The sequence below is a fragment of the Notothenia rossii genome (assembly GCF_949606895.1).
Source record: "Notothenia rossii genome assembly, chromosome: 10".
NCBI classification, from domain to species: Eukaryota; Metazoa; Chordata; class Actinopteri; order Perciformes; family Nototheniidae; genus Notothenia; species Notothenia rossii.
In genome coordinates this window covers 32620802-32764980 of record NC_136908.1, presented here as the reverse complement: position 1 = coordinate 32764980, position 144179 = coordinate 32620802, and the positions used below count along the sequence as shown (strand labels likewise).

The following is a 144179-nucleotide window of genomic DNA, read 5'->3' as shown; positions in this document are numbered from 1 at the left end:
CCTCCGTGTGAACGCGCAAACGGAGGGGTAGGGTGTAGGGCGTGGTTTGGGATTGGGCCTTTATGTCATCCTGTCTCTGTGATGCTCTTGGATAAAATGTCTGTCTGATCTGTGAATCATCTTAAATTGAATTAATACCTTTGATGGTTCTCTGAATCACACACAGTTTTATTCATAGGCTGAAATAATGAGTCAGATCCACAGAACAGACAGGATGAAGTCATAATGAAGTTATTTAACTCTGGTTACTGCTAACTAACTTGCTAATGAAAGGTTATTACACCCTACGGGCATTTTTTATACTTAATATATACCTGTATATTGGAATTTTTCGATGAAAACTACATGCAGAATTGATCTTCATATTACTTGTATGAAAAATAGCATACATTATTTTAGTTGCCTTTAATTTGTTACGAGATCAACGGCCTGGTACAGCAGCTGCACCGCCCTAAATCGTAAGGCTTTACAGAGGGTGGTGAAAACTGCACAGAACATCACCAGGACGGAGCTGCCATCCATGGAGGACCTTTACTCCCAGCGTCTCAGGAAGAAAGCCCTCCGGATTATAAAAGACCCCATCACCCCAGCCACAAACTGTTCTGTCTGCTGCCGGACTAAAACTAGCAGACTTAGGGACAGTTTCATACCACAGGCAATAAGACTGCTAAACAACTGAACTTGGAAACAACATCTGTTAAACACCTGAACTGTTGAAACAACATCCATAACATTCATCTGCTACTTTGTCATTATTTCTCTATTTCTCTAATATATCATTCCAATAAATGAGGCGAAGCCTGCGAGCTAGTTCAGGCAGTCAACTCCAGCACCAATGATACATTAACACGTCGCACCTCGTCCCTCTTACAACCACCCAATCACAGTCTCCTAAACATGCCGCTCTATTCAAGCTGCCAGGTCTTCCTGCCTCTGCCTCGCTGTGCCGCTGCTGCCACTGCTGTGTTCACTTGTTATTTCTGCGTTCATGTTCCTGTTGCTGTGTTTCATGTTGCTGCTGCTCGCCTGCCCCAGCTCCACCCCAGCTTCCACCCCAGCTTCCACCTGTCGACTCCGGGGATAGTTATCTAATCATCACTCAATGTTCTTTGTAAATCTGTGGAGTGATGAGGCCCGAGCATAGACGCCAAACTCAAACTGCTGCTTATAATAAACATATTAAGAACATGTGAGTTGTCTGACTGAACTTGCATATAGACTCTTATTGCACTATTTCACTTTTTTAAACTATTTGTCTTTTTGTATTTACTATTTACTATTTACTTGCACTATATTTTTCTGTTTATCTGTGTTATTGTGTTGCGCTGTTGGAGAAGCCTGTGACCTAAGATTTTCATTGGCATAACTACACTGTAGATATGTCCGTATGAAAAAATAAAGAACCTTGAACCTTGAGTGAGGCTTCCACGTCTGAAGCAGGACAACCGACTTTAGAAGAGTGAACCTGAAGTCTCTGAGGGTCAGCCATGAACAGAAGAAGTATCTAGATGCTTTTAGTTGTGCATCCACGGAAAAAATTATTTCACCTGACAGAAGCACATTAATTACATCCACTGCCACACCATGAATACGTGGCCAGCTGTCAGTGCAGTCTGTTTCCTAACTCCTGCTGAATTCTCCTTCATGCCTTTCCTTAACGCCATGAAGTTTTTTTCCTGAGGTTATGGAAAAGTGGTTAGAAAAAGACATAGGACCTGTATTTTTGACAATTCAACTGTAGGCCATGTCTATCCTTCCCTTCTCACCTTTCACAATAAAGGCCCTAGACATATAAAAACATTTGTTAAAGAGTATTTACCATTTGTGTGTACCACCCTGCTGTGTAAAGGCTTAACCCTAAGACCTGTTTTATTTTTGAAGTCCAACCCTGTAGCGTCTATTCTTTTTCCAACCCAGTTGAGATCTAACCACAACCACTTCCACATGATGAAAGCATCAATGCAGCATCACCCTCTGCGTTTTCAACCAGCAAACATATGAATTTCATAGCTACAGTTGCTTCATAGAGCAAATGTTTTCAAGTAGATAGATGAAAATTTCACTTTTTTAATATGGAGATCTCAGTTATGCGCAGCTGACTACATTTTAATTAAACTTGTAATACTAGTTGACCATGGATTTTAAAATAATAAACTAGAGAAAAATATGTAGCCTAATAGCTTGTTATTTAGTTTGTCACTCTTTGTACATAAGTACAGCATTTGAGTATATGTACTTGTTACTTTCCCACTGGAGAAAGGTGGTTACCTAATTCCTAGTGGTATAATAAACAGCCCATATCGGGACGTGATATTACTTCAACGTTGTTAACATGGGGATGGCACCTTCTCTTTATACATCCATGATGCAGAAAAATTACAGCACTGTCACATGAATTCACGTCACCACCGCTAAGCTAAAGGCGGCTAATGTTGAGCGTGATGACGTTTAGTCGTCTCATTTAGAAACTTGTTAGCAACCTCTGTTTTTAAATTGACCAGTGGGGTATTTACTGGCGTATTTAATGTAGTAGGACGGTTTCTGTTAACCGAAGCCCTTGTTTCAGGTTTCTTAGCGAAACATGTTCAGCACATTCCAGAGGAGGAAACAGAAAGTTGTATAATGTTGACTCATATCAGGGACTAATTTCTCTCTTTGAGAGACACCTGGTTTCCCCGTGTTTGACGCTGCAGCTGTTGTCATCAGCGTTGGTGTTAATAAAGGTTGATGAGAAGGCGTGCTGCTGTCCAGTCTGTTTTAGAAGACGTCGAGGCCTAGGGTCTAATCGCCAAAACATCCTTACATTCGTGTATTATTGGCTATAAATATATATTGTTACATTAAAACAAGTCTTTCCTGATTGAACTGTGTATAGTTCTACTGCAGATACTTTAACCATGTATATTTTTACTTCATACAGTAAAATGTTACTGCAGATACATTTACTGCAAATACTTTGACTTCAGGAACTTGTACTGTGTATATTTTTTATGCAGGTACTTTAAACGATGGAGTCACGCGAGCCGAGCAGCTTAATGAAGAATCTTTATTTTAAGAAAAATAAATGAATCTGAAGGACAGCCACTGAAACTGAAACAGAGACGTGCAGAGAGACAGGAGAGACAGGTGTGTGTGTGTGTGTGTGTGTGTGTGTGTGTGTGTGTGTGTGTGTGTGTGTGTGTGTGTGTGCGTGTGCGTGTGTGTGTGTGTGTGTGTGTGTGTGTGTGTGTCTGTGTGTGTGTGTGTGTGTGTGTGTGTGTGTGTGTGTGTGTGTGTGTGTGTGTATGTGTGTCTGTGTGTGTATGTGTACTGTATGTGTTCAGTAGCAGCGGAGGAAGAAGGTGTTGCAGGCCGTTCCTCTCAGACAGTCACACAGCCGACCGATACGAGGGCCATGTTTCATCGCACATCGCTCGCCCACATCACACTGAGAGGGAGAGGGAGACAGGAGAGAGGGAGAGACAGGAGAGAGGGAGACAGAGGGAGACAGGAGAGAGGGAGACAGAAGAGAGGGAGACAGGAGAGAGGGAGAGGGGGAGACAGGAGAGAAAGAGATAGGAGAGAAAGAGACAGGAGAGAGAGAGACAGGAGAGAGGGAGAGACAGGAGACAGGGAGACAGACAGGAGAGAGAGAGAGAGAGAGAGAGGAGAGACAGGAGAGAGGGGGACAGGAGACAGGGAGACAGGAGAGAGAGAGACAGGAGAGAGGCGGACAGGAGACAGGGAGACAGGGAGACAGGAGAGACAGGAGAGAGGGGGAGAGGGGGAGACAGGAGAGAGAGACAGGAGAGAGGGAGAGAGATAGAGAGAGGAGAGAGAGAGACAGGAGAGAGCGAGACATAAGAGAGGGAGACAGGAGAGAGAGACAGGAGAGAGGGAGAGTAAAGAGGGGGACAGGAGAGAGAGAGAGAGAGATATAACATATTAATGGTTTTAATCGGTTAAAAAATGTAAGTGCATTAATAACAATAGTAATCTGTGATCAATTATGAATAATCACAACATTTAAACACTAGTATTTACATACCTTTTATGGGTGGAGATAAAACAAATACACGTGTGATGTTGTACTTTTCGATTCAGAGGGTTTTAAACTTCATTATATCATGATTTCTGAGTTACTGGCCTGAAGTCCTGACAGGAGTCTGTCTCTTAGCTAAAGAACAAAGGTGTGATCGCCCTCTGATCGCCCTCTGTGATCGCTTTCGTGCCCCCCTGTGGGGTGCCACAGGTCGGTGTCCTTCTTCCTGAGAGGGGGCTTTACGGCAGCATCCCCCTAGCACCCCGAGGGCTCCGGCTTGGGACCCGCCCTTACTGCCGGATGCCCTATCATCTCCTCCCTTCGAGCCCCTGGCTCAGGTGGGGCTTAAGTGGCTGTCCACGAAGGCATCATTTCTGCTTGCCATAGCGTCAGGGAAGCGAGTTGGGGAGTTGCATGCCCTCTCCGTAAGCGATACATGCCCGAGGTGGGACTCTCAGGTGTTGCCCCTTGGCCAAATGTGGCATTCCTGCCCAAGGTGCTTCCACAAACCCACTTCAATCAGCCTGTCCAGCTGGCACGCTTTGACATTCAGGAGAACGGCACGTCTGAGTTTCTGTGCCCAGTGGGTGGGTCTTCATAGGCCTGTGCCCACTCCCAGCAGGCCCAGGGGCCCCTCTAAGCCACCCGCTTACAGCGGCCCACTCATCCGCCTCCCGGGGGCTTTCGTGCCCCCTGTGGACAGCCTTCTAGGCGGCCTCGTGCCTCAGAGCCTTACTGGCGCCCTCCAAGGGGCTCCGGAGTCCGGGTTGTCGGCTGCTTTCCATAGCTCAGTTACTGGGCTGTCTTTACTTCCGACCATTGGGTGGTTTTCACCTTAACCCTTAAAGGCCATGTAATGCATCTAACACAGGTGTTTTTTAACATGTAGTTTAGATATCACCAGAATAAAAATAAATACGAATGTTTAAAGTTTGGTCATAATTAAATGACATATACGTTAAAAACCGATGTTGGTTCCGAAGTTTGCCGAGTACGCCCCCGATCACTCCCGAACGAGCGGTGACGTCACACGTGGCAAATATTGCCATTTGATCAAATCAGTCCAAATGGCAAGCAACGCGACAACTTCAGACAGCGACAGCGACAGCGATCATTCAAGCTCAGATTCGGTGGGTTATCTGGATTCAGTTACAGAAGTAGAGAGTGAACCAGCTAGCCTTTCACTTCAAGGCATCTTGCCTTATCAGTACGAGCCTCCTGCCCGGCAATCGAACAACGAGGCAGAAACTTGTGAAAGAGAAGCGGATTCCGCATCCGGCGAGACTCGAGTTGGCAATACTGAATGGTAAATACTGTTTTATTTAATTTGACCTGCACTAAATGTCGATCTTAATTTGTCATCTGTTCCTCACACGTCCGGCAGATATTGTTTTTTTTTAATGTTATGTACAATATTCAGGTGTACATGTCAATGCTGTGAAAGCATGCCCACTGCAGATGAATGTGTATGCTGCAGAGAGATCTGGCAGGTGATGGAACAAATAGACAGTTTGCAACCTACTGACCAGATAGAAGACACCGACGAGAAACCAAGGTGCATTATTAGCCACCCAGGCTTTAGAGAAGGCTGTCTCAGTGTTTGGACACTGAAAATAGCGTATCTTCAATACAAACAACAACACAGAGCAGTTGATGGCCCACTACACCAGTAAGTAAATATTGATTGACCCAACTGCCTATTGCAGCTTTGCTTTCATAAAATACTTTTAGTCGCTACAGATATGGTACACTTTTAAAGATACCATTAAACTCTTTCAAGCAGTCAAAAACAGCTTGGCTTTTATTTTTTCTGTGTATGCAAGTTCAATGTATGCTTGGGAAAAGAAACAACTACACATGTGAGGAAATATATAAGAGGTCTATGATTCTGTCAAGCAGTCATTTACAACCTCATATTTATTTTGTACAAGTAAAATACAAATATCATGTTATAAGCCAATTTGTAACCATTGCTACATAATAGTACTACATAACATTTTATTTTTCTCCAAATATATTTATAATCTGTATACTTTTTTTTCATTAGGAAGTATCGATATACAGCTTATCGACAGTTTGTACGTTGGTGCTGGGGTGTACTCGGCCCAAAAATCAGAGTCCCGCTGCCTGCATGTGATGTAACCGAGATACGGAAGACTTACCCTGAACCGGGAGGCCGCTATCAGGGATTTCAATGGCCAAATCTGTAATTTGACATAAGTCATGCAGCTGAACTGGTTAAAATGGTTTCGCATGATGTAAATAATTTACAAAGTACATCATTTACAATATTATTTTTCCAAAGAAACATGTAAATATGACAACATGTTCCAAATCACAAGTTTGTAAGATTGTATTAATTTACTGTTTGATAAATAAAAAAGGGTTCTTTTGTTAATTTTTCACTTGTAACATTTGATCTTTATTGCAGTGTACATTAGTTTATTTTGGTATATGTGCGAAACCACAAATAATTAAAAGTGGTAAAAATAATAAAGATATTCAGACGTAATTCATTTTTGGCCTTACTTATTTCACTTCAACTTTTATATATTTCAGTCACTAGGCAAGTTCACTGTACTCTGGTGACATTTAGCTCAAGCTGGCATAACACCTGTAGTAACTTAATTCTGACCCGAGTTTTGTGCACAATCTTCCCGCACCCATGATCAATGTTTATAGCAATCAGGAAACATTCACAGCTCACAACTACACATCGCTTCCCCATCATGAATTGTTAGATAAAAAAAGTTTAGCGAGGTCCGGTTACACATATGTTGAGCGAAAATAGCGGAAGGATACAAAACAAACAATCCAGACGGGGCTGGTGTTTGCCACGTGTGACGTCACACAGCTGGGTTAATGGCTGGCAAGCTTTTCGCTACCGGAGCGGAATAACACGGGAAAGTGGCACACATTTCATGTTATTTGGGGGGTATTTATGGAAAGAATCATTGATGTTGATATGTTAAATGAAACAGTGGAAAGTGATGAAGCGATTTATTAACACAGAATAACGTTTATTTTGGACATTTCATGGACTTTAAAGCCTGTATACGGCAGTCGGAGTTGCTCTTTGTTTGCCATGGCGGCACTAAAGGAGGTTGTGCCCTCTAACCAGTGGCTGCCCCACTGGCTCGTCGATACCATCTCACATGCCTATGGGCCCAGTGGCCGACCCTGCCATCAGGGCTGAGATGCCACTCTACAAGGACCATCTCAACATCTTGGGCTGCCCTGAGAGGGGCGCCCCTGGAGACCATCTGCGCCACGCCATCGTGGGCGTCTTCTGGCACATTCTCCAGGTTTTATCGGGTTAATGTCGCCACTTCCCATCCTTTGGTCCTTTTGCCGAGCTCCGCTGCTTCCAGTAGTGAGCAAGGGTTTGGATTTTCATGACATGGTTGGTATAAGTCATTCAGTGCTAAATCACCGCCTCTGGCGGTCAGTAGGGACGAAATAGAATGATAGTTACGTCTGTAACTACGGTTCTATGAGTCCCGGATGACCGCCAGAGTATCCTGTCACTCAGAATTCTTGTGTGCTCGCGAGAATATTCTGGGAACAGATCCTCTGACGGCACCGGCAGATATAGCCGCTGTCACGTGGGTCACAAGTGACTTTACTGTTATTTGTACTCGAGCTGCGCATGTGCAAGGTGGACATATCCAGTTCTAAAGCACCGCCTCTGGCGGTCATCCGGGACTCATAGAACCGTAGTTACAGACGTAACTATCATTCTTCCTGATGGCACTGGTCTCCAGGCAGTGAGTATATGAGCCTTGTGCTGATTTTAGCTTTCTTCACCTTTTGCTCATTCATGTATCAGAGTGATTACACTTTTACTCTATTTTTTATTAATTTGTAATGTTATTATAGTCTTCTTAAAATAGTTCTCTACCTGTGTTTTACATTTTTGTTTTACTTTTATGTATACACCAAGTCAAATTCCTTGTACGTGTCAACCTACCTGGTAATAAACCTGTTTCTGATTCTGATTCTAATAAGATAATACATTAAATAAAACATTACACATATGATCTATCTGATGAACCAGCAGAGCAGGAAACACAAAGGACATGAATGGATTAATGACTTGATGAAGGAATGAAGGAATGAATGGATGAATGAGATGTGATTGATTGACAGCTGGTGTTACCCGGGGGATGACGCTGGCCTTCTTCTCCACAGAGAGAGACACACTGCTGTCAGCCTGATCCAGGAGAGCAGCCTGCACACACACACACACACACACACACACACACACACACACACACACACACACACACACACACACACACACACACACACACACACACACACACACACACACACACACACACACACACACACACACACACACACAAATTATAAAAACAATATAACTTATTTTTACTCTATATGTGTTAACATTAACTCATGTTGTGTATAAAGTATACAGAATATATTCTGACAAACGGCAGTATTTTTTCTGCTCTTTCAAAGGTGCATTATTCAGATAGATTAAACTATGAGTAGAATAAGATTTCACTTATCAAGTATGATAAGCAGATGAAGATAAAACACATCATTTTAAAACGATGATTTTGCAAATGTATTTATCTGCAATTTTCCAACATTTACCATCATTCAAATTAAACCATATTTTAACCAACATTAACATTATTTACTGATTTTAAAACTCTAGTACGATTGATCTGTCTTAATTTAAGATCATGTATACAGTAAGTATTTATGAATATATATGTTTAGCTTCATTATTGTTTATCTTCATTAGTTTATTCCTTTCAAATGCGTATTTTACCACCTAATAGTTTTTAATAACTATAATATTTTATAGATTTAGAAAAACATTTTCCAACATGACTTCACTAAACATTAGAAATGAAAAGTTATTTTCAGAATAAAATAATAATTTTACCACATCAATAACCACACATTTGAAAACATTTGAACCCTCATTAATTCCATTTAGATTTTCCCTTAAAACATTTTTATACAACGATCTTACAACCTTAATTAGGTATGATTTTTACGACATATACTACATTTGTTATTTCTAATTTAACCATGTTTCAACCAACATTTTATAACCCTATTACATTAATCAATTGTAATAAGTTCAACACATATTTGACTAATAATCTTTAACCAGGTTCATGTATTAATATTTATCTTTCATTACATTATATTTGAGCAGGTTCTTCAAATCACCATTTTACCACCTTAACAGTCATTCTCTTTAATAATTTAAACATTTAAAAGGCAACATGGCTAGTTTCTTTCAGCGTGTAAATACGCTGCAGCGATCCTGTACGCAGACAGATGCCTCACCAGCTCTTTGTCTATGAGTCCGAAGAGCGTCTCCGGTGACCTTTGACCCTGACACAGGGAGGTCAGCAGGGAAAGACAGACGGACAGGTAGACGGCCGCACGAACACTCTCCATCTCCAGAAACTGAGCAAAACACAGAGCATGGTTTTCTACCCCTGAACTTCTCAAAGGTCTAACTACGGAACAGGAAAATGTGAAGTCACTCACAGAGATGACGAAGGTCCTCCAGAAGATCACAAGTATTTTTTCTTCTGTGGTGGCTATGTTCAGCTCCTAGGACTCTTTCTTCGTTGATTAAAATGTGTCTTCCTCTTCTTCTCCTCCTCTCTGCTGCTGGCTCAGCGCCCCCGTATTTATAGCTCCTGCTTCTGTCAGATATTATTCATGTATTCAGACATCAGATAAACTTGCCGACGTGTTTGGCTGTGATCGATGACGCGTCTGTGAGGTTAATATTAACATGTCGATGGCGTCCTGCGTGTTGTAGTACAGAGGTCAAGGGTCAGACTGTGACTCACAGTAGGAGGCTAAATTAACCTCGGGGGGCCGTCGGATCATGGACAGGAGTTTCTGGTAATGATGAGTCTGTGTCTCTATAGCAGCTCCTCAGGAGGACTGAGGAGTAAACATCTCTCCACCTTTAGGTTCACTTCCTGTCAGAGGTCAGGCCTCTTTCTCTCCTTCTTTTAGACGCTGTTTGTTGGACTGACCTGAGATCAGGAAGGTGATTTAAGGATGACGCATTAGAAAGCTGCTCGTGCCCTTTTCCTCGTCTGATTATCATCTCCAGGTTCCTTGTTTCATTAACGCAGAAATGTCAGGAAACCTTTGCTGCACACAGCCATCGATAATCGGCGAGTACAAGCACATCATACTGTAAGTGTACAAAAATACAGCCATCGATACGCAGGGAGTACAAGTACATCACAAGTGTACAAACACACAGCCAACGATACTCAGGGAGTACAAGTACATCACAAGTATACAAACACACAGCCATCGATACTCAGGGAGTACAAGTACATCACAAGCGTACAAACACATAGCCATCGATACTCAGGGAGTACAAGTACATCACAAGTGTACAACCACACAGCCATCAATACTCAGGGAGTAGGCCTACAAGTAAATCCCAAGTGTAAAAAAATTATATATATAAAAAAAATGTAGGCTATATAAAAAAAAAAGAAGCTCCATCCGTGCGCTACATGTGCTATGACGCGTCAGCTGGAAACCCCCTCAGACTTCGTTCAGAGCAGAGCCTGGTCATTAAGTTAATTTGGTCGGGCGGGAAATAAAGTGTGGATCTTTCTGAGCGAGAAAAAAGGTCGAGCAAACTACGACGGCAAAAAGTCTCGTCCATATCCACACCATCATAGTGCAGTTTCCTGAATGCCGGCTTCATAACAAAACACCGAGCTTAATTATCCCGACGACAACGTCTGTTACTTTGTCAGATATGAATAATAGAAACTAAAACGAAATGTTCCATGTGTGTCCTCGCTGCTTGTTCAAACACACAATAAGAATCCTAACCGGAGCTTCTGCTGTTTACACCACTGACGGGCGGACCGCTGCGAATGCTCTGTGACTCTCATGCGCTACATTTAATTGTATATTTCAAAGGTTTATTTTATATTTTATGCAGGGCTCGACAGTAACGGTTCAGAAAAAAAAATGTCAACCACTTCTTGGCCTTTGGTTGCCATCAGTGGCAACCACTTTTTAACATGAAGAAATAAGGACAGCAAACACCTAAATGTGTTCCCCAAAATAGATAAATGTTAATTATTTGTTGTATTAAGAGTTATATTTAATTATTGTTGTGACCAGTCGGAACCTGATACTTAAATTGCACGTGCATTGGTATGATTAGGGAGCCATAAAGCGATGCACGTTTAATCTCGTGCGCGGTGCGCCGTGTGTTTGTTTTACAAAAAATGGCAAATTAAGTTTGTTGACTGTGGGGTAAAAACTTCGGCCAACCCATCAACATCTCAAACGAATGTTCAAAGTGATTCAACTGATAAAGCGCAAGATGAACCCGAACGAAAAGCAAAGAGGAAGGCCCAATCCCAAACCACTCCCTCGACTCTACCCCTCCGTGACGGAGTGAACTCCGTCTGTAGCCACACTCGCAGCTCAACGAGACTCCCTCCTGTCAGATGGAGGGTGTAAATACAGCGGCAAGCTTTGGGACAAACTCCCCTCTCTCCGGCAGAAACAGGAAATGCCGTAACTGTATGTAATAACGGTTTCAAATCAGCATCTCTTAGACAAAAACATTTAAATTAATAACTCAAATAAAACTCCAAACATCTTTAATTGTGTTTCAAAGCTCTTTTAGTTTAAAACCTGATGTTTATAAGCTTCTTAGTTTTTGCAACAGTCTGTAAATATACACAACTTTATAATAAAATATACACATTTACCTTTTTCTAGACTAAACACAGGTATGATCTTAAGTTAAAAACATATGAGGTTATCAAGAGGTTGTTTACATCGCAGTTTATCAGTGGATGTTTGCTGGAACTACTTGTAAACAGCGTGTTTCCTGACGGACACACACAGCGTGACTCCGGTCAGGGAGAGACCGGTCTCAAGTCAGCACCACTGCAGACTCAGTGTTTGAGGGCTTGATAGCCCACTCCCCCTCCACACCGCTCCACACTCGTTGGTTTGGAACAGCCCTCAATATGGCGGACCCTCCGCGTGAACGCGCAAACGGAGGGGTAGGGTGTAGGGGTAGGGTGTCGGGGGCGGTTTGGGAATGGGCCGAAATGTGTAAAGTCTTGGGAGGTGAAATATATATGTACATTCTGCTACGTTGTGCATTCACTTCTGGTAAAAGTTCCTTCAAAATAAGAGTCCCGATCTTATTACTACCAAAATAAAAGTGCAACACGAAACTTTACCATAGGAAAATATTGGCATTCAAATATAATCACTTCTATAAAAAGGTAACACATTTTAAATATAGTTAGACATATTAAAGGTAATTTACAGCATTAATAATTAATATCTAATTCTTGTCTGTGAATGCTTTTCATTTATTTAACATTAGAAATGTATTAGTCTGGCCAATCCAAGACTTCAATGCTGAAGGGCCAATGGATATATGGTGGGGGTCAGCACAAAAAGGTCAAGAGAACCCACATTTGAAAGGGAGACAACGGATGACGAAACTAGTGACTTGCTCAATTCATGTTTGAGGGATCTGTGAAGAACATGACAATAGCTGCACTACTGGTATTTAGTATACCAGCAATTGAGGGAAGACAAGTTTACTACCACTTTAGTTTCAAATAATTGCGTTAATGACTTATTGTAAAGCATTTGAACATTCTTTTGTCACATTTTCATTATTAAGTTGATGTATAACTGTATAGTATCTTAATTATTTAAAATATAAGGTGACTAAAAATGGCATCCCTATTTTCAGTTTTGGCAACCAAAAGCTGATGCCTGGTTGCCAGCCTGGCAACCACTTTTAAAAGTTAGCGTTAAGCCCTGTTATGTGAAGCACAATGTACCATGCTGTTATAATATCACTCTTTATCAGCCTTTGAGACTGAAACCATTTTGGGAAAAAATAAAGAATAAAAAAAATAATATATATTTATAATCATAAACGTGCGACGATTAGTCGACTGATCGCCTTAATTGACGACTATTGGTTGACTAAAACAATCTTTAGTCAAGGGCAGCCCTAGTAGAAACACACAGCCATCGATACTCAGGGAGTACAAGCAGTGATGTAGTCTACGTGATACGCTGGTATACGCCGTATACCCACTAGAAAATGCCAGTGATTTCCGTATACCCTCTTAAAAATCAATCAATCAATCAATCAATGTTTATTTATATAGCCCAATATCACAAATGTTACATTTGTCTCAGTGGACTTCACAGTTTGTACAGAATATCAGTATGACAATACGACACCCTCTGTCCTTAGACCCTCACATCGTACAAGGAAAAACTTCCAGAGAAAACCCCACAGTTTAAAGGGAAAAATGGGAGAAACCTCAGGGAGAGCAACAGAGGAGGGATCCCTCTCCCAGGACGGACAGACGTGCAATAGATGCCGTGTGTAAATTGAAAAGATAATACATTTGCAACATAGGTAGTCCAAATGTTTTGAAATGCATGTGTGTATAATAAGAAGATGAATCCACGAGGATATCCATCCAGGACTTATGATCCAGGACCGCAGCCACGACTCAAGATCCAGGACTCGCAATCCATGACACAGGACCGCAGGATCATCCATGACTCCGGATCCCGGCGTATATAGACACCAAAAAGAAAGAAATTTGGGGAAGCTGGGTTAATCGGAACATGAGAGTACACAGGTATAGACAGAGAGAAGGAAGAAGTAAGATGTCCCCCGACAAACTAAGCCTATATCAGCAAAACTAGGGGCTGAATCTAATCAGCCCTAACTATAAGCTTTATCAAAAAGGAAAGTCTTAAGCGCACTCTTAAAAACGGATAGGGTGTCTGCCGTCCGAACACAAACTGGAAGCTGATTCCACAAAAGTGGAGCTTGATAAGAAAAGGCTCTGGCTCCCATTGTACTTTTAGAGACTCTAGGAACAACCAACAACCCTGCATTCTTGGAACGCAATGCCCTAGTAGGACAATAGGGTATAATGAGTTCTTTAAGGTAAGATGGCGCCTGCCCATTAAGGGCTTTGTAGGCGAGAAGAAGAATTTTAAATTCTATCCTGTGTTCTATAGGGAGCCAGTGTAAGGCAGCCAGAACAGGAGTAATGTGGTCCCTTTTCCTAACTCTGGTTAGTACACGAGCTGCAGCATTTTGAATCAGCTGAAGCGACTTGACTGACTTCTTGGTACACCCTGATAATAAGGAGTTACAATAATCCAGCCTTGAAGTAACAAATGCATGGACTAGTTTCTCTGCATCGTTTTGAGGCAAGATATGCCTGATTTTTGCAATGTTACGTAGATGGAAGTAGGCGGTCCTTGAAATTGATTTTATGTGGGCGTTAAAGGATAAATCCTGATCAAATATAACACCAAGATTCCTTACAGTCTCACTGGAGGCCAAATTAATGCCATCCATAGTTAATATATCTTTAGATAATTTGTTTCGTAGATTCTTCGGGCCAAGTACAATAACTTCAGTTTTGGTCGTGTTTAACATCAAAAAATTTAAGGTCATCCACGTTTTTAAGTCCTTGAGGCAGTCTTGAATTTTATTTAGATGATTAATTTCATCAGGCTTGATTGATAAATATAGTTGAGTATCATCCGCATAACAATGAAAGTTTACAGAATGATTCCTTATAATATTGCCTAATGGAAGCATATATAGGGTGAACAAAATAGGTCCAAGCACTGAGCCCTGTGGCACTCCATGGCTAACTTTGGTTTGCATGGAAGATTCATCGTTGACACGTACAAACTGAGAGCGTTCAGATAGATAAGACCTAAACCAGCCTAAAGCAGTTCCCTGTATGCCAACTAAGTGCTCTAGTCTTTGCAATAGGATATCATGGTCGATAGTATCAAATGCAGCACTAAGATCGAGTAAGACAAGAATAGAGACAAGTCCCTTGTCAGAGGCTATTAGAATGTCATTTGTGACTTTAACCAGAATGAGCGATGATACGTAACAACATCATTTTGCTGCTGCGCTTTCACGCTTTCGCCCCTTCTGTATTAATACTTTTGGACGTCTGGGGCTTCCGTCGCCTGTGGCCTGTTGCTAGGCAACAGCAACACACTCTGTTCGGCTCTGACAAACCCCACGTTTCTCTAACGTTATCAGAATTTGATCCGTCCACCATTCAAGTTCGTGGAGCGCTAAACAGGAAGCAAACATGAAACGAAAACAGACGACAATATTTCAATGTTTTCCGAAGTTTTCCCCTATTACCACTACAGAAGAAAAGCCAGGTCAGGCGGCTGTCCTAAAGGTGACAGAGAACGAGCCCGGCGCTACCACAAATTTACCCGGTAAGTGAAATTAGCATGGTTATCATTAACGTAACTGTAGCTAACTAGCTAACTTGCTAGCTAACTTGATTGTGTGTGTGTGTGTGTGTGTGTGTGTGTGTGTGTGTATGTGTGTAGCTTTGTGTGTGTATGTGCAGTCATAAACAGAACACAATGTTTATATTATCTCCTTGTTTCGGACACAGATGAGAGCTCCTGGCCAGCCTTGTGGACCGAAAGTCAGGCTATGGAATTTAAGAACAGGCATCCTTGGTTAGAGTGGAGGGACAGAAAGTTAGGTAAATGTCAGCACACATGCAAAGGAAAGCTGATCTAAACAACAGAAATTCATAAAGTCAATGACTATTGTTGGAGATTTGGAGGATGTTTAAAACCAACCTCGTCTCCGCGTGTCGTTTGATAAGCTGGGTAAATTCGTAAAAAGGAAGGGATTAAGAAACACCAGAATATAAATTAAACAATAATCTTGTTTTAATGATACAAAGTAACAATACAAATACATCATCGAATCACGAAGCACTCTGCAGAGTACTTCGGGCTCAGGTTCTACCACGTGTGAGACAGGTTTCAGGAACGGCCAGTCAAAAACAAGAGCGCAAACCAAAGGAAAACACAGGCTTTCATACTAAAACACAGGAGGAGGTGTGTGCGTGCTTTCCCCCAGAGGTCATCTTATTGGGAGAGACCAACACATGGCCTGTCGCACCCAATCAGTGCGACACAGCAGAAGAAACCCGGAAACAAAAAGTCTCTTTCAGCTGGACGAAGACCAGATACCTTTTGGTGTCTGGTACGAACCTGCTCTAAACAACAAGTTTCCTTATCTTATTTCACATCTTGCAGCCAGCACACACACATCCCCTTTATGGCCCTTTGTCCCTGAGTCCATCTTCTACCACAAACAAGTTAAAAGTATGTTTTAAGATATAGTTGTTATAGTTGGCTAAATATACGTAATACATGTAAATCACTTTCATATCAATAATAACGAGGAACACCTTACCTATGCTCTTAAGCAGTATTAGAGATGCTTTTCAAAAAGTCAAACTTCACACAGGCCCAATATAGAGAACACACTCATCTGTCCTGTTGTCTTTCCAGCCATTTGAGCTATTGTTCACATCTTTACTTCAAATAAAAGGTTTCACATTGCATATTTCCAGCTTCCTTTACACATACTGTTATTATTAATACAAAGTAATTAACCACACACACATCTATTGAAAACAAGTAGATTTCCCTGATAATTGAAATGCTGAAAATCTTAAGAAGAATGTCCCCTCCCCCAGCTCTCTTGTCCCTGTCATAAAAGCTGCTTCCATTTCATATAGAGTAATAAAACATGTTTAAGCTAATTTCTCCACAATGTTTGTAGCCATTTAGTACCCGCACATGAAAGAATAAAAACAGAGGTATAGTTGAACAGTAATCACGCAGCACATATATTTACTGCAATGAAAACACACACATTTGCCCTAAGCATGTGTAACGCACCCTCTTCTTTTATGAGGGAAACATTCCAGAGTTTTGGAGCTATCCCCAAATTAGGATGTCCCCTGCTTGCATCCCTCTCTAAACACAAATACTTCACCTCAATATATTGGGGAGGGAAAATATACTTTGTCCCTTCAAATTTAACACACATGAATATATATAAGGTGACATTAAAATGAATATACCAGATTTAACTTTCCTGCCATAACACGTTACTTTAATACTTCAAATAATTCAACTAATCCTTCATTTCCCCCTTTTGGTCTCACCTCACGAGACCAACACACATAAGACATTTGAAACAAAACTACTGTCATTCTTTGATACTGTGTCTGTCCCCCTTCATTAAACCTTTGGGAACAGAAAACAACCTCCAATGACAGTGAAGAAACTATCAGAGTGAGAGCCTGAGTGCCAGAAAGCAGCATCCTTGCGTGTTTTTGAATCGTCAGGCCCCCCCCCCCCCCCTCAGCGGAAAACACCAACAAGGGCAGCTGATAGGGAGGGGGAGATGCGGCCTTTCCTTCAAAGGTGGAACTGATGAATCTGATCAGAGAGAAGTAGACTCCTCTGCTGCCTCGAGAAGTCCCCCAGCCTGCTGACAGCCGCTTCCGAGTCGTCTGCTGTAGGGATGTCCGCGAGGTCCTTCTCCTCCAGTCCGCTGATGACAGCTTCCCAGTCGTCTGCTGTAGGGATGTCCTCCAAGGTCCTAGCCGGAGTGTTCCCCGCTGCACACTGGCTCGAGTAGTATCAGATGTCCCCCTTTGCTCCTCGGCGGACGGCATGAGATGTCCTCTGGGTCACTCAGTGGGGGCCGGAGAACCTGGGGTTGAGCCACGTAGGCCTGACGACCTTCAGCCAGACGAACTCCGTTGTGTCGGCCTCCTGCTCCTCGAGTTCCCCCTTTTGGCGTTAGGAACCTGTGTGGAGAAATCTGCTACCCACTCCTCAAGTCTACGCTCAGGGCTCCTGGGCCCTCAGGTGTTTGACCCACCACTGGTAGGACGCTTCAGAATTCTAATACTTGGCCTGTGTCAACAAAATAAACCCCAACATCTTCAGGTGAACTAAATAACATATCTCAATAGCTCTGAATTTCTGACAAGCATCTGTGTTATTATAAATGAAATCCTTGAGATCCTATTTAAAATCTAAATATAATATGAACTGCTAATGTCTCTGGTAAAGAAACACACTAATGTTATGGATTAAAAACAACTAAAATCATGATACTGACAAAGTGAATAATTTCCTGGTGATACTGCTTCTACCCGTCAGTGCTTAGATATTATCAAGCTGAAAAATGAATACAGAAATCCAACATAATGTCATCAAATGTCTTTCTATTATGAATTTAAATTAAATGTACATCCCAATAATGATCTAAACAGTCTATGGCTTTTACTTCTTTACCAGGCTAGTTACAAGATGTTGTCTAAATTAAATTCTATCTCATTACATTACTATGTTTTAACTTAGCTGTAATATGTTCTTTCTACATTTCAAACCTCAGTTACTTAATACCTGTTGAAATATTACAAAATTGTTTTCATTATCACAGTTCACCTTCTCATTCTCATTCTGGAATTACCTCTCTCAGTAAACCCTCGGCCACTGATTCTGCATCTGTGTTACCTGTTATAACTCAATCAATATTAGAAACATGTCAACATTAATCAAACAGTATCTTATCCCCAGATATGGAGCAGGTTAAATCTAAAACTGTCAATCAATGGTCAGATTGAACATCTGAGTTGGGGCTGCAGGTTTCTTCCAGTCCCTAAATGAAAAAATTCCACACTCCCCCTTTTTACACATGTACACATGTGTAACAAACTTCTGTATGGGAAGAAAACCTTCAGGTAACCAGTGGTTATAAGAAAATACCAAACATTATTCACAAAAGTACATCCATCATTTTTCACAGTAAACACTCCAGGGAAAATAAGTGTTCATTTCCAGCTGGCAGTCCTAAAAGAAACAGAATCTTTAGATTTTAGTTTGAGTTTTACATTTGCAAACCGCCAACTCCTGTGGGAATTAGAAACGGGTCACATGTGCGTTTTTCCAAATGTGTGGAATTGTAGGAAACCTGTGTTTCCCATGGAGCTCCAAAATAATGTGTTAGTCTAAAAACATGCTTGGTTAGTTATTGTTTTAGAATCATGCAGTTACACTGATCACATGCAGAAATTCATTCACACCCACACTGTCAGGTTGAAAAGTCAAGTTTGGTCAGCCCCAGAGTCAGTCATTGATAGTGCTGTTCTCAAGTCACACGGTCAGTCAGGGTCAAAGTTCATTTGGTCTCAGTTTCATTGGCCATGTGTCGTGCTCTGCAGAGACTTTGATATTTCAGCATAGGCCAGTATCCTCTGTCTACAAAAATCAGTCATATATGGAGCGCCATCATTTATCAATTCACGATTACCACTTTAAGTCAGATATCTCTAACTTGTCATCGGGACGGCTGCTTCCCACATTTCCTGCAACTTGGTACAAAACTCACTTCATAATAGTGCTACTACTACTGCAATTGATTTACACCTAAGTAGTATTAAAATGTCTAATAAATCTAATTCAGAAACTTGTGTACATAACTATTATCTTAAGTCAAAACATTACTAGGATCTGTGTAGCTCTGCATTTCATAGCTCATTATACTCATTTATCTTCAATTCTGGTCTACTTAAAAACAATGTTAAACTCTTTAGCAGTGTGTGGAACCTTGGGTGTCCGAACATGCAACCATCACCCTTTACTTTATCAAGGATTAAAATCAGTTTCCATCCTAAAGCCCTCCTATGGTAATAACTATGCCACAATGGTGAAATCAATATTGTAACAAATGAGATCACTACTTTATTCACACATGAATAAAAATCTCTTGAAGAATGATTTATTAATATGATGGAAAGATTGAAGAATATGGTTCTACACTGTGCTACTCCAAAACACCCCCTGCTTAAAGTGTAGTGCATATTTCCCTCATGTCTCCCCCTTTAACCCTCAGTGTGTTTTTAGGATGATTTTCTCATTTTACTTTAATAGTTTCCTCTTTACTGCTATTTTGAATTTACCAATAGATTAATTCATGATTAATACCTCTTTTTGTCTTTACTTATTTATCAAGTCAATTCAAGTTCTTTAAATGTGGTGTCTTCTATGTGCGTTTTGTGAATAAGTGTGTTTATGTGTAAACTCACTCATTCCCGTTTTCCTTTTCTCCTCCCCTGGTTGTCTCAAGCCGTGACCCCGACCTCCTCACTTCAAATCGACTATGCCAACCCCTCTGATTCTGTCTTCTCTTCAGTCCATCAGCTCTTGAATCCCTCCGCTGTAACTCTTTTAGGCAGCCTTTGGCCCAGTCACATCTGCAGCCCACATCATGCCACTGTTCTTTGCACTGCTTTGCATTTCATCTCCTCCTTTACAGTCTCTCTGCTGCTTTATGGAGGGCGGATTCTGCTCTCATGTCCCCCACTCTGCTCCTGTGCCAAATCTCGTGGCTCAGCTTCATGCCCTGTCTGAGGGACTGATGAGAGTATTCCTGTATGTCAGCAAACGGTTTGGTTCTGGATGCCTCAGGTAGAGACGGTTCAGCTCTGGTTCTCTGTCTGTTTGATGGAGAAGGAGGAGTCTCCTGTTGGGTTAGGTCTTTTGTCTGCTTGGAGGGACGGGGTCGTAGCCTTTCTAACTCAGAGGGGGAGTCCAGGTCCCGGGACGCATTATCCATAAGAAGTCTAGCACACTGAGATTAAATCAATCCAACCCTTTCCACTCTGTCTCTTTCTAATCATACTATCTGTCTTAGTTGCTAAATGCCATCTAAACAACACCATTAATGTCTACTAATGATATTACAAAAACTCCCTCTATAAATTGTTTCATCCATTGTTACATATCTACCCAACCTGACTCTTTCAGGAAACCATTTTCTTCCATAAATTGAAATACCTGTTTCAAGCATCACATATTTCACACACTACGAAAGAACATCTCCATACTTTCTCCAATATTTTAAATCCCATTGTTACTTAGAACAATAGTAAACCTGCAGAGCACACTGATCAGATCACAGTAATATAATTTGACTCAAGTGTAGGCCTATGTCTACTTTCCATTATAGTTATTACTTTTGGTGAATATTTATTTATATTGTCTAAATTCCTTGTCTATGATGTGCAAAAAGTTAGAGTATAAAAATGTGTTTTTCTCAATGTATTTACACTCCACGGATTCTTGAGTTTACTCATCTCCTGGTGTTGTTGTTCCTAAAAATGTTAGCAAACACAAAACTCCCACTACAACATTTATAGATAAATTGATCTAGCAAAATGAACTCTTTTCTAATTCAAAATGTGACAAAAGAACAATGGTTTGTCTTTCACAAGATGGTGGCCTAACAGAATGACTCTTGACCTTATGGGGTCAAATAGATTTAGCCATGAGGCGGCTGACTTTAAAATGAACTGGGACAAAGAAACCACATGCATGTGGGTACATTATAGTTAAGACAAATACCATGAAATTCACAACGCAATGCAACGGAATCAATCAGTTCTCAAAGACTATATTTAAATAACAGCAAATCATTGTTTATTTATTTCAATATATCACACAAATCACACATTGATCTGTTAATTTTTAAAGGAAAAAGGGGGGGGAACTCTCACAGACAAATACTGACACCCCCTTCTCTCTCCCCGGCTGTAGCTCTCAGCCTCTTTAGGAAAAGGGGGCTTCTTTCAACAATTAACACTTCTGGTATTTCCTTTTATTCTGAGCTCAATACAGCTGTTTCTACACGGACCACTATTGCGGTAAGCATGTTGTAACTTCCGGTTGTTGTTGTCATCTCCGGGTATCCCGTGTGCCTGTTCTGTTGCTGATAGCTTGTTATCTTAACTTAATCGATCGTTTTAAAACTCTTGATCACGGCAACTGCCTGACGTTGTAATCACACGTTACTACAGCTTAAGCACTCACAAACTCTCCTTCTCTTAGCGACTGTAACTCCACAGTTGCCTACACTCTTTTCGGGTTTGCTAACGGTAGCTACTTTAGCTTGATAGCTAGCCATGGCTCTTTCCCCACCCTCGGGTGCTATTTCCTGCTCTAACTGTCTCATGTTTGGTTACTCCCCTACCTCCTTTACTGGTACCGATACATGTGTTAAATGTAGTATAGTTGTTAGGTTGGAGGCGGGAATCATAGCCATAGAAGCCCGGCTCCGCATCTTAGAAAATAACTCAGCTACAGTAAAGCCCATGTTAGCCGGTGCGGACCGGCAAAAGGTAGCTCCTCTTAGCCGTCCCCCGGCAACTCCCGAGCAGCAGGGAGAATGGGTGACTGTTCAGAAGGGGCATAACGCGAAACCCGCAGGTCCCCACCAACCCGTTCACGTATCTAACAGATATTCCCCACTCAGCGAGACACCCGCTGAGAAGCCAACTCTGGTTATTGGTAGCTCTATTATGAGACACGTGAATTTAGAGACCGATGCCTCCACAGTCACATGCATTCCGGGGGCCAGAGCGGGCGACGTTGAGGCGCATCTTAAACTGCTGGCTAAAAATAAACGTAAATACAGTAGGATTGTTATTCACGTCGGTGGTAATGATGTTCGTTTACGCCAATCAGAATGCACCAAACTTAATGTGGCGTCGGTGTGTAGTTATGCTAAAACAATGTCGGACACCGTAATCTTCTCTGGTCCCCTCCCCAATCTGATCAATGATGACATGTATAGCCGCATGTCATCATTTCAGCGCTGGTTGTCTTGGTGGTGCCCAGCAAACAATGTGGGCTTCGTGAATAATTGGACAGCCTTCTGGGGAAAACCTGGTCTGATTAAGAGAGACGGCATTCATCCTACTTTGGAAGGTGCAAATCTCATTTCGGCAAACATTTCAGGGCTCTGTGGACTTAATCCATGACAAACTGGAGTTGAGACCAGGAGGCAGAGTCGCAGTCTTACACGCTTCTCTGCGCTCTCTCCTAGGCAGTCATCCATAGGAATCCCGACCCCAATAAAATACCCAATATTAACGGTGTGTGTGTCTGCCCAAGGACAATTTAAGGTAAAACCTAATAGAGGTGTCATACATAATAACCTAATAAAAGTAAATGTAACAACTACTACAGTGCAACAAAACAGGAAGATTAAATGTGGTCTCTTAAACATAAGATCTCTAGCATCTAAAGCAATACTGGTAAATGATTTAATATCAGATTATAATATTGATATATGCTGTCTCACTGAAACTTGGTTGAGACATGAAGAATATGTCAGCATAAATGAGGCCACTCCACCCAGCCATATCAATACTCATATTGCCCGAGGCACGGGCCGAGGAGGTGGAGTTGCAGCAATCTTTGACTCAAGTTTACTTATCAATACTAAACAAAAATTAAATTATACCTCCTTTGAAAGCCTCATTTTCAGTCTTACGCATCCGACCTGGAAAACTTTGCAGCCAATCTTATTTGTTACAGTGTACCGTGCACCAGGTCCTTATTCAGAATTCTTATCAGAATTCTCTGAGTTTTTATCAGCTTTGGTACTTAAAACAGATAAAGTAATTATCGTAGGTGACTTTAATATTCATGTTGACGATGATAAAAATAGCCTTACTGTTGCATTTAATTCTATATTAGATTCTGTTGGTTTCTGTCAGAGTGTAAATAAACCAACCCACTGCTATAATCACACTCTTGACCTTGTTCTGACTTATGGTATTGAAATTGAGCAACTATTAGTCGAACCGCATAATCCTGCTTTATCCGACCATTTCTTAGTAACTTTTGAAGTACTGTTACTAGACTACAAAGCATTAGCCAAAAGCTCCTGCAGCAGAAACCTATCTGTTAGTGCTATAGCCAAATTTAAGGAAGAGATTCCACCAATACTTAACTCGATAGCATGTCTGCATGTAGGGGAGGAAACTTATACAAAATGTACACCCCCCCAAATTGATCATGTTGTTGATAGTGCTACAGATGCGCTGCGAATAAAATTAGACTCTGTTGCTCCTTTGAAAAAGAAGAAAATAAAACAACATAGATTAGCTCCATGGCATAATGCCGAAACCCGCAAAATAAAGCAAAAGTCGAGACAACTTGAAAGGATATGGCGTTCCACTAAACTTGAAGAATCTCGTTTAATTTGGCATATTACTCTCAATGAATATAAGAAAGCACTGCGTAAAGCGAGAGCAGCATACTACTCTTCATTAATAGATGAGAATAAGAATAATACAAGATTTCTTTTCAGCACTGTAGCCAGGCTGACAGAGAGCCACAGCTCGACTGAGCCTTCTATTCCCATAGCACTCAGTAGTAATGATTTTATGTGCTTTTTTAACGATAAAATTGTTACTCTTAGAAACAAAATCAATGACCTCTTGCCTTTGACCAGTATAGTGTTATCAACAGCTCCCGGAAACGTAAGTTCTAATAATATTACACTAGATAGTAAACTAGAATGCTTTTCAGCCATAAACCTTGAACAATTAAATTCAATGATTCTCTCTTCTAAACCATCAACGTGTATCTTAGACCCGATTCCAACTAAGCTGTTAAAAGAAGTTTTTCCATTAATTAGCACTTCTTTATTAAATATTATGAATATGTCTTTATTATCAGGCTATGTTCCAAAATCATTCAAAGTAGCAGTGATAAAACCGCTTCTTAAAAAGCACAACCTCGAACCAGAGGTTTTAGCCAACTATAGACCTATTTCTAATCTTCCGTTCCTCTCAAAAATTCTTGAGAAAGCAGTCGCAAAACAGCTGTGTGATTACTTAAGAAACTATGATTTATTTGAAGATTTTCAGTCTGGCTTTAGAACACAACATAGCACAGAGACTGCTCTGGTTAAAGTCACAAATGACATTCTAATAGCCTCTGACAAGGGACTTGTCTCTATTCTTGTCTTACTCGATCTTAGTGCTGCATTTGATACTATCGACCATGATATCCTATTGCAAAGACTAGAGCACTTAGTTGGCATACAGGGAACTGCTTTAGGCTGGTTTAGGTCTTATCTATCTGAACGCTCTCAGTTTGTACGTGTCAACGATGAATCTTCCATGCAAACCAAAGTTAGCCATGGAGTGCCACAGGGCTCAGTGCTTGGACCTATTTTGTTCACCCTATATATGCTTCCATTAGGCAATATTATAAGGAATCATTCTGTAAACTTTCATTGTTATGCGGATGATACTCAACTATATTTATCAATCAAGCCTGATGAAATTAATCATCTAAATAAAATTCAAGACTGCCTCAAGGACTTAAAAACGTGGATGACCTTAAATTTTTTGATGTTAAACACGACCAAAACTGAAGTTATTGTACTTGGCCCGAAGAATCTACGAAACAAATTATCTAAAGATATATTAACTATGGATGGCATTAATTTGGCCTCCAGTGAGACTGTAAGGAATCTTGGTGTTATATTTGATCAGGATTTATCCTTTAACGCCCACATAAAATCAATTTCAAGGACCGCCTACTTCCATCTACGTAACATTGCAAAAATCAGGCATATCTTGCCTCAAAACGATGCAGAGAAACTAGTCCATGCATTTGTTACTTCAAGGCTGGATTATTGTAACTCCTTATTATCAGGGTGTACCAAGAAGTCAGTCAAGTCGCTTCAGCTGATTCAAAATGCTGCAGCTCGTGTACTAACCAGAGTTAGGAAAAGGGACCACATTACTCCTGTTCTGGCTGCCTTACACTGGCTCCCTATAGAACACAGGATAGAATTTAAAATTCTTCTTCTCGCCTACAAAGCCCTTAATGGGCAGGCGCCATCTTACCTTAAAGAACTCATTATACCCTATTGTCCTACTAGGGCATTGCGTTCCAAGAATGCAGGGTTGTTGGTTGTTCCTAGAGTCTCTAAAAGTACAATGGGAGCCAGAGCCTTTTCTTATCAAGCTCCACTTTTGTGGAATCAGCTTCCAGTTTGTGTTCGGACGGCAGACACCCTATCCGTTTTTAAGAGTGCGCTTAAGACTTTCCTTTTTGATAAAGCTTATAGTTAGGGCTGATTAGATTCAGCCCCTAGTTTTGCTGATATAGGCTTAGTTTGTCGGGGGACATCTTACTTCTTCCTTCTCTCTGTCTATACCTGTGTACTCTCATGTTCCGATTAACCCAGCTTCCCCAAATGTCTTTCTTTTTGGTGTCTATATACGCCGGGATCCGGAGTCATGGATGATCCTGCGGTCCTGTGTCATGGATTGCGAGTCCTGGATCTTGAGACGTGGCTGCGGTCCTGGATCATAAGTCCTGGATGGATATCCTCGTGGATTCATCTTCTTATTATACACACATGCATTTCAAAACATTTGGACTACCTATGTTGCAAATGTATTATCTTTTCAATTTACACACGGCATCTATTGCACGTCTGTCCGTCCTGGGAGAGGGATCCCTCCTCTGTTGCTCTCCCTGAGGTTTCTCCCATTTTTCCCTTTAAACTGTGGGGTTTTCTCTGGAAGTTTTTCCTTGTACGATGTGAGGGTCTAAGGACAGAGGGTGTCGTATTGTCGTACTGATATTCTGTACAAACTGTGAAGTCCACTGAGACAAATGTAACATTTGTGATATTGGGCTATATAAATAAACATTGATTGATTGATTGATTCAATTTTTCTGCTTGAACCCACTGTTCTCGTAAGCTCTTAACTCACGGTCCTCTCGTTAAAATTCTCCCTTCATTATGACTTCGTATCTATTCATCTGACTTACTGTCTTTGTTACCAGTAAATATTCACAGACTTCATATCTATTGATCTGAATTAGACTATTTTTTTTTTTTAATTATTATATTGTTTTTTTTTTATTTATTCACAAGAAATATATCCTCCTTACTGTCTGTCCAGCTTTTAAGATGCGATATTTCTTTCAACAGAATGGGAGTTTAAACCCAACAGACTTATAACGCACCTTTTGGTTCCTATGAACCTCAGATTTGTTATTCACTTTAATAATAATAAGAATAATCCTTATATTTATTATAGCGCTTTATCAATGACTCAAAGCGCTTTACAAATACACATTACATATACTTTAGCCATGGATAGAGACTCGATACTCTACTTGGCTTCCCCAGCAAGTATAGCCTGTGAGGACTCCCATACCTCCACTAGGCCAGGGACTCTATACCCTTCCAGCCGTTAGAGACTCAATACCCTACGCTGAAATACTTGCTGATTCAATTTTAACATAAATAACTCATCTCCAACCCCGTCGAGCTGTGGATTTGTTATTTTGAGTCAGTCTTATATGGAGACTTAATACTACCATTTGACTACTCCAGACAGTATAACTGTGGGGACTCTATACCTCCATTTTTTAAGCCAGGGACTTCAATACCCTTCCAACCGCAGGAACTCAATATCCTACTTTACAACTATTTTGAGTCAGTCTTATGTGGAGACTTAATACTACCATTTGACTACTCCAGACAGTATAACTGTGGGGACTCTATACCTCCACTTTTTAAGCCAGGGACTGCAATACCCTTCCGGCTGTAGGAACTCAATATCCTACTTTACAACTAAAACACGTATCAGCTGTGGATTAGTTATTTTGAGTCAGTCTTATATGGAGACTTAATACTACCATTTGACTACTCCAGACCGTCTAACTGTGGGGACTCTATACCTCCACTTTTTAAGCCAGGGACTTCAATACCCTTCCGGCTGTAGGAACTCAATATCCTACTTTCCAACTAAAACACGTATTTGTATATTCCACCGCAACAACTATGACACCGGAATATGTCTCTGACAACTCTAAAATGTAGTTCAGCCAATTACAGACCTTCGATAGAAACAGGCTTGTCTGCTCACCTTTCAATTGTAGGGTCCTCGTTTTAGTTGTCAGAGATTATTCTAGGCCTCTTCTCCGGACCATTCGTCCGCTGGCTGCTGGCGGTCTCTTCCCCGAAAACACCCCACTCAGACACGTCGGGTCACCATTTCTTGGAGATTTGGAGGATGTTTAAAACCAACCTCATCTCCGCGTGTCGTTTGATAAACTGGGTAAATTCGTAAAAAGGAAGGGATTAAGAAACACCAGAATACAAGTTAAACAATAATCTTGTTTTAATGATACAAAGTAACAATACAAATACATCATCGAATCACGTGTGAGACAGGTCTCAGGAACGGCCAGTCAAAAACAAGAGCGCAAACCAAAGGAAAACACAGGCTTTCATACTAAAACACAGGAGGAGGTGTGTGCCTGCTTTCCCCCAGAGGTCATCTTATTGGGAGAGACCAACACATGGCCTGTCGCACCCAATCAGTGCGACACAGCAGAAGAAACCCGGAAACAAAAAGTCTCTTTCAGCTGGACGAAGACCACATACCTTTTGGTGTCTGGTACGAACCTGCTCTAAACAACAAGTTTCCTTATCTTATTTCACATCTTGCAGCCAGCACACACACATCCCCTTTATGGCCCTTTGTCCCTGAGTCCATCTTCCCACCTCAGGCTACCACACACAAGTTAAAAGTATGTTTTAAGATATAGTTGTTATAGTTGGCTAAATATACGTAATACATGTAAATCACTTTCATATCAATAATAACGAGGAACACATTACCTATGCTCTTAAGCAGTATTAGAGATGCTTTTCAAATAGTCAAACTTCACACAGGCCCAATATAGAGAACACACTCATCTGTCCTGTTGTCTTTCCAGCCATTTGAGCTATTGTTCACATCTCTACTTCAAATAAAAGGTTTCACATTGTATATTTCCAGCTTCCTTTACACATACTGTTATTATTAATACAAAGTAATTAACCACACACATCTGTTTAAAACAAGTAGATTTCCCTGATAATTGACATGCTGAAACTCTTAAGAAGAATGTCCCCTCCCCCAGCTCTCTTGTCCCTGTCATAAAAGCTGCTTCCATTTCATATAGAGTAATAAAACATGTTTAAGCTAATTTCTCCACAATGTTTGTAGCCATTTAGTACCCGCACATGAAAGAATAAAAACAGAGGTATAGTTGAACAGTAATCACGCAGCACATATATTTACTGCAATGAAAACACACACATTTGCCCTAAGCATGTGTAACGCACCCTCTTCTTTTATGAGGGAAACATTCCAGAGTTTTGGAGCTATCCCCAAATTAGGATGTCCCCTGCTTGCATCCCTCTCTAAACACAAAGACTTCACCTCAATATATTGGGGAGGGAAAATATACTTTGTCCCTTCAAATTTAACACACATGAATATATATAAGGTGACATTAAAATGAATATACCAGATTTAACTTTCCTGCCATAACACGTTACTTTAATACTTCAAATAATTCAACTAATCCTTCACTATGCAAATGAGAGTTAATTCATGGTCATGTTAAAAGTGCATTTAAAACATTTGCACCATTACATTACTATATGTTAGTTATCAGTAGTTGTCAAATAATTAGCTATTGAAAAAGTGGAACATTTTTCTCCTTTTATCTGCTTTTCATGCATTTGTTAGCCATGATGTAAATATTGTGAGCAGTTTATTAAATACTTTTGAGTAAATCTTGGATCTTTTCTGCAGATGTTATTGGTACAAACTTGTATCATGGTTTTGTTTATTTCCAGGTTGTGCTCTTTGCAGCGCTACAAAATCAACCGGTGTCCTCACAGAACAACGAGTGTCTATGTCTGAGGTGTGGGTGCACTTTAAGATCCAGTCCTCAGATTCAAGCAGATGAACATCTCTGGCCTCTTTGAGAAACAAGATTAGACGACATGAGACGTGCAGAGCACACAAAATAGCCCAGGAGCTCACGGAGAAGGGTGGACAGGATTTAGTGGGAAATTTGGTGAGAGCTGTGTCAGAGACTGTGTTTGCAGAGACAGATTCTGTATTCAGAACAGCATACTACCTTGCGAAGATGATCCAACCTTTTACTGACCATGATAGTCTCATTGAGCTTCAGGAGAAAAATGGTGCCAACATGGGCACTAGTCTGCACTCAAGGTAAAGTTCAACAAAAATTGTAGAACACATAGCAAAAGAGATGCAGAAAAAAATAGTTCACCGTATTGTGACGTCTTCAAGCAAGTTGTCTGTTCTCATTGACGAGGCTACATCTATCAGCCACAAATCTGCAATGATTGTCAACTTGAAAGCCTCAGTGGATGGAGCTACTCCTGAATTTTTGTTCCTGGAGCTGGTTGAGCTGGAGAGCCAAAGGGCAAAGGATATAGAAGAAGCTCTGCTGAACTGTTTGGACACTGCAGGCTTCACTGAAGAGTGGCTTCAAAAGAATAGGGTCTCATTTGTTTCTGATGGAGCCAGTGTCATGTTAGGCAAGAACTCTGGTGTGGCAACCAGGCTGACAGCAAGGTACCCTAACCTCTTCACATGGCACTGCATGAACCACCGTTTGGAACTGGCTGTATCTGATGCTGTGGATGAGGTTCAGGCAGTCAACCACTTCAAAGTGTTCCTAGAGAAGATCCACAATCTCTACAGTCTGTCCAATACAAATTCACGAGAGCTTCTGGAAGCAGCACAAGAAGTGGGCTCGCAAGTCCTGAAAATTGGCAGAGTTTTAAGTACGCGATGGGTGGCCAGCAGTTTCCGTTCTGTAAAGGCTGTGTGGACATCATATGAAGCACTCAATAGACACTTTGAAAATGCTGCAGGCGACCAAACAAGAAGCAGCAAACTTATAGAGGCCTGGCACGTCGAATGCAAAGCAAGGAATTCCTGTGTGACCTCGGACTCATGTTTGATGCACTGTCTGAACTTGCAAACCTGTCTCAGCAACTCCAGGCCCATTCTGTCACACTCTTGAGAGCAGACCATCTTCTAAAGCGCACCATCAGAGTGCTCTCATCATTCAAAGATACCCAAGGAGAGAAATTAGAGGAGGCACTGACTGCACAATCGTTGGGACATTTAGGATCTGTTCCCTTGGAGTCAAATGCAAAGCTCACACCAATCAATGCAAAACAATTCCTACAAAGTCTGATCAACAACTTGGAGAAGCGCCTCTCATTTGATGGTGAAATGCTTCTTGATCTCAGTGTTCTGGATACAGGCAACTGGCCATCAACCCCTGGCATACGACATGGTGAGGCACAAGTGAAACGACTCTGTAGGCGGTTCAATCTTGGTGAAGAGCAAGCAGTTAATGGTATGAGAGATCTCCTTGAGCACCCAGACAGTGAGCCTGAAAGCTTAAAGCCACTCATACAATGCATGAAGACCATCCCTTGCAGCACTGCTGAGTGTGAAAGGGGCTTCAGTCTCATGAACAATATATGCACAGACAAGAGATCGACACTGTTGTTGTCAAATGTAAGTCATTTGATGATGATCAGCATCAATGGGCCCCCTGTACCACTTTTTGAGCCAAGGAAGTACGTCACAACATGGCTGAGAAGCCATCGCTCTGCCACGCAAGCAAGGAGGCAATGCACACCTCAGATGCCTGAGTACAAACATATCTGGAAAGCTCTGTAGACTACCAGACTATGTCTAGAAGTGTTCCATCCTTTTTTCAGGGCTTGTGGACTAACACAGTGAACCCAGTATGGACATGTTGAGTGCTTTTTCAACCCTCATTTATTGAGGTGAAGCATATTTGTTAATTGGTTTCTTGTTTGAAGCTAATTTGTCTTGTAGCACTTCAAGGATGTTTGCTTGTTCATTTAAGCTGATACAGTACATAGTTTGGCAATGATTTATGGAAGATAATAAGGCTGAACAAGTTCGAATAAATATCTAATGCATTGAAAAATATGTTGAAAATGATTATTGTGTGATATTTGTGCAGATCTATGCGAAACAAAGATTTTTTTTAAGTGTAGAATATGATGTGATGGTCAGGACATCTGTAGCATGACCATATTTATTGTATATTACTTGAAAATTGCAGTAGGCCATATTGAGATTTTGATGAATATTTCGATTCATTGTTCAACCCTAGAAGATAAGTGGGCTTTTTCCATCATTGTTCATTCTTTAATTTTTTTATTGTTAATATCACTGGTAGTTCAAAGTCACATAAAAATGTTTATAATACATTGACATGTTGATAACACAGTCTCAAGACTAGTCTATGCATTAGTGAGTGTGATGGTGTTCATGAGGTGTCTCTCCACGATGCGTCGCTCTAGGATGGATGAATACAATTATTACAGTATACCCACTACAAAAAAGTAGACTACACCACTGAGTACAAGTACAGGGTACAAGGTTTATTTCAGAACAGTTGCTCCATTAAAGAGAAAAGATAAATGAATGAACAAATAATCATAGATAATTTCAAGCTTAATGTGCAACAAAACAAAATGTTTGTAAAAATATGTATTTCAGTATTATTGCAGTGCAGTAAAGTAACTGCCCCCATGTGTTCTTCTTATTGTGTAACTGTATTAATGCTTGAAATGCTCTCTATGGTTAATTGTTAAATGTGTCATTATACTTGATGCAGTGGCGGCTGGTGGAAAATATTTTTGGTGGGGCTGTTGATATAGTGAGTAAACATTTTTTTTTTGGGAGAAATGACCCCTTAAATTGGGACTCCTGGTGATGTAATGGCCCCATAAAATCGTGGTTCTAGGGTCAGGAACAACCAGGCTGAGTCGGGCTGAGTATGCTAAACTAACTGCGGTCAAGCCAGCCTCCACTCGGGAAAACCTAGTCAAGCCAGCCCTCACGTGATATTGCGGTGCGCGAATATCCTATGCATTACGGCAGTGGTTCCCAACCTTTTTTGTCTTGTGTACCCCCTGAGCCTTTTGTCATACCATGAGTACCCCCTCACTCATACGTGCTGATGATCCTTCACAAGTAGAACGTAACTGATTATTGAATGAAAATAACTTTATTTCATCTCCTTAATTTGAACATCTAATTCTCAGGCATTTTCTAAATTTGAACTTAAATCACTCAATAAAAATGAATATGTTTCCTTGAAAATAAATAATATAATCAAATAAATACATATGAAATCAAAATAATCAACTTATCTTTGCTATATATCCTGTAACATTTAGGCTTAAACCTGGAGCCCCTTTGAATAAGTCCCCTTTAAACAGGCAATTAACTTTAATTCGGGAACAAAACACTTAGCAAAATAATATCCAGAATAGGCCTAGCATTTTCTTTTCACCAGTCATGTGAGCTTTAATGAGACACTTGAGCTTGCTTGTCTTTCATAAGCTTTGATAGTTCTGGAGGCAGTGTGGAAACAGCTGTGACCAGGCTGGTCTCCACATCCAGTTTGTTCCTCTGCTTGGTTTTGATGTGTGTTAAAGCTGAGAAGGTCACCTCACACAAATAAGTAGAACCAAACGGCAAAAGTTCAATCAGTGCATGTTTTCCCAGTTCAGGATATTCCTTCTCCACATCACACCAAAACTCAGTCAATGACTTCTCAGCATATGCCATCTTCAGACCGGTCAGATGATAACTCCATCAGAGCCTCCTGCAGCATTGCTGGAAGGCTGTTGCTGCTCTCACTCACAATGAATGGGTTCCTCACCCAATCCAGTCTTTCTGACTTATTTTCAATGTCCTGAAAATAATGGCTGAAATCAGTGCAGAGTTTGGACAGGTGTGTTTGCACCAGTTTGACCACTGGACCCCTGGCAACAGCAGTTGTGGCAAGATGGGCATTGAGTAGTGGGAAACAGCTCACGTCTCCCCATACTTGTCAACCCTCCCGATTTTCGCGGGAGACTCCTGATTTCATTGCCCTCTCCCGGTTTCCTCCCGGGGTCATATTTCTCCCGATTTCTGACAAAATCTGATTTACACACGACTGTTTCCACTCGGACTTTAATACAGCTGCACCATTGTTTGGTTTCCATGGTAACACGTCTCTTTAGTAGCGCGCGCAACTCAAAGTCTGAGCGGGTGAGGCAGATATTCACAGAAAACAGAACAAGAATCGACAACTACTCTACTCTCTGCTCATTCCTTTCCTGTAAAATAAAGGTCCAGCCCACACATATGCTCCATCAAGGACGGTGCTACAGGCCACAAGGCAGTGTACTAACAACTACAATAAGCATGTTAATGTTAATCTAACAGCTCCGGGCTCTAGCTCTAACAGGTCTTTTATTTTGGAACTGTACATCAGAATGTCCTGATTTTTTCTGAGTGACTAGATGGGGTGTCCTGCTATCAACCTGGAGTGAGACGGATCTATGATACTGGACAGTTTTTGTTTTATTCTCATCTAAAAACATGGATGATAACTCATACAATAGAGATTTCAAAGGTCTTTTATTTTGAAACTCTACATCAGAATATCCTGATTTTTTCTGAGTGACTATATGGGATGTCCTGCTATCACCCTGAAGTGAAATGAGTCTTTGATACTGGACAGTTTTTGTTTTATTCTCATCTAAACACAGAGGGAGGATTTTTTTTTAATCTACCGTAATGCATAGGATATTCGCACACCGCAATATCACGTGAGGGCTGGCTTGACTAGGTTTTTCCGAGTGGAGGTTGGCTTGACCGCAGTCTAAACTAGAGAGAGAATCGCTGTCAAGGGGGCTACAACTACAACAAAATGAACATATTTGACCGTGATTTAATTGTAATACACCTTTCAAAATGATGCCGAAGTAACGACTGATACCGGATAGTAAAAACCATGAATTAAGGCTTTGACAAGTCTGCAGACAGACGGCAGGCGAAAAACCTTTTAAAATGCGTGTTTTCTAATGGAGATTTGGCTAAGCTAACGTTGTAAATGCTCCGACCGTCCACACTCACAACAACGGCCTATACAGACATAAATAAACCAGCGACTGTATTCGCCATGACACAGACAGTATGTGGTTTGTACTTGTTTAACTTTTGTCTAGTTTCTGAACAGATATGAAGAGCTGTGAGCTCTGAGTGCTAAGAGCTAACGGCTGTGTTGTTTTTCTGGGGAGCTCATTGAAGATGACGTCACGGCTCCGCCTACACTGCATTACTATAGATACTACCCCAGTTCCTCACGAGTCTAAAAAACAACTCACGTCAACGCACGTAAGCAACGTGGGCGCCAACGTGAGCGCTCTCGTGACCAAAATATTTGACGGCGCTGATTGGCTGAAATTATGTTTTGGCGGCAGTTTACTATTGAGACTTTTGCAACGTGCTGGTTGCTGCTGTTTGGCTCGGGGGCAGCGCCCCATAATGATAAACTAATGCCAAGGGCAAGGCCAGGCAGGAAACATGTGACTTATCAGTAACTTTAGACATCGTAACACAATTTTAAACAAGATTTTATTGTAGATTATACATTTTACTGATACCAATTGCATGATATTTACCTTGTTCATTAACAATAAAAAATATAAAATATATATTTTTTTTTTAATATTTTTTTTTGTATGTGGGAAGAGGTAGGGCGGCGCCCCTAGCGCCCCTATGGGCCGGCCACCACTGACTGGATGTGTCGTTCATCCAACCACACACCCCCACCCTCGCCTCAGGTCTGCTGACGCTCACCTACTGCAGCCCATCAGAACAAAGCTCCGGACCTGGGGTGACAGGGCTTTTGCAGCAGCTCTCAATAATAATACATATTAGTCCAGCAGATATGTGAAAGAATTGTGCTTTTGATGATAAAAGCATGACATTTGGCACACTGTTAGAGCATGCCCTAAGGAAGATTTTTGGCTATAGGGCCATCGCAAATTTGTCCAATGGCGCCAATGGCGGCCATTTTCAAAACGGCCGCCATTGGTTGTTATTTTACCAGTAGTTTAGGATCTAGACCACCTAGGATCTTGATTCTGGTGGCTAATCCTACATTTTCAAGGATGGAGAATGCATTGGTACTATTTACAACATGCTAGAATGTAGCTAACTATATGTATCTGGTATTCAGGGAACAAAATACACAGTAAACCATTAACATATTTATTATGGTGAAGTCATACATGTTACATAATATATATGAAATATTACAGGTTTTCAACTAAATGCAGACTTAGTTCTGAAAACACAGTCCACCACAGTGGCAAAGGGCAGTGTACTGAATTGCTACCTTGACACATTCAGGAGGAGTTCACGACAGGCCTGGGTCGATTGGGCTGCTGTGATACCACATCCGTGTCAACTGTGCGTATTGACACCTTGCTATACCCTTCCTTCACAGCATCTCCTAGGTGCAGTAGGATGCGGGTATCAGCCTACTCATGTGTGCATGTTGCAAGTACTGATTATTTGTTTGCCAGTGTTGAGGGCTGTCACACTGGTTGCCAGGCAGAAGAACAGTTCAGCCTTCTTGTCTTCAATGCGCAGAAACTCTGGCCAGTTTCCAGGAATGACACTGGATGGCTCAACGCGTCTATGAACTCCCTTCCCTCTCTTGCTGCGTGTTTCAGCCTTTAGACTTTCGTGGAAATATTCATCCCACACGACATCAATTCTGCTGACATGCTCCAGCTGAGACAGGATGTATGGTGAGAACGCTTTCTGCGCATAATAAAAAAACATCTTAGCAGCACCAGGTCGTAGCATGTTCACAAGAGTAGCCCCATCAAGGATGAGGCATTAACTGTGTGGTGGGATGCATTCTCTTGTAAAGACATCCGGTCCTCCAAACAGCCCACCAACCAAGTCTGACTTGGTACCAGTTCTGAGCTTGCCCATTTGTGACAATGATGATGGACATGCCTGGTTTTCAAGTGTATTATATTTCACATAAATAATCCCAAAAAACTCATCCAGACTTCCATCACGTATCTCAGATACAATGTACAGCCTAGAGAACAGAGAACAGTCATTCTTCAGAGATGAGAGCTGTTGTTGGGACCTGGACTTATCTTGGACTGGAGGCTGGCTGAATAGAGGGAGGTTTTTACTTTTAATGGGACCTTTGATGGGCTTTTTCTGTTCGACCAGGCGCTCACTGACATACAGTGGAGGAAATAAGTATTTGATCCCTTGCAGATGTTGTAAGTTTGCCCAATTACAAATAAATGAACAGTCTATAATTGTAATGGTAGGTTTAATTTATCAGTGAGAGTAAGAATATCAAAAAGAAAATCCAGAAATGTACATTATATAAAAGATACAATTTGATATGTATTAAACTGTGGGAAATAAGTATTTGATCCCCTTGCAAAACATGTGTTAGTACTTGGTGGAGAAACCCTTGTTGGACACACAGAGGTCAGACACTTCTTGTAGTTGGTCTCCAGGTTTGTGCACATCTCAGGAAGGATTTTGGTCCACTCCTCTCTGAAGATCCTCTCCAAATCCTTCAGGTGTTGAGGCTGATTCTTGGCATCTCAAAACTTCAGCTCCCTCCACAGATTTTCTATGGGATTAATGTCTGGAAACTGGCTAGGCCCATCCATCACCTAAATGTGCTTCTTCTTTAGCAGCTCCTGTGTTGTGTGCCGTATGTTCAGGTTTATTGTCCTGCTGGAAGACCCATCCATGACCCTTTTCAGTGTCCTGGCTGAGGGAAGGAGGCTATCGGCCAATATGTTACAGTACATGGCCCTGTCCATCCTTTCCTCGATGCAGGGAAGTCGTCCTGTCCCCTTAGCAGAGAAACACCCCAAGATTATAATGTTTCCACCTCCATTTTGGTCTCATCTGACCACATCACCTTCTACCAAGCCTTCTCTGAATCATTCAGATGTTCATTGTCAAATTTCAGAAGGGCCTTTCATGTTCTTCTTGAGCAGGGGACCTTGCGGGTGCTGCAGGGTTTGATCCATTATGGTGTAGTGTGTTACCAATAGTTGTCTTGGGTCTGTGCTCCCAGCTACCTTGAGATCATTAACAAGTTCCTCCCTTGTAGTTCTTGGTTGATACATCACCTTTCTCATGATCATCAATACCCCAAGGGGCGGGATCTTGTGTGGATTCCCAGACCGAGGGTGATTGATTGTTGATTGATGTCCATTTTTTCCCTTCCATTTCCGAATAATCGCACCAACAGTTGTCACCTTCTCCCCAAGCTGCTTGCTGATGGTTTTGTAGCCAATCCCAGCCAAGTGCAGGTCTACAGTCTGGTCCCTGAGGTCTTTAGACAGCTCTTTAGTCTTGCCCATGGTGGAGAGGTTGGAATCTGATTGATTGATTCTGTGGACTGGTGTCTTTTATACAGGTAACAAGTTGATATGAGGGGTACTTTCCTAAAGGAAATGGACTTATGTAACCGGTCTGTGGGAGCCAGAATCCTTGTTTTTTGCAAGGGGATCAAATACTTATATCCCACAGTTAAATGCAAATAATTGTTTATCTTTTATATAATGTCATTTTCTGGTTTTTCTTTTTGATATTCTTACTCTCACTGTTAAAATAAACCTACCATTACAAGTATAGACTGTTCATTTCTTTGTAAGTGGGTGAATTTACAAAATCGGCAAGGGATCAAATACTTATTTCCTCCACTGTATACGTGTCATACCCGTCCTGTTTCTCAATCTGGTTCAGAGTGTCAATGACTGCTGCATCTGCAAGGTCTCTAGTATCCAGTACAAGAAGATATTTACAGCTTATTTCACAGAATCGATTGCCCATGTCTTATGTAGCACCCATTAGTGTTTTAACATCTTGTGCAAATGCCATTTGTGCATGTTTGGTCTGCTCATGTTGCAGGGTGTCAGTCTTCTTTCTCTTCTCAGTGGAGGCCTTAAACTCCCCAACCACACATGCCATCTCGGGGCCAGACACCATCCAGCGTCGCAGAGCTGCAGGGTTCTCTGTCAGGCCTACAGCACCACCATCACCTTTCACAGAGGCATTGTTCTGCTCGTGGGCCTGGTTAATGACAATAGCAGAGAAGCTGCGTTTCGTCTTCTTCACAGCAAAGTTTCCTTTCCGAAACTGTCCATGGACATCAGGATGGTTATCTTTTAGCACAATCATGTCACATAAGTGGACTGGTATCCATCCGGCATAGTGGGTGTGTTCCAGAGAAAGGACCCTTCAGGTCACCCTTGAAAAATAGATCAATGATCTCAATGGGATTCACCTGCATAAATAAAGGTTTGAAATGTAATTAAATGAACCAAGGCACAATCTTGGTCAAGGCATTTATGTAGAGTAGGAAGTCGGCCTCTCTTATGGATCGCACATAGATCATCAACTCCATTTCCAGCTGCAGGATGATAGAACATAAGTGGAACTGGGAACATGACACTGCTCTTGTCCACCCGCTACCCCTCCAGGAGGTCGCCAAGTACCTTGAGTGCTGCCATCTCAATGTGAAACCCAACAAACATCACCATAAAATGATCTTCACTTTGAGTTGCTGGCCAGCTCCACTGGGTTTGTTTTGCCACAGCGTATAGAGGTTGATCCAGAGTGATCTGACCAGGATTCAGAATCTCCAATGCCTGCCTTACCGATCCATGGAATGATGAATCATGGCCACAGATTTGGCCTGGTCGTAGAAGAGGGAAATAGAGAAGTGAGAGTGAAACTGCTCTCTGGTATTGTATGACCGGCACACTAGCAGCCAGGAGTCAGTCAATCAGGCACGCAAGCAGCTCTTCACCCAGAAAGGTAGAACAATTGAAGGACTCCCCCCAACACAAGCAGCATCGATTCAGCACACAAAAAGAGCTGCCTTCCAAGCTGGTCACTGCTGGGGACAGATGATGTTTGCAGCCCCTGAACTCCCATCCCCAGATGACTGGGGGTGGAAGAGGAAGGCCACAGGTGGATGGGAAGTTTACTGGACCACATTACCAGGCCTATTGTGAACTCATCCGCTGTGGATGCAAAAAGGGGTGCAGTGGACAATGCAAATGTGTCAAGGCAGCAATTCAGTGCAGTGCCCTTTGCCACTGTGGTGGACTGTGTTTTCAGAACTAAGTCTGCATTTAGTTGAAAACCTGTAATATTTCATATATATTATGTAACATGTATGACTTCACCATAATAAATATGTTAATGGTTTACTGTGTATTTTATTCCCTGAATACCAGATACATATAGTTAACTACATTCTAGCATGTTGTAAATAGTACCAATGCATTCCCCATCCTTGAAAATGTAGGATTAGCCACCAGAATCAAGATCCTAGGTGGTCTAGATCCTAAACTACTGGTAAAATAACAACCAATGAAAATGGCCTCCATTGGCGCCATTGGACACATTTGCGATGGCCCTATAGCCAAAAATCTTCCTTAGGGCATGCTCTAACAGTGTGCCAAATGTCATGCTTTTATCATCAAAAGCACAATTCTTTCAGATATTTCACATATCTGCTGGACCTTAATGTGGTCACACATCTCATGGGTGCCACACGCTCCCCGACAACAATAGTTTCTCCCGACACTTATTTGAAATCACAAGTTCCTATTCAGGATAACTTTGACATCCTCATGAAACTCAAACTCACACCTCAAAATGTATGACCCTTAGGACTAATACTGTGTGTGACCTTTCAATGACCTTATATGGATCCCCATCCACCATTTAGATGGTGGTTATATAGGATTAGGGGAATGAAGTGGAATGATGGTGGGCATGTTTATGAAAACAAAATGTGAGTGTAGGGCATGAGGTATGTATCAATAGCATTTAGTGTGGGACACGACTGGCATGTTGGGTGGCAAAGAGATGAGTAGGTGAGAACTTGGCCTGGTCGTCTCTCCCGAGTAGACTGTCTCAGTGGGACAGGTGAATCAGGTCAGGGTCTTGTACCCGTTCCTCAAGACATGCAAGTTGAGGCAACTATTGCTCATCCTCGGTCTGAGAGACCTCCAGCTGTCTCTCTGCACTAGAGTTCCTGGGAGTCTATCCACACATCTCCTCAGAAGATTGTTCCAACACTGGTGTCTACTCTCTTCTTAACATAATTGGTCTGTTTGGCGTAACTGTTATGATAGGCCTAGCCCGATTTTCTGGTATCCTAAACCAGTAACCTCCTGTTGACTCATCCTCTGAATTAGATGTCTCAGCATTTTGGTCTCTCACATCCCTTTGTCTCCTTGGATGGCTTCCTTTTTTCTGTGATGGCTTTGGGGTTGGTTTGACTAACTGTGGTGGGAATTCCACTGGCAAGTCATTGACAAGCAGAAGCAGATTTCTGTGCAAGGTTCTGGTATTCCCTTTTGCATCACTTTCTGGATGGACGACATATACTGGGTTATCTGAAACCTTTTCCTTTACCACATACTGTATATCCTCTTCTCAAGTTCAGTCAACCGGGAGGGACTCGGAGTTGAACCGCTCCTCCTTCGCGTTGAAAGGAGCCAGTTGAGGTGGTTCGGGCACCTAGTAAGGATGCCACCTGGGCGCCTCCCTAGGGAGGTGTTCCAGGCACGTCCAGCTGGGAGGAGACCGAGGGGTAGACTGAGGACCAGGTGGAAGGATTATATCTCTTCGCTGGCCTAGGAGTGCCTTACCCCCAGTTTCCACTGGGTCCGTCTGCATCGCGCTGCGCCGCGTCACGGCTGCGCCGCGGTTTTGGTCTGGCGCCATAACCCACCGGACGTGTCCCAGAAGCGTAGCGTCGTGCATGCAGGCTCGCAGTTTTGTTATTGATTCAGGTTTTAATTCGGTTATTAATTAACTTTAAAACATTAATATGTAGTTGTTACCTTCCACTCCACAAACTGCAGAGACTAAAAACCAGGCCTTGTCCTTTCTGATGTTGTCCTTGTAGTAAGCATTGGTTACATCATATAAAATAGTGTGTTGTTCCACTTCCATGATGAAAACCTTGTCGTCCATTGTGCGTATCGTAGTGGAGGTGTTGTGATGAAGGAGGGGGGTCTGCTAAATTAGTAGGCTATATGTGGGGGATGGGCCTGGCCTGGATGCTCTCCTTTCCACTACCTGCGAGGGGGGGCTGCCTGCCCGACCTTACGTTACGGCTGCGCCGCGGCAAAAATAGGATTCATCCTAATTTTAGAGAAGCGCTGCGCCGAGCCGCTTCTGGGACGCTTTGGGACGCGTCTGAGCCGTAACGCGGCGCGTGTGGTGGAATAGCACCCATTGACTAGAGTGGCCGCGATCCTGACGACCGCCACGGCGCAGCCGTAACGCGACGCAGCGCGGCACAGACGGACCCGGTGGAAATTGGGGGTTAGAATCCCCCAGTCAGAGCTGGTTGATGTGGCCAGGGAAAGGAAAGTTTGGGGCTCTCTGCTGGAACTGCTACCTCCGCGACCCAACCACGGATAAGCGGGAGAAGATGGATGGATGGACTAACCCTCTATCCCCTTGCTTCAGAACCACTCCCCTCGCCTTCTGATCATAATAGGACTTGCCCTTTGCACTAGACGACAGAGTGACAGTAGCAATACGATATGTTTCTGTCATCCTTTCGCGCCATTTCTCAGCATATCCTTTGTGTGTCACTGGATCTGTCTCTTCTGACAGGCCGAACAGGAGATCCACAGGGAAGGCAAGGTTCTACAGATGGCCAGTCCGCCACTCCTCACAAGCTTCTTAACATCCAAAGCTTTAGTGCGTTTTGAATCAATGCTGAGTACAGCCAAACTTGACAGTCTCGTCTCTGTCATTGTAGACCGAATGCTTCTCGTTTTGCACTGTCCCGTTCAAATGACAATCACATTTCCATGCTCGTGCCAGGGCCGGGGGACGGGGTTACAAGGCTCGCGTCTTGTGCTGCATTCACTTGCACTCTGACATTAGGGACCTTCTCTCATAAATATCCGATGAGCCACAACTTTTTTTTCAAAACAAATCTGCCAACTGGGTTGGCGGCATATGCACCACCTACCCTCGCCCTCCATGATCAAGCGTCTTCTCCGATTTTGAAAATAAACACTGGGTTCCTAATTTCCTTGCAGATTGGTCCTGATGGCTACCCAGCCATCAAACGGAATAAGCTCACCATCAACTGCATTCACCTTTAGCTCGTCCAGATCCTCGATAATCTCCGACATTGGTCGAACGTCAAGGTTAGGCAGATATTGTTCTTTCCAGGCACGGCTTATTATACTGACTTGAGCACCGGAGTCAAGTAATGCAGTCACTGCCAATCCGTTTAGATTACACTGTATTAGTGACTTCTTTCCTATCAGTTTGGCAACAGTTCTACGTTTCACACCTGGTTCACCAAACGAAAACTGAGTCGAGGATTTGGCTTGTTTGTAACTATTCTGTGCACCAGCTACTTCAGCCGTAATGGATAAGGAAAGGTCAGCTGTTTTGCCTTCAAAACTTGTTTGCGCTTTTATCTCACCAGAATGTTTAGTTTGGGTCGTATTGCAGATCCGATCACTGGCAACCCTGCTATAGTGACCGGTTTGAGTTTCCCTGACTCTATTGTCTCTTTAAACACCCCACAGCCCTGTCTCATTGATCCCCACAATAGAAACAGTGGTTACAATCTGGCCGGTTTTGTTCGACATATTTTGAACAACCATAAGGTTTCTCTCTCTTGGGTCTGACTCTGTTTTGAGAATATTGGTTAATCTTGTCTGCTAGGCGTGGCTGCTTTTGTTGTCTCATAGCCTCAACCATGCTTGTTAGCTCATCTACCTCTTTTATTGGGTCTGTCTTTGTTTTGTTAGCTGAGCTCTCTTGTCTGTTGCTACACTCTTGGAATGTGTTAAACTCTAGTTGTGCACTATGAGCGCTTGTAGTTGTCGACACGAAGAGACCTATCCTCTTCTGTCTCTCACTCTCCTCACTTGTGATTCTCATTACATGGCGCAATATTGTTTCATCACTCACTTCACCACTTGAGAGAAGAGGCTTTAATTCTCTGCGCACATCACTGTGTTTGTATCCAAGTCCTTGCAATAAAATATTCAAAACATATCTTGAACAGTAGCTGGACTGTATTTAATGCCTGCGTCTGACAATTTGGATGTGAATAGGACACGTTGCTTTAACCCTATTACCCGGTAGAGAAACTGTTGTGGTGTTCTGCTCCATTGCTCCAATGCATCAGTATGCGACTAAAGACCAGGGGGGACCGGGCGTTTGGGGCGGCCGCCCCTAGACTCTGGAACGCACTTACCCCGGTCCTGAGATCGGCTCCCTCCCTCAACCTGTTCAAGGGACACCTAAAGACGCACTTATTTAAGCAGGCGTTTGAGCAGTCTTAGGCCGTTCATCACGTCACTGTCCTGTCACTGTCGATCACTGGTCCTCTTGCACTTGGTTTCATGTTTGTATATTGTTTTTAAGTTTTTATTCTATTTTCCTGTCATGTTATGCTTTGTTATTATTATGCCTTAGTGCCATATTGGCCTAATTGTTTTGACTGCTATATTTTGTACAGCACTCTGTGCATTCGTGCTGGGAGGGGTGCTTTAGAAATAAACTTTTACTTACTTACTTACTTATGCAAGACGAATGGCATGTCAAAGTCTGGGTATCCGAGAACTGGAGGATGAGTTAACATATCAACCAGTTCCTCAAATGTAGTCTGATGCACAGCAGTCCTCTCTATAGGCGCCCTGGATGACAGCTGGGGGCCTTTAGCAGTGTTTCCCACAGAATTTGATTCTATTTGTAGGGGCACCGCACTGCATATATAATTTACAATTCAGGCATTTAGCAGACGCCTTATTCCAAAGTGACTTACAATTACCAATTACAGGGACATTCTCCCTGGAGTAACCGAGGGCTAAGTGCCGTACTCAAGGGCACACTAGTAGTGGTGTTCAAGGCAGGATTTGAACTCGCAACCTTCTGATTATCAGCCCACCTCACTATCCATTAGACTACCAAATAAGAAAAAAAAAAATAAAGAAAAAAAAAATATATATATTAATAATAATATATATATTTTTTTTTATGAGATCCATTTGTGGCGGACGATATTTAATTGTGGCGGCCCGCCAAAAATAAATCAATGTATGGGAAGCACTGTTTAGCTTTGATCTGCAGAGACTGAGCTTGTGTTGAGGCTTCCACTTGGAGCAACTCATATAATGGCGTTGCTATCTTCGAGAAGTCCTGTATGTACGACCTGTAGTAACTCGGAAAGCCAAGGACCCTTCTCAGGTCACCTACGGTCTTCGGTGTTTTCGCTTTCAGGGCCAGTGCAGCTTATAGATCTCCTTCTGTCTTTATATCCAAGTCCTTGCAAGACAATATGTAAAACACATCTTGAACAGTAGCTAGACTGTATGTAATGCCTGCACTGTAAACAAAATAAATAAAGTAAAATACTTTAACTGAAATAAAGTGAATAAGCCATTCATTTACGGGAATTGTCCTTAAAGATTTTACAGGAAAACACTGTAATTTTACAGATTTATCAGCTCTTTTTACAGTCAATAACCTTCAATAAAAGTACAGCACTAACGGCCCGTCCACACTACAGCTTCAAAAAAAGCTTGCCGGCGGGCGTGTCTGAAGCTCGACCAACAACCAATCACATGAATCTCCCGCCCCTGACACACAAGCAGCGGTTTGATTGGCTAGAGCTGACGCTTCCACCGAAAGCTTCAGAAGCTTCAAAAGTTGAACATTGCTCAACTTTTGCAGCCTGAAACGCCAGGAAAGTTCCGGTCTGCTACCCAAAATTCAGTTCCTCGCAAAGCTAGGCAACGTGACGTCAACCCATTCAAAGTGAATGGGCAGACACGTTGGAAACCGTTTTTGAAGCTGTCGAACCTGTAGTGTGGACGGGCCGTAATACTTCTACGGGCAAATACTCTAATTTTACAGATTTACGGCCCGTCCACACAATAGCTTCAAAAAAAGCTTGGAGCTGGGCGTGTCTGAAGCTTGGGGATTTTATTTGAGCACCGCGACCAACAACCAATCACATGAATGTCCCGCCCCCGGCATACAAAGCAAAAAACCCCGGGGATTTTATGCGAGCAATATATATATATATATATAAACTCCCCAAACAGGCGAAAACCTACCAGTTTCACCCACTGTCTCTGCCACCTCCCTCCATGCCTGGTTCCTCTGGTTTGTATCCCAGTAAATAGTTCTGGTCGTAACGAACCGGGTGATTTGCTACCGTAATTTCTCGTTTGGAATATGAGGAAATGAACTGCGGTCTGGCTCTCCCAGCTTGCACGCGGTTTGATTGGCTAGCGATTGAACTGTCAGATTTGCATAAACGGGATTTGATTGGCTGACACTGGCTACTCCGGCGTCTCCGGCTTCAGAAGTTGAACATTGTTCAACTTTTGCAGCCTGAAACGCCAGGAAAGCTCCGCTCTGCTACCCATAATTCAGTTCGGCGAAAAGCGAGGCAACGTGACGTCACCCCATTCAAAGTGAATGGGCAGACGCGTTGGAAACCGTTTTTGAAGCTGTCGAAGCTGTAGTGTGGACGGGCCGTTAGCCTCTCTTTTTACAGTCAATAACCTTCAGTAAAAGTACAGCACTAATACTTCTACAGGCAAATACTCTAATTTTACAGATTTAGCCTTTCTTTTTACAGTCAATAACCTTTAATAAAAGTAAAGCACTAATACTTTAAAGTGCAAACACTGTAATTTTACAGATTTATCCTCTCCTTTTACAGTCAATAACCTTTAATAAAAGTACAGCACTAAAACTTCTACGGGCAAAACACCCGTAAAAAAATGATCAAATGACTGGCAGCAGCAGCTGCCAAACAAAAACCATAAAATTAAAGTAAAAATACTTTAACTGAAATAAAGTGCAATAGCAATTAGTATACAGAAATTGTCCTTAAAGATTTTAGAGGAAACTTTCCTCTCTTTTCAAAATCCATTGTCTTAAAATGTTACATTGAAATACCTTAAAGGTGACCTATCATGCAAAATGCACTTTTGTACGTCTTTTATACGATCGTAAAACGTAAAACGATCCCGATATCAATCCATAAACTCCTGCAGCAGAGATACATACAGCTGTAGCTCCAGCAGGAGGAGACCAACTCAAACTGACGTGGATGTTTCAAATGGGAACGACAGGCGCGGACAGTTCTCATTGGCAGGTTTCTTCGATTACGTTTATATTAACCAATCAGGAGTGTTGTGGACTCATTCCAAACATGCCTGACTTGTCTGCCGTGTTTTGGCTGAATTCTATTTCAAGAGCCGTAGCTCTGGATGTCGGCCAGAATCCGAAAACCATACATTATACTGTGAAACTAAGGCTTATGACTGTATATTGACCAATGGAAAAAAAAACACAGCAACAGAACACATAAATAACACAAGGATAACTGTGACTTATTGTTGAGTAAATAACAGTGTGTGTTTTAAACCTTGGTCGTCCCTGCAGAGATTTCTCCACTTTCTATGATTTTTATTTTTTTTTAATGATATTGTCAACTGTAGATGTTTACAATATAGTAAGTTAGGAATTTAATGAGAACATATTTATTTACTTTTGTTTCAACATTGGATGTTTTGTGTTTGTGGTGGATTCAATCGAATATTGAGAAAATGATTTATGTAAAAATGTTTTACTTACATTTTAAGTTTTTTTTATTTGACTCTTTTTTTGACAGTTTTATGTTTACCTTCAAATTACAAAGAAATATCTTAAAGTCTTATAATAGTAATACACTTTTATATTACGAGTTACATATTTAATTACAGATAATACTTTTTATTTTACGTACATTTGCATGTATTTTCTGAAATTGAAAAAATACTGTAAATATTATATGGTACATTTACTGTAAAAAAAAAGGAAATAAATGTTATTTGTTTTTATTGTCAAAATAATTAAAATAATGTTTTGGGTTGTTAATTTATAGATAATATCTGTCATTTTACAGGATTTTGCAAGTTATTTAAAAAAACATGGTTATTACTATAAAAATGTACAGTTATTTCCTGTAAAATTACGATCTGTTTTTACAGTGGACATATTTTGGATGTGAATAGGACACGTTGCTTTAACCCGATCACCCGGTAGAGAAACTGTTGTGGTGTTTCATTATCATCTTGTCTAGCACAAATCTTAAGTGGGCCTGGAGAAAGCCTTTGTCACGATTCTTATGTTATGTCACGTTTTTAGTTTTGTATGTCTTGTTCAACCCAGTCTCACAAAAAAACGTGTAATAACTACGTTGGTCCACAACGTAGGACGTAGTATTTCTACAAAAACGCCTCTGAAATTGTAAGATCCCTACGTTTTTTTTCACCATTCATTCCAATGGCTGGCGTCTATGTCACGTGATCTTCACATTTCTCCCTGCAGAAAAAAAAAACATGGCCGAACTTCGTTTTATTCTCGGTGTAAAATGCCTATTTTAAAGTTAGTTTGGCCATTAAAATGCGTTTTGATGTCATTTGATGCGAGAAATATGAGTTGTTATTTCAGATTATGTGTGCAGTGGATGTACATAATCTTTAGTTTGCTAGTTATTATGAAGATTACTTCAGGAAATTGTGTCTATACAACGTTTTCATTGTTACCAAGGTGGTTGATAGGGACGCTGCTATCGATATTATTTCGGTTATGTTGTGTAAAATGGTGTTATCTTTATTGCTACCCCCTTCCCCGTCAATGTTGGTCCGCAGCGCAAACGTATTAGTTTAACAAAATCCGCAATTGTGGCATAGTGTGGTGCCGAGAGATGGGAGTCGGAGGCGGGGTATCAAAGGTACAAGCTAGACTTTTATTTAGCAAAAACAGACCGGCGGAGACAGGAAGTCCGGCTCACTAAAATGTCCGTGCAGAACAATACCCTAACCCATAGATCCGTGGGTGAATAATGTCAATCACCACAATAGATACGTTATTTTCCCCTGTGCAATTCCCAATTTACTCAACAATAACACATAATTATCCTTGTGTTTATTTATTTGTTTGATTAATAAACACAAGTTGGAGTCCGTCAGGACCAAGGGTCTGAGCAGCTCATTTGCTTTACAGAATATTACACCCGGAAGTAAGTATTCTCTCCGCTTCGCTTGGCAAACCCTGTGATAGTCCTCAAGCTCTGTGATTGGCACGTCTCTAATGGGAGTTGTAGTTTTAAAAGACGTTTTCATATTTCCCATAATAAGAAGTTGCCAGTATTAAACTGTGTACATCCCTGGAGGTTTAGGGGATAGGAAACACTCAAATGTAAAACATATAATTAATAAATGGGTGAAAATTGCTTGTGCCCATAATGGGCAGCATTAATATATACCCACATGCCAGCTAAGGTCAGAAGAGCTTTATTTAACAGCTGGTCTTATGTCTGTGACCCCTCCTGTTGTTAATTGATAAGCCTGAAACATGCACTTGTCAAGGTTCAGAGGCAAATTTTGCAAATATGGCAGTAGCCATCGATCATTTTAAGATAAGATATACTTTATTGATCCCAAGTTGGAAACATTTGCGTTACATCAGCATGTGTAACAGTTGTAAATATGCAATGGTGTTTATTTGTAAATCATTTAGTATAATCACACAAATTCTGTGTTTCATATTTAATAATTCTGTGTTCTTTATGTATTGATTGTTCAATACCTGACAAGGCCGGAGATGAAAAACTTGGGTCGCAGGTTCCTCAACAGTGCATCACAAGACATCTATCAATATGTGTGTAAACCTCCACCATTAAACTGTCATATTCTGCACATTTCTTATACTATCTACATACATCTTATATAAGAGTATAATACATATGTATAATATCAGTTAAAATAAGTACTTCAACATAGTTAACATTGCTGGAGGTATACACAAAGTTTTTCATTCATTGTATAACTACACCGTTTGTGTATATATGTCAATAAGCCTTAGAAAATCTTGAAATCTTGAAAGGGATGTGCAAAATAGTCATTATATACAGTCTTTAATTAACTATTAGTAGAGAATAACGAGTAATTAATATACTTTATAGGGATCCTATTAATATCTAATAATAAAAATAATGAAATTCAATAACATGCTTTAACCACCAGGTGTCCCTTTCTATCAGCTGTGCACCTTTATGGTGTAAATACAGCCTATCTACCAATTGGATCAAATATAAAAGTCAGCCGAATTAGTGTTGATAATGTAAGGAGATGTATTATGTGAAAATAAATGTAAGATGTTGTTTAATTGCTGATATATTTATGATCCACGTCACGTTTTCAGTGTTGGCGGCAGTTCCTCATGTTTGTCTAGAAGTCTTCTCATCAAGGCTCTATATAATATATCAGCAATTAAACAACATCTTACATTTATTTTCACACAATACATGCTGATGTAATAGTTCAATACATGTGCTAAATGTAATAGTTCTAAAATTGAAAACTAGTGTATATAATAACATACAATATGTCCACCAGATAGAGCCAAACCTTAAATTATCCCTGGTCTCCCAACCACACCCTGTTGAATACGTTATTTGTCCTTTTCACTCTGACTTCTCCATTTTACAAAACTTCTCCTTATTTCACACTTTATCTATTTTTTCTGTTCTTTTAATCAAACAGCATAAAAGATCTTGGTCATTTAGCAACAAAATGCTAAATTTGCTGTTAACAGCCCTAAATTGTCGCTACCACTTTTAGGATATTATAGTATAGTTAATAGGAAGGAATGAGACAATTAAGCCGTCACTGACTTAACGTAATCAACCTTTTTAACAATAATAATAAATTCAATTTGTAAAGCACCTTTCATTGCTAACAGCAATCCCAAGGAGGCATAATAAAAAGAAATAAAAGAAACAAAAGTTTAATCAAGAGCTTTTTTTAAAAGAAAGGTTTTCAGGCCTTTCTTGAAGGCGTCAGTGGTCTGTGGAGTCCTCAGGTGGTCTCGGAGGGAATTCCACAGGTGAGGAGCAGCTGCACAGAAAGCCCGATCCCCCATTGCGTGGAGTTTGGTCCTGGGGGCGCGAAGCAGATGGTTGGTTGTGGAGCGGAGGTTGCGTGTGGAGGTTTGTGATGTGAGAAGTTCCTTCAGGTATGGAGGAGCGTTCCCGTGGATGCATTGATGGGTCACTAGTGTGATCTTGTATTCTATCCTGAATGAGACAGGAAGCCAGTGGAGGGAATGAAGAACGGGTGTGATGTGGTTGTATTTTCTCACCCTCAGTAGGATCCTAGCGGCGGGGGTGAAGAGAGCACGCTCGTGAACTGTCAACGGGGGACTGTTAGCGCTGTGTTATGCATGTCCACTGCACCTCGCGGGAGCGCACACAGCGTAAAGCAAATACTCACAGACATCTCAATCATCTGTTCGGCAAAGTTAGGTTTGGAAACTGTATCATTTCCTTTTGGGTGGGCATGCATAACACAGCATAACACCGGAGCCTCGCTGCGGGGAAACTGTGGCGCTGTTCTGAGTTTGTTCTAATCCGTCAAAATGACGGACGGCTTTCAGATTTTTCCGTCATTGCTAAAATAAATCCCTCATAGACGGAAAATATTCGGTAAACACGACTGCTGGTGGAGAGGGGTATGTTTTGGCCAGAAAAGGTGATGTGGGTTATGGGGGATGACTGGACCTGTTTGGGGTGCCAACTAAAATAGCTTCTATTTTGGAGCTATTTAGCTGCAGGAAGTTTTGTTGCATCCAAGCTTTTATCTCGCAGCTGTTAAGGGATGTTGATGGGAACGGTGACGATGATGGTGACAGTGAGGAAGCATACGGGATATGGTCTGTCTTTATATATAGCTGCGTGTCATCAGCATAGCAATGGAATGATATTCCATGCTGGCTGATGACACGGACAAGGGGCAGAGTGTACAGGGTGAACAGAGTGGGCCCGAGGACCGACCCTTGAGGGACACCACAGGTGACAGGGTGTGTCTGGGACCTCGCACCTCCCAAGGAGACGGACTGTGTTCTTCCAGACAGGTAGGACTGGAACCAGCTCAGGGCGGAGTCAGAGAGTCCGATGGTGTGTTTGAGGCGCTGAAGGAGTTGGTTATGGTCGACAGTGTCGAATGCTGCAGTCAGATCCAGGAGGATGAGGAGGGATGGGAATCCGATGTCAGCCGCCATCAGCAGGTCGTTTGTAACCCTGACCAGAGCTGTTTCAGTGCTGTGGGCTTAACGGAAAACCGGACTGGAATTTCTCAAAGAGGCCGTTTAGTTGGAGATAGTCCTGAAGCTGGGCGGCAACTACTTTTTCCTGCACCTTGGCTAGAAATGGGAGGTTGGAGATGGGCCTGTAGTTGCAGAGGACATCTGGGTCTAGGGTGGGTTTTTTGGGAAGGGTTCTGATGACGGCAGTTTTAAGAGCCGATGGAACATGACCAGCCTTGAGGGAGCTGTTGATGACGTAGGTGATCATGGGACCCTTTTTAACCTATGCCGTCCCTGACGGGCTCTCCCAGAAAGTCTTCACTTACTATACCTATCTTACTTTAAATCTAATCACTGGCCCTATTCTTCGTTTTTCTCAAAACACAGCCTCCACACGGCGGTGGAACTTTTCACAGCACCCCTGATGCTTTAGTGTCTCTGACACTTCCCAACGTCCCGGACGTTTTAGTGTACCTGACCCTTTAGTGTCCCTGACACTTCCCAACGTCCCTGACGTTTTAGTGTACCTGACACTTTAGTGTCCCTGACACTTCAGTGTCCCTGACACTTCCCAACGTCCCTGACGTTTAAGTGTCCCTGACACTGGTATCGCATGCACATTTACAAGAAATATATCCTTTGTTCCTTACACATTTCAGTTATCTATATTGTACATTATCTCCACCCAGAGGTGGGGACTCGAGTCACATGACTTGACTCGAGTCAGACTCGAGTCGCATATCTTTTGACTTGAGACTTGCTTGACTAACATTGATAAAAGACTTGACTTGATTTTGACTTGGTATTCATGACTTGAGACTTGACTTAAGCTTTAGATAGATGACTTGAAAGGACTTGACTGTTTAAAATCAAATATTTGCGTTTGTTTTTGTAGTGAGATATTACGTTTAGTTTTTTTCGAAAAACGTGATTATAGCGCTATGCGCGCAAACCTGGCAACCCACTAGAAGGCAGGAGTCTCAGTTAACATGGCAGCGGCTAGCGTTACTCCAAAAATAGTGAAGTTTGGATTCAAGGATTATGTTGTCGATGACGGTAATAAGAAGAGAACAGCGATATGCAGGGTCTGCAGCATAAAGATTAGTGACACGACCACCACTACAAAAAAAACACAGAGAAAGGTACATGCATGTGTTGTGTTAGCTAGGAAGCTAACCTTAGGTTTAAGCTACGTTAGACTTTGTTTCAAATCGATTAAGCATTGCAAAGAGAAGACAAAATTCACATTAGAACCGCCAAGGGATTCATTTTGACTAACCCTGATACTGACGGGCTGTCAGGAGAGGGAGAGAGAGAGAGAGAGAGAGAGAGAGAGAGAGAGAGAGAGAGAGAGAGAGAGGAAAAGAGATGCCTCGTTTATTTCACCTGTTTTATTATCAGAAGTTACTGTAAACTGTTCAATAATGTAGTTCATCTACTTTTAGTAGTTTGTTTAAATGTTTTGATTATGTTGTTTTTGTTTGTAGAAGTGCATCCTTCCTTGATTTATTGTAAAATGAATCTGAACTTTTTGATCTGTTATGATGATAAACTGAAGCAATTTCTAAATTAACCCAATTAAGTGAGTTTTAAATCGTCCTACTTAGTTTATAAGGAAATTATGAAGAGGAACAAATGAAACTAAAGAATGCAATTCCTGAAGAAATTGCTAGTGGGAATGCTTTATGCTGAAATATAATGTGTAAGAAGAAAGTGAATAATCAGGAATATTTGGATGACTGAATGGTTTCCATATGAATGAATATTAAGTTAAAAAGTAGCATGAAACTCCAAATGTATAAATAATGTTAAAGATGTAAAGCTTTGAATGTAGAATGTTATTCGTAGGAAAAGTTGAAAATGCAAAAATAACTGGTGAAATAGTAACATTTGGTACATTTTATTTTCAAAAACCAGAACATGGGGGAAAAAAACTATATAAAACGTTTCAAATCAATTACTAACAAATTATATTCAGTAAAAACACGAGTGAAAATCTGTCAAACAATACATGAAAAAAACTATATAAAACTGTTTGAATCAATTACTAACAAATATATTCTGTAAAACCACAAAGTGAAAAGGTGAACAAAAATAAAGTAATTTTTGTGAAAGAACAAGTGATGAAACAACTATATACAGAAACTATTGTTCATTTGACACTTTAAAGTTCAACTGTTTAGGGAGAGATTAAGTTAGCTAGCAGCCTAGCAGCGTTAGCCCGTTAGCGCAATGCTAACAGGCTAACGCAACGCTGCTAGCTGTTATAGACTGGATAGACTGGATACGCTGCTAAGAAGCTGTTTCCTTTAATGTGTAAATTAATATCAGTTCTCACGCCAATAAACAGTCTATGAACAAACTCAAACGGTGTTTTATACTTTTAAAAAGAGTTCATTTGACACTTTAAACTTCAGGTGTTTATGGATACATGAAGTTACCTAGCAGTAGTCAGAGCAGAATAAATCTCCCGGGGTTGGTGTGACGCATCTGCTAATATTGATGCGTTCAAGGACACTCAGAAATGCTAAAGTTAACGATGAAGAGCGCTGGAAAAGAGACTAAATTAGAGTATTTTTTGTATTTATGTTATATATTTGTTTAATAATATAATTTGTTCACAGTGTACAAATGTGAGTGGTCAGGATCCATTATCAAAAACACCGTCATCCATAAAGACTGACATGCAAAAAGAGCCTTGAACCATTTCAGTCTGAGTGATGACATCATCGTGTTCCATTACACAGGTGTTTGTATTTGAGCTAATTAAGCGTCCAGAGATCAAAGGTTTCCATTGTTCTGGATGAGAGATAAACCTCTTACATGTGAACGTTTTGTGGAAGAACCGTAAAAGATATCTGTGAAATTTCAAAACGTGAAGCATGTCAAGGAAGTTGAGTATCTCAAGTGTAATTTTTGTGTACTTTCGGGTTAATAATGTGGCCTTTTTGGCAGTTTAACTAAAGATGTGCGGCTGCTGCTGTGAGGAAATATCTGCCTGAAATTACAATGGGCTTTAATGGAGACATGTTGAACTTTTTTGTCACCTCATGCCCTCAAGAGGCACTTTGTTTAATTATTTGTCATTTTTCAAGCTACGGGATGTTTTCCTACGTTTGTCATGACAAAAAATGTCTCAGGAAGGTAGGGTTTGGGATTTATGGCAGTTTTAAAAAAATATATGAAGGCAAATTTCAAACTGTCCTCCACTCTAACTCTGACATCACGCACTCTGCCTTAACGAGCTGCGCAATATTAAAGTTCAAATGTTAAAAATGTGATGAATTATGGGATGTATCTCTGGAATTATGAAAGTTATGAATGAGAAAAGTAATAGCCATCGATTCCCGCCCAAGCTGAACGTTTTGATGTTTGAACAGAGTTTCTGCGATGTTCAATGCGGGAGAAGAAGCGCGGCAAAATAAGTCGGCGGAATAATAAACTTTTCGTGCGTAGAAGATCATCATTTCAAAATGATATCTATGTGCTGACGCTGTTGGTGGTTCTAGTGTTAACAGACATAGAAATTAAATATGTGTCATGGCAAATGCCATATATGATTTTCTTACCTGGAATTCTGCCTTTTTGAACAGACTTTTTGATTGAGTCCTAGCTATATTGTCTGCAGTTCTAGGGTTAATATGAATCTAATATGATTGTCATCGGTCTAAATTAGATTTCAAATGATTAACTGTGTATGTAATGAAGGTCATAGTGTGGGTTGAATCCATTTTCATAACCACTGTCTTTTAACTGATTTAAATGCGGGAACTGGGCTTATTCATCAGAATTTCGTATGACTTGACTTGCTTGACCTGAGCAATGACTTGACTTGCTTGACTCCCACCACAGTGACTTGGGACTTGCTTGATACTTGTAGGTCAAGACTTGAGACTTGTTCATGACTTGCACATGTAGGACTTACTCCCACCTCTGCCTCCACCCTCAGTCACAGTTTTTAACAGTCCTATGTCTACCTATGCAGAATTTTGGCAGTAGACAACAGGCTTCTGCTCAACCTAGATCTTGGCCCGGTGAGTATTGGTAGGATCTGGAGGAGGTCGCTGCTGCCCTTCGGTCCCTCGAACTCGAAGCCGGGAGTCACAAATCCTCTTTTCGGAATCACGTCGTGGGTCGCTATTTTGCTGTGTGAAAAATTCAAGGAAAGACAAATAACTTCTAAGTTCAACTATTTATTAAAAGAGAGCAAAAGATATACAGTATTACTTGGCCAAGGACTCCATCAGGTCATATAAATCACAGGCAGCAAAGCTGTAATCTGCAACCACTATTTCCGTAAAAAAGCCTCGAACCTTGTGCGTCAATACATTTTATTACACAGGGCTTTGCCCGTACATTTATGATTGGTTGAGACTAGTTGGGGAGGGCCATGGTTTAGACTTTGGCTTCCCTGGTTGGTGCGCAGACTTAGACAAAAGTATCTTGGCAACGCGATCTCCCTACTCTGTTGCTATCCTAGTAATTTGTTTTTGATAAAGTTTCTACAGAAAAAGTGGAATCCTGCTTATACTGATTCCCAGCTATGCGTGGGATCGAAACTCACCCACACGGCCAAGGCCAGAGCCTCAGTGACTCATTGTCCTCTTACAGTGTCTGCACCTGGCTTTGCTACATTAGTATTGCAAGCTAAAAACTCTCATGACTGTCCCCTTCGTTTCGTATCAAACCCTATATAGTCATCAACATCTCATGAGCATAATAATGCATATAATGTAATAATAAGAATCCCTCTTCTAATGTTATACAAATAGACTCCACACTACATTAAAGCTTATTTCATATTCTTTCAATAAGTTTTTGTGTCCAGCTTCATTAAAGTCTCAACAATCCTGGGATTTTCTTCGTCTGATTCTAAACGTGTTTTTCCTGTGTTTAACTGAAGAGCACGTGAGAAAATCTTCAAGCAGGGTCAGCAGTGAACTGACACGTGTGGGCAGGAGAGTTGTTGTTGTTGTCAAGAGTTTGTTGCTAACACACAATATGTTTGAGTTATTTTAAGTGCATGGAAAAATCATCTCACATATGTGACCTGCTCCATCTAAATCAGTCGCATTGATCAGAAGACACATTTTGAGTTGTATACATTGTTGGAAAGAGGCGATTCCCAGCTTTCTAATGAAATCAGGATTGTTTTTCTACTCCAAATATTAAGCAAAAGATATTTCGCATTATAATGAATGTCACCGAGTCATCATTTTGAGAAAAAGGCCTTTAAAGTTTCCTCTTCTCTGGAATCCATCGATCTGATTGATTATTAGCGGAGCAAATGATCAAAATACTACGGAGGGAAGATATTTTTGTTTGGATTACTGGTCTTGGGGAAGCTCACGAGTGTGTGTGTGGGTATAAGTGTGTGTGTTTGTGTGATTTTGCGTTTGTGTGTATTGTGTTTGTTTCCCGGGGAAAACACTCACGAGAAACACCGGCTGTTGTTATGCCTGCTGTGACGTAAAGTTACTCCGTTCTCCGCTTGTAATTATGCCGTTACAAGCTTCAAAGTTGTATTTATCATCTGAATTTGCCGAAACAAGTTTAACATTCTGAAAGCCAAGACTTTGTTGAATTTAAATCAGATGAAAACAAACTGTAACGGACCCTGCTGTGTTATCTATGATGATTACTATACGCCTTACATTCATAATTTCAGCGGAGGGAGGGGGCGCTGTGGAACAGCAGAGTGGTGAGGGAGAGCTTTCATCTTCCCTTTACAAGCTTCAAACATTTATTTATCGTGTGATTTTGAAAATAAAAGTTTCATATTCTGAAAGCCAAGACTTTGTTTATTTAAAATCAAACAAAACACCTGAACCCCGAAAAACAAATCCACAAATCCACGTTTATTTTGAAAGTTTATTATGAAAGTGAAAAAGTGAAAAAGTGTTCTAAGAATACAAAGAGTCTGTGAACTGCGATTGGCTGAAGGGAGCATGGCTCCTCTGCAGAGGTCAAAGGTAATCGGGGGACAGTGACCCCCTGCAGGACCACTGACATCAGCTGCAAACAGAAAAAACAGAAAACTCTGATTAGTTTTCTCTAAACATCAATAAGGGTTAAAAAGTGTGATAATAATTACCTTGATGATGTCACTGACTGCAATAATAATAATAATTCATTATAATTATTTTGTGATTTAAAATGTGTCTGATGTCTGCCAGTGCCGCCTAGAGGCCGCACACTTCATCACAATAATCTAAAGAGTCTAACATCCATTGAAAGAAATCACAAGATCTTCTCAGAAATCTTGAGTCAAATAAAAAGTAAGGAGCTTTTTTTTTTTTTATGGTGTTTTTTGTAATTACACTGAAAAAAAATATAAACGCAACACTTATTTTTTTGCTCCCATTTTTCATGAGATGAACTCAAAGATCTAAAACATTTTCTATATACACAAAATAACCATTTCTCTCAAATATTGTTCAAAAATCTGAAAAAATCTGTGATAGTGAGCACTTCTCCTTTGCCGAGATAATCCATCCCACCTCACAGGTGTGGCATATCAAGATGCTGATTAGACAGCATGATTATTGCACAGGTGTGCCTTAGGCTGGCCAGAATAAAAGTCCACTCTGAAACGTGCAGTTTTGCTTTATTGGGGGGTCTGGGGGGGTCCGAAAACCAGTCAGGTTAAACCCTAACCCTAACATGTCTTTCGCTAACCCTAAATCCTAAACCCTAACAGTGTCTTCTGCCCTCCTTTACTCCGAAAAAATATTTGTTTCTCCGAATCGAAGGGGAAAAATACAAAAGCATTGCACACAATTTAAACCAATCAATGTTGTGTAATTAACAAGGATAATCAGTTTTTTTTAATTCGATGAGTAGTGCAGATATCACTGTAAAATCAATCGACAGTAAGGGGAATACTTACTTCCGGGTGTACAATTCTCCGTTATCCAATGGGAATGGACGCTCACATTGCCTTTAAGGGCAGCCGACACAAACAAATGCCATGCATTTTACTAGCTTTTCACAGGTTGTAGGTCAACACATTAATTTAGTTAACATTTACTTGGTGCTATGATTTAAATGTACTTATCAAAATGAAGATACAAAATTACTCCATAAATTCAAGTAACACATTAAATAATAGGAGAGATTTTGAGAAAAATAAAATTATTAGTAATTTCTTGTATAATTTAAACACATAATCATAGTATTATTTACTCGAGCAAATCGTTTTTATCAGTGCATCGCCTGCAGAGGTGATTTGCCGTCCTTCGTTTGGATCCCAAGAGGCATAAACAACGTCTGGTAACCACCCTCCCCCCTCCCCTCAGTGGAGGGCAACCTCCGATACTGGGGGTCCCCAAAGCATCTGCGGAGGGAAACTCCACTGGGGTGGGTGACCTCCTACATCAGGGTGTTCACAGAACCATCCGTGACAGGATGGGGTGGTACCTGCCTAGAGAGAGCTATAGGTGGTGGCTGGCCTCTGACAGAAACTCTGCACATCAACCTTCTAGAGCTACGGGCAGTAGTACTGGTCCTACAGCACTTCAAACCCTTACTACAGGGCAAACGTGCTGGTGAGGAGCGACAACCGCACCACAGTGGCTTACATCAAGAGGCAGGACGGAGTCAGTTCCACCGCCTTGTTGAGCGCAGTGGAGAACCTGTGGTTGTGGGCCTCAGAGAATGTTTTTATCTCTAAAGGCCCCCCACATTCCGGGACTGGAGAACAGGGGGCCGGATGTCTCCTCATGTCAGGAGACAAATGGTGGTTCTCCCTGGCTCGGCAGGACAATCCACCCTTGGGGGTGGACACGTCTGCACACGAGCCATGGCCAAGATAGCTGCTCTATGCCTTTCCACCGCAGGTGCAATAAGGGCATTACCCACTCTGGGCCAACCTCTCCAGGCTTGGCTCCTGAGAGAGACAGGCTGAGAAGGGCTGGACTGTCTAACAAGGTTATACAGACTATCCAGGCAACAAGGGCGGGATTAACCACAGCCTGTTACAGGAAGTGGTTGGGATTCCAACGTTGGTGCGAGGAAGGGAGTCTAGAGCCTCTGTCCGGTACATAGGGCTCTATTCTATCCTATTTACATGCTCCACGCCAGTGGTTCTCAAATGGGGGTATGCGGACCCCTAGGGGTACGTTGGAGTACTGCAGGGGGTACGTGAGATTATTTTATGTTAATGAAAAAAATAAATAGATAAATATAACAATTTTAGGAAAAGTAACAAAGTTTGAGCAGTGTGGGTTTTATATTAATAGACTAGAGTTACACATATTTCAAAACACGAAGTGTAATAATTGCAGTTGCCTCCCTGTCAGAATGACAAAGATCCTCAGTGAAGCACAAGCTTATTTTTCTCCCTAAATTGTAAGTACAATTTATTAAAAAGATCAGTTCAATGCAACTAAAGTCATCTTAGTGTTATTGCATGATGTCAAAATTGGTTGGCCATGTATCTAGCATTTAAGTTTTTTGGATAAAAGCGTCAGCTAAATGCAATGTAATGTAATGTCTCATTTACAATGTTGTTGTTTTAATAAATCAGACACTGATGGTCCGTGCAGCACATACTGTACCTCTTTATATCGGCTTTTTTCCCCTAACAAATATTTTTTGCGCTGATCAGGGTGTAACAACGGGTGACATAAACACCGGTAGTCACTCAAGGTAACGCCCACCCAGCCAGTGATTCGCTGTTGGTTGGCTCCTCCATTTCCTTTTCCCCCTATTTATTTAGACGGAGCAGGAAGGGGAAGTGGGTTTGTGCAGCAAGAGGGATCGGCGGAGCAACACGCTCATCTGTTTAGAAACCAGCAGTTAGGTCGTTTAAAGTCTGTGTTACCGTTTGTCTGATCCACCGTTCATCGTCATCATACCCTTCTGTCGCTTCACGTTCCCGGATTATTGTTTACAAAACTGAAAGGAGCCGGTTCTCCCAACCACCTTAAAAACCAGGACTGGAATTTCAAAACCGACTGGATTGCTAAAAATGACTGACATTCTCCCGTGGTAAATTTACTGTTTTATTTATTTCGAAGAAAACCCGAAGTGGAACGTTTTGGATTTAACATTGAACTGTGGGAAGACGAATTGTTTGATTGTTTGTGGGGTATTCAAAAATACACTTGCTATTTGTGATTATAATTTTGAGTTGTGTCCTTTCTTATATTTTCTGATGTCATTCAATGTTGGGTGTTTGCAGTGAGATGTATACACCTTTGTGCAGACTTACTAAAACTGACTGACTAGCCAAATCTGAAACGTCAGGAGAGAGACCTGACTGGCACCCAAAGAACCTAAATAAGTAAACTGTCACAAGGGGGTACTTGGCTGAATTTTTTTTTCAAAGGGGGTACATTATTGAAACCAGTTTGAGAATCACTGCTCTACGCCTTTCCACCGCTGCGTCTCATTCCCCCAATCCTGGAGGGGGTGAGACGAGAACAATTGTTGGTCATTCTGGTAGCCCCAGGTCGCCGCTCGGCGCCGTGGTACACAGAAGTGACACAGATGATGGTAGGCCAGCCCTGGACAGTTCCTCAGTTCCGGGGGCGCTGTCTCAGGAAGCGGGTGCAATAGGGGCGTTACCCACTCTGGGCCAACCTCTCCAGGCTCTGCTCCTGAGGGGGACAGGCTGAGAAGGGGTGGACTGTCTGACAAAGTTATACAGACTATCCAGGCAGCAAGGGTGGGATCCACCACAGCCTGTTAGAGGACAAAGTAGTTGGGATTCCTACAGTCACTGGAACTGGTACAGCCGGGCGATTGGTTCACAAACCATCGACCTGAGGGAAGCATACTTTCATGTCGAAATTGCTAGAGAGCCAAAACACAGGAAGTATTTGCGTTTTGCCTTCCAGGAGATAGCCTACGAGTACAACAGACTACCGTTCAGCTACTCCCTGTTCCCACACACGTTCAGCAAATGTGTGACCACAGCGTGTCAGCCGCTTCGCGACCATGGCATGAGGGTTTTATTTTATCTCAACGACCTCATAGTCATGGCCAGGTCCAGGGAATGGGCAGATGTTCCACATAGCCCAATTGATCTTACACTTAACCAAGTTAGGGGTTTTTGGTCAATTGGAAGAAGAGGAGTCCCAGCAGATGGGGTATCTGGGGATTTTGCTCAATGCAGCCCCCATCGAGAGCAAGGGGTACGCCCCCATCGAGAGCGAGGTGTACGCCCCATCGAGAAGGAGGGCAGGCTACGTGCCACTCTGTCAGAGGACAGACGTGGTGGGAGGAAGGGAGTCTAGAGCCTCTGTCCGGTACATTAGGCTCTATTCTATACTGGCTATAGCGACTGGTGGACAAGGGGCTTGCTCATGCCACAGTCAAGATGTATACAGCAGCCATCTCCTCCTGTCATGCGGGATTTGGCGGCAGACCAGTCTTTAGCCAACCGCTTATGAAGCGTTTTTTGCAGGGGGTCAGGAGACAGCGCCCAGTGGTGCAGGTCTCCACCACGCAATGCACAATGCACAATCCACTGCCTTTGGTGCTCGAGACTTCGGTTACAGAACCGTTGAGCCTCTGGAGCTCTCTTCCCTGTAGGCGCTATCATTAAGAGAGAGAGAGAGAGAGAGAGAGAGAGAGAGAGAGAGAGAGAGAGAGAGAGAGAGAGAGAGAGAGAGAAGCAAAAAGAAACAGCTTTGCTGCTTGCTTTGACTTCTGCCAAGAGAGTTTGCGAGCTGACCGCTCTATCGGTGCACCCGAGTTGCCTTCTGGTTCGTGGTGACCGTAGCAGGGCAACACTCAGACCCCTCTACTAGGGGCCCTGTCTTTCCTATGCCGCTCGCTGAAGAGGGTGTAGGATGACAGACAGGAGGCTTAGCCGCCTTATATACTGTGGGCCTGCGCGCACATTCAGGTAGGCTCGCCCTGATTAGCCAGCTAGGTTTATACAACTTCAGTGTGTGAACGCTCACGTATCATTGATGAGTAGTACCCATAGAGTCCAGTAGAGGGCTCCGCCTGTGCTTATATAACTAGGGTTACAATACGTAACCCACCGTTTTGTCAAGAGGAAGTTGAGAGACACAAGATCCAACGACGCAGATGAGCAGAAGGCTGCTATTGAAGCACCCTGGGCTTTCATCACATCTCAGCAGAGCCACAGGCTGACGGCATGGAGGCGGTAATTCATGCTTAAGGAGGCCAAACCAAGTACTGAGAGCAGAAACATGAACATACTTTCTGTATTAAAGTACATGTTTGTAATGGACTTATTTAATATTCAAATTTCCGGGGATTCTGAATTTGGGGTTTTCGTTAGCTGTAAACCGTAATCATCAAGATTAATACAAATAAACCCTTAAAATAATTCACTTTGTGTGAAATGAATCTATATAATATATGAGTTCCACCTTGAAAAATCTAATTTAATTAATTAACTTTTCCACAAATGTATTGAGATGCAGATATACATATACTGTACAGTATGTATTCTAGCTTACTTTTATTATGTTTATACCTTCTCCTTACTCCTCCTTTCCTTTTTCTTACTTTTCTTTCCCCATTCATTCGTTTTCTTCTTTCTTTTTAGGGAAACAACAGAGTGACTCTACACAGTTTGACGGACAGGTGATGTGTGTGTGTCCTCACAGTGTGTGTTGCAGGCTGATCAGGATCATCAGAGTCCAGACGAGCTTCCAGATTTCCTACAGATATTAAACACATCATCAGAGATCATATTTATATTCACAGGGAAATAAAACTTGAAGTGTTATATAATTATTGTGAGGAGAACGAGATTCATTCCCTTTTATCTTTCTCTTCGTATCATTAATACAACACAGATTGGTTGGTATGTTCTCCTGATTTCGTTATGAAGTCTAATATTCATCAATGCAGATTTCATCTGTTAGGATGGGTTTGTTTTTTTCCATGTGAAACACTCAGTTAGTAGTGGTTGAAATGTATCTAAATGAATATTTGCATATTTTGCTGCTAGATGATGTCGGTGAATCTAAAATATATAAATTGAAAAATCTTTGAAGTTTTAAAACAGAGAATCCTCTGGGTGTTTTTCAGTCTGTGAACCTCTACATGAACTTGTCCTCCATCGGTGCATCGTTTTCTACATTATATTTTTTAATACAGAGTTTAAGGGTGTATTCACACCTAATAGTCTGCTCTCTGGTGCGCACCAGACCACAGTTTGTTACATTGTTTTATTTTTCAGAAGGTTCGGTTTGCGTTCACACGGGCAAAACTCAAATGGACTATAAACTTTAAACACAAGTCATCTGCTCGGAAATGCTGTTCAACCATTGGTCAGACATTAAGGGGGTGAAAACGCAAATCCCGGCAATTTCTAGCGGAGCCTCCGCCATGGAGCATCGGCACTTTCGGCAGGTTATTCTCATGATGCTGTTAATCTGGAGATCAACAGACTCTAGGGTCCTGGCATATGATTATATAATCAAACAACGTCCGTTAAAAAACATTATTACATGGCTTTGTTGAATACTCGATTCTGATTGGTCAATTCAGAACACGTGACACGTTGTTAATCCTGAACAGACAGACCGCTGCCAAGGATTTATTGACCTTTGTTAAGGACGCTCACATCTGCAGAAAGAAGTCCGTTCGATTTAACTGTATACAGTTTGGCTGAAAAGCAAACTGCATGCAGTTTGCTTTTCTAACTGACAAGACAAGAGCGACAAGAAAACAGCGGAGAAGTAACGGGCAGAAACCCTCCTTTTACGCAGCGGTCCAGACATAGACATCAGACGGCGACACATATTCAGTTGCCAGTTACTTTGGCATTAGGGCAGGGATATCTAGATACTTTCCAAGGTTTGACATAATGAATTGTGCTACTTTTAAAAGCAAGCAAGAATGTTTTCAAATCTGTAATCAAAAAGCTCCTCAAAAACGCTATCGAAGCAGTTCCTGCCGTTGCTACGTTAGTTCAAACACTAACAACGGATTATTTTTCTTAGTGAATGCATGTCAATTTAAATCAATACATACAACTATTTTTAAATCAATAAAATCATTTTCTAAATCCATAAAAGCATTTAAATTAATATTGGGAGTCATGTTTGTTGAGAATGTGGCCATGTAATAAGCAGGATAATGTGCAGCGACTTGGTCATTATGGGGAAAAGAACACCTTCATGCCGATCTAGATCCCTCCGCTTCGTTGAAGATATCCGCATTCTTGTGACACGTAAATACTGCGCTTCCTATGTTTTGGTGCGGATTGCGTTCACACCAGCAATGAACCGGTCCAGAGTTCACAAGCAAGCGCTCCGAGACCACCTATTTTAGCGGACCAGAGTCCGGTTGTTTAGTTCACTTAAGAGGTCTCGGACTGTGTTCACACCGACCCAAATGAACCGCACCAAGCGGCTAAACGCACCAGGGTTCGATTCAACCGGACTATACAAGGCAGGTGTGAACGCGCTCTAAAGGAGACATGTCATGCTTTTCCGGTTATTACCCGTCCCCTCGGTGTTATAAAGGTTTTTATGCATGTAAACGGTCTGCAGAGTCACAAACCCTCAAAGTACACCCTGTAGCGAGTAAAAGTCTAACACAGATAATACCTCTCCAAAACACCTCGTTGGAGATACGTCATTGTCCATTTGATTCTTCCGGGTACGCATGATGTCAACCCGTACCCGGAACGAAATGGACCAATCCGTGGAGCCGTTACGTTACGTCCGCGGAGCCGTTACATTAAGTCCCCGCTGATTGGTCCAAATTGACCAATCCACGGACTTCCACATACACAGTGCAGGCAGCTCTGCTGATTTCTCCTCCCTGGCTGCAGGCTGATAACAGACAGTTAGGATCACGGCGAAATTCTCTCTGCAGACCCATTCTCACAGCGTCTCATCAACTTTTTTCTTACTCAATATCAAGCCACACTTATTGTTTTTACTTCCGCTGTGAGTTTGTGTGTGCTCAGGATGAGTTTGGCTGTGTATTGCTAAACGCTAAACAAGGAAACAACACCTCCACGGAGCTCAGCGCGATTCACAACGTCCCAACCAATCAGAGCACACTGTGCTCACAGAGAGGGTAAATGTATTATCTTTTCGATTTACACACAGCATCTATTGCACGTCTGTCCGTCCTGGGAGAGGGATCCCTCCTCTGTTGCTATCCCTGAGGTTTCTCCCATTTTTCCCTTTAAACTGTGGGGTTTTCTCTGAAAGTTTTTCCTTGTACGATATGAGGGTCAAGGACAGAGGGTATCGTATTGTCATACTGATATTCTGTACAAACTGTGAAGACCACTAAGACAAATGTAACATTTGTGATATTGGGCTATATAAATAAACATTGATTGATTGATTGATTGATGGGGGCTGGAGCTATTGGAGCTACAACGAGCCGTTAAAGGCAGAGAGTGAAATTCAGTGAATACACGTAGTTTACAGAGATGCTGTATGAGAAACCAATGTGAGTTTCGAAAATTGCACAATATACTGTATATCTATTCTAAGAGACCTCAACAATCCAATTATGATCAGTGGAAATGGCCATGACATGTCTCCTTTAAACGTTTTGATTTAAAGATAAAGAGAGTCAGTGTGTTGATGCTGGCAGAGATCCGCCTCACATTAATAGTTGATCATTGACTACAGCCGCCCCTCAAATATGAGAACGCATTTGATCATTCTAACTGATACTGCTCTGGGTAAGGGAGGCATCCCGCTGCCCCATGAGGAGCAGGTTTTGGGGTCACAGGGTCAGGATCAGCTAGTTCTGAAGAAACATAGCCAAGAGGTTTTGAGTTGAGGATTCCTTCGATCTCTATCAAAACAGTGTTGAGCACCTCCTGGTTCTTTTCTAGACGGCGTTCCGTCTGACGTAGGAGAGGCATAACTGACTCTTTAGGGGCTTGTAGCTTCTTTGTCCTGTTTGGATCTGGTGCTTAATTTCTCGCTCTGTAAGGGGAGGACATCCATCTGCCATAGTTTTTTTACCTGATGACTGAGTTCGGCATAGGGGGTTCGAGTGGAGGTGAAGAGAATCTGGGGGGCGTCTGATGGCTCCTAAATAGGGGAGGGCCCTTGGAGTGTCCACCCTAGCTGGGTGTGGATGGCTATTGGTGCCCCCTGTGGGCCGAAAGACTCTTTTGGTTGGGGTAATGAGGTGAGAGTTATCTGCGCCTATTAGTAGGAGAGGCTGTACTTTGGAGAATGAGGAAAGGGGAAGGCCTTGTAGGTGGCAATAGCGTTTCTTTGGTTTATCTACAGGATAACTCTGGTGAGCAACTGAAAGTTTGTCAGAGGTGAATGCGTCTTTAATGAGGAATGTTTTCTGGGGATTGGAAGCGGCTCCATCTAATGCTTCAGTTTTCTGCCTGATGTTGCGCACAACCAGGTGTTCTTTGAGCTCTGCAAGCCCCAGCTGTTTACGAGCTGATGGTAGGAGCATCGTGCGCTTGGAACCATCATCCAAAATAGCATAAGTAACTAAGGTCTGATGTTTATGTCGTAGTATTACCTTGACTACCTTTAATAGGACTTGGGGGGAACTGGACTGAGGGTTTCCCGTTGCAAAGTGGCATGGGCTTCTTGTTATACATTGTAGGGCCATGTGTGATCCCCCGCACCTCCAGCACCTCTTCTCCCGTTTGATCCAGGCTTTTACGTCCTCTGTACTCAGCTCTTTGCATCTGATTATTGAATGGTTATGCAAGTGACAGTATGGACAGGCTCTGGGGTTTTGCCGAGGGTTTCCTACATGGGATGCGACACAGTGGTTGGGGAAAGTGTAGTATAGTGGCGGTTGTAGGGGCATATCCTGGCGCTAACCTTCTAGGTTGGGGTTCCGGATTCAAATCCTTGACTTGAGCTGCCACAGACTGACACTCTGCTTCACCCTAGAGCCATGTAGCGAAACCCTCCAAGGTGTAGTGGGTAACTCGAAGGACTGAACAAGCATAGCGTATAACAGGGGTACTCAAATACAAATCTTAAAAGGTCCAACATTTTTTTTTCAATAAGACAAAGGTCAGTTTATTACGGTCATTCAAACTTTTAAACAATTACAACAAGATTCTTAACACGAGGTTGCAAAAACAAAAATAATCTGTATGCAGCAGTTTTCATTGTTATTGTGTCTGTGCTCGATCCCTCAGAGTCGCAGTGTAAGAGCTGCAGTTATGAATAAAGGCAGCTGCACCCTCTTTCATTCAGCATTCCCATTATTGCTTTATAAATTTCTTGCCCCCTTGTGTGTCCACTGAGGTTCGTCAGGCCCAACATCTTCAAACAAACTCCCCCTTTGCCTCATCATAAAAACTCACTAACATCAGCAACTGAGCATTGTCAGTGGACTCATCCACAGCTAAGGAATTGCACTGTGCTTTTTGTATTCCATCACAAAGCTGATTCATCAAATCACCAGCCAGTGTTTATGTTCTTCTGGTTGCCGTGGAATCTGAGAGGGGGATTTGCTTGATTTGACCTGTTATTTCCTCTTTTAGTTTGCCTTCACACATGGTCTCCATCACTTCAGTCATGCATTATTTTATACTTCAGTTATGATCCAGTGGAAAGCCCTTACCTACTGGCCTAGTTCAATCAAAGTGGTTACATTCTTTTGACTGGGCAGTGTAGTTTTACACACCGTCTTATTTGACTTTCGCAGGACTTAAAACAGTTATTTGGGGGCAGACCCCCACAAATAAAAACATATATTTACACACCTAAGGTCATCATATTAACAGTTTTGTATGCTCATCCGTGAGCAGAGCATCAAGTTGACATGTCTATCAAAGCTAAATGCGGCGATTACCATCTTGTTCAGCAAAACGCTTTAGTGCGTTTTGATTCAATGCTGAGTACAGCCAACCTGACAGGCTCTTCTGTGTCATTGCAGACCGCAAATACCTAATTCCTTCAGTACTTGGGTCCGAATGCTTCTCGTTTTGCGCCGTACCGATTTCAAATGAAATCTCCGCCCATCATATTTCCACGCTCGCGCCAGGGCCGGGGGAGGGGTTACAAGGCGTGCGTCTTGTGCTGCATTCACTTGTACTCGGACATTAGAGACTTTCTCTCATAAATGTCCGATGACCCACAACTTTTCTTTCAAAACAAAGCTGCCAACTCGGGTGGCAGTTGGGGTGGCAAGGCCTATTTTGAGGGTAGCAGTTGCCCCCTCATGCCACCCCAATAGGTGAAACTAGGCTACTAGCTACAGTACAGATGCAACTAGATGAGCTGTTAACTCTCGCTCTGACTTTTTTTTTTTTTTTTTAAACACAAGCATTTTTCCCACCCGCATTCCGCGAAGACCCGCCCTACTGTGCCTCTGATTCGCAGACTGTTGGTGGGGGGAAAAAACGCTGACGGGATGCTTAATGTGATTGGACCTATGCGTTGACAGACACACACAGACAGTGGAACAGTCGGACATGCAGAGCGCTGTTTGTTGTTGAACATAGCGGAACATTTTGACTCGTTGCGTTGTGGCGATGTCTCGCATATGAAAAGTATAATTTGCTCAGAGTCCAAAGATAGTTGTGGTTCGGTCCGGATCCGGACCAGAGTCCGGACTTTGAGGATGCCTGGCGTATAAAGTTGGCAACCGAGTCAGCAGGCAGCTTACTAAGAAGTTGTTGAACATGAGAAGAACATGAGAGCTCAGCTGCTCTTGCACTCTGTCCCATTGCTTGCAGCATACCCATTAGGGATTGGACTCTAACTGCAAAGCTGTGAATGGCTTTAGAATTGCCAGCTTGGATTCTGGGCAGGTGTAGTACAGTGGATATCTCTCTCATTACTAAATGGTGTGGTTGGCCAAACTGAAGGTCTAAAGCAGCTAAAGATTTAGTAAAGGGTTGTGGGTCATGTGCATAGGCTAATGCAGTGCTTCTCAAAGTGTGGTCCACTGGTGGTCCGCGAGCGCTCCCTAGTGGTCCGTGAGTATATTGGTAAAATTTCACATTTTAACAAAATTAATTAATTTAAGTTTTCCGCACTCTCGCGGGAATATCTTCGCAATGGAGCGAGCTTAAGTTTGACTTTCAATCACATGATATAGCCCAGCGCAACACCTTCATCACACATGTTGCCACTTGTTTATACCATTTTCAGGCGATTTGTAATCTGTTCTAGAAACACAACGTGTCTTTGGATATTTGTGGAGTTAGGTGGTCCGCGAGTGTTTTTTTATTGGTTAAGTGGTCCTTGCTATGAAAAAGTTTGAGAAACACTGGGCTAATGCAATGTGTCTGGCCGAGGGTACCTTAAGATGGTCCAAAAATAATGTGGTACTTGTAGACTTCGGTTTCCCAAGCAGGTAGGAGGTTGGTTAGAGCCATCTTAAGCATTGCATAGTCGTGGGGGTCTTCCTTGCTGAAGTTGGGGGAAGGAGGGTCCCTCAACCCGTGACCTGTAGCCCTAAGGGGGGATGGGCATAGAGTGACGCGTTTGTGTGTATTGTCTTTGTTTCCCGGAGAAACACTCACAAGAAACACCGACTGTTGTTATGCCTGCTCTGACGTTAAGTTACCGCTTGTAATTATGCCTCTACAAGCTTAAAAGTTGTATTGATCATCTGAATTTGGCAAAACAAGTTTAATATTCAAAAAACCAAGACTTTGTTTATTTGAAATCAGATGAAAACAAACTTTGACGGACCCTGCCGTGTTATCTATGATTACTATACGCTTTTCCTTCATAATTTCAGGGTGAGGGAGGGGGAGCGGCACTGAGGAACAGCAGAGACAATAACCTGTTCAATGCAAACATGCCACTTGTAAAAATTAAATAGCATTTCTGTGAACTGATATTTGTTTGGTGAGCTTATTAGAGGATGTTCCCTGAAAGATTGTAAAATGTCAATGAAGATTTCAGACTTAGTATATTGTTTAATAATTACATACAATACATGGAATTTGTGTGTGTGTGTGTTCCAAGTGAATATGCGGCCCCCTGGTGGCCAGTACATAAATGATGTGGCCCCCACCACCATCCAAGTTGCCCATCCCTGCAGTAGACCATCTCTGTAGATGGTGAAGGTGATGGTGATGATTTTAGGGCTACACATAAAACACAAATAGAAATCAGGAAGGGCTAAAATGCTCTGGTACAACAATCAAAATTGCTTTGCTGGATAAGAATAAGCCACAAATAAACATCATCACAACTTACTCAAAATATGCATCAATGTTCAGCATGTGAAGAGAGCACATGGGGATCAGCCAGCTGCTGCAGACATGGGAGAGAGTCTGAGCACTGCTGATTACAGGCCTTAAGTAGCATCAGGTGTTGCCTGGTAGGTGGAGGCTAAGCCCCGCCTCCACAAGACCAAAAAAGGCAGGGGGATTTACTACAAAAGTGATTCTGAATAAACACAACTTTTCCAAATCTAGTTGTTTTATATTCCTGACGTTCATTACACATGATTCTTACATGAAGAGATATTGCGTTTCAAACCCACCAGCAGCTTGTGGGTTTCAGAGGGTTAACTGAGATTTCACTATGGCTAAAGTAAAGTTTAACTTATTTAACTGAGGTTTAACTGAACCTAGTTTATCTGAGGTTGTGTCATACCTGACTCAACAGAGGTTTAAAACCAGTTAAACCCAAAAACGCAAAACGCAACATCTTGCAAGAAACAGCGTCTGAGGGCTTCTTAACATATAATAAATAAAACTATGAATGTGTCATATCCACTTAACAAGTCTTACCGTTGCTGTGTTCTGATCAAAAGTTGTGTTCACTGGCATTAAAACTATAACAACGCTGCTGAAGGTTAATCCCTAAATTAATCCAACGTGTCTGTGTCACTTTGAAATGATAATAATAATCCATCATTCCATTTTTATGTCAATAACGGAGATTTCATATTAGCTTCTAAAATAGTTTAATGTGACGATAATCCTTCTTCTAAAGTTTAGATGGATTTTAGGAACTTCCCCTCGATTATATTGGCTCTAACGGTTAAAAAGAGGTGTCAATTATCAAAATCGACCGACGGGGGCCAGAGATATGAAAAATACAGCCAAATTACCCCAGAAGTGTTTTCTTTTTCTAATTCTCTCTAAAAAGGTAAAATGTCACTTATTTTGCATCAATCTTGATACAGGGTACTTATGTTATAGTGTGGATTCCTAAAGCTTTTAGTATACTATCCCATCATTCAATGGTGGTTTTCACTATAAGTAATGTTTTTATTTTGGACAGACACTATCATTTACATGTTTTTACTGTGTTCAATCTGAATTGACTTTAAAATAAAAAAATCAATATTGATTCTGACTTTTCTACACCCAACTCACAGGTTTATCATTGCTTTGAGAATAAATATTATTAATTTACCCCTTTTAGAAGTGAAGATATAGTCAATTGTTCTGGGAATGTCGTTTTCCAGCCTGAGGCCTGAAAAACAGGCTCGGGGCTCAATTGGTTCAATGAAAGTTGGCTGAACTTAGGTTCAACTGAAGTTTAACTTCGGTTTAACTGAACCTAGTTTATCTGAGGTTATGTCCCACCTGGTTTGACTGAGTTTAACTTTGGTTTAAGGTTACACAGTCCAGTATAAAGAGGTCAGCTGGTTCTCACCAGAGAAACAGGGAGTGATGCGGCATTACGACCTTTGACCCAACCCTGCTCAGTGGTTACTCGGGTAGTTGCCGTGGTTACAGTCACATCCTGTTCCTGCCATCCCTGCTCCATGATTACTCTGGTAGTTGCCGTGGTTACAGTCACATCCTGTTCCTGCCAACCCTGCTCCGTGGTGACTCGGGTAGTTGCCATGGTTACAGTCACATCCTGTTCCTGCTGCTGCACCCCCATGTCCTCCCCTTCCTCGCCCTCCTTTTCGATGAACCGCTCACTGAACTTGTCCAGGTCCTCCATGCTGGTGTTACCTGAACGCACCACAGCAACACCTCCTTTAAAATCTTTCATCTGCATCATATTTTAGCAAACATCTAAAACAATCTTTCCCTATTTGTGTGTCACATGATAATGTTATATGGTGGAAATTATGTGACTTACTGTAGAAGCTGTACTCAAACGTGGCGTTGTAGTCCTCGTAGTCTGGAGCCGCGGTTAAATCGTAATACTGCGCCTCGGACACTGAAAAGACAAGCAGTCTTTGTGCTAAGATAGGCTAACAGTTTCCCCCTAGACTTTGACTGTGCTTCCATTTAATTTAATTTAATCGTTTATTTGAAGAGGGACAATGCAAATTTATGAATATTTTTAACAAATAATGCTTCAAAATGTAAATATGCCGGATTTGAGCTTTTAGCTCATTTTCCATCCGTAGTCTCTCACATACAACATTTAAGAACATGACATTTATATACATAGCAAAAATATATACATGATATGCAGGAATAGCATGAGTAGCATATACAAGCATTAACCACATGGCAGTACAATGTAGCAGCTACGACATATAAAGTGCAAGAGAAGATAAAAGAGCCACATAAAGTGCAAGAGAGTGTTTATGCTGAGCTAAGCTAAGATTGTCCTTTGTCCCTTTTCCACCAAACCGGTTCCAGAGCCAGTTCCGGGCTAGAGCCTGATTAAGCTTTGGTTCTTCCTGTTTCCACCGCAGCGGAGCCGCACCTAAGCACCGTGGGGGATGTTGGCTTATCTGGCGCCAGCAGCTCACAGCCAAAGGGCGAGTGAGCGTGGGAGAGAGGGAGGGTGCACCGGTACCTGCGCTGTAGTTATTAGAATCTGGTGCTAGCTGCTCTAACGGATATAAGAAGAAGATGTTTCTACAATAATGTGGAGGGAGAGTCCTCTCCAGTCAGACTGAGAGGCTGATAACTACAGCTCAGTGAGGTAAAGGACTCTCTGAGTGTTTAGATAGTTAACTTTAGTCTAAGTTATCTCAGTGGGTCTGAAACGTTTTGATCACAATTTATGTAAACACATATTTCCAAGGCACTCCTTTATAATTATTGGGATAAACAGGTTTGAAATCATTCCAATGTATACTATAGGACAGGAAACCAAAGATATCGTTTAAAACTGGAGAGAAAAAAAAATATGCATGAATAAATAAATGTTATCTAGGTAAAATAAGATATAACAAAAATAAAATACATTTATTTGTTATTGGCTATATAAAATGTAAACCAATCTTTTTCATATGGGTGTTCTAGAGTTGTACCCACTAGATCTAGTAGTAATTCTGCTCAAAGTGCACCAGATTGAAGCATTTTACTTTAAAATGTTCAAAAAATCTGCCCGGGGGGGGCATACCCCGGACCCCCCTAGAGGATGTGACGTCCATCCCCCATTCTATTGTGTATTCCTTGGATACTCTATTGATCTTTATCTTTACTACTGTACGATTCTCTGGCTGGGGCGCCAGCTAAAATCTGGCCTAGGGCTGCAAATTGTCTAGAGCCGGTCCTGCAGGCAACACTAACCAGGCCTCGTGTGATTCTGTTTATTTTTACCTTACTTTGACCATCCGTTCGCTGTTATTGATCATTGTGGAGAGCAGGCCAGGCAGACGTTTTCCTGTTGTTTTGAAAAATACGCCGGTCAAATGTGCCTGTAGAAAATGGCTTATGCCACAATAGGATATCAACAAGTAGTCATAGTCAGATTAGCTTAGGTTGCTATGCTAACATCATCCATTTTACATCAGAGAAACTTTCATAACAGCGTTGTGATGCCAAATAGCGTCAATTCGTACTGAAACACATTCACTTATAGGGGGGTGGGATATTTATCAGCTGCTTGTGTCAGACAGTGAATACTTTCCAGCGGACGGTGCAGTGGGTTAACGGTAGACTAAACTCCGGTGGACGAGCAGCACTGCAATGGTCGGTAAATGCCGCTGAACCACATTAATAAACAATGAACCACGGCACTCTGGAGAAAAGTATAAGGGTTGAGAAGTAGTTATTTAATTTAATCTGGCTTCCTATGATTAAAAGAAACACGATCATCGGCCCGAAGCAATCCTCCATTGTTGTTGTTGTTGTGAGCGGAGATTGGGAGAAACGTAAACCGACGTAAACGGTGATGTCATGACGCAGCAGCGGCAGCACCAGTCTGGCTCTGAGCGGTGGAAACACAAGTGGTGCTACAGAGAAGAACCGGTTCAGCACCAGAAATCATGAAACTGACACCAGAAACATCCGACAGCGAGGTTTATTAAACCTTCCATTGAAGGTGTGTCTCACACTATGGTCTTCTTTTTCATGTTTCCCCTCTGCGTTCAGCCTTTCGTCTTCCACCATCTGTCTTTAATAGACAAGTTGTGTGTCGGGGTGTGTTCAGGTTCTCAGACTCTTTTCTTTTCACAATGCTCAGAGTTATTATTGTTGTCTAATAGGAGGTTGAGTCCTGCTGTACCTACATCTAAGTGCACTCTTGACAGTATGGTGAAAATCGAAACATCGAGTATCCATCCTGCTCATTAGGGACGCAACAACTAATCAACTTAATCTATTAAAATCGATGACCAAATTAGTTGCCAAGTAATTCAGTCGTCGATTCGTTGGGTCTATGTTGTTACTCTCTGTTTGCGAAGCTACGTCACTCTAAGAAAAAAAACATTCGAAAAATTGCGGAAGCGTAGAGAAGCACGGTCCGACTAAAATCTTCAACAGCGTGGGAGCACTTCACTTTAAACAACAGTAAAAAGTGTGTTACCTAAAAACTGTGTAAAATCGAACTTGCATGGCACGGGAGCACCACAGTGATGCGGGAACATCAACATAAAAAAAACCCATCCGATCAAGATCCCTCCGCTTCACGTCGGTCTCTGTGATCCAACCCAGTCTCACGGCATTTCGTGTTATAGTCACGACATTTAATCTATTGATTCGCGTTCACCAACACGATTTCCCCCTTTTTTTCATGTCATACAGAACGATTTTAAAAGCAATGTAATTCTATTGGTAGTGTGTTTTGTGCCTGCACCACGTCTTTTTGTCCGGTCGGGTCGTGGAAGACCGGAAGCTGTGGGGTTCATAAAAACATTTTCTTACTCAATATCAAGCCACGATTATTGTTTTTATTTTAAATCGTATAATGTCTGACTTTTTTTGCCGTCAGTGAGGAAAATAAATGGGGCTCAGAGCCTCAGATTACTGAAATCTGTATTTTTTAAATCTTTTTTTCCTTCTAATTTGTTATTCTTCTCTGAATAACACACTGTTATTTACTCAACAATAACACACAATTATCCTTGTTTTTTTTTTTTTTTTTTATTCTCTAATCTCTGGCTTTTTGGGCATCCGTCAGACGTAGGCCTCTTAGGGACATTGCGAGCATCATTGCAATACACACCCACTGAACTGATTACCCAAGATCCTCAGCTATGGTTTAAGCTCGGTGGTTGGATGTTTTAGCCGCAATGCACGTTGGGATATGGTGTTAACGCGATATGAAATCCGAAAGATTTCGGAGTTTAGGATGGCCGAAGACACTACACTACCCATAATCCTCAGCTATTATTTGGGACTACAGTCCCTATGCTTGAAAACCCTGTGATTAATCCTCAAGCTCTAGGATTTGGATGTCGGAGTGGCAGTGCGCCAAGGTTATGCCGAGCGTCAAACAGTACTTTGAAATGGAACGAAACCACGGCAGACTATGCTGGCTATGGTGTTTTGCAAAATGTCCTATCGGACGTCTCTAATGGGAACGTTTTAGTTTTTCCCCCAATTAGAAGTTGCCAGTATTAAACACATTGGTGTTATCAAATGTAAAACATATAATTAATAAATGTGTGAAAATTGCTTGTGTCCATAATGGGCAGCAATAATATTTACCCACATATATACAGCTCATTGTTACTTTGTAATTCTACTCCACTACAATTCAGAGTGTAGTGACCATGATATCCATTTGTTTTTTGCCTTTTTTGGAATCTTGCTTTTCAATCACATCTGGACATTTCTATATTTTTTCTCTCAAACTACAAGCGTCTATTCCTCGGTCAGCCCCACGACTGAATCAAAAACAAAGGACAAAAAACTAATGGTCACTACATCATTCTTAAAACTTGCTTTTGGATGAAGAACCGAAGGAAAAGTTTGTGTAGGAGCAGCGGCATCCAGACAAAGCAACAATGAAGACTGCACGAACATGGAAACGCCACAGGGGTAAATAAAGTTCAGAAGTCTCAAAAGTGTACAAATTGTGGAAAAAACTGGATGGATTGGAATTATTCCGTTAAGGAAGACATTTTGGAGTTTGGCCTATTGGAGTGACTTTGATGGACATTGAAACGGAATTATTTAATTTTGATGTCCACTGTGTAATATCATTAATGAACGGTGCAAGCAGACACACTACAGCATTAAACTATTTGAAAATAACTTTCTAAACTGCCCCCAAAATAGGTCTATGTATACTGATATTTATTCATGCACGATGCCCCCTGTTTCTGACTGGCTGGTCCCGATATCTGTATCGCACGGAAGTAGAGCGGGGAGCCCGGAGTGCTTTGTTAGGGGGTACTCTGTAACTTGTATTGGTGTTTTTTGCCATTAAAATCAGATTATTGTTATAACTTTTATTCCAGTGTTTTGAACTCCTTCTTTTATTAAATCTGACCAGGCTCTTCTAACGGACGGCGCGGAGCGGAGGTGGGCTTTAAGCCACCACCACTGTGTTTGCTCCTACAATTCTGGTGACCCCGACGTGATGAGTGCTGGTCTCTAGAAGGACCACTGGCAGCCAGCGGAAGGAAATTCAGTCCAGGGGAGGACACTTCGATACCACTGACAACTAAACCAGGGTGCCCTACATACATACAAAGGTAAGCAGATACCTGTTGATTACCAAAATCTGTTATTTGGCTATCCTACAAAATGTTAGAGTTGTCAGCGGCGTTCTCAGTGTTCTTAGTCACGTTAAAAAATACAATACATATTTTAGTTAAGTTATAAGTGTTTGTAAGAGTCGGGTAGCACATTCCCGTACCTTAACTCACTAAAGAAAGTGCTTAGAGTCGGGTAGAGCATTCCTGTACCTAAGGCACCAAGAGAGTTATAAGTTATTAAGTGTTTGTAAGAGTCGGGTAGTGCATTCCCGTACCTTAACTCACTAAAGAAAGTAAAGTGAACCAGCGAGGTCCCCGTGAGGTAGTCTAGTCCTGCACGAATGTATAAGGGAATAAACTCTGTGTGATTTTTTCCGTAGAAACTGTTTAATAATTGAGAGGAAAGAGCAGAAGTATAGTTTAAGTGTCGACAGGAGACAACATTTGCAGAGCTGAGAGCTTCATCAGACAGAGGAAGCTCATTCGTGGTCAGCTGCTGCCCTCTGGTGGTGAACAGGGTGTATAACAATATTCTGTGTTGTTTCACGCTGGAAACTTTGAATTTTGGATTCAGACTGTGTGCCCGTCTGAATTAAGGACAGGGCAGTCAAACAAATAGAATAAGGACATTAAGAGTAACGACAAGAATTGTCCAGTATATTAATAAATAGTATAAAAGGTAAACACATATCAACCTAGTCAGATAAAAAATACTAAGTCATAATGGAAGGAGAATTTGAATGAGAAGAGCGTGAGTTAAGAGCTTACGAGAACAGTGGGTTCAAGCAGAAAAATTGATTAGCAGTGGGATTAAAACGGCGGATCGTAAAAAGTCCTCCACAGATCTCCGTTTCCTACGCAATAAAATGATAGCTGAAGACAGAGTAGGAGCCGACGAGACATTCGGAAATCTGTCTGTTGATTGTTCTGTCTGTTGGTTGTCATTGTTGATTAGTAAAGGTCTTGTTTTATGTTGATAGATGTTTTGGTAATAATCTGTTGTTAATTGTTGAAAGAAGCCCCCTTCTCCTGAAAAGGCTGAGAGGTCCAGCCGGGGGGTGTCAGTATTTGTCTGTGAAAGTATCCCCCCCTCTTTCTGATTCTGTAGAAGAGGAGATCCTTTGTTTTATCAGCCACAAGAGCAGCAGTGTGTCTGCTTGCTCTTTTCTCTGATGCCTGAAAAAAGCAGTGGGTTTAAATAAGGAGTAGAAGATCAATGAGTGATCTGAAGTTGGAATGAATACATTGAAAATTAATAGATCAATTAGTTATTTGAAGTAGTAGATATATTGAAATAAATAAGAAACTATAATTTGTTGTTTTTAGCATAGTTTTTGTAGGATACAGTTACGTCACATTGTGGTTTTTATGAGAAGTTTTGAGAACTGATTGTTACCATTGCATTGCATTGTGAATTTCATGGTATTTGTCATTAACTAAGAATTGTACTTAAATATATTTCAAAGAAAAAATTATATTAGATACAGTAACATTAAGGGAAAGTAGAGAGAGGTTTGCTGAGTATATGAAGTACATTAAGGGTAAGGTTTTATTAAAATTAAATATAATAGTGGATTTTCCAACCTAGTGTGATTTATGAGAAGCTTGTGGACAGGAGAAGTACGATGTTGTCAAGAGTGGGAGTTTTCACAATGCTTTTTAGTTTTTATTTAAACAATTAAGTGATAAGGACAGAAAGCTGTTCCGTGATGATTTATTTAGGTTTCAGCTTTAGTAATAATGAAGATTACATTTTGTAATAATTCCTTTAAGTGTTCCAAAAAGATATTCATTAACTGTAATCAGATTACTTGTTTTTTTTAAATATAGCGCTAAATACAGTTAGTTTTGTATTTTGTTACAAATCTAACCATGCTTGTAACACAACTTAGATAAACAATTTGAAAATGAATAGAATAAGCAAGAAGATTAAAGATGAATTTATAGTGGTTAAGGAGGGTTTCCTTGTTTTGCCTATTAACTTAGAACTGAAGTAATAAAGAATAGGTAGACTACTACCATTAGTTGGTTTTAACATTCAAATGTTTCAGCATTCCTGACCATATAGACACTCAGCTGTTTTATGTTGTAACCCGTTGGGGGAGAGATTTAAATTGAGTCTTTCTCTAGTTGCTGATTTGCTGTGATTACAGCAGCATTGGATAGTTATGCACCACCTTTGGGTTGTACTCGGAATCAGTGTGTTGGTGGAAAGTTGCTAACTACAGAAACAGAAGAACTGTGCAAAGAACGCATCTGTGAGGAGGTTTTGACATTTTGCTTGTGCCTCGTTGTCAAGGCAACAGTGGTGTGAAGAGGAACTGCAGTTTTTGGGAATTTCTACTGTACAGAGGACAACGTGTGTCTACTGATTATACCACATTGATCCAAGAGTTACCATCGCAATGCCAGAGAGAGTTTCCTTGAGCCCACTGACCAGGGCCGTTTCTAGCTTTTTGAGGACCCTGCCACTGACTACAGCTGCAGAGGACAACACATCACTGACTGTTCTCATTATGACAAGATCTTGAGACAGACTTGTCTCAGACTGTTCAGACTCTGAAGAAATCATGCAATGATTTTACAACATAACTGTGCAAGAGTTTCCAGAGGGTGGTGTAGAACATTATGCTTAGTGTTTAACACTAGAACCGCCAACGGGTAAATTTTACCCGCAGCTGTTTTTTTTATTATATGTAACTTTTTTTCAATAAAATATTAACGTCTCCCAGTCCGTGACTTTAACTGAAAGTATGTTATGTAACACCCTGTGTTGTTAAAAATTGTCAATATGAAGTCAGATTGAAAAAATCACCAAAAATATGGCTATTTATACCTATTTCCGCCAGCGGGTAATATTTACCTCAGAAATGCAGCGCTCCTCGCGCTATTGATTTCGCGCGTAAACATAAACATGACGTGTTGCTATAGCAACGCCTTTTGTCTACTGCTGTAGATAGAGAGAGAGATTGAGAGATAGATAGATTGAGAGAGAGATAGATAGATATATTGATAGAGATTTAGAGAGATAGATAGATATATAGATTAATAGAGAGATAGATAGATAGAGAGAGAGAGAGAGAGAGAGAGAGAGAGAGAGAGAGAGAGAGAGAGATAGATAGATAGATAGGGAGAGCCGGTTATATTTCCAAAATAGACAAAAGAAAGAGACTCATGAACGTACAGGAAGAGGCACGAGCGTTGCTAAACCGTCTGAGCGAAGCAGAGTCTGATGGTGGGGAAGTATCAGGACTGAGTGATGTGTCCTGGGTTTGTTCTGCCTCTGATGGGTCATCTGACACTGATCCTGAGCCTCCGCGGAACGTGAGGCCGTCCCATCCTGATCCCCCCGCTTGCACCCCCGCTGGTCCTACTGTAGGCCTACCAGCCCATGCAGAAGGTATGATGATTCTTGTTTTTTATTTCCTACTTTTCTACAAATCTTAGGCTATAAGATATCAAGGCATATAGATAATGCCTTTTCTTTTTACAAATGATCTTTTCATTGCTTTTTCGAGGATGTAATATTATCAAATAAACATTTATGAAATATACTTTAGTCTAAAGTAGGGTTTTCCTCTCTCCTATTTAGTGTGTGCCACTGAGCCGTCACCAGCCCAAGAGATCGGGAAAGATGGCACAGTGTGGACGGTCATGGAGCCTTGCGGAGGCGCAGGGAGACGGCAGATACAGAACATCCTCACGGAGTCTGCTGGCCCCACTCCACTCGCACGTCACAACATTACTGACAAACTCACAGCATGTATGTGTCTGTGTGATAATGTAATGTTGGAGGAAATCCGTGATTGCACAATTGCTGAAGCGCGGAGAGACAGAGCCACCTGGGATGTCTCTATTATGGAGCTGAAGGCCTTTATTGCACTTGCGGACCTGCCCTTCAGCGGTGCTGGTGCAGAAGAGCGCAGGAGAATGACCTGCGTGGTGAAGGCGCACTGCATGCAGAATAAAACGTTCTGCAAATGTATCTTAGAAACAAAATCAATGACCTCTTGCCTTTGACCAGTATAGTGTTATCAACAGCTCCCGGAAACGTAAGTTCTAATAATATTACACTAGATAGTAAACTAGAATGCTTTTCAGCCATAAACCTTGAACAATTAAATTCAATGATTCTCTCTTCTAAACCATCAACGTGTATCTTAGACCCGATTCCAACTAAGCTGTTAAAAGAAGTTTTTCCATTAATTAGCACTTCTTTATTAAATATTATGAATATGTCTTTATTATCAGGCTATGTTCCAAAATCATTCAAAGTAGCAGTGATAAAACCGCTTCTTAAAAAGCACAACCTCGATCCAGAGGTTTTAGCCAACTATATACCTATTTCTAATCTTCCGTTCCTCTCAAAAATTCTTGAGAAAGCAGTCGCAAAACAGCTGTGTGATTACTTAAGAAACTATGATTTATTTGAAGATTTTCAGTCTGGCTTTAGAACACAACATAGCACAGAGACAGCTCTGGTTAAAGTCACAAATGACATTCTAATAGCCTCTGACAAGGGACTTGTCTCTATTCTTGTCTTGCTCGATCTTAGTGCTGCATTTGATACTATCGACCATGATATCCTATTGCAAAGACTAGAGCACTTAGTTGGCATACAGGGAACTGCTTTAGGCTGGTTTAGGTCTTATCTATCTGAACGCTCTCAGTTTGTACGTGTCAACGATGAATCTTCCATGCAAACCAAAGTTAGCCATGGAGTGCCACAGGGCTCAGTGCTTGGACCTATTTTGTTCACCCTATATATGCTTCCGTTAGGCAATATTATAAGGAATCATTCTGTAAACTTTCATTGTTATGCGGATGATACTCAACTATATTTATCAATCAAGCCTGATGAAATTAATCATCTAAATAAAATTCAAGACTGCCTCAAGGACTTAAAAACGTGGATGACCTTAAATTTTTTGATGTTAAACACGACCAAAACTGAAGTTATTGTACTTGGCCCGAAGAATCTACGAAACAAATTATCTAAAGATATATTAACTATGGATGGCATTAATTTGGCCTCCAGTGAGACTGTAAGGAATCTTGGTGTTATATTTGATCAGGATTTATCCTTTAACACCCACATAAAATCCATTTCAAGGACCGCCTACTTCCATCTACGTAACATTGCAAAAATCAGGCATATCTTGCCTCAAAACGATGCAGAGAAACTAGTCCATGCATTTTTTACTTCAAGGCTGGATTATTGTAACTCCTTATTATCAGGGTGTACCAAGAAGTCAGTCAAGTCGCTTCAGCTGATTCAAAATGCTGCAGCTCGTGTACTAACCAGAGTTAGGAAAAGGGACCACATTACTCCTGTTCTGGCTGCCTTACACTGGCTCCCTATAGAACACAGGATAGAATTTAAAATTCTTCTTCTCGCCTACAAAGCCCTTAATGGGCAGGCGCCATCTTACCTTAAAGAACTCATTATACCCTATTGTCCTACTAGGGCATTGCGTTCCAAGAATGCAGGGTTGTTGGTTGTTCCTAGAGTCTCTAAAAGTACAATGGGAGCCAGAGCCTTTTCTTATCAAGCACCACTTTTATGGGATCAGCTTCCAGTTTGTGTTCGGACGGCAGACACCCTATCCGTTTTTAAGAGTGCGCTTAAGACCTTCCTTTTTGATAAAGCTTATAGTTAGGGCTGATTAGATTCAGCCCCTAGTTTTGCTGATATAGGCTTAGTTTGTCGGGGGACATCTTACTTCTTCCTTCTCTCTGTCTATACCTGTGTACTCTCATGTTCCGATTAACCCAGCTTCCCCAAATTTATTTCTTTTTGGTGTCTATATACGCCGGGATCCGGAGTCATGGATGATCCTGTGGTCCTGTGTCATGGATTGCGAGTCCTGGATCTTGAGTCGTGGCTGCGGTCCTGGATCATAAGTCCTGGATGGATATCCTCGTGGATTCATCTTCTTATTATACACACATGCATTTCAAAACATTTGGACTACCTATGTTGCAAATGTATTATCTTTTCAATTTACACACGGCATCTATTGCACGTCTGTCCGTCCTGGGAGAGGGATCCCTCCTCTGTTGCTCTCCCTGAGGTTTCTCCCATTTTTCCCTTTAAACTGTGGGGTTTTCTCTGGAAGTTTTTCCTTGTACGATGTGAGGGTCTAAGGACAGAGGGTGTCGTATTGTCAAACTGATATTCTGTACAAACTGTGAAGTCCACTGAGACAAATGTAACATTTGTGATATTGGGCTATATAAATAAACATTGATTGATGATTGATTGATTGATCAAGTGTGGGGATGCTGGGTGTGGCAAATGCACAGCCAAGGTGCTCAGTGTTTGCAATAATTGTGTTTGAGTGTTTGTGAAGCGTTGTGATCGATGTGTTCGTTCTTATTGTTCTTCTTCTCTGATATTTTTTGTTATTTGTATACGTTCTGTGTTATCTGTTGTTCAATTATATAACAAATACATTATTATATTAATTTATATTATTGTCATGTTGCTGTTTTTTTATGAGTAGAAGGCTATCAGAAGATATGAAGCCTTTTTACCTTTACGAAACACAAGCCTAACATCAAGCGTTTATTAGCGAGAGTGGGTAATATTTCTACCATAGAATATGCAGCGATCCTCGCGCTGTTGATTTCGCGGGGAAAACATAAACATGACGTGATGCTATAGCAACGCCTTTTGTCTACTTGTGTTCCTATAGATAGAGAGAGAGATAGATAGATGGATAGATATATATATATATATAGATAGAGAGATAGACAGATAGATAAATATAGATAGAGAGAGAGAGAGATAAAGATATATACCTAAACAAAACACAAGTCTAACACTAAGCATTTAAATCAGCACTGTAGCGATATTTTATACTTCATGCTATCTGTACAAACTATATAATATGAAAAGCTGAAAGTCCACAGATTATATTGGTATACATATCATCCCTGTGCGATCAAAACTCACTGTTCTGTATGGTACATTGTACCTTGGAAATCAATAGCGGGTAAACTTTACCCGTTGGCGGTTTTAGGTATACAGCGACCTTTGACGGTTCTAGTGTTAAGAAGAGAGGCTGATTGTTTAAATGATGGTTTGGAATGCTGAAAAGATTAAAGTTTAATATCCTTGTTTAGCAAACAAGACATCTGATTAATCTTGACATAGAAACTAGCTATGGGTAAAACGTGTGGTCGTTATACCATTGTTATCATGAACAAAAAATAAATAGGGAAATAGTATCTGCTTAAAGATGAACGGATTTCATATCCTAGAGAGGATTAGTTATATTGTGAATACTCCACAAGGTATTTACTAATGTATTTTAAAGAACCAAATTTAAAGAAATTGAATTGACTTGATAAATAAGTAAAGATAAAAAGTTGTATTACCCATTAATCAATCAATTGGTAAATTAAAAATAGCAGTAAAGAAGAAACTATTAGAGTAAAAGGAGAAAATAATCCTAACACACACTGAAGGTACTGTGGGATAAAGGGGGAGACATGATGGAAATATTCACTACACTTTCAGCAGTGGGTGTTTTGGAGTTAGGAATATAGAGTAGAACAGATTCTTCAATCTTTTCATCATGTTTACAAATTATTATTTTCGAGTTTTTATTCAAGTGAGAATTGGGTAGTGTTTTAAGTTGTTACAGTATTCATCTACAGTTTAAAGGGAGAGTTTTAGTAACCACTCAATAAAATCAGACAAATGTTTATTTATATAGGTCATGTTGAAGGGAAAGCTAGTTCTAAACAAAATGTAGTATTTCAATTTGAGGTATAGGTTTCACCATTGTGGCATATATTACTACAGGAGAACTTTTTATGGGGAAATAACTGTTGTTTGTAGTCCAATATGTAGAGTTTAAAATAAAATTAAAATTAAAAACAGTTAATTGAATTTTGGAAAAGCAATATAATGTGTTAAGAAATAAATGGTAGAGCTTTACAGAATGATGTTTTGATTCAAGAAGATAATGATATGCACAAGTTTCTGAAATAGATCTATTAGACATTTTAATATAGATTAGGTGTCAATAAACAGCAGTAGTAGTACTATAAGGAAGTTACATTGTTGGCTAACAAATTTCAGGAAATGTGGGAAGCAGCTGTCCCAATGAAGATTTAGAGATTTCTTGAAAATTAAAGTTGTAATCGTGAAGTAATAAATGATGGCGCTCCATATATGACAGATTTTTGGAGACAAAGGATACTGGCCTATGCTGAAATTGGAAAAAGTGTTAGTGATTTGCATGTCGTAAACAAATTGATAAAATTGATTATTGTTATTGATTAAGAATATTAATGTAAAAGGCCGTTATCCGCAGGTTCACATTTGTCAGGCTTTGTGTCATTAGTACATTAATAAAGTTTATTGATAATTTGTTTGTTTAAACATCTGAAGAAAATGTTGCTGCGACACTGGAACAACTTTGTTGTATTGTTTGACATCAACACAATGATGTCACTAGTAAAAACTCCAGCTGGTAGAATATAAAATTGCACTATAGGACATGAGATCTCAAGACTGACTTTGCAAAGACTGAATGAATGTGAATTGATTTGTCAATTCCTGACTGTTACAGTAACACTGACCCACCGACAAAGGTAATTTTATTTTGGCAATGGATTTTTGACTGTGCTATATTAGTTGAACCATTGTGAGACATGACGCATGAACTTTGTCTGACTCTGCATGATCCCTGCATGGCTTGATGACTATGTAACTTGATTTTTAACATTGCTGATTCTTTTTGACAGGTGAAAGTTTTCCCGATGATGAGTCATAGGATTTTGAAATAACTTTGTACAGATGTAGCAATGAATTTCAGACTCCAGCTTACAGCTTCCTGCCTACGACCTGCCAAAGACCAGTATAGAGGAATGTTAAGCCCTCCCACTATTTTCCAAGAGGGCGTTGCCAGATTTTCAATTTCAGGTTTTAACCAGGAGATGGCGCTTCATTCACAAATACAGAAAGAAAAGTTTCATGGACTTTCAGTTGTGTTTTGAAGAGCATTTGAACACATCAATATTTTAGATCAACTAAAATATATCTAATCTTGTAATTCAATAATATATAGTCTTTATATATTAAATAATCATAATTATAATGTAAATGTTTACATTACACTTCTTTATTTGTTATGCTCATACTTTAACCTTTACAATCGTTTGCTTTAATATGCAGTATATTTTTTGTATATTTTTGTGTTTGCTTCCCCCTGCTCCCTTTCGGACACATACTGTATGATTTATTATTATTATTAATATGAAGATATTATTAAGATAAGATAAGATGTTACTTTATTGATTGAACATTTTAGTTTAGAATGTGCTGTCCCACGGTAATTCAGAAGGCTCACAGGTCACATTCCGACCATTATTTAAAACAATATGTGCTTTCACACCGTCTACAGTTTGATTTGTATAGAGGGAGCTCTGTCAGTTTTCGAATTACCCATTTGCTTTCGGGGAGCCCTATTTTTCAGAGCACATCCTGCTACTAAATATGTCACACGCACGCTCTGTTGACTGGCGCAGCAGCACGGATGCGATCAATTGCTATAAAAACCCTCTTCTGCTAATACAGACGGTGTCACTATACCGGCGGATGTGGCCGTTGTTGAAACCTCTTCAGGCTCCGCATCGGCAGGCCTCTCCCTCGGTGTGGAGCTGTCAAGCTCGACCCTAACGCTGCTTACAGCCGGCCAACTAAAAGTTGTTTTCCGTTCACGTTGTCATTTTTAGACTCCTTCGCTTCTTTGCTTGTGAATCCAAAAGCTGTGACGCTTGGCTGTTTTCATTTTGCCATATTTTTTATTACAAAGCCAGAGTTAAAAAAATATCAATATGAACATTTCAAATACCGCGCCGGCATCACCGCCATAACCATAGCAACGTAAGTAAGAATGCAGCGCCGCCACGTACAGACGGCAACACCCAGACATATTCACAAATATAAAACAAATATTCAGAAACTGTAATGAACAATAACTATTATTTATTTCAAGAACTGTTATTTACAGAAACTCAACATTTCTAATCTGTGTGACACAAATATGCACGATTGTTTTGGGCTCCCCCTATTTCTCTCAAAGTCAGCCTTCAGGGGAGCTCCCTCCCTCTTCGGGGGAGCCAAGCTCCCCCTAGCTCCCCCCCATTTCGAACAGTGTCTGTGGCTGAATGGCCAGTGATTAGGTGCGGCGCATTTATCATAGGTGATCAGAGCTAACTGCCTGCCGTCAGATTTCATTTAAAAAACAGATCTGATTTTAAGACTATTTCTGCACTCATAAAGAATGATAAGAATAAGAATAATGCGTATTGAACTGGTTTCATTAATTAGTGAGTTTATTTAACACTAGAACAGCCAATCGGGTCAATTTATGTGATGTGTGTTGTGTGTGTGCAATGTAACTTTTTTTCAATAAAATATTAAAGTCTCCCAGTCCGTGACTTTTCCTGGAAGTGTGTTATGTAGCACCCTATGTTGTTAAAAATTGCATTCTAATAGCGGGATTTGACGGGTTTAGGTAGGCCTATACAAAAACCTCTGGCGGTTCTAGTGTTAAGGTAATTAGGTACAGTAGAAGCCCTTTTTTATCAGTAACGAATTTAGCAGTTGAACATAAAAGTCAACAAACTGAGGTCACTTGCAATGACAGTGTTGTGTCTAACTGTAAGCTTGTCACTCAGAGTAACCTACCGTTAATTTAGCTGCTGGAGCAGAAAGATCAAGGGGGGAGGGGGGGAGAGAGCTGTGGTTGATGGGCCATTAGTTGTGTAAATACACAGCTGAGAGCTGCCGTTTCATTCAGACTGTTTAAAAAACGGTAACAACGGACTACTTTTCTTAGCGGATGCATGTCAATTTAAATCAATAAATACAACTATTTTTTAAATCAATACAACTATTTTTTAAATCAATAAAAACATTTTCTAAATCCATAAAAGCATTTCAATTAATATTGGGAGTCATGTCGTTACTTTGTTGAGAATGTGGCCGTGTAATAAGCGGGATAATTTGCAGCGACTTGTTCCTTATGGGGAAAATAACACCCGTCATGTGTGTGTAGAGGTGTGTGTGGTTAAAACACTTTCATGAAGTGAAGGAATTTCCTTCTATAAAACAGCTGTGGGCAGAAGTGAGTGTCACGGACATGAATTCATAGATCAAGGCAGACTGGTGCACACACTCTCCTGTCCTGCCAGGCGACACGCCCGTTCTAAGCCGTGTCCCTCACTCCTCACATCCCAAGCATCCCCGAAAAGTGTATTATGTTGTTACATCTCAGATGTTATGTTTCAGTTGTGCTCTGTCTATGTTCAGTGATGCAAACTTGTCACCTTTCGGCGAAATTCGCCGTTTTGAATCCAAAATAAGTCGTTTGTGTGATTCATGTAGATCTGCAATAAAAATATTTTTGGGGTATGGGGGGGTCTGGGACCCGGAGTAATCTGCGGCCGTGAGCTGTTATGTGCCATCATGACACGCATGGTGTTATTTTTTGATATATTATAATGAAGTACGAGCTGTGTGCTCGAGTCTTCCTGCCTGTCGGCTCTGCTCATGGATGTATAATAAGGCTCTGCTGCTCCGAGATGATGCTCTAGCTTCAGCAGCTACATTACCTACGGGTGCGTTCGTTAATATTAGCTGTGCGTCCGGTGTCACTGTGGCACAGACTGGACCGCTGTTGAACAGCTGTTAGAACGGGCCGTTCAGGTGTTCAGAGCAGAGCTGCCTGTCGTAGCGGCAGAGCGTGATGTGAACTGAAACGTTTTTCTGTGGCAATATTATTTAAGGAATCGTTGAGCTAGCTAGCTAGCATACATTGTCACTATCTGCTAACGTTAGCTTTAGCCTTCTATTTCTAATAGTTTTTTTCATAGGCTATAAACAGAGGTGGTATAAGTATATATATATTGTACTTGAGTAAAATTAGAAGTACTCAGATCTTGTACTAGAGTAAAAGTAGAAGTAGGCCTACTCAAATCTTGTACTTGAGTAAAAGTAGAAGCACTCAGGTCTTGTACTTGAGTAAAAGTAGAAGCACACAGATCTTGTACTTGAGTAAAAGTAGAAGTACTCAGGTCTTGTACTTGAGTAAAAGTAGAAGTACTCAGATCTTGTACTTGAGTAAAAGTAATAGTCCCAGAGTGTAGGAATACTCTGTTACAGTAAAAGTCCTGCATTCAAAATGTTCCTTAAGTAAAAGTAGAAAAGTATTATCATCAAAATATAGTGAAAGTAGCGACAGTAAAAGTAGTCATTGTGCAGATTGGTCCATTTCAGAATAATATATATGATATGTTTTATAATGATTGATCATGAAAGTGTTCTCAAAGCTGGTAAAGGTGCAGCTAGTTTGAATGACTTTGTATACTGCAGGGTAGCTTGTGGATTTACTCCAGGTGGAACTAAAGTCGGAATTAACAGTTGATTATATTTCACATCATTCATCCACATCTGTAAAGTAACTAAAGGTATTACATACATGGAGTGGAGGAAAAGTACAGCATGTACCTCTGAACTGAAGTGGAATAGAAGAACAAATTAGCAAAACATTGAAATACTTAAATAAAGTACAAGTATCTCAAAATTGTGCCCAAGTATAGTACTTGTTGAGTTTATGAACTTAGTTACTTTACACAGGGGTGGGGAACCTTCGGCCTCCGGGCCGTATACGGCCCGCGAGACCATTTGGTACGGCCCTCGAGGTAATTTATAAACACACGCAAAAAAGAAAAAAATTCAAGAAATCTAGCCAAGGTCAGGGTCCTTGAACAAAACACGAGCCCAACGTGTCATCACGTGGTATATGTCTCGTCTGACAGGAGTGTAGTTCTAACGGAGAGCACCAGAACGCGGCTCCGGGCCGGGACTTCACAAATTGCAATACCCATAGGGAGCTGTACACATGCCGCAGTTTTTGCGTGGCTGTGTCTTTTGTTGAAAGCCCAGTGGCGATCTGTTCATCTGTCATACTGATCATACAGTCAATAACGTTGTTGTTATTAGCATCTGGTTAGCTAGCTATGCTAACGAATATGAGAAGCTTTTTCTCCAACCAGTGAGGTAAAGGCACATCTTTATATGATCATTATAGTTATAGAAAAATAAGAGAATAAAGTAAACAGGTATACAATACTAATATGACAGTAACAAAAAGTTGTTATTAATAAACAAGAATACAGTTTAAAAGGGAAGTGATTTGTAAAATATCCATAAAGAAAAAACTCTGCTTACAGTTCTGTTTCATATGGGATTTGAGAGATGTATCCATAGATCTCTTCATGTTGCTCTCAAAGTGCACCAGATTGATGCTTTTAACTTCAACATTTAAAACAACATTAACAACATTAACCTCCGAGATGAGGTTAGATCCGCCCCCCACTTAAATCATGTCCACATGGATATGAAACTAAATACATTTGCACACATCTTGTGTCCATATCGTACGTAACAATGGACTATTTTTCTTAGCGGATGCATGTCAATTTAAATCAATACATACAACTATTTTTTAAATCAATAAAAACATTTTCTAAATCCATAAAAGTATTTCAATTAATATTGGGAGTCATGTCGTTACTTTGTTGAGAATGTGGCCATGTAATAAGCGGGATAATTTGCAGCGACTTGTTCCTTATGGGGAAAATAACACCCTTCATCCAGATGAGGATCCCTCCGCTACGCTTTGGGATCCTGATCGACCGACGAAGTTCCATTAAAATATATATATTTTTGGTGAATTACTGAGTTTAGGAACGTTAATAACGTTTTAATGAAGTTGAATACAGTATATTCATATGTGTCAGTGATTTCATGTCAATTCGGCGAACATAAACATAAATGATCGTGGTGAAGATGATGATTAAATTAGGATTAAAAATCGAGAGCTGGGCTGCATTTCCTCGCGTTCGTTTTTTTCGAATAACAAAATTATTTTGTTAAATAACAACATGGTGATGTTTTGTAAATGATTACATGTCTCTTATTTAGCACAGTAGCATGATATCCGTGACATATGGATCTTAACAAAGTTCCGCTGTACATCCAGCGTACTGTATCTGACTTTATTTCTCATGAGCTCCAGTGTGGAACCCCACTGCACCCCCTGGTGGATCAATGATCCATTGCAGCTGGCTTCATTATAATTACATTTATCTATCACGGGGGCGGTCTCAAGTCAAGCTGGAGGTTTTCCCTTGAGCGAGGGCAGATCACGTACCAATCACGGCCCTCGCGTTTCAAACTGTCTGAAATGAATCGCTACATCTGTAGGTGAAGATGAGTATTCTGAAGTATCTTATTTGGGAAACATGGTCTCTGTAGTTTGGAGGACAATGTTTCCAGGAGGGGTATAATGGGTTTGTTGTTCAATTTAGTAATTTCATTTTAAGAACCATGACCTACGCACAGTAGAACAGTCCTTAGGACTAAGACACAGTTTAGTAGAACAGTCCTTAGGACTAAGACGCAGTTTCTGGGCCGTCTATCACCCCCAATCTCAGGGAAGGGTAGAAAGGATGAGCCAGAACATCAAACAGAAACTCAGCAAAGCATGCGAGGAGACAGGCATGAAATGGTTAGACGCCTTGCCTCTGGCCCTTTTGTCAATCAGGAGCTCTATTAACCGAGGGACAGGTTTCTACCCATTTGAGCTGACCCATGGCCATCAGTTCCCGGGCCCAGGAGCCCTGAGCGTAGGAAAGGAAGTAGAGGTCATGAGTTCGAAACCTTATTGCCAGCAACTTGAGGGGTGGGTATCAGACTTCTCCACACAGTTTGCTGACGCCAAAGGGGGACCCGAGGAGCACGAGGACAACACAGCGGAGTTCGTCCAGGCCTAAGTGGCTCAACCCCAGGTTCTCCGGCCCCCACCGAGTGACCCAGAGGACCTTTCATGCCGTCCACCTAGGAGGAAAGGGGGACAACTGGTACCACTGGAGCCAGTGTGCGGTCGGGAAACCACCGGCTGGGACCTTGGACGACATCAGGACGGACCTGGCTCTCGTCTAGGACTCGACCCGGAAGCTGCCATCAATGGACTGGAGGAGCAGGATCCTGAGGACATCCATCCAGCAGACGGCCCAGAAGCCGCTGTCAGCAGGCTGGGGGATATCACGAGGAAGCAGAGGAGTCTACTTCTCTCTGATCAGATTCATCAGTTCCACCATTGAAGGAAAAGCTGCCCCTCCCCCTCCGTACCAAATGCCCTTGTTGGCTTGTGCACAGGGAGAGGACGAGTACGATGACAATTTTTTTAACCTATTTTGGTCTCCCTCCACTGTCATAAGAAGTTGTTATGGTGGACTGTTCCTAAAAGTTTAAAGTGCTCTAAATCCCAGCTTCAGATGGATTTATATAAATGGTGGGGGACAGACACAGTAGAAAAGAATGACAGTGGTTATGTTTCAAACGCTGTGTATAAGTTGATCTCTTGAGGTGAGATCAAAAGGGGGAATTCAATTTAACAGATATTGTTCTAAACTGTATTAAAGTAAACATGTATTATTTTAAACTGTATTGAAGTGAACATGCATTATTTGGGAATGTTTTCAAGTAATCCTATATATATAACCTTCTCACTTACACTCACTGACCCAGATACCAGCACACACACATATTCTTTTCAAGGTTCTTTCTGGGGCCAATATATCTGTGTACAATGTTTGATTGTCCTCACTGACCCAGATACCAGCACACACACATATTATTTTCAAGGTTCTTTCTGGGGCTAATATATCTGTGTACAATGTTTGATTGTCTGGGAAATAATAGTTTGTGTGAAATATTCCTTGGGAAAGTAAAGGAGTGAATTCAGGTGCAAGATAGAGATTGACTCTGTCCTTGTTTACTTCCGAAGCTCTCACGCTCTGTTCAGAAGGAAAATACTTTGTCCCAGAACTCTGATTCGCTGTATTGGGCCCGACCCGAAGTGAATCCAATCAGTAAGAACACCTAGGGGAGTGAGCAACCGACACAACTCCTCCCCACAGACTCTCTGATTCGCTTAGGATTAAAATCAAACAATTAGAGATTTGGGGGGGGGGGGGGGGGGGTTCGGGGGGGCGACAGACACAGACGACACAACTCTGCCCCCAAATAGGTCTATGTATACTGATGTTTATTCATGCACTATACCCCCTGTTTCTGACTCGCTGGTCCCGATATCTGTATCGCACGGCAGTAGAGCGGGGAGCCCGGAGTGCTCTGTTAGGGGGTACTCTGTAACTTGTATTGGTGTTTTTTGCCATTAAAATCTGATTATTGTTACAACTTTTATTCCGGTGTTTTGAACTCCTTCTTTTATTAAATCTGACCAGGCTCATCTAACGGACGGCGTGGAGCGGAGGTGGGCTTTAAGCCACCGCCACTGTGTTTGCTCCTAGAGGAGGAGGAGGAGCAGGAGCTTAATAGAAGAAGGGAGCAACTAAGGAAAATAAAGGAAACGTTGGAGTGACTGCCTAAAGTCTGTTGCTACAGTGGAAGAAGCAATCCTGCTGGCCAAAGAGCTCACAGCTGCATGTCAGAGGGGAGGTTCCCACTTCTTTAAATGGATGAGCAACCGTCGCAGGGTGCTGTCCTCAATTCTCGAAGCTGACAGAGCTAAAGAAGTGAAGGAGCTGAACCTGGACAGAGATCCACTCCCAACTGAGAGAGCACTTGGAGTGCAATGGTGTGTGGAAGATGACCATTTTACATTCAATGTCAGCATCAAGCCACAACCGCACACAAGGAGGGGAATATAATATATGGTGAGCTCCATCTATGATCCTCTTGGGTTCCTTGCACCCTTCACTCTGCCTGCCAAGCTATTACAAGAGCTGTGTAGCACTAGCTACGGTTGGGATGAGAAAATACCTGGTTAGTTTTCTAAGCAGTGGGTTACATGGAAGCTAGATCTTCAGAGGATGTCTGACTACAAGTTAAAAAGGTGCATCAAGCCCAGAGACTTTGGCCAACAGATCCAAGCACAACTACACAATTTTTCGGATGCAAGTGAGCAGGGGTACGGCACAGTGAGCTACTTGAGACTGGTAAACCACAATAACAACATTCACGTGGCATTCAAGATGAGAAAGGCAAGAGTAGCTCCTCTCAAGAAGATCACAATCCCCAGGATGGAGCTTGCTGCCGCAGTGCTGGCTAAAAGGGTGGACACATTACTTAGAACAGAGTTGCAACTACAGTTGGAAAGCTCTATGTTTTGGACCAATAGCCAATCTATGCTCAAATACATTGCAAACCAACACACAAGGTTTCACACATTTGTTGCGAACAGGATCTCCATCATCAGGGAATCCATAGAGATAACCCAATGGCACTCTGGGAACACAAAGATCAATCCTGCTGATGTCGCCTCTAGAGGACAAAAGGCCAACACATTTATGGAGAACAGAACATGGATCCATGGCCCAGAAATGCTCTGGAAGTCAGAAAAGGACTGGCCGCTGTTTCCCCTGGAATCCATCTCTGTCTCCTGCGATGATTTAGAGGTCAAAAGAAATGCTATTGTCAACACAGTTATGGTCACAGAAAATCCTACAGGCAAGCTACTCATGCATTTCTCCAGCTGGAGAAAACTAAAAGTTGCAGCATGGATCCTGAAGTTCAAAGAAGGCTTGAAACAGCTCGTTCAAAGGAGAAAAAAGCTTATTTCTACTTTAAATGACTCCAACATCGATGCTCAAAACAAAAGCAATGTTGAGCAGGAAAATATAAAACATGAAGGCCACACTGGGTGGACAGACCATTACTCTGGAATATCTTGAGAAGGCAGAAAACTCCATCATATGCCAAACCCAAAGACAATATTTTCCAGAGGAAATGAAAGCACTGCAAACAACAAAACGTGGTGTCAAAAGGACAAGCAGCCTCTACAACAGGAGTGCCCAACCATTCGATCGCGAGATGTGTCTAAAAATAGAACAACAATATTCTGTTTTATCGAAAATGTCCTATAACATAATCTTCCTGTGCCAGAATAATGCACTTGAACTCATCAAAGCTTTGTGATTGGCCGGCGTGATCCCATGTGTCGGCGTGAGGCAGGTGGCGCAGTGGGCACTATTTCACTGACGTTGTCCTTGTCAACAGGAGTGACAGTCCGCACACACAAGAACGCAATTATGGTAGAAGCAAAAAAGCCCAAAATATATAATTTTCACTCCGAGTCGGAGGATGATTATTTTGTTATCTATTCCAATTCAAAGTCCATCTGTCTCATCTGCAATGCGAGCGTGGCTTTATCGAAGAAGGGTAATTTAGGAGCGGCATTTCAAAACAGTGCACAAACGCTACTTAATTCTGCCCAACGCTCCCAAAAGGGGGAGGGACCTGAAAGGACAGCTAAATGCACAGCAGTCCATTTTCACCAGGCCCAACAACAAGAGCAAGGCTGCTACCATAGCATCGTATTGTGTCAGTCACATTCTTGCGAAACACATGAAGTCTTTCAAAGATGGCGAAGTTGTGAAAGAAGCATTCCTGGAGGCTGCCGACGTGCTTTTGGGGGACAGTAAAAATAACAGTAGCATTTCAACAGGTTTTTGATATAATAAAAACTCAAGTTAGATACCGTTATTAATCAGCTGTAAGTTTTAGTTTGTTTGAACTTATTCATTATAATTATTGTACAAAATGGTATAAGAATGCAAACATTAAGATCTGTTCTGTTTAAATTGATTATAGTCTATTATCAATTCAGGAACCTCTTAAGCCCCACGGACCGGGTTCCGGGTCCGAAATCGCGTCATTTGCAGGAAACAACGTCTAAGAAACCTTAATATTTAATAAACTATGAATATTTTATATCCATATAACGGGGAAAAACTCATTTAACTTATCTTTTTCATTTTTTTTCTCCCAAAAAACCACACAATGCTAAAAGTGAGCCTCTGAATTAGCCCAGAGCGAAAAATGCTAACCTATTACTGCACCGAAAATCACTCCTAGCTCCCTTATTACTTATCCTAGCTGCACATTCAACACATCGTTTATGATCGTAAAGACACAGAATCTAACGGTGCCCACTTCAACACTGAAAGATACAAACTTGCGACGTTATCAACAAAAACGTACATCAAAACAAGTGGCGCTAGGTAGCCCACAACGCTAACATGGCTTACCTTCGTCCTACCTAAACTGGTCTTCAATGGCATTAAAACGATAACAACGATGATGTAGTTAATCCATAAATTAATATCCAATGTGGCTGTGTCCCCTTTGTAATGTTCTGATAATCTATAAGCAATACATCTGCAATTCCGTTTTAAAATAGTAGAGCAGGCCATTCGTAGCTTCATTGAATGCGCGAAGACGCAGAGCTCTCAAGTCTCACGCATTTGGCGTGAGACACACGCATTTCACTCTATTCACACGCTCACACGCCACACCTTGTATTTCTCACGCAGAGATTTCTTTCCATGGTACCACCAAGTCACGCCGCAATTTTGTAAACAAACTAGGCTTGTTTGAGACGCGTGAGGGGTACAGAGGGCTTCATGGGAACTTTGAGGGGAGCCAGAAGTTGGAGTACCAAACACCGCTGCCAAAATCTCACTCTGAACTCTGTTCAAAACTTGAGAGCCCTGAAGACGTCACCTTTTTTTTTAACATGAGTGTGTGCGGGACGATTTCCCTTCGATTCTAAAATGCAACAAAAAGGGTTTGATTCTATTAATTGCTTCTTTTTTATTGCACTTTGGCAGTAGATTCCTGGGTAGCTTCAGATCTGAGTTGTCTTATTAGTAAGCCTAATTTATACTTTTGTAGCAACACTATTTTTATATAATGGCAAATAAAGGGTTCAGTGTATTTTCTTTTTTTCCTGTGTCATATGTGGCAGCACTGTTCAATGTTTCTTAAATGCATTACCAACTGTAGTATGTGACGTGTGAATAAACTCCAACTCTGTATCAACAACACTGTTGTGTAACTTCAGTTAAACACTTGTATGTGTGTAGATTAGAAAGAGGTAAGATAAAGGATCTGCAGTATTTTATGAAGTATTAATCGTATAAAGGTCAGTTTTATACAAGTAGAAGTGTGTATTTACCTGGTAGTAGGCTGTCAGTAATGGTTACGCCTCTCTATTTGGACTGGTAGATCTCGGCAGACTGGCAACTTTAAAAGTAGCTCTCGGTTCAAATAAGGTTGGGCACCCCTGATCTACAAGCTTGATCCAGTGTTAAAGGATGGAGTGCTAAGAGTCAGCAGTACGGGGACCCCCCAGGGGACAGTGCTGGCACCGTTTCTCTTCACCCTCTACACTGCAGACTTCACCCACAACACTGCAACCTGTCACCTGCAGAAGTTCTCTGACAACTCCGTCATCGTTGGCCTCATCTCCAACGAGGACGACAGGGACTACAGGGAGCTGGCGCAGGACTTCCCCCTCTGGTGCCAGAGGAACCACCTCCAGCTCAACGCCGGGAAAACCAAGGAGCTGGTGGTGGACTTCAGACGGCGCCAACACTACCCCCCGACACCAGTGAACATCCAGGGAGCGGAAATAGAGATTGTGAAATCCTACAAATACCCGGGTGTTCATCTGAACAATAAACTGGACTGGACTGATCATTCTGCTGCTCTGTACAAGAAGGGACAGAGCAGACTGTACCTACTGAGGAGACCGAGGTATTTTGGTGTGCAGGGGGCACTCCTTCAGACCTTCTTTGACTCTGTTGTGGCATCAGCCATTTTCTATGGTGTGGCCTGCTGGGGCAGCAGCATCTCGGCTGCTGAGAGGAAGAGACTGAACAGACTGGTAAGGAAGGCCAGCTCTGTCCTGGGGGGTCCTCTGGACACTGTGGAGGTGGTGGGAGACAGGAGAATGGCAGCCAAGCTGTCCTCCATGCTGAAAAACGTGTCCCACCCCCTCCATGACACCCTGTCCTCACTGTGCAGCTCCTTTAGTGACAGGCTGCTGCACCACACCTGTCACACGGAGAGATATCGCAAGTCCTTTCTTCCTTCAGCGGTCAGACTATACAACCAGCACAGCCCCTAGACCCCCCCCCTCCCCTACACTCACCACAACACAGACTATATCTCCCTTGTAAATGAGATCGATGATCTCAAGGGACCAATCTGTCTAAATAAAGGTTTGAAATTGAAATATCACCCCTTGCTGCTAAATACCAATCAAATATGTGCAATATTTGCTATATGTGCAATATATATATGTGCCGTTAATAACTGTGTAATTTATAACTGGCTGCTAATCCTTAGAACCGTTACAAGGTGTGTTTTGTTTGCATTTTGTCAATTGTGTAACTTGCTGCAGTTAAATACCATCATACTATGTGCAAGATGTGCTATATGTGCAATATATACATTACATTATATTAGGGCCGGGACTTTAACGCGTTAATTAAGATGAATTAATTACACAAAAATTAACGCATTTTAATCGCACTTATTTTTGCACCGCGGAACGTTTCTCACTGGATGAGTTTCAGGGGTACCGATTATACTGGAGCACCAACTAACGTTCATGACTTCAGACAACAACAAACCACAGTGAACAATAGTTAAACATGAACGAAGAAGCTGATGAGACCGCTTTGGTTGGCCCCGTGGATGGGACATTTTGTTTTAAAAAACGGACGGATGGAAGCGTCAATAAGAGCACGGTTGTTTGCAAATTATGCAAAAAGGAATTTGCATATCACCGCAGCACATCAAGCCTCAAGTATCACCTCAATGCAAAACATATAGCAGCTAGCGTGGAAGCTAGCGTGGACGTTAGCCCGACTCGGAGTACAAGGACCCACACCCAATTCGCGTTGATCAAACAGTGGCCTATGCAACAGAGAGATTTTATTTTTCATCAGGATATTGGAAGAATAGGAGGGATTGAGGTCAATCACTGGCACTTTTTTATTTTATTTTAAATGGTACACTTTATGTTGAACTATTTATTACGTTGTTGGTGCAACTGGCACTTTATGTTGAACTGTTTATTGTTTTGGCCAAGGTTATTGAGAGAGTTGGACTGAAATTGATTAGATTTTTTAAATCAACTGTTGGTAAATCAACAAAGTCTGTTATGGCCTCTGAAGCAACAGAGAGATGTTTTCTAATAGTCAGGGTTTCCAATGTTCTGAATGTACTTGAAAGTATTGTGTTTTACTTAAAAAACAAAGTATTATAGTTTACAGAAGGTCTACCTACCTATAGGCTACCTGAATCTCTGAAATGTACTATATTCCTAAATATGCTATTGCTACACTATGGCAAAAATTGCACTTTTCTGTTGGTCTTGGTTAAGTACCACCTTGAAAAAAATAAACAATGTTTTGTTGTTTAAGCTTATGTATTCAGTCATTATTCAATGGTATACTAAAATCCATGTGAAAAAAATTGCTTCTCACTGTTCTCAGGTCAAATATTTATATGTGATTAAAAATGCGATTACTTTCGATTAATTAATTACAAAGCCTCTAATTGATTAGATTAATTTTTTTAATCGAGTCCCGGCCCTACATTATATACATAAGCCATTAATAACTGTGTAATATATACCTGGCTGCTAAATTCTAAGAACTTTTACAGGATTTGTATTTTGGAAAGTATTTTTTCTTTTACTTTTTCTATTATATTTGTTCTATTATATCATAACTTAGTACTTTTTTCTTAACATAGGTAACATTAAGCTGTCTGTGGCTCTTTCCTGCTGTAACGATGCACATTTCCCCTCTGTGGGACTAATAAAGGTATTCTGATTCTGAGTGGGAGGACGCCTGAGGAGGGCAGCTATGCCAGAAGAAACTAAGTTCCCTGTTATACTGCCAAAAAACTGTCATGTGTCAACTTTCATATTAAGGCACATGCATGAAAGAACTGGACATGGAGGAAGAAACTGCATCCTCTCTGAAGTTAGGAAGAGGTATTGGATAATCAAGGCCAACTCTGCTGTAAGAAAAATATTGGGAGATTGTATTTTGTGAAAACGACAAAGAGCCAAAGTTGGAGAGCAGAAGATGGCTGACTTGCCACAGGAAAGGCTTGAGCCAGACATGCCTCCATTTACCAATGTTGGTGTGGACTACTTTGGCCCTATTCAAGTCAAAAGAGGACGTACCACATTAAAGAGGTACAGAGTGCTGTTCACGTGCATGACAAGCAGAGCTGTGCATATTGAGGTCGCCAGCTCACTTGATACAGACTCATGTATCGACGCTTTGAGAAGATTCATAAGCAGAAGAGGTCAAGTGAAACATATAAGATCTGACAATGGGACCCATTTTGTTGGAGCTCAGAGAGAGTTAAAGGAAGCCCTCTCCATTCTGAACCAGCACAGAATTCAGGAAACTCTGCTGCAAAAGGGCATAAAGTGGAGTTTCAACCCGCCTTGGAGCATCCCACCATGGAGGACTATGGGAGCGTCTGATAAAGTCTGGGAGGCAGGTTCTCTATTCTGTTTTGAAGCAGCAGACTTTGGATGAAGAAGGGCTACAAACCCTTTTATGTGAAGTAGAGGCCATTTTGAACTGTCGACCAATCACAACAGTCTCAAATGACCCTCAAGACCTGGAGCCTCTAACCCCAAATCACATCTTGCTTTTAAAAACCAAGCCAATTCTGCCCCCTGGAGTTTTTGACAAGAAGGACCTGTACGTAAGACGCCGATGGAAACAGGTGCAATACATGGCAGTCCTATTTTGGAAACACTGGTGCCGGGAATACTTATCCTCATGCAAGAAAGACAGAAATGGTGCAAGGAAAAGAGAAGCTTTAAACCTGGAGATGTAGTAATGGTAGTTGACCCTACTGCTCCCCATAGCTCTTGGATCCTGGGAAGAGTGCTAGAAGCTATGGCAGACACTAAAGGACTGGTTCGAACTGTCAAAGTTAAAACACAGACCAGTATGCTGGAGAGGCCAATTACCAAGATCTTTCTGCTGTTGGAATGTGAAGAGTGACGGCAGCAAAGAGTCTTCTTCTGCTGATGGCACAATGATATCATGTAGACAGGATGAGTAACACCACACAACTCATATTGATAGATGACTGGATTTATGAAATGAATAGAAATCCTGACTGTAGGCTCCTTTTTTTAAATGCATATATGCATTTAAAAAAAAGGAGCCAAATGTATTTGATAATTGTTTTTGTGGTACTCCAAAATACATTTAGAGGCCGGTTATGTAGGAGCCATTTCCTTAGATTATATTATTTTATCTTTTTAGAGTACATAACCTGAGATTCTGTGGTGTATATTATTTATTATTTAATTTGAGTGCGTTACTCCTGCAGGTCGAGGTGCTGCAGCATAGAAGGAGAGGTGCTGCAGCCTACTGGTGTGGCTGACTGAAGCAAACTGTTTTTAGACCTTGCTGGTTGGTTCTTTATTGTGCCTTTAACATTGAAGTATCAGTTTATGTGACAAATAGTTTGTTAAAAAAAGTCTATTTATTTTTGCCTTTTTTGGAATAAACTATCTTACTTTTCAATCGCATCTGGACATTTCTATATTTTTTCTCTCAAACTACAAGCGTCTATTCCTCGGTCAGCCCCACGAGTGAATCACAAACAAAGGACAAAAAACAAATGGATATCGTGGTCACTACATCAGTCTAAAAACTTGCTTTTGGATGAAAAACCGGAGGAAACGTTTGTGAAGAAGCAGCGGCCTCCAGACATAGGAGCAATGGATACCGCGCAAACCTAGAAACTTTTCCTCCGGTTTTTCATCCAAAATAAATGAACGTTTTTAAACAAACTATTTTTCCTATAAACTGATACATCAATGTTAAAGGCACAATAAAGAACCAAGCTGTGACGCTCCCAACCAGCGTCAAGACCACTGGAAACGCTGTAGTACATATGCCGGGCCTGTAAGTGGCGCTGTACTTCTGTCACAAAATACACCAAAAGCAGCGAAAAAGACCCCCGAGCATGGTTGCCCTTCTGTCTATGCCCCGCGGTGGATTTAGCAACATGCAGTTCATGTAGTTCTCCATGTCCACTTGTTGCTGATGGTTGTGGTAGAGGAGCTGTAGATTTTGGACTAACATCTGTAGCATGGTCGAGCTATATATTTTGCACTAACATCTGTAGCAGGGGACGGCAACCTTTTTGATATGAAGTGCCATTTAAAAAAAAAATGTTATCAGCGTGCCAACGATCGAGAATTATCAACGGGGGGGGGGTTATCAGCAGGAGGGCGGGGGAGCCTGGCTGCGGGGAAGCAGTGTGTGGACCTGTCAGCGTAACTTACATGATGCCGAATTTAAAAAACACATTTAAATAATTGGTTTAAACGGCATAATAATGAGGACGATCGTCCGTTCTGTGATTCTCCAGAGCACACATGTTATGATATCAGGGTCATGCAGAGTGAGATGAGATTGCTGTCCCTTTAAGAGAGAGAGAGAGAGAGAGAGAGAGAGAGAGGGGTGTGGCTTGTGCATGTGTGTTTGTGGATGGTAGAGTGACAGTGAGAGAACCTATGGAGAGAACGTGTGTATGTTTCTGGAAGTGAAACGAGGAAGCAGAAAAACAGAGGTCTGTGATGTATTTTGTGAAACAGAAGAACAGCTAAATAAATGCAACGGCCTCCCAAGAAGAGCTCGCGTCTCTACTGTCATTTAAGCTAAAGTGGGTTATTGCACCTGAAGCTTGTTGCTTCTGCCCTCCTAAGGTCTGGGAGCCGACAGGAAAGTTCAACACACAGATGGCCAGTCCGCCCCTTTGTAGCATATTATTTCGATGAGAGATGAGCAGATCGCCACTGGGCTTTCAACTAAATACACAGCCACGCAAAAACTGCGGCATTTGTACAGCTCCTTATGGGTACTGCAATTAGTGAAGTGCTTTCCTCTGGTGAAACGATCAGCACTGCACCACGGAGGAAAGCGGCAGAAAGTCACCTGCTCTTAAAGAGAGCGGGGCTGCGTTGCGTGCATGGCTTCCTTCTGCAGGTAACGGGGAGACGCGCTCTGGCGGCGGTCTCGTTCAGAATCTGAAAATACAATTTAAATATTTTGCACACTTATTCCACTTATTCCTAGTGTGCCACTGGTTACGGTGCTGCGTGCCAATGCTGGCACGCGTGGCACTGCCAGGGGTTGCCGACCCCTGATCTGTAGCATGGTCAGTAGCAGTTGCACTAGCAGTAGCTACTGACCATGCTACAGCAGTGAGAAGCAGAGGTGGGGAGAGGTGGGGCTATGGCTTCATCATTATCAGGAAATGATCATATAGGGCGTAAACACTGAGCCGTTTGGCCCCCCAGAGCCTTCCGTTTGCAGATCTATCCACCTTGGGACCCGTTATCGCTTGCGGGGTCCGTTTGTGGGGTCCATTTGCGGGGTCCGTTTCCGCAGTTCCGTTTCCGCAGTTCCGTTACGGCCTCACGTGAACGAACGGGCTATACACGAGAGAAAAGTAGCAGATACAACCTGTTTCGTTATTGTGTAAACACGGCCTCACACACACCCTTACGCAGCGTCCAAACGGCGGCGTGCGTTGAAGCTTGCCGGTGAGAATGTCTGAAACTCGACCAAATACCAATCACATGAACTCCCGCCCCGGACACACAAGCACACGGTTTGATTGGCTAGAGCTTGTACTGGCATATGATTTGATTGGCTGAAACTTCCGCCGAAGCTTCAAAAGTTGAACATTGCTCAACTTTTGAAGCGAGCAACGGGAGCAACGGGAGCAAAGCGAAGCAACGCTCCCACAATACAGTTTGGCAAAGCGTGACATCACCCCATTCAAAGTTAATGGGCAGAAGCGTTGAAGCGTGTGTGTGTGTGTAACATGTGTGATAATAAAACTTGGTTTTTCTAACAAGCTGCAGAAAGCCTCAAACATGTGAAGAGTGAAGCAGAGCTGCTGATCCTGATGAAGACATGTTACTTGAATGAAGATGAGTTTCTGCTGAGGTCGACATAAATGATTTGCATCCCGAGCTGCCAAAGGAAACTCAACATATAATAATAATAATAATAATAATAATAATAATAATAATATGTGAGAGATCAGGGAGGTCAGAGTTAGTATCAGAGTATACAATCATTTCCTTAATGAACTCACAGCTGTGTGGAGCATCATGGGTAATAATTGCAGGTCTCCCTTGAAAAAGAGATCTATGATCTCAATGGGACCAATCTGGTTAAATAAAGGCTTGAAATTAAATGAATAAAACATGTTTCATTGTTAGCAGTCTGAACTTTATTCTGATCTGAAGGTTTGGATTGGTCAATGAAGACCATGTGGGAGGATTATGGTAATGTACACAGCTAGATTGCAAACCCGGAAATCTTGAGTACCCCAAGATTACTGGTACTGTACTTTACAGTACAGTGGACTCGGTTGGTAGAGCTGGCAGCCCATGTTCTGGGGCTTGGACCCCCCCCCGGAGGACCTGGGTTCAAATCCGGTCTGAGACCCTTTCCCTCAAGTCATCCCCTCTGTCTCCCCCTTTCAACACTGTCACTTAACCTGTTAAGCCCGAAACTGTGTCTCAGGGCTTCTTAACACCTATTAATGTGCCACTTAAAGGGAAGAAACCGAAACAAAACACAAGTCTCACAAGAAGCGTCTGATACCCCTTTCACACCAACGCGGTTCCAGGGCCGGTTCGGAGCTGGAGCTTGAAAAGCACCGGTTTTTCCTGTTCACACCGCAGCGGAGCCGCCTCTAAGCTCCGGAATCCGGTTCGTTTCGAGCACCAAAAAGTTGTCCGTCTAGAATGCAAGCACCGCATACCTCACGCTTGCGTCGGAGGCGGGGCAGGGGCGGGATCAACCTCCAACAATAACAAAAAGCCCGCGTGTTATCCAGTTTGTACACAACGATGGAAAACCTAAGACTTAACTAGCAGCAGTGCTCCACTGAAGAGACCAGCTGGGAATCTGGACTTCCGAAGAGATACAGAGGAAGCTGGAGGGGAACACGCGGTCCAAAGCAATTCTACAACAATTGCAGCAAGAGATGGCAACCACTGGTTTTGCCCGTACAGTTGAGCAGATTGGCAACAAATTGAAGAAGGTTAAGAAGGATTATCGGGACCAAAAGCGAAACCTCGGACAGAGTGGCAGCGGTCGTCCGAAACTAGACTCGGTCCTCGGAGACAGACCGACGAGTTGTTTTGGATCCACGGTGAACTCGCTTTCTCTCTCGTCGATTGTGTTGGAGGACGAGTCGCGGAATGTGCAGAGCTCATTTGCCGGTGAGTTATGCATTAACGATTTGTTTTATTTGTTTTATTTGTTTTACAACATAAACTAAACCATGTAGCTATCGACAGACCTAGCAATAAAGCTAAAGTTCACCTACTACAGCTACCGGATGTGCATCCAAACCAATAATAGTGCTAGCATGCTAATGCTAACAATAATAAACAAAGGTATCCTCATGGCAAAGACAGCTAACTCCTCCAATGTATCTTCTTTCTTCTCACTAATGATTTATGATTTGTTTAAGGGCTACTTTTGTTCATTGTGTTTATATTGTGTTTATAGAAATATCTGGTTTGGAGCGTACTGTGTCGGAACCACCACTACCATCGGTGTGTAGCTCGCCAGTGCTGATGGAAGGGTCTCCTCTTATGGCAAGCAGCTCTTCCCAGGAATGTCTGGTGAACCTAATCCAGCCAGTGGGCCGAAACAAACAGGGTAAGGTTTAAACTTTACAGTGATCATTGTAGTAATACTGTTCCCTGTTAGTCATTTTAGTAATTGTTATGCAAGTGCAACTGCAGCCATAATAACAATACAACATTTCATTACACAGTATATAATATACATCTCATAAAATGTCATGAATACTGTGTTGAGTTTATTATTTTTCCCTTTGTAGTTAAAAGGAAGCGGGATTCGTCATTTGGCCTTCTGATGTATATGGAGAAAAGTGACTTGAGGGAGGAAAGGCTACTGGAGCAGGGCCAGGCGATGCTTCAGGAGGTGCATACTGCCAATACTAAGTTCCTACAGGTGTTCAGCAGAATTGAGCAGAACAGCCACTCAATGCCTGGCTTGGTAGACAGGATTGTGAAGGTGATGGAGACCAACAACAATAGCTGACCTTATATTTATATGTCAATTGTTCATACCTTTTTTTAAAACACATTCTTTTTTTTTAACACATTATCATAGAATATAAAGTATATTCTCCACACTTATTCACTTATGTGAATAAATCTTGTTTATATACGAATATTGTCCATACTTGTCTTCGATTTGTATATAAAATAAACAAAATTCAAAAGTCATATGTCGATCCATTGATTTTATTGAAAAAAAGGATAGACATGATACAATTAGATCAAGTTGAACCTGTTAAGCCCTGAGCCTGTTTTTCAGGTCTCAGGCTCGAAAATGACATTCCCAGAACAAATGACCATATCTTCCCTTCTAAAAGGGTTAAATTAATAATCTTTTTTCTAAAAGTAATGATAAATCTGTGAGTTGGATGTAGAAAAGTCAGAATCAATATAGATGTTTTTTTATTTTAAAGAAAATTCAGATTGAACATAGTAAAAAACTCTAAATTATAGTGTCCGTCCAAAGATTATTTTATACTTATAGTGAAAACTACCCTTGGAGGATGGTAAGGTAGACTAAAAGCTTTAGGAATCCAAAGTACAACATATAATAAGTACCCTGTATCAAGATTGATGCAAAACAAGTGCCATCCAGGGCGACTGTGGCTGCGAGGGAGTGCGGTCGTCTTTCAACCAGAAGGTTGTGGGTTCGATCCCAGCCCATGCAGTCAACATGTCGATTGCATGGCCAACGGTGTGTGAATGTGTATGAATGTTAGGTCCTATAGAGTAAGGTACACTGCTCTGTGTGAATGGGTGAATGACATGTAGTATGTAAAGCGCTTTGAGGGGTCTTAAAGACTGGATAAAGCGCTATATAAGTACAGTCCATTTACCATTTGACCTTTTTAGAGAGGTTTAGCAAAAATGAGCCATTTCGAGAGGTGATTTGAAATGGCCGTTTTTACTGTTTCTCTGGAACCCATTGGTCGATTTTGTTGATTGACGTCTCTTTTTGACCGTTAGAGCCAATAGAATCGAAGGTGGATTTCCTCATACACACACATGGTAAAAAAAAGAAGGTGGGGGCTTTGCGCATGCAGGTTTGCATCAGAGTGAACCTATCTCTCGCTCTGACATCTGGAAACGGAAAAGCAGGTTTATTGCTTATGAGTGAGTTTCTGTGCAACACGCCATTAGCATTTTTCGCCCGTGGCTAATTCATAGGGTCAGCACAAGCTTTGTGGGGTTTAATTTTTTTTTTTTTTAAAAGATCAGTTACAGATGTAGCGCTTCATTTCAGACGCCTACCCGTGCGGGTCCGTGATCTGCACGGGGTGGCCCCCTGCTGAAAAGGAAAACCCCCCGAAGGACTTGATACGCCCCCTTGATAAATAAATGTAATTATAATTAAACCACCTGCAATGGATCATGGATCCACCAGGGGGAGCCGTGATTAAAAAGCTGCCAGAGTGGAACTCACGTGAAATAAACAGCCGATAGATCTACAGGAATCTGATATAGCGGATATTTGTTAAGATCCATATGTCATGGATAGGATCATATTCTGTGCTAAATAAGAGACATGTAATCATTTACAAAACATCACCATGTTTTTATTTAACAAAATAATGTTGTTTAATCCACGTAGGTGTAAATACAAAACCATCGCTATGTTTTTTTGTCAGGAAATGCAGACCGGCTCAAACTAACGATCATTAATCATCATCCTCACGATCATTTAATGTATCATATGTTCTCGAATTGAAATGAATGCACTAATACATGTAGTTTAATCCACGTGAGTTTAGAACAACAAAAATAATCGCTTTGTTTTTATATCACATCCGACAGACCGGAGGAAAATGCAGCACGGCTATCACTACCGATAATCCTAATCCCACGGGCAAACAATAATATGTACAGTGTTAATAGTTTACTGCAGGGGTTCCCAAACTTTTTCAGCATGAGACCCAAAACAGAAATGTTGTGGTCCTAAGGGACCCAAGCTCAAAAAATTTCATGATTTTCCATAATATCTACAGTTATAAACAAAGAATGCAACACACCATGGATTTAAAATGTAAATGAAAATATTTAAAAAGTGCATCCCGCCAGCAATTAGGTTTCTCACCATAACAACCTTCCCTTTGAGCTTGCCCAGAAAAAATAAGGATCAAAGCAAAAAGACGAAACATGGGACGTGCAGTCAAGTACAGTAGGGCTGTCCCGAATACCTTTTTTTTTTTTTGTACTAAGTAAATACATTTGTTCCTGCTCAAGATTAGATTCAACTTTGTTGTTATTGCACAGATTACAGGTAATGAGACAACGAAATGGAGTTTAGCTTCTAACCAGGAGTGCAACAAGCAGTAAAGTGAAAAGTATCGACACAATCCACAGAATAAAAGATAGAATGAATTGAATGATGAATAAACAGCGAGAGGTATGAATACACTAGATATACACAGCAGCCTGTGAGCAGTATGAACAGTGTGTATGAATATGCTAAGATATATAAAGTATGAAAACGGTAAGCACTCCAAGTATAGTATAAAATATAGATATTAATTTCATGATAAACATTGTGGAACAATGATGAAAAATTTGAATGGAAGTGGCGAGGTAAAACTGACACAAAACAACAACAAACTTTTGCCGAGCCAATGGAGAGTTTAATCAGCATTGGGTTAAAAACCACCAAGGAGCACTCAGCTCGAGATACCAGCGAATCAGAGAGAGAATGATATCTGCATTTCTCTTTTGGTTTGATTAGGACACATCCTGGAGATTGTGTTTACAAACATTGACCACCGTTCACCAGCCCCCACCCCCCATGTTGCCTATGCTGCAAACTCTTTGTTTAAAACTAATTGGCCATCGGAATCTGTGGAGAAAGTCTCCCAAGGGAGATGGTCACATTCCACAGCTCTCCTCCCCCCCCTTCTGTGATCTCCCAACCCCCAGTCTGTAGGTTTGTGTTCGCATGTTTCAGTGTTAATTTTGACAGCTGTTTTTTATTTAGTCTTAGTCTTTAGACTAAAATGGTTATTAGTTTTAGTCACATTTCAGTCATTCCTATCCGTAGTAGTTTTAGTCTAGTTTTAGTCGACGAAAACTCAAAAAGTCGATGAAAAATGACCTTTTAGTCAACTTTTAGTCAAAATGTGTCTCTATACTCTCTGAACGCTCTGTCCCCGGCAGATCTCTGTGTCCGCTGCAGCATGTCTGTTAGGCCCTGCCCCCCGCACACAGAGAGACACAGGGAGATTGCTCTTCTGGAGTGAAGAGAGCGGAAATAATGATATTGCAAGTTAGAAACGTAAAATGCATTTTGACAGACAAGATGGAAACTTGGGGGGAAATATGCTGCATTTTGAATGTCCGATAGTCCACCATTAACACCTTAGTCCTGTCTCGTCTCGTCAACGAAAACTAAATATACATTTCGTCATAGTTTTCGTTATCAAGAATCTATTTTTAGCTCGTCATCGTCTCGTCTTAGAAATGTCAAAAAGGTCGTTGACGAACATGTTTCGTCATAGTTTTCGTTGACGAAATTAACACTGGCATATTTAAACTGTTTCACCTTCTGTTGTTTCTATCGCGCATTGCAGGTATGAAAGGGTCTGTGCCGGAAATATCAAACATTTAATAAGAGTGAAAAATAATGAACAAGACTTAACGTATTAATAATAATTAATTATATTTATTCCGTTTGGATGTAAGATTTTTGACTGTTTAGAGCAGTGATCTTCTCTGCAGCAGAGAGCTAAGCGCTGTCAGACCGGACCTAACCCTGAAAAGTATTATCATCTGAAATTAATCATTATTTTATTCATATTAAATACATATAAGTATTTTTACAACTTGTATTTAGAAATACTCTGTAATTATTGATGCATAAATGTGTTCATCCATTCAATGTGGCATCTGCTATAATGGGATTAATGTATGATATTACTTAATAATACAATACATTATAATATATGATATGATAATTACATTTTAGTTTTATTCATTTCTTATTTCATAGTTTTCTCATTATTATTATTTTTATTTTTATCGCTCATCTTATTTTTGATTTTATTAATCTGTGTGAATCTGTGCTATCCTGTTTTTCACTTTTACCCTGTTGCTGTTTGAACTACTGAATTTCCCCAAAGGGATTAATAAAGGTCCATCTTATCTTATCTTATCTTAATGTATAAGTTGATTTACTTCAATCTACTGTACTGTGTAAAAACACCCCAACAATATTACAAAAAATATACTGCATAAAGCAAACTATATACTTTATTTGATCTAAAACATTGATGTTTTTTCATTATAGTAGCCTGTGAAAACCATAACAAATAAGTGATTAAATGCTACAGTATTCAACAAACACAACTGCAGAGCTGCAAACATTGCAAACAGACTAAGTTCTGTATTTGTGAATGAAGCGCCATCTCATGGTTAAATCCTGTAATTGAAAAATGGGGACATTTGGCAACGCCATCTAGCAATTTGGCAACACCCCCAGCCACTGGGATCCGCTGGGTTTTTGGTTGGGACACACCCATGTGAGTCCTATCTGGAGTGCTACATCTGTAGCTGAGTTTCTTCCCGTTACATGGATATAAAACATTCATAGTTTATTGAATATTAAGATGCCCTCAGACGTTGTTTCCTGCAGATGACGCGTTTTTCCCCCCGTTATCGGGGGTGCGGTGTAGAAGAGGTTTTAACTGCAGAAATATTAGTAGTCCCTAATTTCCAGCATATTCGACAGACTCCAGCTGGACAACCACGGCTTGTTTGGCTGGTAGGGGTGACCATGTTGTGAAATAAATGACTGCAGATAGAGCCATAAGAAATGAATGCAACTGATTATTTAATTTGTATTGGTGTTTTTATAGGCAATCATTTAAGCTTTATTAGTTCCATGTTTAATATGTGCAATAAGTTTTGCAATAAACATTGAACCAGTCCGGCCCTCGACTAGTACCAATTTTTTTATTTTGGCCCACTGTGTATTTGAGTTAAGAATATAGTCCAAACCAGAGGTGCCCAGTACGTCGACCGCGGTCGGGGCAATGCTGGTAGATCGCGAGTCATTCATTAAAAAAAGAAGTGCCGGGAAAACTCAAATTAAGTTAAAGAGACAAACAACAAAATAAGTGCGGGACCGCTAAAGAAAAAAAAAGCTAAAGACATACCACTTCCACAAAGAATGGGAGGAAGAATATTTTTTTGTGACGTCACATTCAAAGGTTATTTGCCTTATTTGGAAAGCAAGGTAACGTGGAGAGGCATTATCGGAGTGTTCACAAGGCATATAACAGCGACTTCCCTCCGAGTAGCGAGTTGAGAAACATTATTGCTACAAAAACATTATCTTGCAGTCTTAGTGTTGCCAACTCGTTTCTACCATGCAAAAAGACTAACAAATGCGTCTATGGTCAGTGTATTTTTGACCTTTCCAATCCAGGCGAGATCTCTTTCCCCCGTCTGTGTGCGAGGGGGAGGGGCAGTTTACACACACGCGGCTGCTACATGCAGCAACACACGGCGGGGATGGCGGAGAGAAGCGCTCCAAGGTGTGGTTAAATTTTACCCGTCTTGAGGTAGACAATGCTCCTTGCCAAGAGTGTTTAGCATGTAAGGGCGGTAACACGAGCAATTTGTCTAAACATTTAGCAAAAGTTCACCACATTCAGACGGAGAAATGCACCGGGTTCGACTGGCTTTCTAGTAGCTCTGTAGCCCCATCATCCACGAGTAACGTTTCCACGTCAGGTGTTATGTATGCTAGCAGCAACACACAGAGTTAACACAATTATACAAACATGGGTTAATGATTAGAGGTAACAGAGTTACTCTTTATTTTGTTAGAGTTTCAGCTATTCTGTTTACAGTTCTGTCATCAGATTATTTAATACGATTTGTTAAAACATTGTTGTTTCTTTTGATGTGAAATATTATGTATTTTATTTAAATAAAAAGCAATGTTAATTTTGTTCACAATTTGTTAAGTTAATTTAATAATATATGTATTTTTGAATCAAGTATTCATCTTTATTGTCTTCATTGTTAGTTTCCACATGCCTAAAACAACCTCAAGCTAAATCAAAGAGTTGATGGCTAAATAAGAGTGTTTGAGAAATTGTGCAAGGCATACAGTAATAGTCCGAATAGTCGATTAATCGTTTAATTAATCAATAGATTAATCGATTATCAAATTAGTCGGTTTTTTGCAGCCCTATTGTAGTTATCCCATGTATAATTAAAACGTGTTATTCAGCAACCCTTGCAATTTGGGATTTTATTTTTGGTTGGTAGACCTCGGTGAGCTGGTCATTTCAAAATGTGTTCACCAGCCAAAAAAGTGTGGGCACCCCTGGTCCAAACCGTTTGGGTATGCACTTTTTTATAAGAATATAGTGTAAACCGTTTGGGTAATGCACTTTTTCTATAAGAATATTGTTCATACCTGTTTGTATCTAGATTCTGTGATTTGTATACAAAATAAACACAATTCAAGTCTGACCCAGTGATTTTATTGTAAAAAAAAAAAAAGAGACATGATACAAAATAGATCAGGTTTAAATGCAGAAATATTAGTGGTCCTCCATGTTGAAATAGTCCATCAATGCGGATCTAACGTCAGCTCCTTCTTGTCTACCATTATCTGGACAGGGGTGTAAAGGGGGTTGGTTGTACACAAGACGTTCATGGCAATCTTCAGTGAAGTTGTTGCTATGTTCCTCACATATGTTGTGTAGGCCTAGTACACAGCAAGTCAGTGTCATTATTTTGCTGAGCTCTAGCTCGCAGTCGTTACTTTTTAGGAGACACCTCCATCTTCCTTTTAGCATTCCAAAAGCCATCTAAACAACCAACCGTGCACTGCTCAGCCGGTAATTGTAGGTGTGCTGTTCAGGGGTCAGTCTCCCAGTGTCCGAAAAATTGTTTCACTAGCCATCTTTGCATTGGATAGGCTGGGTCACCAATCAAGTAATGTCCCACATCACAGCGAGAGATGTTCATTTTGTTTTGGCCTAGCAACAATCAATCACTGATAGCCACCCAAAGATTGGATTGTTTTAGCACTCTAGCATCATGTACACTACCTGGGTCGCCAACATACACATCCCAGAACATCCCCCTGCCAGGGATGCCCACACTTGTTCAGCTTGGGAGCTACTTTTAAAATGACCAAGCCCAAGATATCTACCTACAAGACACCCCTGCCCTGTTACGATTATTGTGTTATGTCACGTTTTGTATGTCTTGTTTTGGGTGTTTTGCTGTTCTCCCTGTCATGTTTTCCTCTTGGTATTTAGTCTTGTCTCTTCCTGTGTTCAGTGTTGGTTCGTCTTTTGTTTGTGACTGAGTTCACCGGTGAGTGTTCTGTTTTGTCCAAGTTATTATTTTATTCTTGAAATAAAGGCAATACCAGTGTAATCTGCATTTGAGTCCTGCTTGCTCCACCCACCGTAACAGTACGAACCAACCAAATATGGGCCCAGCAGATCCCTTTGAGCAGGAATTGTTGGATTTTACCTTTTCTTTGGCTACCTGCTCTGATCAATGGATGGGAGCGTCCGGGGTTCAGCAGCGAGAGGCTGCTCTGGCAGAGGCGCGCCAGATAACTATGGAGAAACCAGGCTTGGTGAGATTCTTACCTGGCTGGATTTTGGAGTTCCTCTCGGTGTGTTATCCCCTGCCTGCTAGCCTCAGGCATGCTAGCTCTCTGCCTCCCAATTCCCTTTATGACACCACACGCATCGGTGTGGTCCATTTGGAGTCAACCCTTGCTTCTGCCCCAGCTCCTGCTCCTGTCCAGGAGCCGTTCTCTGGAACTCGTCTGGCTTTTGGAGGTCCACAAAGCCTCCAAACGGCTCCTAAAAGAAGGAGTCGCAAGGCCAGGCTAGCATCGCGAGCCCCAAGAGCCATGGTTCCGGCCCAAGTTCTGGCCCCAGCAGCCATGGTTCCGGCCCCAGTTCTGGCCCCAGCAGCCATGGTTCCAGAATCAGTTCCGGCCCCAGCAGCCATGGTCCCAGACCAATTTCTGGCCCCAGTGGCCATGGTTCCGGCCCTGGTTCCGGCCCCAGCAGCCATGGTTCCGGCCCCAGCAGCCATGGTTCCAGACCCAGTTCTGGCCCCAGCAGCCATGGTTCCGGCCCCAGCAGCCATGTTTCCAGACCCAGTTATGGCCCCAGCAGCCATGGTCCCGGCCCCAGTTCTGGCCCCAGTAGCCATGGTTCCAGACCCAGTTCTGGCCCCGGAAGCCATGGTCCCGGCCCCAGTTCCGGCCCCAGCGGCCATGGTTCCAGACCCAGCTCTGGCCCCAGTTGCCATAGTCCCATCTCTAGTCCCATCTCTGGTCCCTTCTCTAGTCTCTTCTCGAGTCCTAACTCAAGTCTCTCCTCTAGTCCCTTCTCTAGTCCCTTCCCTAGTCCCTCCTCAGGTCAGTTCCCTAGTCCCTTCTCTAGTCCCTTCTCTAGTCCCTTCTCCAGTCCCAAATCTAGTCACTTCTCTAGTCACTTCTCAAGTACCAACTCTAGTCCCATCTCTAGTCCCTTCTCTAGTCCCTACTCAATTCCTTTCTCAAGTCCTTTCTCAAGTCCCTCCTCTAGTCACTTCCCTAGTCCCTCCTCTAATCACTTCCCTAGTCCCTTCTCTAGTCCCTTCTCTAGTCCCAACTCTAGTCCCATCTCGAGTTTCCTCTCGAGTCCCCTCTCCAGTTTCTTCTCAAGTCCCTTTTCGAGTCCCCTCTCGAGTCCCCTCTCGAGTTCCCTCTCCAGTTTCCTCTCAAGTCACCTCTCCAGTTCCCTCTCAAGCCCCCTCTCGAGTCCCCTCTCGAGTCCCCTCTCGAGTTCCCTCTCCAGTCCCTACTCAAGTTCCCACTCAAGTCCCAACTCAAGTCCATACTGAAGTGCCGTTGGAGGTTCCGCTGGGGGTCCTGACAGCTCCATGTCCTGTCCCGTTGGGGGTCCCGCCCACTACTCTTCTGCCGGGGGTCCTGCCATCCCTATGTCCTGTCCCGTTGGGGGTCCCGCCGACTGCTCCTCTGCCGGGGGTCCTGCCAACCCTATGTCCTGTCCCGTTGGGGGTCCCGCCGACTACTCTCCTGCCGGGGGTCCTGCCAACTCCATGTCCTGTCCCGTTGGGGATCCCACCGACTACTCTCCTGCCGGGGGTCCTGCCAAACCTATGTCCTGTCCCGTTTGGGGTCCCGCAGACTACTCTTCTGCCGGGGGTCCTGCCATTCCTATGTCCTGTTCCGTTGGAGGTTCCGCTGGGGGTCCTGCCAGCCCTATGTCCAGTCCCGTTGGGGGTCCTGCCGACTTCTCTTCTGCCGGGGGTCCTGTTAACCCTGGGGGGGGGTGCTAGTGGACTAAACGGCGGATAAACTGTGGCGCGCTTACTCTAATTGCGCCGCATAAGCGCATAATAGTACGCCGCATTTGCGCTTCAGATGAGGAGGTGAGGCCTCCTCATAACTGCATGAACCCGTATGGCACAATACAACTCAGACTGGCTTACCTGTATGTCAATCAAGTGGCAAATGCCATAGTAAGGATGGATGATAGGCTAACTTTAAAAAAATTAAAAAATATATATATTTTTGTTTTCAATGCTTTGCGATCTGCCCACACTACCTTTGCGATCAACGTATTTGGCAGCCCTGTTGGAGAACAACATAATGCCATCCTTTTCTGTTATAATAGTCCTTGGGATAATTTTGTGGTGCTAAAATAGGGATGTGGCTTCCATCTATTGTACCAACACACTGTGGTGTTCTCCAACGGTTGTTGAAAAAAGTGGCCATTTCCACCAACTTCTCCACATCAGGAAATTTGATATGTAGTGGAAGCAGCATTTCCATGGTTGCCCTGCTGAAATCCTGAACACAGAGGCAAACGGTGCTTAGGCCTCCCCCGAAAAGATGGCTGATGGTCCTGTATTCACCTCCGGTGGCCAGCTTCCAGAGGGCAATTGCAACCCGTTTTCTATTGGGTATACACAGACGGTAATTTGTGTCTCTTCTCTGACCTGGTTGCAGATGTAGTCAAAGAACTCCCTGGACACGCGGAAATTCTGCATGAATTGCAGAGGGGAGAAGTCTGAAGCAATGGTGTCCCACCAGTCGGAAGATCTGGGCTGTGTCCAAATAACACGCGACATCCGCCTTTCCCCCAGCTTCAACATGATCCGTGAAAATGACATTGAGAATCAGTTTTAATATTATACCACAGTAATTAATGCTGTAAAGCTGGGTATTTTTGAGCTTGAAGCATGCAGAGGCTAACAACAACTAGCTCTAACGCCATCGAATAGGACGTATATTTAGCTTCTTTCTCCTAATGAATCGTCGTTGAAGTTGATGATGATGATTGTAAAGAAGTCTTGAATTTAGCATGTAACGATTGTAAAGTTGGTAGTAAAGTCGTCCCATTTGTTCCATTTCGTTTCGACAGAGCAAAACCACAACAAGTAGCGCTTCAATACAATCTGCCATTGTTGTTGTTGTCGATGTGAGGGGTTTCCGCGCAGTTTGGCTTTATGAAGCAGGCACGCAAACGGTTACGTCATGACGCAAACGATGACGCAATGACGCAGCACCAGTCGGACTCTAAGCGGTGTGAACAGAGCGGGAGCTGAACCGAAGAACCGGTTCTGAACCAGAAAAGCTCTAGCACGGAGCTTGAACGGGAAACGCCTTGGTGAGAAAGGGGTATGAATGAGCCCCGAGCGAAGAAATGCTAACGCACTTAGCACAGAACTCACGGTAGAAATACTTAATTACTAATCGGATCTGCACAAACAATAAATATATAGAAAGCTGAGATTCCACAGATGCTAGCGGTATAAGTATCATCACTGTACGACCAAAACTCGCGGCAGCTCAGGCAAACCCAGACAACACACAGCGTAGCTTTACTGAGCCAAAACGGCAAATATGTCTTACCTTTGCTGTTTTCTGATCAAAAGTTGTGCTCAATTGAATTAAAACGAGAAAAAAGCTTCTGAAGGTTAATCCAATGTGTCTGTGTCACTTTGAAATGATTACTGATAATCCATCCCTTCCATTTTTCTCAAAAACTGAGATTTCATATTAGCTGATATTAGCTGCTATTAGAGCTACAACCCAGCTTCCGGTTTTGGGCAAACTGCGCGCGCATCATTCTCACTCCTCAATGGAAATGTTTAGATGGATTTAGGAACTTCCCCATGATTCTAATGTCTCTAACGGTTCAAAATTGACCGAGGGGACCAGAGATATGGCAAGTCCACCCAAATGACCCCAGAAGTGGTTTTCTGTGTGCTAAGCCTCTCTAAAAAGGTCAAATGTCACTTGTTTTGCATCAATCTTGATACAGGGTACTTATTATATGTTATAGTTGGATTCCTAAAGCTTTTAGTCTACTATCCCATCATTCAAGGGGGATTTTCACTATAAGTAATGTTCTTTTTTGGACGGACACTATAATTTACATTTTTTTACTATGTTCAATCTGAATTTACTTTAAAATAAAAAAAGTCTATGTTGATTCTGACTTTTCTACATCCAACTCACGGGTTTATCATTGCTTTGAGAAAAAAGATTATTAATTTACCCCTTTTTAGAAGTGAAGATCTAGTCATTTGTTCTGGGAATGTCATTTTCGAGCCTGAGACCTGCAAAACAGGCTAAGGGCTGAACAGGTTAATAAAGGAACTGGTAGCCTTTTGAGAAAATAAATAAATGGTAAAGTACGGTTCCCCAGCACATAAAAACTGCTGGATGCTAACTTGCATGTATTGGGTAATTTGCACAATTAGCATAAGTTGCGTTAATTCGCATAAATTCTATCCTATGTGGACAATAGTTAAAGAATTTCTACTTTTTATCTTGAAAATGTCAGAAATGTATTCAGCCTCCTGATAACCGCCAGAACCTCTCCGAAATTGTACAAAATTGGCCAAGCAATTTTTTTGCCCCTATAGACTATAATGGTAATTAATGCTGCTTAACACAATTTATGCTAATTGTGCAAATTGCTCAACATATGCAAGTTAGCATCCAGCAGTTTCTATGTGCTGGGGACCCTACTATACATTTCTAACTAAAACTTTAGTGTACTGAACATTTCCGGGTTCACAGAAACTATTATTTATATACAGTACTGTTACTTTACTTAAATACAGTACTTTCACTTAAATACAGTACTTTTACTTAAATAGAGTACTTTTACATAAATACAGGATGTTGCAGTGAAAGAGCTGCTGGGCGTTCGTCTGCTTTTATATTTAAACTCAAACCTGCAGGTAACAACTTTCTGCTTCTTCTTCTCTGTTCCCTTCACACACACACACACACACACACACACACACACACACACACACACACACACACACACACACACACACACACACACACACACACACACACACACACACACACACACACACACACACACACACACACACACACACACACACACACACACACACACACACACTGAATGGGGTCATTCTGTGATCTGTAAATTCTGATGTGTCAGCGCCTCGTTTGTGACCTTTGACCTCAGACGGCTAACATGTTAGCATGAGGCTCTTGTCCTGTAACATAATCTGCATTTTTGTTCTGGTCTCAAGAGATTTGGGTGAACTAACCCTTTAACACCATACTGCTCTGAAAACACACACAGATACCCCCCCCCCCTCCAAACACACTGGGAGCTGATGTGAACTGAGGGGGCGGGCTGTTAATTGTTACCAAACAGGAAGTGTGTCATCTCCAACAAACTGTCAATCACTGAGAGTCCAGGTGAAGAGAAATGAGGGAGAATGAAAGGAACAAAGTGGAGGAGAGTACAGGGGAGTTAAGAAAATAAGAGCGTGGGGGGCAGTACCATGAGGGGGAGTTTGTTGGCAGAGTCAAATGACTCTCAGGAACACTTTACAGAAAGCAGCTGTGCATCAAAGCTGAGCCCAAACAGAGACAATGACGTTAGAGGACAGGAAGGAAGGAGAGGAGGAAACACTTCCTCTCCTTTCCTCTACTTCCAGGTTCTTTCTGAGCCTTGGTTGATTTTATATTACATTTCAATATTAGTATCCGTGCTGCAAGACAAATCTGCAAAATCTCCTCCTCTGTGACATTTATGATCTAGTTCCCGACAAAAAATCCCCATTCAATAAATAACAAAGTAAACAACTCACCATCGGAGGCTAATTAAAGTCAGCTGACCAGATTCAACTGCTTTCATCATATTTAATACAGATTGATGATCATTTATTTGACCATTTATTAAATTTGTGAGAACATTTCCTCTTGGACAGCAAGGTTCACGTCCCATTTAAAACAAACAGCATAGATTCATTTTGACTATACCCCTAATAAAGCTAATTTAACCCAAACAACAATCTAAACGTGTCACTTCTAAACTAATCAAACCGTGTTATTGCATAAACCTAGAGAAGTTATTTGGTTTCAAAAGAAAAATACAACATTCTAGCAGTTTCCCTCTGATCCCATGCTATATGCTATGCTAACTAGATCACTTTAACATGAACTTCTAATTGATCAACGTTTTCTTTAAATGTTATTTTTAACTAATCCAATCTACAACAGTAAACATTAGCTTCAAATGTTTAATATTATATAGTATATGTATGTAGAGAGAGATAGTAAGAGAGAGAGGGGGGGGGGGGGGTTCCAACATGGCCACCAGTCTGAGGGGCTACACATGTCATGTTACAGTTAAACTGTAAAATACATTCACAATAACTCTCACACACACTGAGTGAACAGGAAGTTGAACAGCTGCCACACACACACACACACACAGACACACGCGCACGCACACACGCACGCACCCACGCACGCACGCACGCACGCACGCACGCACGCACACACACACAGTCAGAGGACTCACCAGCAGTCAGCAGGATGAGTGAGGCTCCGCTCAGATAAACAGACAGCAGACTCACACAGCACATGATCATTACAGAGAGACAGAGAGAGGGAGAACTGATGGCTGATCGACTCAGACCTGAATGAACACACAGAGGGGGAGAAAAGGGGAGGAGAGAGGGAGAGAGGGATATAGGGAGGAGGAGAGAGGTAGAGGAGGAGGAGGGTTCTGGTTCTCTGCCAAGTTTGTAAATGTTTGCCAAACATGAGCAGAGACAAAGAGAGGGAAAGGAACAGACAGTGAAAAGAAAAATAAGTTACAAAATAAAAGAGAGAGAAAAAAACCTACTTAATTGTATGTATTGGAATATGCTGCATATTTAGGATCAGTTAAAGAAAGGGCATAAGCCCAAAAAACTCTGTTTAGGTTTTGTAATAAAATGCATCTTTAATGTGCAAAATACAATCAGCAATAATGGAAAGAAATACAGCAGAGTGACTTTCAGAGTCTGACAGTAAAGTGACTTTTCTTTGTTTTATTTAATGACGATAATTATATCTTATTAATTCCACCAAGGAGGTAGTTTCAGCCAGTGTTGTAGTCAAGTCACCAATTCACGAGTCCAAGTCACTCTCGAGTCACCACTCTTCGAGTCCGAGTACAAGTCCGAGTCACCTAGGGATAGTCGTAGTCGAGTCCAAGTCCGAGTCAACCAAGGAGTGTCCGAGTCGAGTCCGAGTCACCATTACCTGTGTTCGAGTCCGAGTCCAAGTCTGAGTCCCAAGTCTGAGTCACCCAAGGCGTGTCCGAGTCGAGTCCGAGTCATCATTACCTGTGTTCGAGTCCGAGTCCAAGTCTGAGTCACCTAAGAAGAGTCCAAGTCAAGTCCGAGTCACAAGTCTTCATGTATTAATCTTCGTGGATATATGTGTTGAAATGTAGCTGCTCCTCTACATTGCTTTTATCCTGTCATGTTATATTAATCTGCCTATTTAAATGCTGTGAAGCGATTTTGGCTACAATTCTTGTAATAGGTGCTATTGTGGTGCCGAGAGATGGGAGTCAGAGGCGGGGTATCGAAGCTCCAAGCTAGACTTCTATTTAGCATCGGAACACACATGTAAACAACTTCATGGACGGGAAGTGAAGAACTCCGGAAACAGGAAGTCCGGCTCACTAAAATGTCCGTGCGGAACAATAGCCCAACCCATAGATCCGTGGGTGAATAATGTTAATCACCACACTATATAAATATAAAGCTAATTAATATTATTATTATTATTATTATTATTATTATTATTATTATATATAAATAAACTATATTTAAAATGAGTTACCTTTTAGAAAAGTCATTATATTTGTATGCCAATATTTTCCGATGGTAGTTTTCGTTTTGCACTTTTATTTTGATAGTAATAAGATCGGGACTCTTATTTTGAAGGAACTTTTACCGGTTAAATCGGTTTACTAATAAATATTTAGCCACAGAAAGCACATGGCTACTTAGCATGCAAAAGGACGTCATTCTACATGTTAAGTAGCCAGGTGCTTTCGTGTTATCGGCTGACTCTTTATTTATTGATTAGATCACGTTACTCTGATGATAGTGTTCAAGACAGCTATTATGTCTGAACTCGATCCTTAGAGTAATATGTTACGGAGCCTTCTCTTCAATATTGTTTCCACATAACGAGCATTTTGCGCGGCTCTTTTCCAATGTGGAAGCAGAATGTGTGAAAGCATACAGCACGATGCGGGGTGTGTCTCTAGACATCTTTAGACTGGAATAGCGGGGCCCAGTACTGAATTCGCCTCGCAGGTGCACACGCCAGGACAGAGGACATCAGACTCCAGAGCAAACTTGCTCGAGTCCAAGTCTGAGTCATCATTACCTGTGTTCGAGTCCGAGTCCAAGTCCGAGTCACCCAAGGAGTGTCCGAGTCGAGTCCGAGTCCAAGTCATCATTATCTGTGTTCGAGTCCGAGTCCGAGTCCAAGTCATCATGCACAAGAATTCACGAGTCCAAGTCCGAGTCGCGTCAATCAGTGCGCGAGTCCGAGTCGAGTCACGAGTCCCGAAAATCGGCACTCGAGTCCGAGTCCAGGACTCGAGTACTCCATCTCTGGTTTCAGCAGACGGGGCACTGTGTTACTGTAGATGTAGAAGAATTTGGGCCGAGGAAGAAAATGAACGGACCTGAATCACAAGGTAGAAAAACTAAGTATTTCACATTTTATTCACATGCAAGTTAGCTTGTGCTGAATTCATGTGGTTTTGGAAAAATATGAAAAATATATTTCCGACTGCTCTGTAATTCGACACATCTACTTTGTACTGTCCCCATTAAACTCAAACACTGAAGTTAGATAAATGACTTCCCAACTCTGTAAAAGGGACAATCAGAGGAGAACCTGAACAAACCATCGTCCTTGGAGCGGGTCTCTTTCTCCAGATAATCCTGGCTTTGGCTTCCCTTAGATAAGATTAAATTCTACTTCGCTGCACAGAGGACAAACACTCAGACAATGAAACGTTGTTTAAACTGAAACCAGAAGTGCAGAATAATCCAAAAAAAAAAAAAATCTAGCATCTAGAATTATCAATAAAAATATCAAAAAACTAGACTGAACTGTAAACAACATAAAGTGAAGTAGCTCAGACTGAAGAGACTTGGGCTTGGGAACGAGTGTAAGTCCTGGTCACTGCCGAGGTGTCCTTGAGGATGGCACTGCAAAACACGGTATCCTATATAGAGAGATTTATTATTTACTTATTGGATTATTAAAGTGTCTTCATCTTCTTCTGTTTCTTTAAATAGTAAGACAATATATACAGATTAAAAACAGTGGGTACATATAAATATTCTTCATTCCAGCATATACAGTTCTTTACATTAACATGGTGTCAATGAAGGGAACCAGGCTAAACTAGACCTGCAGGAAAGCATTGCATTCTAGGGCAGGGAGTTATATCCTTTGTTAGGTTCTTAAAGGAAGACCTTTTTTTGTTTTAAACCCCACAAGCGTTACTTATTCTATTCTTGAAGAAACCTTTGAATAAATAAAAGAAGAAGGTACAAATTTAAAGAAAATACTTTTTTTTGTTTAAATATAGCAGTTTTGGTGTTGTGAGGTATAGAGAGAGACTATCTCTGTTTTTGTTTCTTTGTTCAGCGTTAAAGTCAGTGGCGAAGCGTGTCTATCACAACCGGATCTTCTGAAGACACAAACGCCACAAAATGTCCTTTCCACAGATGCAGTGGTGACGGGGATCAATACAACCAGACATATCAGTGCATATAGTTGATGCATGCTGTCACAAAGTTATTTTCGTTGGAAAAAGAAAAGGAGGTCAGATGGGTTCTTTCCCTGAAAATCTGTCATACAATACATCACAGACAGTTCTGTTTTCAGCCGAGGCAAGTCAAAGTGCGGCCCGTAGCTCTCTGTGAGGCTTGCGAATGCAGTTTCAGGGAAGTTGCTGTTAAAGCCGGTGAACTGTTGAGGGTCCAGAAGAGAAAGGAATGACCATTTTTCGTGATCTTTAAACCGATGTTGCACCTGATTTAAAATGTTCTCAAGAATGCCATTGTGCAGCTTCTTGTAGTGTGAGCGAGAGTCTCCGTGGGCTCTCCGTCCAGTTGGCAGGCCGGTGTCCTGCACAGTCTCATCATATATTTGATCAAAACGATCCCTCTGCCCTTCAATGCAAATGCAAAACTCTTCCACCCTTGTCAGACAAAACTGCATGTCGAATGACTTGTTCTGTAAGATGTCGAAGAGCACATCTGCATGCGCAAATATCTCGTTAAAAGTTGAAAGGAAAAATCCAAATTCAAAGTTGCCCATGTTTGATAGGTAGCCATCAGCACTGAGAATGGCAGCATAATCAAATTCCTCGTGGTGTTCAACTATGTAGTCCAGGGCTTCTCAAACTCCGGACCAAGGTCCAGATCCGGACCGAACTGCAAATCAATCCGGACCGAACCCTGTGTCCCATTATAAAAAAAATAAAAATAAAAATAATTATTATTATTTAAAAAAAAAAAAAAATAGATTTCTGAATCTGATGAAAATTAAAGTGGACCTATTATGCTATATTGGAAACATATATTGTAGGGCCGTACCTATACAAAACATGTCTAACGTTTTGTGCTGTGATCTACCAAACAGATCACCCATCGTAGCCATGCCTCATACTGCTCATCATACCCCTCTTTTGCAGCCCTGTTAGAGAAACGCAGATTTTGGGTCCTTAGTTTAAAAAAAAATAATAATAAGAGGCGGAGCTAATGCCTGATCAGATTTCTATCGGAGATAAAGTTCAATTCTGCTGTGATAAAACGCTATCCTGTTCTAAACCACATGAAAGATTATTTCTGAAACAGTATCTCAAATGCTTTTTTTTGCAAAGGTGAGTTCCTTTTTATATTTCCTGCTTTTTAAAACAGATGTGCTCTTCATTACAGGTTAGCTCTGAGTGTTAGCGAGGCTTGCTAATGTAAACAAAGACGAGATTACGTCCAAAACACGTCAGGCATTGTTTCTGATAGCAACTCTCTGTGGGTCCGCTGCCGATTTGACGTCAGATTGTCAGCAAATCTGTATCCGCTCCCTGTTTTTAAAGGATTTGGGTGCGAAGGAAAAGAGAGAGGGTTTTATTTTCTGACGTTGCGTGAGTTCCCTGACGCACCGGGGACACATATTTATGTATAAAACACATCAAAAAGTGCATTGTCTGACGCGTTGTGAGAATGAACGTGCATATATATTTACTTGTGTGCACGAGCGTGACACGCATTGTAGACCACAAGTTAACCGCAAGTTTACCTTGACTTACTAATGCTTCTAATGCCATTTTTGCCGAGGTTCAAGGCATTGGCTACAGACAAACAGTGCAATTTCTCCCACTAGTTCAAGCCATCATACTGTATGTATGTATTGAATGTGTGTGTGTATACAGGGGCGCCGTTTACCGACAGGCAAGTAAGGGTAGATTAATCCAACCCAATCCAACTTTATTTATATAGCACTTTAAAACCTCCAGACCAAAGTGCTGTACAGAGAGATACATAAAATAGAAAACCACACAGCTCAGCTCACAAAACATTAAATAAATAAATAAATTTAAAATCGAAGATACAAACACAAAACAAACCAGAATAAATGTAACAATTTCAAAGTGTAATTTTCTTTAAAAAAAAAAAGAACAAAAAAAGATTAAGAAGGTCCACAGCAACGACAACATGAAAAACTCTTTAATTTACTGCAACGACATGTCGGGAAACCCCCCCCCAGGCATTGCGCGCCAAAACTGCTTCTTAATTTCAGTTTTGTTGCTCTGCTCCGGGGGGGGGGGAATTTACTGGCATTGATCCGGACCGTTGACCTTGTATAAGATTCACAAGTGGACCTTTAACAAAAAAGTTTGAGTACCCCTGACAAACAGATCCTTAAGGGCATCCTTCTTTCCAAAGACAGTGCACACCACTCTTGATGCAAAATTCCACCTGGTTGGTGCCACTTGTGGCAGTCGCCTCTGGCATATTTCATCAAGCAGCTGCGTTCATTTTGGTGATCTAGAAAAGAACGCAGCCAGGCCAGAAAGGTGTGAAAAGAAAATTCTGATTTTTTTTTATTTTAACTACACCTTGAGATAAAACCAAATTAAGGGCATGTGCATAACAGTGTATGAAAAGTGCCTGTGGGATCTTTTCCTTGATCTTGGCTTGGACTCCGTTAAGCCCCGATGCCATAACGGCAGCACCGTCATAGCACTGGGCTACAAGTTTGTCCATGCATCCATGTTCCTCCAAGAAACCGAGGGCCATGGCTGCTATATCCTCTGCCCGTTTCTTCCCTGTCACATCCTCAAATTTGACGAACCTCTCTTTTACGCCACTGTCTGTTACAAACCGAAGAACAAATGATAACTGTGCAGCATTGCTGACATCTGTTGTTTCATCCAGCATTAAAGCTACGAAGGGTGCTTTACTTATTTCCTCTTTGATGGTCTCACCCATCACTTCGGCCACAGCACTTATCAAGTCGTTCTGTATTTGACTCGAGGTTCCAATGAACATCTTAGAAGTGGACAAATGGTAGTGCAAGTCTGGATCATATTCTGCTATGAATGTAAGCAGCTCCAGGTAATTACCTCGATTGGCTGATTCTCTGTTCTCATCATGGCCCCTGAAAGGTAACTCCTGTTTCCCTAGGAAAATCACAAAGTGGATCAGACGTTTCAAAATCTCCCGATTTTTGTTCACCTTTTCGTTGTGAATGATCGTTTCTCTACGTCTCTGTTCGTCCAGCTGTAGATCAATCCTTGTGTCTCCAAAAGTCTTCATGGTGACCGTTGCTTTAAGATGCCCTGCTGTGTTTTGGTGTTTTTTATGCAGCCTTGGTTAAACAGCTCAGATTATCGTAGCCTTTCCAATTCCATGCCCCCTTTTCGGTCCCAAAAAGCAAGCACTCCCAGCAGTAGAGCCTTTTGTGACTAACTGAGCCCGTAAGCCATGGGTATCTTTCCCAGTTGCTAGCCTGGAAATGGCTAACATAGCGTTTAGCAACTTGATTCAGCTCCAGATTTTCAGGTGTCGGTCGCCCTTTTTTTACAATGTCCGTCTTTTCAGTGAATTGTCGTCTTGAAAAAGGAACCGACAATAATTCCGCAACAACATCTTCTTCACCTGTTGCTATGTCAACGTTAAAACGAATAAAACAGAAAATGAATTGTTACGTCCCATCTATATCCTGTGTCTCGCACCTGTCAGAACTAACGGGCCTTCTAGCATACCCTGCACGTGGGAAGTTCCGAAAGAATATGCCCATTGGCTACAAATCAATATATGATTGGTTGATCAAACTGTCAGAGTGTTCGCTCTCATTTATTTCAATGACCAGGGCCTGCTATCAAGGATACAGAATACCCACAGACGCAGAAACAGATCTGATTGGTTGCATTTATTTTCTAAAATGCGTAGTGCAAGGTCCGAGAAGGACAAACAAATCAACGTAACACTGTTTATTACAGATCAACAACACAGATACGATTGTTATTTATAAAATGTATTTACATTTTATTACATTTTATTAAAATGTATTTATATAATTAAATCGATAAAATTTAATTTTTTTATCTGAGTTATCAGGGTATTCTCTGAATACCTTGAAGACCCTGACGGTTCGCCACTGGTTAAAGTAGAGTCAGCATTTAAGCACTTGCTGTTCCCTCCGAGTCAATGTGTTTTCAACATGTTTTGGGTTGTTAGCCTGAAATAAGGTCTGTTGTTGACAGAAGCTGAAGAGATTTTAACATTTTGTTCTACGTCATAAAATATGTCAGTTAATAACCCCACTGGTGAATAAAAAAAACGGAGGTTGTTAATTGTAAAATGGGACGACTAAACGTCATCACGCCCAACATTAGCCTCCTTTAGCTTAGCGGTGGTGATGTGAAGTCATGTGCCCGTGCTGTAGTTCCTTTATAGCCCAACATTAGTCGCCATTAGTTTAGCGGTGGTGACGTGAAGTCTTGTAAACAGGCTGTACTTCCTTTATAGCCCAACATTAGCCGCCTTTAGCTTAGCGGTGGAGACGTGAAGTTATGTGACCGTTCTGTAGTTCCTTTATAGCCCAACATTAGCCGCCTTTAGCTTAGCAGTGGTGACATGAAGTCATGTGACCGTACTGTAGTTCCTTTATTGCCCAACCTTAGCCGCTTTTAGCTTAGCGGTGGTGACGTGAAGTCCAACACACTCTCACTCCATAAACGTCCAGGAGCGACGCTTGGTCAGGGTCCCGTGGCGTGCAGTTGTGACGCTCCTAGGCTCCTTCAGCTTCATGAAGGGACGCAAATAGCTTTCAACTGATTGCAATGTATTACCATCTGCGGCGGGATTTGACGCTCATGGAAGCACGGCATTCGTTTGTGTCGGCTGCCCTTAAAGGCAATGTGAGCGTCCATTCCCATTGGATAACGGAGAATTGTACACCCGGAAGTAAGTACTCCCCTTACTGTCGATGGATTTTACAGTGATATCTGCACTACTCAGAGACTAAAAAACACCAGATTATCCTTGTTAATTACTAAACATTGATTGGTTTAAATTGTGTGCAATGCTTTTGTATTTTTCCCCTTCGACTCGGAGAAACAAATATTTTTTCGGAGTAAAGGATGGCAGAAGACACTACACTACCCAGAATTCCCAGCTATCGTTTAGGACTACACCATGTGCTATGTTTGACAAACCCTGTGATTAGTTCTCAAGCTCTGTGATTGGTTGACCTCCAACTGCATTCCATATGAAAAAAAACGTTTCGTAAAAGATAAAATCATACTTTATTCAGCAGTGCTTGCTTTACTCTTTGAAAGTCATCACATGAATGCATTGTAATAAATGGTTCGGCTGCATTAAATATATTACACATCTGTCATAGTTCTTTATTTTTATTTATCTACAGAGATCAGGCTCAGAATAGACCGGAAACTATTCTTTTACTGTTCAGTTTGAATTTCACAATAAAGTTAGTTGTAATATTTTGTTTTGATATTATTGTTTTTTATTAACTACTAGACCACTGGGTCATGTTAAGACCATCTTTTCTGTGTTGCTGTGGGTTTTTTCCATCACTTTTGTATTACAAATATCAGAACAATAACTAAATATATCCGTCGTAAACTAAACCAGAAACAGCAGTATATTTTATTTTGTTAACACTGTAAACTTGACAGCTTTTTAACCCAAACCACCGGAAAAAAAAAAGCATGTTATTACACGTTTAGAGTAATGCAATGCAGGTAGATTGTGTTGCTTTTTAATGACTCTTTAAAATGCCTTTTTCTTAATGTGTTTTATTATTATTAACTACTTGTTACTTGTTGCTAGGGACGCTGCTATCGATATTATTTCTGTTATGTTGTGTAACTGTTTAATGGTCTTATCTTTATTGCTACCCCCTTCCCCGTCAATGTATAGTGTTGGTCCACAGCGCAAACGTATTAGTTTAACAAAATGTGCATCTAAAATTGTGGCATAGATAGCCTACGTTATTTTCCCCTGTGCAATTCTCCATTTACTCAACAATAACACATAGTTATCCTTTTGTTTATTTATTTGTTTGATTAATAAAGACAAGTTGGAGTCCGTCAGGAGGACCGAGGGTCGGAGCAGCTCATTTGCTTTAGAGAATATTACACCCGGAAGTAAGTATTCTCTCCGCTTCGCTTGACAAACCCTGTGATAGTCCTCAAGCTCTGTGATTGGAGAGTGTGCTCCGAGGTTTACGCAGAGCGTCGAAAAGCACTTGAAATGGGATGGAACCACGGCAGACTGTGCAATACTGGATTTGAACGGGTCCACCACGTCCCCCCCTCCCCCACCCCATCCCCAGAACTACACATGCTGGCTATTGTGTTTCGCAACATGTTCTCTATCTATGGCACGTCTCTACTGGGAGTTGTAGTTTCAAAAGACGTTTTCGTATTTCCCATAATAAGAAGTTGCCAGTATTAAACTGTGTACATCCCTGGAGGTTTAGGGGATAGGAAACACTCAAATTTAAAACATATAATTAATAAATGGTTGAAAATTGCTTGTGCACATCTCTCTAGGTCGTCCTCAGACGAACCCTCCATCGTTGCTTCCAGTCATCCCGGTTCTCCATAAATCTGGCCAGTTCATTGGTACTTTGTGCTCCTACGTCATTCTTGAGTACGTCCACGTATGTTTGTGCGGGACGTCCTCGTGACCGATGCCCGTGTGTTGTTTCCCACAGCACCAATTTGCCTGCTGGCAGCTCTTGATGCCTTTGGCAATGTCCTGCTAGTCTCATTCGCCTGGCTGCAATTTTCTCGCTCACCATTGGTATTCCCTCGTACAGGATCTTGTTGGTTACATGTACACTCTTGCTGATGTTAAGTACTGCTCGCAACATTCTGGTGTAGCATCCGTCTAGAGACTTGCAGGGTTGGCTTCAGGGTCCAGCGTTCACTGCCATAGAGGAGAACAGACTCTACCATTGCATAGAAGAAGCTGAGCTTGATTTGACGGGGGAGGTTGGAGTTCCATACACTGGTCATGCCGTTCAGGGCCCTCCATGCAGTTCCTGTGCTTGCTCCACGCTGTCGGAGAGCAGGCTGATGTCGTCCGCATAGTCCAGGTCTGTCAGGACTACTGTGGGGTGTCATCTCGACCTCCTTGGTGTTAGAGTGAAGCCAAGATCCTGCTCTCGTCCACTGATGGCCTTCCTGAGCGCATAATCCAAGACCATGATGAAGAGGAAGGGAGCCAGGGTGTCCCCTTGCATTAACCCAGCAAGGATGTCAAACTCCTCGCTGTTGCCATCCAGGGTCACCACCCTGGCCCTTGTTCCTGCATACATGGCCTCTATTGCCCAGAGTAGGTTGGGAGGGACACCGTAGGCCTCAAGGATCTTCACCATTGTGCTTCTGTGGATCGAGTCAAATGCCTTTTTGAAGTTGATGAAGTACAGTACAGATGTCAGGTTATCCTTGTTCACCTCCTCGATCATTCTCCTTAGTGCCAAGATCTGGGCTGCGGTGGTTCTCCCCTCTCGAAAGCCATTCTGGTTCTCCCTCAGGTGAGAGTTGATGGCGTGCCGTATCCTGTTCATTATCATCCGGTTGTAAACCTTTGCGGTGATACATATCAGGCTGATGCCTCGGTGGTTGTCTGGCTTTGAGAGGTCTCCAGCTTTAGGCACCGGGATGATGTTGGAGAGAGACCATATATCAGGCTGCATGTTGTGCAGTAGAGCGAGGTTGCAAAAGTCTAGGATTAGGTCATCGAGATCACAGTACTTTAAGACCTCCGGGGGTATGCCATCCGGCCCAGCACTTTTGCCCTCTCTCACTGTGGACTTCGCCCTGGCAAGCTCACTGGCTGTGAAGGGACCATCGTCGGTGGGCAGGTTCTGAAGGAATGCTGGTATACTTTCCTCAGCTCCATCCGCTATTGTGCCCAGCAGGGTTTGGAAGTGGTTGAACCAGGTCGTCACCCTCTCCTCTGGGCTGTGTCCCTCAACCTGTCCCTCCTTAGTCCTCTTCCGCCCAGTCATCTCATTTATGACCCTCCAGGCCTCCCCATATTGCCTTTCACCTTGCGCTGCCTGCACTCTTCGCACACTCTCCATCAGTTCCTCCCCTTTGATGGTGTCGTAGGTACTGAAGAGAAACTGTTTGGCTTTGTTCAGTACTGCACGTCTGTCCAAGGTTGGTTCACGCTCAAAGTTGAGGCGGGCTTCCTCCAACCTACCCGTGCCGCTACGACCTCAGGATGGAGTTCCTCCACTTTTGCCTCAAAAGTATGTAGTCCAACTGACGTAGCATACCTGTGGCTCGATCTTTGAAGGTCCATCTCTTGCCTGTTCTTTTCTGGAACATGAGAAGGGCCATGAGGTATGCACCATTGCGGTCGGTAGAGTCGTGGTATGGGTAGGGTGCGTCCTCTGGTCCAAGCCTTGCGTTGAAGTCACCCAGGATTGCCAGGAAGTTGTACGCTGGGACATCTCGGACTGCTGTTGCAAGGTCCTCATAGAACTTCTCCACCTCCTCAGATGGTGACACGTTGGTGGGTGAGTACACGACTATGATTGTTGTTACTGGGTTGCCTGAGAACTCTGCAATAAGGATCCTATCGGTGTGATGATAAACCCGACGGAGAGCCTTACTTGCCTGAGGATATATTGATAGATGTCTTGCAATGCACTATTGAGGAACGTGTGACCCAAGTTTTTCATTCATTGCATAACTACACCGTTTGTGTATGTCAATAAACCTTAGAAAATCTTGAAATCTTGAAAGGGATGTGCAAAATAGTCATTATATACAATCTTTAATTAACTATTAGTAGAGAATAACGAGTAATGAATATACTTGATAGGGATCCTATTAATATCTAATAATACAAATAATGAAATTCAATAACATGCTTTAACCACTAGGTGTCCCTTTATATCAGCTGTGCACCTTTATGGTGTACATACAGCCTATCTACCAAGTGGATCAAATATAAAAGTCAGCCGAATTAGTGTTGATACTGCAAGGAGACGTATTGTTTGAAAAGAAATGTAAGATGTTGTTTAATTGCTGATATATTTATGATCCACGTCACGTTTTCAGTGTTGGCGGCAGTTCCTCATGTTAGTCTTCTCATCAGGGCTCTATAAATAGAGAACTACGGCAGATATGTAATATTTAATGCAGCCAAACCGTGTATTACAATGCCGTTATGTGATGACTTTCAAAGAAAAAAAGCAAGCACACTCGGAATAAAGTATTATTTTTAAAAAATGTTTTCGGTCTGTTTCCGGTATTTGTTAATGACGATGTGATGTGAGATGTGAGACTGGAATTGCACAGGGGAAAATAACGTATCTATGCCACAATTTTAGATGCGGATTTTGTTATAAACTAATACGTTTGCGCTGTGGAACAACACTATACATTGATGGGGAAGGGGGTAGCAATAAAGATAACACCATTAAACAGTTATACAACATAACAGAAATAATATCGATAGCAGCGTACCTAGCAACCACCTTGGTAACAATGAAAACGTTCTATGGACGCAATTTCCTGAAGTAATCTTCGTAAAAACTAGCAAACTAAAGATCATGTACATCCACTGCACACATAATCTGAAATAACAACTCATATTTCTCGCATCAAATGACATCAAAACGCATTTTAATGGACAAACTAACTTTAAAATAGGCATTTTCCACAGAGAATAAAACGACGTTCGGCCATTTTTTTATTTCTCCAGGGAGAAATTTGAAGATCATGTGACATAGCCATTGGAATGAATGGAATGCAGTTGGAGTTCAACCAATCACAGAGCTTGAGAACTAATCACGGGGTTTGTCAAACAGAGCACATGGTGTAGTCCTAAACGATAGCTGGGGATTCTGGGTAGTGTAGTGTCTTCTGCCATCCTTTGCTCTGAAAAAATATTTGTTTCTCTGAATCGAAGGGGAAAAATACAAAAGCATTGCACACAATTTAAACCAGTTAATGTTGTGTAATTAACAAGGATAATCTGGTGCTTTTTAGTCGATGAGTAGTACAGATATCACTTTAAAATCAATCGACAGTAAGGGGAATACTTACTTCCGGGTATACAATTCTCCGTTATCCAATGGGAATGGACGCTCACATTGCCTTTAAGGGCAGCCGACACAAACGAATGCCGTGCTTCCATGAGCGTCAAATCCCGCCGCAGATGGGAATACATTGCAATCAGTTGAAAGCTATTTGCGTCCCTTTATGAAGCTGAAGGAGCCTAGGAGCGTCACAACTGCACGCCACGGGACCCTGACCAAGCGTCGCTCCTGGACGTTTATGGAGTGAGAGTGTGTTGTGTATATATATATATACAGTATATATATATATATATATATATATATATATATATATATATATATATATATATATATATATATGCTATATAGGCTATGCTCTGAACGTTCCACTTCCTGCCTGCCCGACATTACCTTACGGCTGCGTCGCGTCGAAAAATAGACTTCAATCCTATTTCGAGCGGAGCCCAGCGGTGAAATGCTTCTGGGACGCTTCTGAGCCGTAACGCGGCGCGTCTGGTGGAATAGCACTCATTGACTAGAGTGGCCGCGATCCTTGCGGACGAAGCGGCGCAACCGTAACGCGCTGCAGACGGACCCGGTGGAATCTAGGGGTGAGAGGGTGAGGATTGTTCACAGAAAACCGAACAAGAATCGACAACTCCACCTTCTGCTCACTCCTTTCCTGTAAAATATAGGTCCAGCCAGGCAACCAAAGTTACACCCTTGGATTTTAAACAAAGTCACGTGACCACAACAATATTAGAAAACATATATATCTGCATTTATCTTCGGATCTTAAAATCAGACCTGTTTTTTAAATGAAATCTGACGGTGAGCTCTGATCACCTAATGATAAATGCGCCACACCTAATCGGCGGCCATTCAGCCACAGCTCCCTCTATGCAAATCAAACTGTAGACGGTGTGAAAGCGCTTATCTTAGTTTTAAATAATGGTCGGAATGTGAGCCTTCTCAATTACCTTGGGACAGCAGAGAACTCTAAACCACGCCCTCTTGGAAAATAGTGGGAGGGCTTAACATTCCCAGCCGCTGGGATCTGTTGGGTTTTTGGCAGGAACCTGTTGGCTGGAGTCCTTTCTAGAGTGCTACATCTGTAGAAATCTGTCATCCCCGCAGCTTTCTATACAAACGGGAGTGTTTAAGAGAGTGCGGCCTGCTCTTTTAAACCGTCCCTGTCTCCTCCTGTTCCTGGACCACAGCTGGATTTAAAACAATGGACTCAAAGTCTGTTTTCTATTTACAGTCTCAAAACATCACAAAACACCAAATAAATCAGTCGGTCATAAGTGAGTCAGTTTCCATCAGTGTGTGGGAATCAATACAACCGCAGGAAATCCCAGATATCTTTTGTTTTGAACAAGTGACTGAGAGGCTGTTGATTGTGGGATTTTCGTATGAACCAAGAAATATTTATACTTCAAATGTTGCGTTTATGTATCTTCTATTCGATTATAATTAGGTACGCATATAAATTAAACGCATCTCAGGACAAGTCGACAGTGACATGCTTGGCCCAAATTGAGTCACTTTTTATTTGTATTATATTTTTTATTATATCATAACTTTTTTTTTAACTTTTTAATGCATTTAACATATGTAACATTAAGCTGTCTGTGGCTCTTTTCCTGCTGTAACAACCTGCATTTCCTCTCTGTGGGACTAATAAAGGTATTCTGATTCTGATATGCCTGATATGAAAATCGGTTTAATCAATTTATAAACGTGGCGTACGCGCAAAAGACGGCATACGCCAATTTCTAAGCAGTCTTCGCGATTTATAAAAAACAAACTTGAAGGGAACATTTACCATCCTCCACGGACACTCTGAGCCATCCGTACGCACAAAAACGGGAGAGATGAGAAACTGCGACACCGTTGGCAGAAGAAAGAATGGAGAAAAATATGTGAAAATAATACCATAAATAAAATGTTACCTCTCATTTATCATATATGAAGAATTTATTTGCAAAAATTGATTAAAGCCAATCTTAAAATAATTAAACAAACGTCTGATCTGAGACTCCTCAGTGCACACAAAAACATAACTTGGAGAAATAAATAAATAGGGATATGTTATAGAAGACCACCTCGAATATGTTGTCTTAATGTTATGACATGTTTTCTCATAAATTATGCGGTAAGCAGAAGGACAGAATTATGTCTAAATTGACCCGATTGGCATTTCTATAGGTTTTATAGATACGAGCATGGTTTTATATACTATCATGTTTAATCATGTTTTATGCCGTTTGCCAAGACTTGATAAATCGCTCGTAAAACACAGGAGGTATAGAAACTAACTAAGGGCTTGTCTCCGCATCTTCCCCTTTATGCGGACCCCTGTCGGTTCCCTGGGTCCGGCGTGCCTTGGGGCAGTCTCTGGTCTAATGTCCCGGCTGACCACAACCCCAGCAGACCCTGGTACTTGGTCTGCGTGCTGGCTGCAAAGAAACAGCCCTTATCATTTCCGTCATCTCGGTAACCCAAGCAGGCTTCTCCTCCTCTCTGCAGCTCCTCACAGCCGGCGGTACCGGCCCTCCGTTGCTCCTCGCAGCTACGCTCCACACATCCTCTCTCTCCACAGCCATCTCCAAAACCGCCTGCAAGGACTGTGGATGCTGCAGCTGAACCTCGACCCTCAAGTCCACAGGGAGGAGAGCCCTGATGAACTGATCACGTGCCAGCTCACTCTGCACTCCGGGCGGCATGTGTGCATACGCCCGCCGCGTCAGGCTCTCCACTACATTAGCCAGCGCCCGCAGCGTCTCCCCAGACTGCCTGAAGCGGTTGCTCAGTTCATTTTGGAGCAGCTCTGGTGGGAAACACTGTCCAAACCGCCTCTTCAGAGCCCCGGCTAACGCCTCGTAGCTGAGTCTGTCCTCCGGGCTAAGCAGCAGCAGACATGAAAGAGCCTCATCTGTGAGGCACAAAGCTAGCTGTAGTGCTTTAGTCTCTACTGACCACCCCCCGGCATGTGCAAGCAGTTCAAATTGGGCATGGAAAGCCTCCCAGTCAGCCTTACCCGAGTACTTGGGTGTCTTCACAGACGCGGCGGCTGCTACCAGTTGATGGGCGCCGCCATTGTTGTTTACATCCTGCCCGGTTTTGGCGCGAAACGCCGCTGAAAATGGCGACATTCCCGCGTCTCTAGCCATCCTCACCGCCGACTCCCTCAGGCTCTCTCTCGCCCCCCGTGCCTTCACGAACTCCCCACTCATGTCCTTCGACCACCCGCATGCTCCTTCTTCCTCTCCATCCCTACTTTCCTGCTTCACTCCCATCTTGCTGAACTTTTCCATCTCCGCTAGCTTACCTGCTAGCTCCGTGACGCAGTTACGAACACCCGTCCGGATAGATGTCCTCCGTTCGAAAAGTCACTTCTGACCAATGTAACGTTCACAGATGGAGTCGAAAACAGGCTTCAAGTTATTAGGCTTTAATAACTCTTCTTAGCTTATAGGAATACAGGTACAGGTAAAGGTACAGGTACAGCTTGGGGTTTCCACCTTACACAACTATAACTCCCACACACACACCTATATATACCAGTGTCTACGTCACAACCTCCCCGCCCTCCCCCCCAATCACAGGCCCGCACCTAGACCAGCATCCTGTGCAGCTCTGTGATTGGCCAAGAGACGGGGGATGCCTGAGTGACACCCTCAGCCTCCTATACAGGGTCGCTATACTATATATATAGAGAGCAAAATATGAGCGTTAGAATATATGAATATGAGAGCAAAATGTATGAATGTAAATATATATGTGTGAGAGTGAAAATGTATGTATGTAAAAGGAGAATGTATGTGTGTAAGAGTGAAAATATATGTATGAAAAAGGAGAATGTATGTGCGTGAGAGGACCAGTATGAATTACGGCCTGTGCGGCCCCTCATGACATATTTTATGAATTTAATACACAACATAATAACAAATATAATGTATATCTCTACTTGTGTCTTTGGCCTCAGATAGACTTGTAAACATCTTAAATAGAGATGATAAATTGTCAGCACTACTATGAAGTCATTGGTTCAGTCAGATTATACACAGATGTGTTCAAACAGGAACTCTGTGCTGCAGCCCACGCAGGATTAATGTCACACAAAGGAAGTGAAGCTCTGAGGAGCTTCAGGTGCTTCTCAGTAAACGGAAAGGTTCTGTGCATTTGTTGAAATGCATCGTGGGAAAAAAGCCTGAGAGACTTGCTCAACAGAATTTTGAAAAAATTAATTAATCCGATAAATACCGAAGATTACAGACGATCATCAGAGATTATAGAGCTGCAGGTCCAGACGAGAGTGTGTGTGTGTCTGTGTCTGTGTGTCTGTGTGTGTGTGTGTGTGTGTGTGTGTGTGTGTGTGTGTGTGTGTGTGTGTGTGTGTGTGTGTGTGTGTGTATGTGTGTGGGTCTGAGTGTGAGTGTGAGTGTGTGAGAATGTCTTGTATATACCACAGAAACAACTGGAGGCTAAGGGAGCATTTCCTGTCAACACAATAGAAAACACAGAAGAAGAGAGAACAGTCTTTAAGAAAGAGAAGAGACAAAGGCTGCGGTCCAATAGTAAAACAATTAGCTCTTCTTTTCCTCACCACTTCTCCTTAACATCTCCAACAACATGGGAACATCATGGGGTTAAGGGGAGTCACCAGGACTCTGGGAAATAGACTGCACTCACACTGGGAGTCTTTATGACTCAGAGGATGTTACTGAGTCTGCCAGGGGGAAAATAGACTCTCCTCCGTAGATGGATAAAAGCATCTAGATCAGAATCAAACATGTGAGTCCAATCCGGCCCTTCACTTTGTATAGTGGTGTGTCAGGATTATTACACACATGTGGAAACTAGAGTCATGTCTAGCTCTGAACAAGTTGTTTTGATCATAAAGTAAAATAGTATATATTTCAGTTCCAGATAGCAGTGAATATATGTCTCTGTTGACACACTGATCTGCAAGGTGTAATGCAAGTAAAGTAAATTATAAATCGCACTTATTTTGCATAAGAGATGTCAGGTTGTTCATAATGTCTTGTAGTTCATGTTCTTTATTAAATGTGAACATCTTCAAAATGTACTTTTTTGCACTAAAACAAAGGGAACCATTTCAAGTTATTGTTAACTAAATCACCAAGATCAGATTTAGCTGAATGTGGCCCCTGAACTAAAATTAGTTTGACCCCCCAGGTCTAGATAGTTCACCCTGTGCGTTCTTAGTGTGTTGTTTCATGCTGTATAAAAGTCAACAACAGAGAAGATATTTCTCTGTTATATTTTATTACTGAGTTTGGAGAACTTACAGAAATAGAAAGTGTAAGTAAATAGTTGCCCTCCCTCCTGTCCACACATATTAATCCTCATGAATCCCAATAAGTATAATTGTAAGGAACAATTTGAATAAAGAAAACAATATGCAACATGCAGTATGAAACGTGTTAGGCCTGCACATTCAAACCTGTAGAAAAACCTCCCAGCTCAGTCACACATCACTAAATGATAGAATAATCACTGTGGAAGACAAAATGACATTTCTAAAGATATCAGAATCATCAGAACACATTTATCCGGGGGAAAATTGTGTTTCATCAAAGTTGCACTTTTTTTTTTAATGAAATAACAGATGAGGTAATAAGAAAAATATTTATATAAATATAATAAGTTCAAATTAAATGCAAAAAAAAGATATAAAATAAAACAAATATAAAAGTTAAAGTAAAAGGTCCAGTTAAGGATGAAACATATTACAGATACTTTTCAAAACATAGATATTATTTTTTCATAAATATAAATAAATAAAACCAGTGAACTCTTAGGAAGGTGGACTTTAAAGCTCAATTCAAAACTTCATATATCAAACTTTTCAAATTATTTTCTGACTGATTTCTGCAGACCCCCTCCATGTTTATCAAACAGGTGCAGAAACAGGAAGTCAGTTAATGAGCCTCATGGTGGATCATCAGGTCTGATCTGTTGATCTGAAACTACATTTAAATCGCGGAGGTCAAACTGTCCTGCAAACTTTCCCATCATGCATCTACCAGCTGATCGGGGGGTGGTGGTGGGGGGGAGCTGCCTTGCACGCTGGGAAAGTCTAGGTCTTCTCATGTTTTCTATATTTAATCCTGACAGTGGGGACGTTAATGTTCCTGTACGCAGCGCAGGACGGCGGGAGAGTCTGCAGAGGTCAGTGTGTGTGTGGGTTTATTATCTGGGAACCCTGTTTATATATAAACACATGAGACTGTACACTGGGGAAGAGCTAACAGCCATTCACCTTCTGACCATGTTCACGAGAGTCTCAAATAAAGTCCACACACACTCTGCAGACTCTCCCGCCGTGATGTGCTGCGTTCAGGAACATTAACGTACCCACTGTCAGGATTAAATATAGAAAGCATCAATTTTTTGGCTATTTTTCTGTAGAAGGATGAACAGAAGGCCAAAACATAGGACCTCAGAAGAACCGCATGGTGCAGGGGAGAGGCTCCACTGTTGTGTGACGGAGCTTGGAGCTGCAGGTCGCTCCTCCTCTGGTGGAGAGAAACTGCTGATGAAAAAGGAAAACGACTTTCTGCCAAAATACTGAAGGTTAATTTCACCTAGACTTCACATGGACCAATCAGAGACAAGTGTTGCACTCATGGACACAAAAGGGAGCAGGAAAGTGTGACACTTGGGTCCTGCTTTGCTGTTGCTTTCTTGTACTTCACCAGAGTCAGTTTGAGATATCAATCAGCTTTTATTCCAAAGCTAAGAATCCTCTAACACTGTTACAGTGATCGTATAGTGGTATCATTTGTTTAGAGAAAAAGGATTCTAAATACAAACATAAAGAAATCCAATAACATTTATTACAAACATAAATCAATTTAGTTTGTAATTGTGACAATAAAGATTAATCAAATTACTTAGATGAACAGTATTCAATAAAAACATTTAACAGCTCAAAATAAACATACCTGCAAACCATGGAATGAACACACAGATCCACAGCTTAGCCACAGTACAGTGAGATGTTTCTCCACAAAGGAAAGTTTCACATCAGTGACGTAAATGCCACATGTACTCCACGACGTTAGCAGCTAACTAGTTAGCTGAAAAACGTCTCACTCTCAGTTTATGTACAATTCTTTTAAAAAAAATTACAAACGACGGAATCTAAAGACATTTAGCTAAACATAAAATATAACCAATAAATGCAGATAGATTATACACAGAATAGTACACGTAGATCACAATTATTATTATATTTACAACTGAGTGAACAGAGCAACAACTCACCCAAAGCTAAGAATCCTCTAACACTGACGGATTCCCAAAATGCACCACATTCAGCGCAACACTAGCTTCCGGCTACGGCTTTTCAAAATAAAATAAAATGACAAAACGATGGCAGTAGTCACAGTTTAACAGGATTTAATAAAACAAACATTCATTATTTACACTGTTACATACACCCCCCTTAAATTCTGTTAAACTCCAGGCAAATACCGAACATCATCAAAACAAGAGGGTAAGAAAAAGAAAAAAAATATTTGTGGTGGCTGTTCGAGGTGAAACCAAATCAAAGACACAAATTACAGTCGATACAAAATCCTCCCATAAGGAGTGAAAAAGGATAGGGAGGTACCAGGCCCAATACTTTTCTCAGACCAGCAGAAGATGCCATTTACACCTTCAAAGCATCTCATCTACACATAGCATACTCACAAATCTACAAACGCATACAAATACTACTCGGATATAACCCATAAAAAACTGGTAGAATATCCTGACTGCTTAAACCTCAAATATCTTATGGAAGAATGCAAAAACTGAACTAGTAACAGATGAGGTATCTTCAACCTTCTGTGCTGCCATCTCATATATCAACTTTTTAGGAGGTTTGACATGCCTCCCACATTTAGTAGTGACTGAACCGCCACAGCTCGCATGAACACTATGAGGTTGCGTGCAAATAGCATTGGTTTCATCAACAACTTCTGTGTTAGTTAAATGAGAAACAACAACTGAGTCTGAGTCAGTCAAGTCAGCAGCACTCACAGGGTCTGGGTCAGGTGGTAGAGTCACACTGTCAGGGTCGGTTGGTAGAGTCACACTGTCAGGGTCTGAGTCAGATGAGTGAGCATCAATGGCAGGGACTGAGTCAGGTGAGTGAGCATCACTGGCAGGGACGGGGTCAGGTGAGTCAGCATCACTGGCAGGGAGGTCAGGTTAGTTCATGAGCCAGTCCACAGTGCGATCGTAGCCATCTTCATTGTCCACATGCACAGAGACTTGACCACTTCCACATTCCTCATCCCCATTATCTGAGTTGACAAACGAGACAGGAGTTTCAACCTCGTCTATGAAAAGAAAATCAACCGGGAGAAGCAGGTTCCGATGCACAACTCTCTCTTTTCCAGATTGGGCATCTCTTATCCTGTACACGTTAATCCCAGCCCTCACCGACACAACATCCTAGGGCGTAGAAACCCACTTGTCAGCAAGCTTTCTTTTGCCCCTCTCACCACTGTTGGCCAACAAAACTCGATCACCCACACCCAGCGGAGAACCCTTGAGTTTGCGGTTTTAAAGCCGAGCATGAAGGGCTTGCTCATTAAGGCTGTGATTTTGAGCAATCCTTGCAGCTTCACACAAGTCCTGTCTCCACTGAGAGACAAACTCATTATGGCTGACCACTCTTTCATCCTGAAGCCCATGCTGGAACACAATGTCAATAGGGAGACGTGGCACCCGGCCAAACATGAGGTAAAAAGGGGCAAAGCCGGTTGTCTCATGTACTGTGCAGTTGTAGCAAAAGGTCAGCGTCTGCAACTCCCGGGCCACCTGGCTTTCATTGTTGGGGTTAGGGAATGCACCTTCCCTGGCTTGTAAAATGTGGTGATGCGCCCTGGAGGTAACCTACTATTTAAAACATGTATACACTCATGTACACCATTCATAGGGTTCCCTAACACAATGCACATAGTCTGGAGCTCTCACTGGGGTCCTGCATATGCTTTAATCAGGCTTGTCCATTTGGCTATCAGATTGTTAACGAAATGGACAGATCCACAGTTTTCCCCCTAAAAATGATTTTTAATCATTATCTTTGCATTTAAATGATGGATGCTATCATCCACATGGTTCCTTAACACAATAAACATAGTCTGGAGCTCACTGGGGTCCTGCACAAGCTTTAATCAGGCTTGTCCATTTGCCTATCAGTTTGTTAACGAAACGGACAGATCCAACGTTTTCCCCCTAAAAATGATTTTTAATCGTTGTCTTTGCATTTAAATGATGGATGCTATCATCCACATGGTTCCTGAACACAATGCACATAGTCTGGAGCAGCAACTCGGCCATTTTTACCTGCTTGTCCATTTGCCTATCAGTTTGTTAACGAAACAGACAGATCCACCGTTTTCCCCCTAAAAATGATTTTTAATTGTTGTCTTTGCGTTTAAATGATGGATGCTATCATCCACATGGTTCCTTAACACAATGCACATAGTCTGGAGCTCACTGGGGTCATGCACAAGCTTTAATCAGGCCTGTCCATTTGCCTATCAGTTTGTTAACGAAATGGACAGATCCACCGTTTTCCCCCTAAAAATAATTTGTAATCGTTGTCTTTGCATTTAAATGATGGATGCTATCATCCATATGGTTCCTCAACACAATGCACATAGTCTGGACCTCACTGGGGTCCTGCATATGCTTTAATCAGGTGTTTTAACACTTTTTCCCCACGAAAATGATTTTAAAACACTTTTATGGGGCTATATAAATCAAATTCCGGGTAATGCGGAGCACAATTGTACCTTTTACTATTTTAATTTATTTGTATTATATATCTTTGGGCTATAAAAGTGACATCTTTGGATGACTTTGTCAGTTTATGGAGCTTTTCCCACAAATCCTGGAGGTTCCAGGCCAAATTTGGGACCTCATAGGCGGCCTGCCATAGGCCCCCACCCGTGGAAAGAAAAAAAAAATGAAAGAAAATTGTCAATTATATCTTAAAATAATCAAAAATGAAGTTTTGAAAATTTCTCGAAAAAATTACTGAGTGCCAACGGAGAATGGGCTCAGAGATGCTCAACACTTCGGCGCTTTGGGCCGAAGCCCCGGACACTTTTCCACCCCCCCGTTGCAACTTACAACGGAGAGTGGAATCCAAGCCTCCCCTACTCCGTCCAAAAAAATGTGTTCATCATTTTCAGACTACTGTCCGCACGAAATCGGAAACCCGGTTTTTGAGAGGACTCAGAAAAAAAACGGCTGTGTAACTTCATGGAGGAATTCATCCGCTGTATGAGCACTCTGGCTCGGATACATTTGTTGCCCGGAGACCCCCCAGCATGGTTCTTACCAAACTTTAAGTTTTTGAATTGGGCTCTGGAGGAATGCAATGGGAGTTGCCAGGGGACTCTACCCGCCTTATAAGGCACTATTTTCGGATACATTTTTACACTTTTAGCCCTTTTCTATGGATCTCCAAAAAAACAACTTAGACTTTTTCTGAGTCTGGAGGAATGCAAGGGGAGTTGTCAGGGGACTCTACCTGCATTATGAGGCACTATTTTCGGATACTTTTTTTCATTTTCACCCCTTTTCTATGGATCTCCAAAAAGTTAACTCAGACTTTTTTCTGATTTCTCACTGATCGAATGGCAAACGTGACCCGCCATCGGAGGGCCTCCGCCGGCCCGGCCTCGTGCCGGTGCTCTGGCGGTCGGTTCCTCCGA

The 144179-nt window shown here is 41.7% G+C and overlaps 2 protein-coding genes across 2 annotated transcripts; both read right to left on the bottom strand.

Moving 5' to 3' along the window:
• Positions 1 to 3096: 3096 nt before the first annotated feature.
• On the bottom strand, positions 3097 to 9699 carry LOC307023320 (niq CART3-like). Its single transcript, XM_079656528.1, has 4 exons — positions 9563 to 9699; positions 9356 to 9478; positions 8181 to 8252; positions 3097 to 3427 (listed from the first exon to the last, which is right to left on the bottom strand). The coding sequence occupies exons 2-4, from the start codon at positions 9467 to 9469 to the stop codon at positions 3320 to 3322; spliced, it is 294 nt and encodes a 97-aa protein (XP_079512654.1). The 5' UTR covers positions 9470 to 9478; positions 9563 to 9699; the 3' UTR covers positions 3097 to 3319.
• A 47857-nt stretch (positions 9700 to 57556) lies between these two features.
• On the bottom strand, positions 57557 to 120461 carry LOC307023316 (uncharacterized protein). Its single transcript, XM_079656523.1, has 5 exons — positions 120341 to 120461; positions 72666 to 72746; positions 72228 to 72535; positions 63289 to 63344; positions 57557 to 57714 (listed from the first exon to the last, which is right to left on the bottom strand). The coding sequence occupies exons 1-5, from the start codon at positions 120408 to 120410 to the stop codon at positions 57711 to 57713; spliced, it is 519 nt and encodes a 172-aa protein (XP_079512649.1). The 5' UTR covers positions 120411 to 120461; the 3' UTR covers positions 57557 to 57710.
• Positions 120462 to 144179: the final 23718 nt, after the last annotated feature.

What these genes read in the sequence shown, in the direction of transcription:
- LOC307023320 (XM_079656528.1), bottom strand. Translation starts at nt 9,469, where the DNA reads ATGGAGAGTGTTCGTGCGGCCGTCTACCTGTCCGTCTGTCTTTCCCTG. An exon ending in GACTCATAGACAAAGAGCTG is followed by an intron (nt 8,253 to 9,355) that starts GTGAGGCATCTG and finishes GTGTGTGTGCAG; the next exon opens with GCTGCTCTCCTGGATCAGGC. An exon ending in AGGCCAGCGTCATCCCCCGG is followed by an intron (nt 3,428 to 8,180) that starts GTAACACCAGCT and finishes TCTCCCTCTCAG; the next exon opens with TGTGATGTGGGCGAGCGATG.
- LOC307023316 (XM_079656523.1), bottom strand. Translation starts at nt 120,410, where the DNA reads ATGATCATGTGCTGTGTGAGTCTGCTGTCTGTTTATCTGAGCGGAGCC. An exon ending in ACTCATCCTGCTGACTGCTG is followed by an intron (nt 72,747 to 120,340) that starts GTGAGTCCTCTG and finishes TTGTCTTTTCAG; the next exon opens with TGTCCGAGGCGCAGTATTAC. An exon ending in GTTTGAGTACAGCTTCTACA is followed by an intron (nt 72,536 to 72,665) that starts GTAAGTCACATA and finishes TGGTGCGTTCAG; the next exon opens with GTAACACCAGCATGGAGGAC.